Here is a 106460-nt window from a genome sequence, read left to right as displayed (position 1 = left end):
AACCAGGTTGAAATATTTGAAATGACAGAAATAGATCTCAGAATATGGATAGGAACCAAGATCCTTGAGATTCAGGCAAAAGTCACAACCCATTTCAAGGATTCTATACAATAAAACGATACAGAAAAATGAAAGATGAAACGGCCATTTTAAGAAAGAAGCAAACTGATCTGATAGAGCCAAAAAACTCATTTCAAAAATTTCAGAATACAATCACAAGTATTAACAGCAGAACTGACCAAGCTGAGGAAAATAATCTCAGATCTCAAAGACTTGTTCTCTGAAATAACTTAGTCAGACACATATTAAAAATAAAAAAGAATTGAAGAAGAATAAACAAACCCTCTGAGAAATGTGGTATCATTTAAAGAGACCAAATTTATAACTAATTGAAAGCAAGAAATTTGGAAAACATACTTTAGCATATCATCCGTGAAAACTTTCCTAACCTCCTTAGAGAAGACAACCTTTAAATTCAGGAAATGCAGAGAACATCTGTGAGACACTACACAAGATAACCATCCCCAAGACACATAGTCATCAGACTCTCCAAGGTTGAAATGAAAGAAAAATGTGAAAGGCAGCTAGAGAGAAGAGGCAGATCACTTACAAAGGGAACCTCATCAGGCTAACAGCAGTGTTGTCAGCAGAAATCCTACAAACCAGAAGAGATTGGGGCCCTATATACAGCATTCTTAAAGCAAAGAAATTCTAAACAAGAATTTCATGTCCAGGCAAACTAAGCTTCATAAGTGAAGAAAAAATAAGATCATTTTCAGATCATCTAAAGCTAAGGGAATTTATTACCTCCAGACCTGCCTTACAAGAGATCCTAAAGAGAGTGTTAAATACAGAAAGGAATGACCATTACTGGCTACTATAAAAACATACTTAAGTGCATAGACCAGTGACACTATAAAGCAAGCATACAAACAAGTCTGCATAGTAACTAGCGAACAACATGATGACAAGATCAAATCTGCACATATCAATACTAACCTTGAATGTAAATGGGGTAAATGCCCCAATTAAAAAGTACATAGTGGCAAGTTGGAAAAAGAAGAATTACCCAATGGTATGCCCCTCTCATATGCAATGACCGATCTGACATGCAATAACACTACTAGACTCAAAGTAAAGGGATGGAGAAAACTCTACCATGCAAACAAAAAACAGAAAAAAGCTAGGGGTGCTATACCACTTTCAGACAAAACAGACTTTAAATCAAGAGATTTTTGAAAGACAAAGAAAGACATTACAGAGTGGTAAAGGGCTCCATGCAGTTAAAGACCTAACTAGCCTAAATATATACATACCCAATACAGGAGCACCCAGATTTATAAAGCAAGTTCTTAGAGACCTACAAAGAAAATTAGATAACCATGCAATAAGATTAGGCGGTTTCAATACTCTACTGACAGTATTAGATAGATCATAGAGGCAGAAAACTAACTGATATGCAGGACCTGAACTCAACACTTGACCTAGTAGACATCTGCAGAACTCTTCACTCTCAAACAACAGAATACATATTTTTTCTCAGGGGCACATAGCACATACTCTAAAATTGATCACACAATTGAGCATAAAACAATCCTCAGCAAATTAAAAAAAAACAAAAACAAAAACAGAAATCATACCAACCACACTATGAGCAACCACAGTGCAATAACAGTAGAAATCTTTACTAAAAAAATCACCTGAAACCATACAATTACATGGAAATTAAACAGTCTGCTCCTGAATGATTTGGGGTAAATAATGAAATTAAGGTAGACATGAAGAAAGTCTTTGAAATGAATGAGCACAAAGATGATGCAACATATCAGAACCTCCCACACACAGCTAAAGCAGTGTTAAGAGGGAAGTTTATTGCACTAAACACCCACATCAAGAACTTAGACAGCTATCAAGTTAACAACCTAACATCAGACCTAGAGGAATTAGACAAGTAAGATAAAACCAACTCCAAAGCTAGCAGAATACAAGAAATAACCAAAATCAGATCTGAACTAAAGGAAATTGAGCTGTGAAAACCATTCAGAAGATCAACAAATCTATGAATGTGTTATTTGAAAGAATAAATAAGATTGATACAGCACTGGCTTGACTAATATAGAAAAAAAGAGATAAGATCCAAATAAACATAATTCAAAATGACAAAGAGGACTTAGAAGAAATGATCTAATTCCTGGAAGGATACAACCTCCCATGATTGAATCAGGAAGAAATTGAATCCATGAACAGACCAATAATGTGTTCTGAAATTAAATCATTAATAAAATACCTACCAATCAGAGAAAGCCCTGGGCCAGATAATTTTCTGTCAAATTCTATGAGATATATAAAGAAGGGCAGTTACCATTCCTACTAACACTATTCCAAAAAATTGATAAGGAGAGACTCCTTCCTAACTCATTCTATAAGGCCAACATCCTCCTGGTATGAAAATCTGGTAAAGACACAACAACAACAACAAAAATAAAACTTCAGGCCAATATCTTGGATGATCATTGATGCAAAAATCTTTAACAAAATACTAGCTAGCTAAATCCAGCAACACATCAAAAAGCCACAATCAACTAAGCTTTATAATGAAAGATTGGTTCAACATATCCAAATCAAAAAATGTGATTTATCACATAAATAGAACTAAAAATCCACATGATCATATCAATATATGCAGAAAAGGCTTTAGATAAAAATTAAGCATCTCTTTGTGTTTAAACTCTAAACAAACTAGGCATTGAAGGAATATACTTTACAACCATAACAGCCATCTATGACAAATCCATAGACAACATTGTACTGAATGGACAAAAGCTGGATGCAGTCCCCTTGAAAACTAAAACAAGACAAATCTTCTATCTATTAATGGAAGTCCTGGCCAGAGCAATCAGGCAATAGAAGGAAATAAATGGCATCCAGATAGCATGAGAGAAAGTCAAACTATCCTCGTTTACATATGATTCAATTCTATATCTAGAAAACCCCATTATCTCAACCCCAAAACTCCTTCAGCTGATGTACAACTTTGGCAAAGTTTCAGGAACAAAATCACTAGCATTCCTATAAACCAACAATGTCCAAGCTGACAGCCAAGTGGAGAACACAATCCCATTCACAATAGTTATAAAAATAATAAAATGCCGAAGAATACAGCTAACCAAGGAGGTAAAAGATCTCTACAAGGAGAATTACCAAACACTGCTCAAAAAAACCAGAGATGACACAAACAAACAAAAACATTCCATGTTCATGGACAGGAAAAAATAATATTGTTAAAATGGCCATACTGCCCAAGGCAATTTATAGATTCAATGTTGTTCATCAGAAACTACCAAAAATATTCTTCACAGAATTAGAAAAACTATTTTAAAATTTATATGGAACCAAAAAGCCTAAATAGCCAAGGCAATCCTAAACAAAAAGAACAAAGCTGAAGGCATCGCATTACCCAACTTCAAATTATACTACAAGTCTACAGTAGCCAAAACTACATGATACTAGTACAAACTCAGACAGATAGACCAAAGGAATAGAATGGAGATCCCAGAAATAATGCTAAATACCTACAAACATCTGATCTTCAACAAAGTTGACAAAAATAAGCAGTGAGAAAAGGACTTTATATTCAATAAATGATAATGAGATAACTGGATTGTCATATGTGGAAGATTGTAACTGGACCCCTTCTTTAAATCATTTAAAAAGGTAAACTCAATATGGATTAAAGAGTTAAATGTAAAACTATGTAAAAACCCTGAAAGATAACATAGTAAATCCTATCTTGGACATAGGATCTTGCAAAGATTTCATGATGAAGATTCCAAAAGCAATAGCAACAAAAACAAAAAATGGCATATGGTATCTAATTAAACAAAAGAAATTATCAACAGAGTAAGCAGACATACTACAGAATGGGAGAAAACATTTGCTAACTATGCATCTGACATAGTTTGGTCTGATATACAGAATCTACAAAAATCTTAAACAAATTAGCAAGCAAAACCTGAATAACTGCATTAAAAAGTATGCAAAGGACATAAATAGACATGTTTCAAAGAAGACATACTTCAGCCAAGAAGCATATAAAAATGCTCAAAATCATTAATCATCAGATATATGAAAATTAAAAACACAGTGAGATGCCATCTCATACCAGTCAGAATGGCTGTTATTAAAAAGTCAAAAAATAACAGATGCTAGCAAGGTTGCAGAGAAAAGGTTATGTTTATACACTAGTAGCAGGAATGCAAATTAGTTCAGCCACTGTGGAAAGCAGTTTGAAGATTTATCAAATAACTTAAAACAGAACTACTATTCGACCCAGCACTTCCATTATGGGTCATATGCCAAAAGGAATATAAATCATTCTACCATTAAGATTCATGCATATGTATGTCCACTGCAGTGCTAGTCACACAGCAAAGACATGGAATCAACCTAAATGCCTATCAACAGTAGACTAAACAAAGTAAATGTGGAAGTAAATGTGGTCATATACACAATGGAATACTACATGGACATAAAAACAATAAAATAATGTTGCTTGCAGCAACATGTATAGAGCTGGAGGCCATTATCCTAAGCAAACTAACACAGGAACAGAAAACCAATAAATGGTAAAATACTGCATGTTATCACTTGTAAGTGAGAGCTGAACTTTGAATACATATGGACACAAAGAAGAAAAAAAGAGACATTGTGAACTACTTGAGGATGAAGGGTGAAAAGAGAGAAAAGAATGAAAAAGTACCTATCAGATGCTATGCTTATTACCTGGATGACAAAATAATCTATACACCAAACCACTGTGACATATAATTTACTTATGTAACAAATCTGCACATGTACTCTTATCTGTATAACAAACCTGCACATGTACCTTCACATGAACCTGAAATAAAAGCTTTTTCTAAAAAAAAGAAAAAAAATCATGAAAAACTTCCCATAAGTGGTGAGAAAAAGGAACATCTAGATCCATGAAGTACAAAAAAACTCCAAATAGATTAAATATAAAGACATTAACTGAAACACATTATAATCAAGTTCCCAAAACTCAGAGACAAAAAATAATTTTGAAAGCAGTGAAAGAAAAATAACATATCATGTGCAAGGGAATGTCTATAAGATTATCAGTTGATTTTTCAGAAGTTACCTTTCAGGGCAGGAGAGAGTGGGATATTCAATGTACTCAATGAAATCATTCAATGTACTCAATGAAAAAACAAAACAAAACAAAACCCTGCAAACAAAGAATACTATACCTGGCAATCCTATCCTTCAGACAATGAAAAGAGAGGAACTTTACCAGACAAACAAAAGCTGAGAGAGTTCATTAACACTAGACATTCTTTATGAAGAAGGCTAAAATAATTTCTTCAATACAAATGATAAAAATGCTAGCTGATGTCATAAAAACACATGAAAGTACAAAGTATAAATAGACTACGTTAAGTACATAGTAAAATTTAGAATACTCTAACATTGTAATTAGTGGTTGGCAAATCACTTAAATCTTTAGCATACAGGATAAAAGATAAAACTGTCAAAAAAATAACTACAATAATTGTTAAAGATTATGCAATAAAGAAACATGTAAATTGTGACATCAATAACAAGAATGTGTGAACAAGAGCAAAAGTGTAAAATAATTTTATGTGATCAAAATTAAGTTATCTGTTTAAAATAGTCTATTATAAATATATTTTTTTGTAAGCTTTATGGTAACCACAAAGCAACAACCTGTAACAGATAAATAACATATAAAAAGCAAGCAACCTAAGTATACCACAAGAGATAATTACCTAGTCAAAAAGAAGAGAGCAAAAGGGGAAGAAAGGAACAAAGTAAGGTAGTGTGGTACTTCCAGCTTTGTTCTTTTTGCTTATGATTTTCTTGGCTATGTGGGCTCTCTTTTTGTTCCATATGAAGTTTAAGGTGATTTTTTTTCCAGTTCTGAAAAGAAAGTCATAGGTAGCTTGATGGGGATAGCATTGAACTATAAATTACTTTGGGCAGTATGGCCGTTTTCACAATATTGATTCTTCCTAACCATGAACATGGAATGTTTTTTCATCTGTTTGAGTCTTCTCTTATTTCCTTGAGCAGTGATTCATAGTTCTACTTGAAGAGATCCTTTACATCCTTTGTTCATTGTATTCATAGGTATTTTATTCTCTTTGTAGCAATTTGAATGGGAGTTCGCTCTTGATTTGACTCTCTGTTTCTCTGTTATTGATGAATAAGAATTTTTATGATTTTTGCACATTGATTTTATATCCTGAGACTTTGCTGAAGTTGCTTATCAGTTTAAGGAGATTTTGGGCTCAGATGATGGGGCCTTCTGAATACACAATTGTGTCGTCTACAAATAGAGACAATTTGACTTCCACCTTTCCTAATTGAATACCCTTTATTTCTTTTTCTTGCCTGATTGCTCTGGCTAGAACATCCAATAATGTATTGGATAGGAGTGGTGAGAGAGGTCACCCTTGTCTAGTGCCAGTTTTCAAAGGGAATGCTTCCAGTTTTTGCCCATTCAGTATGATATTAGCTGTGGGTTTGTCATAAATAGCTTTTATTATTTTGAGATATGTTCCATTGATACCTAGTTTATTGAGAGTTTTTAGCATAAAGTGCTGTTGCATTTTGTCGAAGGCCTTCTCTGCATCTATTGAGATAATCATGTGGTTTTTGTCTTTGATTCTGTTTATGTGGTGGATTACATTTATAGACTTGAGTATGTTGAACCAGTCTCGCATCCCTGGGATGAAGCCTACTTGATTGTGATGGATAAGCTTTTTGATGTGCTGTTGCAATTGGTTTGCAGTATTTTATTGAAGATTTTTTCATCTACATTCATCATGGATATTGGCCTGAAGTTTTCTTTTCTTATTGAGTCTGCCAGGTTTTGGTATCAGGATGATGCTGGTCTCATAAAATGATTTGGGAAGGATTCCCTCTTTTTGTATTGATTGGAATAGTTTCAGGAGGAGTGGTACCAGCTGGCAGAATTCAGCTGTGAACCCATCTGGACCTGGGCTTTTTTTAGTTGGTAGTCTATTAAGAATTGCTGCATCAACTTCAGACCTTGTTATTGTTCTATTCAGGTTTTCAACTTCTTCCTGGTTTAGGCTTGGGTGGGCTTAAGAGTCCAGAAATTTATCCATTTCTTTCAGGTTTACTGGTTTATGTGCATAGAGTTGTTTGTAGTAATCTCTGATGGTAGTTTGTATTTCTGTGGAATCAGTGGTGATAGCTCCTTTATCATTTTTATTGCATCTATTTGATTCTTCTGTCTTTTCTTTTTAATCTGGCTAGCAGTCTGTCTATTTTGTTGATCTTTTCAAAAAAACAATCTCCTCGATAAAGAATTTGTCTTTGGGTGATGTCGCAAGACTAGATTTTCTGTCCTGGATAAAGTAATAAAATGGATTAGAAAATTCCACACTAGTTGTACTTGTGCAAGCTCTTAATTTTTAAAATATTTAATTGGCAAATACAGACTGTATATATATACATATATCTGTATATATGATATATATATATCACAATTTAATGAGCATATCTATTACCACTGATGCTATAAGACATTGATGAAATAAATTTTAAAAGACACAGATAAATTGAAAGTATTCCATGTTCGTGTATTAGAAAAATTAATATTATTAAAATGTCCATATTCCCCCAAAATGATCTACAGAATTGATGCAATGCATATCAAAATTCCAATGGCATTTTTCACATAAATAGAAACAAATTCTAAAATTGATACGAAACCACTAAATACCTTGAATAGTCAAAGCAATTTCAAGAAAGAACAAAGTTTAAGGCATTGCTTCCTGGTTTCAAACTATATTGCAAAACTGTAGAAATCAAAACCTATGGTACTGGCATAAAAACCACTTCATCTTAGTCTGTGTTCTCCCTTTAATGATGGGTGAATTATCACAGCTGTGGAAATCATATCCTGTTCTTACAGTTGGAAAGCCCATTTGTGAAAGATAGGACATTTGTAATTGCAAATAAGAAAGATCTATATATAATTTGGATTAAAAATGTAATGATGTTTATTTGAATACATAAACACCAAGAATTTAGGAGTCAGTCTTTGGATACAGTTCAATCAGAGCTCAAGTGCCATTTCTCTAGGATTTTCTTTTCTGTGCTCTCTTTCCTTTGTATGTTTTTTTTTTTTTTCCTCTATACAAATTTCCTTTTATAACTCAAGATAGTTGCTATCAGCAACTGGGGCTACCAATTCTTTATCAGTTCTAGAAGAAGAAACATAGGCTACTTTCTAAATGTACTTTTTAAAATCCTAAGTGTCTCTCTTTTTGGACAAAACAGAAAATCACCATGGCCAGAGGCTAGTTACTAAAGCCTAAATTATTGCACATCATTGAATCATTAATACAGGAAAGAGGATATATTACGCTTGTTGAATTTTACAAGTTATAAACAGCTCAGGATTTGGGGTGTGATCATTATCGAATGCCCTGTCAGGAGAATATAGGGGTTGGATTTTCACAGAGGAACACACCTGGCTACTATTTAAAGAAAGCATAAATGAAGCAATGAAGCCAGATACGTACCCAGGGAATATCACTGCACACACATTCAGGCAGATAATTGGAATTGGGAAAGACTTGACATCATAATCCGTTAAGATTAAGAAACAGGAAAACTTATACAAGCCTTCTTTGTTACTTAGTATTCCCCAAACACCACATTACAGTCATCAGATAATCAAATTATAAAAATGTACAGAAAGGGAAGCCATCCCAAATTTGGCAGTCCTTAAATTACAAATCAACCACTTTCTTATTGTCAGTTTACTGTTGACACCTGACAGCTAAGAAGTATCACTCTCAATTTTCCTTAGGTCTTTGGTTGTTCCTTTTCAGTTATTTTTTTTGACAATTTACATTGTGCAAGTTCTATTATAGTTTTCTTTTGCTTAAATGGTAGTATAAAAAAAGCCATGGCCATTTCAAAACTCTCTCTGAAAGTAACCAACCTCATAGATACCAAAAGTTTAGATAACATTATTTTTAAGCCTAAGGCTGGTGATATTTCATATTTTAGACAAGCTGATGGGTCATCTGATGAAGGTAAAATCAAAGTCCTGCCCCCTCCTCAAAGAAAAAAAGGAATTAAGTGAATGTAAAAAAAATTGTAAATGTTGCTTATTAAATATTTTGTAAACTCTTCTAAAATCAGATTCCGAGTGAACATTACCGCTCTCTCAAGGATCTGTTCAACATTATGATAATTAATTTACCTAGAATTCCAGTAAGACCATTTGGCAACCATATTCTAGGTCTATAAACCAAGTGACTGCTTAGTAATTCCTTAACAATTTAGGGACTCTATAACCAGTTCTTTCCTGACAGACATTTTCCCAGAAACAAATGCTTACATTTTCTCTCTCTCTCTCAACCTCTCAAGAAATACCACTGCAAACAATCATTATAAAATGGAAATTAAAGATATAGGCGTCTAACAAACAGGATATATTTAATAAATTGTGATACATTTGTTGAACTGAATGTGGTTGAACTATTATAAATAATAGTAATAATATAAAAATATTATAAATTTTTTATATTTGTTAAATTACAAAAGGCAGATATGGGGGGAAGAAGAGGTGGAGACACTAAATGATCTCCTTTTACATCCTCTTACACAATTTCCTGCTAGAATGGTTTTGCTAGGGTAGATGAGGCAGATCTTTTATTAACAGCACCTGATGTGGGGAGGAGCAGAAATCAGAGCCAAGTAAGTGAGCAGAGCAACTCCGGGACACTGAGAAGGGGTGCAGGTGAGTGGGCTCAGAGAGATTTCTGGCATAGTGAAATGCTCTTCCAGGCAGCAGGTGGGACATAAGGTATCCTCCCATAGTCAGAACAGACTTTCCTTCAGGTAAAGGTGGAGTTTTCTGTTCTCTGGGTGCTCCCAGGTGCCCAGTTCCCACGTCCCTGAGAGGCAGAGGGAGAAACGAGATCTTCCAGGAAAGACTGCAAGAGGTTACATGGGAATAATGTGGACATTTGAGGAGAGATTCACAGAAGAAGAAAGCAGTAGATAAGAGTAGACTGAGGATTCTTCCTCTGGACAGCCCATCTTACCTCTTGATTTTACTCCTTGTCCCAAACTAATGAAAATGACCAGTACTTGCCAATGTAGAATATGATGGTGGCAGAGGAAGATGATAAAAATAATAATCATTCTTCCAATTGAATCCAGCTCCAGTTATTCTCTGAAAATCTGACTTTAGTAAAAAAATTCTACCTGTAAGCTTGTATCTCATTATTTGTATTTAGAAATCTAATATTGTAGGTGTTCACCACAAACCCTCAACCAACTCTGTAACAAACATATAAATATCTGTATATAAATGGCAAAATATCATGCTAAGATAAAAGATTCTTTAAAAGTTAACTCCCTGATTTGTAGATGATTAATGTGTTTCCTAAAAACTAATTTTTTTTTGTATGAAATGCTGTGGTCCAATGAGGCTCTTTTTGCACCAGCAACACATATGACCAATGACCAGGACCCCTTTATTGACCCTCAGTATCCATTTCAAAGTACACACGATTTTGTTTCTTCATTCATTGTGCTTGAAATGTAACTAGAGATTTAGCCCACTTATAATCGCATTAAAATATTTACACTGCTATTTGGAGATGCATATATAAAATGTTCTTATATAAACTTTGGCTGAAAAAAATGTTGCACCGAGGAACATAAATGTTGTGTGGAGTTGATGTATTTAAAAACCAAGAGGTACTCTCTCAAGAAAATGTTAGTCAGATATGCTGCCTGTAGAACGTGCATGTAATGTCTTAGGTGCTGCTTGGAATTTATCATAGGGATGAGAAAGTTTTCCAGTTGTGTAATGCTTTTGGTGCATTCCTTCTTCAATTCCATCATTTTAAAGATTTTCAAAAGTTTATCATCTCTTTGCTGCCAATTTCCCACAGACCTTTCTTCAGACAATTAAATCCATACCAATCATCTTTTTCTAAAACTCATAGTCTACCCTAAGTGTAAAGAGTCCTCTTGTTTTATGGAGAGAGTAAATAATGTTCAGAGAAGAGTTGAGAGACAATTATCTACGTGTCTCTCATGTTTCTTCATTTCTTGCAAGCAGAGGCACTTACTGCCATTTTTTTTAGACTATCTTTCAAGAATGTTCATGTAGTGAAAAATCTTTAAAAATAGAGACAGTGTCTTCCTCAAGAGCAAAGAGTAGGTTTGCTTATAATTTTGCAAGTTTCCATTCATAATGAAAACAGACATACTTACTCCCAGGTATAATAAAGTAGTCCCCCTCTGAAGCAAAGGATAGACTTGCCTGTTGCCCATTATAAGTGACTCAAGTTTCCTAAGCTCTTATAATGTAATTGCAGGGGATATTTCTCTCCTGTAACATAACCCACTCAATGTGAAGGCATCTGTCTGCCCATCGATGTCACCTCTATGAAACTTGGAGTAATGGAACCTAGAGTGAGTATGTTTCTGCTTGTGCTGCTTATGGTACCATGAGTAATGCAAAGTCCTTTGTCTTCTGCCAGTATCAATCAAACTGTAGAAGTCTACCTTACCTTGCAAGGAGAGTAAAATCTCAGAGCCTTTATAATTCTTGACATGAAATTAAATTATTTTCATTTGCAGCACATTGGAAGAAAAGAACATTAATGAAAAGAATTGAGCTGCATCTCTTTATTTCTATTGCTGTTTCCATTCCATTTTCCTTCTAGAAAAAAAATGCATATTTATTGTGGGTTTTTGTTGTTATTGTTATTGTTTGTTGTTTGTTTGTTTTAACCTACATCTGTTAGCTATGTTATCCTGGTCCGTTCTTCTGGTCACCCACCCCTCCATGCTTAGCCATGTCTGACAATGGCTCTCCTTTCCTTTTCCTTCATAGCATCTGAAAGTGCTACGAACTTCACCCTAACACTGTATCTAGTTCTGCATAGTACTAAGGATAGTCCCATTGTTCTTCCCTAAGAAACAGCGCAGCTTTCTAAGAATGTCTTCCCAAAGGGAACCTGAATGTTAAACAAATGTCTTTCCAAACTACTTCCAAATATCAAGTACTGTGGAGTTCACAAGGGTCACAGATTAGGGAATCTTGTAAGAAAATAAGTGTGGAAGAAAATAACCCAGAGCACTATTAAAATTTGGGATTATGCAGTCGATGTTTTTATTAGCCTATCCTCAACAATACTTGGGAAAATAAATTTTAGGATTTTCCTTTTTTTTAAAGAGTTTATCTATATATCTAAAACCATCTTCATAATGACTTTTAAAATGCTATCCATTAAACAGTTGGAATCTTTGAATATTTTGAGTATAAGGTGCCACAGAATACAGTTATAGTTTGTTTAACAATGGGGATATGTTTTGAAAAATGCATCCTCAGGTGATTTCATTTTCATGTGAACATCAAAGACTGTACTTACACAAACCTACATGATATAGCCTACCAAACACTGGAGGAAAATCGAGAAAGGCATCAGTAGTGTAAGACTTTATTTGAAAATGTTATTGGCCTAAGAAGAGTCTCAAGGGCCATTCTGACTTGGAGCAGGAAGGTGAAATGTTTTATGGGGCTTTAGCAAGGGTACTTCAGCTACTATCAAGAATAGAGGGACTGTTCTTGAGGATTGGCAGCCATAAATTGACTAATTTGAATTTACTCAAAAGATGTGAAGATAAATTTTTAGAGACTGAAGTATTATACAAATGGGGATTAGTTGGATGAGGGTGAAATTAGCTGAAAGGTCATGAACATGAAAGTCCAGAGGAAATGTCTTAGGCATCAAGTCTTTTGGTTCTTTCATGTGGGAAATAGAGTAATTCTTCTCCCCATACAAGTTTGAGGGAGGTTCATCTCAGGGGAGATTGAATTATTTGCTATGGTATGCTGTGCAGTGCAGAATGATGGCCCCCATCTTGATCTTATATAATGTGTGCTCTATAAATGTGAGCAGAACCTGTAAATAGAAGGAGATCAAAAAACCACAACTATGTTATATTATATGCAAAAGGGATTCTTGAAGATATAATGATGGTCACTAATTCATTGGCTTTGCCTCAATAAGAAAGGAGGTTTTGGGAGATTCCTGGAGGGGCCCAGTTTAACCACATGAGCCATTTGAAAGCAGATAATTTTCTCTGACTGGCAGCATAAGGGGAAGTCAAGAAATGCAAAGGCTGAAAAGAATGCACTGTCCCCTTGCTAGCTTAGAAGATGGAGGGGCTTTTGTGCCAAGGAATCTAGCTAAGACTGGCACCTAAGCTGATAGCCAGCAAGGAAATGGGGACCTTACTGCTACAACTCTACAACTACAAGGAACTGAATTCAGTCAATAATCTCAATGGAAGTGGAAATTTGTCACACAGCCAAGTTAAACTAAGAAACTGAGTTTACAGGGAAAAACCATATATGGGGATTAGTCTGTAATCCTCTTGTGAGTTATAATTACCTTCTCCAAAGATCAAAGACTTGGTACTGCTAAAATTTTAATAAGCAGATGTTAACCTATTTTCTGGTATATTCTAAGGATATTTTAATCTATAATAAGGAGACACTGTGAGGGAGAATTCTTAGGTCTGACCCTGTGGTGTTCTTTAATTAGCTAAATAGAGAAAATGCCAATACTGAAAATAACCAATAGGAAATTCTACTGGATGGTAAGATCAGAAGGCAAGGCAGCAAATCCAATAAGGGAGATTCTCAAAAAGAACCTAGAGCTCCTTTTGCAAAAGATAAAGAGTGATCTTGATTGTCTTTAAGTGCGTTCAACAGAGAAAGAAAAGTATGGGCTTTTCAGCTACTTGTGGGACAGTCAAAATTGAAATGCAGGAATGGTTTGAGAAGTACAGGGAAGTTATATCAGGGTGATGCAGGCAGTGGTCTTGCCAGGAAATGGATAGTACAGAAGGACTGACCGTACATAGAATGACAGAACCTGAAAGTGGAGGATGATCCGAGACAAAACAAACAAACAAAAAAAAACAAAGCAGTGTATTAGAATAAGAAGAAAGGAGACAAAAAAGAAGAATTGAGTTTTAGCTCCACTTTCTTTCCTTACTGGATCTTCAGGGCTACAAAATAGGACACTGGTTTCTGCCAAGCAAGGGCAAGATCTGCCTTGAACTTGGAAAGTTTTCCAGTTTGGAGGAAGGGACCTTATCTGTGGCCTTTCCCAGGATATACCAGGAAGAGCTCCTCTTGATGCCAGAATCTCTTACTGTCAATGCCCTCTGTAGGACCGCTGTCTCTCACTCCTTGCTCCACCCCTTGCTTAAACACTGTGACTCTTCTTTCAGACCCTGTTATAAATCTCTACCACTACCTAGCCTGAAAAGTTACCTCAGATTCAGCCAACAGGTAAGTGGGCATTCAGGAGGAAAATACCTTTACAGGAGAAGGACAAAGGCTGTAATCTAAAATCTTGGGGAAGATACAGTGTATCTGTCCAAGAGATGTCAGGAGTAATGAAGCCTCAGTGGAAGACAAAGTTACTTTGGGTTACTGAGTCTGTATATGTTCCAGATTCTCAAGAGAAATATTTGGGAATGTAGATATCTCAGAGGACATTCCTGCTGTCAGGAATTCAGAGGAGGATCTAAGGGAGGTAATAGGTGCTCTGCTCTCATTCTCTCAAACCCTCTTCCCTGTGTTCTATAGAGATTGCTGATTTGCTCCTTAAGCAAGAGATTCACTGCTGCTCAGCATGGCTCAGACCAACACATTCTTCATGCTGATCTCCTGCCTGATGTTCCTGTCTCTGAGCCAAGGTGAGATTTTTTTCCCCCACACCTCCAACAACCCCAGCCCTAAAGCCTTCACTCCATCCTCATGCACATGGGTTCACTTGAGAAAAAGCAGAGTCAACATCAGGGGTTGTTTTTTGTTGTTCAGTGATATTTATTGCTGATCTCATCCCATTCAAAAACATCCTGACATCATTAGGTAATTAGAGATGGAACTTGGTATGACTCTTTATCAGTGACCACTGCAGTTGGCATTGGTTTATCATATTAACTCTATTCATAATCAGGGGTTTGGGGATGTCCGTATGTAGACAGTCATTAGTGGAATGGGGAATTGAGGGGAGCTTTGTGAGTAGAGAAACCAGACAGGCTTGAGAAAGGCAGAAGCCTGAGTCCTTCAAGGTAGAAAAAGCCTAAGCCCCAGAAGTAAAAGGAACAATGGGAACACATTTCATTAGCCTATTTGTTGTGTGCTCTTGTCTGGAGCAAAGACATCTTAAGAGACTGTAAGTAAGATGCAGGAGAATGGAAGTGACCAATCACTTCATGACGTACAGCAAACTTCTATTCCTATAAAGAATCCTCAGAAGCTCCTACCTCACCTTTTAGCCTTTTTTCTTGCCCTGAGAGTCTTTCTTAATTGTCTCTCTTTTCCCAGGATAAGATGGCCAGACAGAGTTGCCCAAGTCCCAGGTCAGCTGCCCATAAGGCAACAATGCCTATGGATCCTACTGCTACTACTTTAATGAAGACCTTGAGACCTGGGTTGATGCAGATGTGAGTGAGGAGAGCAGTGTGGGAAGGGAGGCTCATGAAGGGAGGGGAAGGTGCCACTCTCCAGTGTGTTCAGTGGCTGATATGAGATGAGACTAATCCCCTCCTCATCCAATCATCAGCCCAAAACTTTCCAATATACTTAATCCATTATTCAGCACAGAGATGCTGGTGGTCAGTGAAAGCATCATCAGGAACATTTCTGTGCTGTCCTTTTACTATCACATCTTTTGGGAGGGCTCACTATGTCCCCCACACTTTCCTCCTTCACTGAGTGCTCCATTTTCCTCTCCAACAGCTCTACTGCCAGAATACGAATTCGGGTAATCTGGTATCTGCTCACCCAGGCCGAGAGTACCTTCGTGGCTTTGCTGATTAAAGAGAGTGGCACCAAGGATTGCAATGTCTGGATTGGCCTCCATGACTCCCACTGGGTCAGTCTGCTGCATCTTCTACCTCCTTATTACTAGGTTCCAGAGAGAAGAAGGAGGTGTGAAGTCTGGCACCGCAAACACCAGTTTTTACCATATTATGATAAAAGCAACCTCTCTATAAATCCTATAATGTACAGGATATTAAGGTTCTCTATAGGTCCTTAGAGATAAGCTTAAAACTGAATTTCCTCTGTGTTTCAGACATTCACAGTAAACTCATTTTGTCTACTTCTAGGGTAGCATCTTTATATATCTGTTACGCACCTCTTATCTATTGTGTTATCATCTTGTAAACCACATAGAGAAAGAGAATAGAGGAGGAGAATGCGCTGCTTTTATTTGGGAAACTCAAGGTATACTAAATAATATATCAACAACTAATGGCCATCCAATGCTATGCTGGATATGAACTTTTGAGGCCTTAGGAAAGAAAAATCAGGAACCAGTTTCAATAATGATGTTTTATGGTTCTCTGTGTCATATTTAGAACACTTTCTGTTTGTCAGGACACAGAGAGGTAGGTGAAGATTCCGGGAAAAGAGAAGCTTAGAGAAAATGTGGAGGAAATGATGTGACACTCAGAGATAAAGCAAGGTTTATCCTTGCCTTATGTCTTGACTGGTTTCTGAGTCAAGAAACACAAGTCAAACACAAATCAGGTGTTTCTTTCTCTTTCTGAGTCTTATCCACCTCTGCTCTGGCCCTTCTCCATCTAGAACCGCCACTGGCACTGGAGCAGTGGGTCCCTGGTCTCCTACAAATCCTGGGGACATTGGAGCCCCAAGCTGTGCCAGTATTGCCTGTTGTGCAAGGCTGACTTCAAGCTCAGGGGAGAGGCACAGCATCCACACACTTACCGCCATCCTACCCTATTTATCTCTGAGGATTGACCTGGGGACTGTGATAGAGGAAGGGTGAGCTCCTCATTCAGGAAATAGAGGAGTGTTTCCTCTTGACTTTTCCTGAGTCCTGCAGCCTAGAGGGCAACACGTTCTGATCCCCTCAGTTTGAATCTTCTCATTGGCTTATAGGATTCGAGAAATGGAAGGATGATTCTTGTAAGGAGAAGTTCTCCTTTATTTGCAAGTTCAAAAACTAGAGGTAGCTGTAAAGTGGACGTCTAGAATTGGTCTACCAGTTACTATGGAGTAAAAGAATTAAACCGGACCATCTCATCTCTCTCCAAATCAATCCAGACCATCTCTTCTCTTCTGAATTTGCATCACTGACCTGTAGTATCTTTACCTACCCCAATTGCGGGGGTCCGAAAGAATAAAAATAAACATGTTTCCCCCATGTCTGTATCTGCTATTTCCCCAGCTAATGCCTGGGGTGGTATTGCCTACTTGTTAGATGCCCGTGGACCACTGTGTGAGTACAGGGATGCTCTGAAAATGCTAGAGGGTCTAGAATGCTTGTTAGTAGCAAGTCTTATGGCTCACTGTTACGGGTTGTGGGAATGGCCACAGAAGTGTAGTTAGCAGCTGAGGTGAAGGTACTAACACTGGAGGAAGAACTACAGTTAGAAAAGGATATGAGGAACTCCACCTCCATGTTTGCATGTGGTCTGGCAGATAAGCTCAAAACTCAGGATACTCGCCTGGAACCCCTAGCTTGTTGCTTTGTATGGTTAGGAGGGATAGAGCTGTGTTGGCCAAAAATGCAAGCTGTTCTACCTAAACTGGACGGGAATGTTAAAACTTGTTGTCCTTAGGAACCAATTACTGAGTGAGATGAAGACATACCTCAAGAGGAGGAGGCTAATTATCCTTCCCTTTTGAGAGAAGCACCCCTCATGCAGTGGAAAACAAAAGCCCAACACCTGCAGCTAGGCAGTGATGGACAGCCTTTAAATAGGAAGCTTTAAATGTCCAAAATTACACCTTGGCAGAATTGTTGAACTTAGCAAAATCTTTTTAAACAGTAGCCAAGAGAAGGCTGAGCTACATGGATGATGCAGGTAAGACACCCTAGTGTGGATGGCATTTCCTTAGCAGAAAGTGAAGCTGGTAAAATGAGCTCAATCCCCTTTAAGACAGCATTGCATAGTGCCGGAACTCCTGAGGTCAAGTATAGTCTTACAGAGCAGATTATCCTGGCTATGACAGAGGCTTGGCCAAATGAAGGGGACTTTCCAGATCAGACTCTGGCAAGGTGGATGCGGGAGGAAACCAGGACCAGTTTAAAGGAGTTGGGCACACTCAGGCCAGCTATGCCCAGTAATTCGCAAGACCAGATAAGACTGTGTTTACCATGGAAAAAAAATTGTTGCAAGTTGTCCTGTCTCCACCAACCGTAGAACTGGTATGGTTCTTTCATATGCCTCTTAAGCCCTCTTGTGGGACAAGGTATATATTACATGAGAAAGCTATAGCTAATCTTGGAGAAAATAAAAAGGAAAGAGATGAGGTCTGTCTGGTTACTAAAAAAAGATGGGGGTGGAGAAGGAGAAGCCAAGTCTGCCAGACTAAAAAAGGGAGAAATGAACAGCCTAGTTAGGATTACCAGGAAACAGATATGGCATGATCTGATCTCAGCTGGAGAAGACAAAGGAAAAATAGATCAGAAATGCAATGCCATATTAGTGTGCCTTTAGAAAAAGCTGGCACCTGATCAACATGTTACACTCCTTCCTAGAGCCCCACCATAATAGGGAGAAAAGAAGGAACTTCACATAAAACAACTCCAATCTCTCTGCATTTCAGGGGCCACTACTCCCCAGTCTAGAGACTGTTGCCTCCACCTGCCAGCAATAGGGGGCAAACAGAGGCCCCATGTAGATCTCACAAACTATTAGAGTCCAAAAAACAAGCCGAAAGCCTTAGCTTTAGTGGACATAGGTGAAAAATGCACCATAATTCATGGAAACCCAGAGAGACACCCTGGTAAGTGAGCAGCTGTGGGTGTTTATCGGGGTTGAGCAATCAGAGTGAAACAGATTCCTTTCCTCCTTTGTATTGGGCAGAAAACCTCCACTTATTATGTGTTTTTATCTCATTTATTCCAGAAAACATCTTCAGTATGAATGTCCATTTTGAATGCACTTTACAAATGTCTGTGAGGGAATTAACCCATGAGTTTGGGTGATAAAAGCTATTTTAAAAGGAGCAGCAAAATGGAAACTGGTACACCTTCCTCCTCCACTGTGTATTATTCATGTGAATCAATATCCACTTCCAGGTGGGATAAAAGAAATGACAGGCACCATGCAGGAGCTGACCAAAGTTAATATTATGTGGCCATTCCAGAGTCCCTTCTAGAGTCCTGTACAGCCAGTAAGAATACCTGATGGCGCTTGGAACATGAGAGTAGACTACCAGGAACTAAATAAGACGGTTCCAGAGATATGTATCACTACGCCTAATATAATCTAAGTGATAGAGCAAATAATACAAATGTAGCGCTTTGCACCCTGACTCACAGAACCGATATGCTTTTTCTTGGAATAGCAAACAATGGACATTCCAAGTGCTGCCCGAGCGTTATCGCCACAGCCCAACTGTTTGTCATGGAATGATTGCTAGAGATTTAACTTTGTGTTCACTGCCACCTGCTGTTAAACAGTTTCATTCTAACAATGATATTATGCCAACTTCTGAGGACTCAGTATTGCTATGACAGCACCTGCTGTTAAACAGTTTCATTCTAACAATGATATTATGCCAACTTCTGAAGACTCGCTATTGCTACAGCAGCACCTCCATGCATTGTGTACTCTTCTCCTATCCAGAGGATGGGCCATCAACTTACAAAAGATACAAGGACCAAGATTGGTTGAGAAGTTCCTAGCAGTCACTTGGTTGGGTAAGACATGCCTTAACCCAGGCACAGTCATTGACAAAATACAGTTTTCTATGTCTAAAGCAATTAAACAGTAACAAAGTTTCCTACGTCTTTTGGAGTATCAGCAGGCTTTCATTCCACTTTTAGCTCAATGTTTTCATGCCCTCCACTGGCTAGTGAAGAAGGGATCTAGTTGTTGCTGGGATAAAGAACAAGAAGACACATTTGAGAAGGCTAAAATATTAGTGGTTCAGGCACAAGCCTTAGGTCTCCCCTTCCCAAGGTGCCAATGTCTTTGTATGCAAACACAAGCCCTGAGGGGATCAGTTGGGTAGAAGAGTTGTTTCCTAGGCCTGTATCAGCTATTGCCCAAGCCTCCACTTTACAAAAGGGGCATGTATCCCTGCAACAATATACTGCCTTCTCCATGAGTTCCATGGGAATGAACTGCACGCTCTCTTAGAGCCAGTGCTATCTATGGAACCAGTGCTGCCCTTATTGTGGAGCCCCAACAAGAGATGCTTCCAATAGTGCACAAAGGCACAGTCTCCATTCCTGAAAATGCTTGGTGCTCCAAAGGACAAGAACTAACCCTTGTATATGGATAGCAGTAGCTGTACCACCATGGACAGATACTATCTGGTTTGAGTTAGGAATGCAGCCAAGCAGTCAGTGGTAAGAACTCTAAGGTGCATGGTTGGTTTGTACCCATCAGCTATGGTCTATAGTTCTATGTACAGATAATTGGGCAGTTTATAAAGGTCTTACAATTGGCTTGCCTAATGGGCCCCAGATGACTGACACATGCTTTGAAACTTTTATGGGGAGCTGCTATGTAGAAAGACATTTGGGAAAGGTTGCAAGAACTCATTGCAAGCTTAACTGTGTATCATGTTTCCACAACAGTCAGATTCACCTCCTGGAAACATGGAAGCTGATACTCTAGCAAAAATTAGAACTTTAGCTCCCTTGTAATTATCTGAACTAGCTGATTGGTATGTAAACACAGTGGGCATCACAGTGCAGAAGTGTGCTGGCAAATAGGAAAGGGAACAAGATTGCCCCTCTACTATGCAGATTTAGTGGTGGCAGTTACCAACTGCCCCTATCGTATCCTACAAACACCTGGACAGAAACAAGGTGAGTATACAAACACACACATAGGACAGCTGCTCTTGTAAAAGACTGGCAGATAGACTACATCGGACCCCTGCCAGGGATCTTGGAACAAAAGCATGCACTAACATGTGTAGATACTGCCAAGAGATTGTTGCAGGCCTTCCCTAGAAAAATCGCAAACCAAACAGCCATCATTAAGGGCTTGGAAAAATTCACCGTCATGTATGGATACCCTCCATGCATTGATAACAATGGAGGCCTGCATTTTACTGGATACAATGGCCAAGATTGGATGCATGAAAAAGATATAGACTGGAGAGATCACATGCCATATAATCCCCAAGCAGCAGGGTTGATTGAAAGGGAAAATGGCTGCTGGGCACGGTGGCTCATGCCTGTAATCCCAACACTTTGGGAGGTCGAGGCGGGTGTACCACAAATTCCAGAGATCAAGACCATCCTGGCCAACATGGTGAAATTCCGTCTCTACTAAAAAAAAAATACAAAAATTAGCCAGTGTGGTGGCACATGACTGTGGTCCCAGCTATTTGGGAGGCTGAGGCAGGAGAATTGCTTGAACCTGGGAGGCGGAGGTTGCAGTAAGCCGAGATTGGGCCACTGCACTCCAGCCTGGGCAACAGAGTGAGACACAGTCTCAAAAACAAAGAAAGAAAGAAAAAGAAAAAGAAAACAAGAAAGGGAAAATGGCATTTTGAAGGAAGGCACAACCGCAAGAACTCTCACATTCCAAAACCTTGCAATTTCCAGGGAGTTGATTCACTGAATGCATAAGAAAATGAAGACTAATAAGGAAGTAAAATATTCAATCATTTGGTTATTGTAACATGTAATAGTTAAGATGAAAGTAAAAAAGAGTGCTAGGTTGGAACTTAAGGCTGGAGCAAGTTTTGATGTGGGCCTGTCTGAGCCATGCCACTAACCTCAAAGCTACCCACAAAAGGGAAGACTATTCCAGGACAAAAGAAAGTACCTCAGACCAGTGGTTACCAAAAAGGTAGTTAATATGGGAGAAGGATAACCTTCTATTGAAACTATTGAAACAAGAGGATATAGTGTGAAAGAATTGTTTCATGTTGCAGATTGGCATCATCAGCTTTTTGAGAAAACTTAAATAAATGGATTCTGAGAATAACTAATTTAGTAGCAATATCTTTGATTTCAAATCCTACAGAGTGAAATAGTATGTTTGGGTTGATGCAGGATGCACAACTCACTATTGAACAATTACAAATGGGGATAAACGATCCAGACACACAGAGGCCTTTCCCGAGGGAACTGCCAGCCAGGTGGACTGGATGAAAGCCATTATAAGATCTGTTTATCCTTTGGAAAGGAACTGTCCAATTCTTCTTATAAGTGCCAAGTAAATCACCTCAGATGAAGCAGCTGATATGCTTCCTGTGAAAGCTGCATGGGCCTGGTTCTATGATGACAGGGATATTCGCCACTGAGTATGCCGATTACTTAGGTCAGGGTAAATGCTGTGGTTAAGGTGACCCCTTCTACATGTGACTTTACTCCTGCAGAGCTAAGTGTCAGTTCAAAAAGGCTTATCAAATTTGCTGTCTGAGCTTCCTTTCATGGTCTCACAGATGTTAATAAAAACATTAAGTTTATTAACAAGAGAATGGGGAAAGGCAGGAGGGAGAGTGAATGGACTCATCTCAGAAAGGTAGAAATTTTTAAACAAATATTAAGAAGCAAGGTGAGTGAAGAAAATATCAATAGAGATGAAACTGAGAGGAAAAAGAAATGGGAGAGACATGAGACTTACGCAGCAGGGTGAAAATCTTTAGATGCTTGTTAAAAAATGGAAATTAGTGGGATTAAAACAAAGATCTTCATACAATACAATTGAAGGTTGAGTGGACCAAAGGGAGCCCCTCATAACCCCCAACATTAAAGAGCCCAAGTCCCTGAACCCAAATCCTTTTCCACAGAAAAATGTAAAATGATCTGGGGATGGAGAAAAGAAGCTCCTGGGTCCTAGAATATAAAAATGTAAAGGTTAATAGTATTATGAAAGTTGAAATACATAAACAGGCTTTATGTAAAGCAGTTGTGTCTGCTTCACCTAAATGTTTTATGAAATGGATATTATGTCTGACTGGGGAATGTTTCCTCTACCTTGTAGTACAAAATGGAAGGCATGTAAATTTGCTTTTCCAGCAATAACTGTCTTAATGGCTGCAGAAGGGGGGGATTTGTGCTGTTATGAAGACTGAATGTTGTATATATATTCTTAATAATTATAGCAATACAACTTCAGTCCTATAGGACATGCATAAACAAATAACTGCCTTTTCTTTCTGACTCTACCCTTTCTCCCAAAGGCTCTCCTTTCTTTTTTTTTTTCAGCTCCTGGGGAGCATGATGGCAAAAGGCGTTATTCATTCTGTTTCTTATACTTAGTGTAGTTATAATCACCAGTTGTTCATATTACTGCTGTAGCCTCTGCTTACATGTAGAAAACAAATTGATGCAACATGTTACCCACCCATCAAAATGACTGCAGTGCCCCCCATCCTACCCCCTGTCCCCAGCTCAGGGACAACTGTGGAACAAGTGGGTGTGTGAGATTATAAGATCCTGATTAGAGCCGTGGAGTGTGGAGACAAAAGTGACTCCATCTTGGATGCCAATCTGCTATGTTCACTTCTGCTTAAACCCAGCCCCAGGAATACCTCCTGATTCTTTATTTACTGTCTTTTTTTTTCTCTTTTTTTGAGACAGGGTCTCACTCCTGTCACCCAGGCTGTAGTGCAGTGGCATGATCACAACCCACTGCAGCCTCCACCTCCCTGGATTCAGGTGAATCCTCCTGCCTCAGTCTCCCCCGTAGCTGGGATGACAGGTGCACCTCAGGTCACCACATCTGGCTAATTTTTGTATTTAGTAGATACAGGGTTTCACCATATTGCCCAGGCTTGTCTCAAACTCCCGTCTAAAGCAATCTGCTTGCCTTGGCCTCCTAAAAAGCTGAGATTACAGGTGTGAGCCACCGCCCCGGGCTTATTTACTGTCTTTGGTATAAGAATATATACTCACTCTAAATCTTGCCTTTAGAGCAAAGCAACCTTGATGTTATCATACAAAATATAGGCCATGACACATACAACATTTTTCCTACAAATTACAGGCTATGACACATACAGCATTTTTCCTTGTTCTGGAAGTTTGCCTTTAATTATCCCTAGAAAGCTTGCACCCCCTTTCCCTATGGTATATGAGCACTGGGCCTGGAAAGTTATGGTTCAGAAATCTGCCTGTCTTGCTGCCACCAAGACCACACTTCTGTGTGTAAGTTCTCTATTAAATTACCTTTTACTGACAAACTGGATTTGTTTGCTTTGTTCTTTTGCTTCTCAACTCCTCCTTCATTTGCCAGTTGCTTTGCATATGTGGCCCTTTTATGAAGTAGATATAGTAGTTTGAAAGTAAAAAATTGGGAAAAGATATGTTACACAAACAACAACCATAAGAACACTAAAGTATCTGTTCTAATGACAGACATGCTGGATGTTAAAGAAAAAAATGTTACTAGAGGAAAGGAGGAGAATTTTTTAATGACAAAGTGGTTAGTCTTTCAGAAAGATGTAATAGTTGTAGACACCTGTACAAATAACAACAGTGTCCCAAAATGCATGAAGCAAAATCTGGAAGAAGTGAAGGGAGAAACAGTTGATTGAACAGTAGTAGTTGGAGCCTTCAACACAGCACTTTTAGTAATGAATAGAAAACTTAGAACATCAACAAGAAATTAGAACACTTTAAAAATACTCTAAATTCACTAGACCATATAAACATCTATAGAATGAATGCTTCACCTAATGTCAGCAAAATACACATTCTTCTTGAGTACATAAGATATATTCTCTAGGAAAAACCATGTGGTAGGACTGAACAATTTAAAATGATATCAAGAAAACATTTTCATTACAATAATACCAAAATGAATAACAGTTTAAGAAAATTTTTAAAAAGAAGTGCAAATCTTGTACACTAGAAACTATAAAGCATTATTGAATGAAAGTAGAGAAGACCTAAAAGAAATGGTGTTCATGGATAAGAGATGTGTCTCAATCCCCATCAAAGTTCCAGCTGCATCTTGCAGAAATGGTCAGGTTGATCTTAATATTCGTATGGAATTTCAGAACAGAAAAACAATATTGGTCAAGAATAGACAAACATTTTTGATAAAGAACACAAGTTCTTACGGTTACAGTTTCAGATTTTAGAACTTATTACAAAGCTAAAGTAATAAAAGATTATGTAGAATTATCATATTGAAAAACATACATTATTAGTGGCACAGAATGCAGACTCTAGAAATAAACTTTTACCCTTATAGTTAGTTGTTTGTTGCCAAGTGTATCATGGAAATTCAAGAGAGAAGAATACTCTTCAGCAAATAGTGCTGGAACAACTAGATAGCTATATGCTAAGGAATGCATCTGGTTCTATTTCTTACACTGTATATAGAGATTGACTCAAATGAAATATAGATTTATATTTAAGAGATAAAACTATCAAACACTTGGAATAAATCATTCAGTAACTCTGTAAATTTAAGCCAGATGTCCTATAGATACCACATAACTGGATCTTGATTTTGCTATTGTGGTGGTTGTTTTAATGGGACAACATGTCTTTTTTGATTGGATTGTTTTATCAAATCACATTTAATGGTATTATTGATATTGGTGGTGTTGTGGTCTGAATTGAGCCTTCACAAAATTAATTTGTTAAACTCCTTAGACTCAGAACTTCAGAATTTGACTGTATCTGTTGATATAATCTTCAAGGAGGTAACTAAGTATACCTGGATATTTTAACTGTTTATTGGTTGATTATGTATTCAAGGAGGGCCACATAACAACTGTTGCTGGATTCCAAGTCTCTAGGCCATTCCACTATGCATTCAGCACTCTAGATCTGAAAATTTTCCTTAAATTACCATTTCCATCACGGCTTCAGTTTGCATATAGAGCAAAGATGTGACATCCTCAGACCATAGCTATGTAAAAATCTCATGAATATCAAATACTGCAGCCATCTGTAGACCATCAACAATCAGATGTAACTTGAACTGGGTTTACGTGAATATAAGCATAATTCATTTTATTGTGCCTCATAGATACTGCGTTTTTGTTTTTTTTTTTTAATGGAAGGTTTGTGGCAACTCTACATTGAACAAGTCCATCAGTGCTGTTTTCCAATATTGTGTACTCACTTCAAGTCTTTGGGTCATATTTTGGTAATTTTGTAATATTTAAAACTTTATTATTATTATATCTGTTGTGGTGATATGTGATCAAAGATCTTTGATGTTACTTTTATTATTATTTTGGGCTTCAATGAAACATATAAAATTATAAACCTAATCAATAAATTGTTTGTTCTGACTACTCACTGGCCACTTCTCCAGCTACCTCCCTCTTCTCAGGCCTCCCTATTCCCAGAGACACAATAATATTGAAATTAGGCCAATTAATAACCTTTTCATGGTCTTTAATTCTTCAAGTGAAAGGAAGAATTGCATGTCTTTTGGGTTAAATTAAGAACTAGAAATGATTAAGCTTAGTGAGGAAGGCACGTCCAAAGCTAAGATGGGCTAAAATTGAGGTCTCTTGTGCCAAAAAGCCAAATTATGAGCAAAAAGAAAAAGTTCTTGAAGAACGTTAAAAGTGTTACTCCAGTGAACACAACACAAATGATTTAAAAAGCACATTCTTATTGCCGACTTTGAGAAAGTCAGCAACATTCTATGAAGGCTGAGAGAGTTGAGGAAACTGCCTAAGAAAAGTCTGAAGCTAGTAGAGGTTGATTTATGAGGTTTCAGGAAAGAAGCTGTCTGCATAACATAAAAGTTCAAGGTAAGGCAGCAAGTGTTGATGAAGAAGCTGGTAACAAGTTATCTGGAAGATCTAGCTCAGATAATAAAGGTAATGACACTAAAACCTGGATGACAGCATCTGTTTATAGCATTGTTTGTTGAATATTTTAATCCTATTTGTTGAGACCTACGTATCAGAAAAAAAGATTTTTCAAAAATATTACTGCTCATCGATGATGCACCTTGTCATCTAGGCATACAGATATATGCAAGATTTATGATTTTTTTCATGCCTGCTTCTAACACAAAATCTGTTTTTCAGCCTAGGGATCAAAAAGTAATTTCACTTTTTAATTCTTGTTATTTAACAAATACATACCACAAAACTATAGCTGGCCTACATAGTGATTCCTCTGATGGATCAGGGCAAAGTAAATTGAAACCCATCTGGAAATAATACATCATTCTAGATGCCATTAAGAACATGTTTTTGATTTAAGGGAGGAGGTCAATATATCATTATTCACAGGAGTTTGGAAGAAGTTGATTCCAACTTTCAAGGATAACTTTGAAAGGATCAAGACTTTGGTGGAGAAAGTAACTGCAAATGCAGTACAAATAGCAAGAGAACTCAAATTAGAAATGCAGCGTGAATAGGTTACTGAATTGCTGTAATCTTATGTAAAAGTTGAAAGGATGAGGAGTTGCTTCTTATAGATGAGCAAAGAAAGTGGTGTCCTGATATGGAATCTACTCTTGACAAAGGTGCTGTGAACCTTGTTAAAATGACAACATAGGGTTTAGAACAACACATAAACTTAGTTGATAAATAAGCAGCAGGGTTTGGAAAGGGTGACTACAATTTTAAAAGAAGTTCTACTGTGGGAAAAATGCTATCAAACAATATTACATGGTATAGAGAAATCACTCATGAAAGAAAGAATCAAATCAATGTGGCCAACTTCATTGTAGTCTTATTTTAAGAAACTGCCACAGCCACCCTAACGTTCAGCAACCACTGCCCTGATCAGGCAGCGGGCATCAACATTGAGGCAAGACTATTCACCAGCAAAAGAATACTACTTGCCGAAGGCTCAGATGATTGTTAGCATTTTTTTTTTAGCTATAAAGTACTATTTTATTAAACAATGTATATTTCTTTTGTAGACATAATGTTATTGCTCACATAATAGACTACAGTATAGTATAAATAAAACATTTATATTCATTGGGAGGAAAAATATAAGGAAAAAAAACCTGTGTAACTTGCTTTTCTGTGATATTAGCCTTATTTACAGAGGACTGGAACTGAATGCCAAATATCTTTGAGATATGCCAGCATGTGGGTTTTTGGTAACTCTCCCTCTTGCCAACCTTGTCATAAGCAAGACCACGTATGTTCTTAAATACTGAATTCTAATATGCATGATATGTGGATAGAGTTTTTAAAAGTGGATAGGCCAGAGCAAGCTTTGTTGTAATCACTCCCATCTCAACCACCCAGGCATCAGCTGTGGAAATAGCAGACGCAATAAGATAGCACTATGATGAAAACGTGTTTATTTTCATTATCTAGGGTTCCAAAGATTGGGATGAGTAAAAGTATTAACATTAACAAGGCAAACTCAGCAGAGAAGAGTGTGTTCGGGTTGAGTTGGAGAGATGGTCTGGTTTAATTTTTGACTCTGTCATAATTGCTGGATCAGTTCTAGACATTTTCCAGCTGCCTCTAGTTTTTGAACTTGCAGACAAAGGAGAACTTGTCTTCACAAGACACATCCTTCCATCTCTTGAATCCTATAAGTCAATGAGAAGAGTTAGAGATGGGAGACCAGAAAGAGTGTGACCCTCTTGGCTTTAGGACTCAGGACAAAAAACAAACATCCATTTCCTGGATGAGGAGTTACCTTTCCTCTATCCCAGTCCCAGTCCCATCCTTAGAGCTAAGCAGGAGAGAACAGAAACAGGCGGATGGATTCTCTGCCTCTTACCTGAGCTTGAGGTCAGGCTCACACAGTAGCCAGGATTAGTGCTTCTTGGGGCTCCAATGTCCCAGGATTTGTAGGAGACGAGGGACCCACTGCTCCAGTGCCAGCGGCGGTTCTAGATGGGGAAGATCCAGAACAGAGGCAGTGGTCACTCAAAAATCAATAGAATCACTGGGCCTGTGTGTACACTCAGAAACATGCCAAAACACATGAGAAGAATAAACCTTGTTATCTTGCTGAATATTGTTTCCTTTCCTCTACTTTTGCTCTCAACTTCTTCTTTCCTGGACTGTCCAACTCACTACCCCTGTTTCACCAAGAAATAAATGTTTCTAATTTGACATAGAGATCCAGAGTAGCTCACTTAAAAAGTGGTTCTTGAATTTTTGTCTTTGAGGCCCATGACCCTCATATCCAGCATAGCATTGGCTGGCCATTAGTTGCTGTTATGCTATTTAGTATAACACCAGGTTCCCAAATGCCAGCAGTAGATTCTTTACCATGAGTGTTCTTTTCTATATAGTCAGCAATCTAGTCTCTCTTATGACGCTGACAATAACAAAATAGGTAAGAAGTTGGTGCATAAGGATGTTCTGTTGACTGTAGACAGAATGAGTTTTTTCGTGAATGCCCAGGACACCTAGGAAATTCAGCCTTCCACTTGTATCTCCAAACATCTGCAGTGCACCTTGCTACACAAAACATTATAGGATCTGTAAGCAGACTGATTTCTGGAAAGTGATAAAAGCTGGTACTAAAGAGACCAGAGCTTGAACCTCATTCTTACTTCTCAAACCAGATCATTAGGAGATAAAGAAGGCTGCAGCCTACCTTTTTGGGGTCATGGAGGCCAATCCAGACATTGAAGTCATCAGTGCCACTCTCCTTAATCAGTGAGGCCACAAAGGTGCCCTCAGACTGGGTGAGCACAGACACCAGGTTGCCCGAATTCATGTTCTGGCAGTAGAGCTGTTGGGGAAGAAAATGGAGCACTCAGTGGAGGAGGAAGGTGTGAGGATATACTGAGCCCTTTAAGAGGATAAGTCAGAAAAAGGACACACAGTAATGTCCCTGATGATGCTGTCATCGACCACCAGCATCTTTGTGCTGGGAATGTGCTGAATAATGGGATAAAGTAGATTGGAAAATTTAGGGCTGAAGATCAGGTAATGAGGGGTTCAGTTTTATCTCATTGCAGCCACTGAACACACTGGAGAGTGGCAGCTTCCCCTCCCTTCGTGAGCTTCCCTTCCGACACTGCCCTCTTCACTCACATCTGCATCAGTCCAGGTCTCACGATCTTCATTAAAGTAGTAGCAGTAGGAGCGATAGGCATTCGTGCCTTCTGGGCAGCTAATCCGGGCCTGGGGCAACCCTGTCTGGGCCTCTTGACCTGAAAAAGAAGAGACAATTAAAAGAGGCTCTCATGGTAAGGTAAAGGCTAGAAGGTGAGGTGGAAGATTCTGAGGTTTCTTTTTTTTTTAATTGCATTTTAGGTTTTGGGGTACATGTGAAGAACATGCAAGATTGTTGCATAGGTACACACATGGCAGTGTGATGTGCTGCCTTCCTCCCCATCACCTATATCTGGTATTTCTCCCCATGCCATCTCTCCCCAACTCCCCACCCCCTGCTGTTCCTCCCCTATTTCCCCCCTACAGATCCCAGCGTGTGATGCTCCTGTATATAGGAACAGAATATAGTCTATTATGGGATGACTGCTCACTTTTGCTCCTGCATCCTATCTTCTCTCTTTGGTTTCTTTGATCAGGGAAAAAACACGGAATGGATAGGCTAAAGAAAGATGTCTCCAGTTTCCCTTTTATGTCTGGGACTCAGGCTCTTCTGCCTTGAAGGACTCAGGCTTCTACTTTTCTCACACAAGGCTCTCCTTGGTTTCCCTGAACACGAGGCTCTCCTCAGTTCTCCACCCCGTTAGTGACTCTACACACAGACATCCCCAAATCCACCATCATGTATAAATTTAATCAGATAAACTCATGCCAACTGTGGCAGTGGCTTATAAGGGGTTATTTTAAATTCTAGCTCAAACTCCTTAATAAGATGTGGATGTGATGAGATCAGCAGTAAAGATCACTAAACACCACAAAACAATCCTTAATGGTGATTCCTCTCTCTCTCTCTCTCTCTCTCTTACATGTAGACCTATATGCTTCAGGGCTAGACAGGGTGGGTTGGTAGAAAAGAGATCTTACCTTGGCTCAGAGACAGGAACATCAGGCAGGAGATCAGCATGAAGTATGAGCTGGTTTGAGCCATGCTGAGCTGCAATGAATCTCTTGCTTAAGAGGCAAATCAACAATCTCTATAGGAGAACACAGAGAAGGAGGTTCTGAGAGGTGGAGAGCAAAGCATCTATTACCTTCCTTAAAACCTCCTCTCAGAATTTTTGAGACCAGGAAGGTCGTCTGAGACATCCATAGCTTCAAATGTTTCTCTTGAGAGTTTGGGGATTATACAGACTCAGTAATCGAAAAACAACCCTGGATCCCACTGAGGCTTCATTACTGCTAAAATCTCCTGGACAGAAACTCATGCTGTATCTTCCCCAAGATTTTAGATTTACAGTGCATGTCAGAGGTGCCTTCTTCCTGTAATGCCCACTTACCTGTTGGCTGAATCTCAGGTGGCTTCTCAGGCCAAGTAGCTGTAGGACCTTTATATTAGGATCTGAAAGATAAGAACCACATCATTCAAGCAAAAGGGGTGGGGGCAAGGAGTGAGTTTCGGGACCTAGACAGGGCATTGGCGGTAATAGATTCTGGCACCAGTAGAAGCCTCTTCCTGGCACACACTGGGAGTGGTCACAAGTCAGGTCCCCTTCCGGCAAATAATTTGGCAAGCTATCTAATGGACTTTGCTTTTGCTCAGCAGAAAACAACCGAGGGTTCACATGTCCTCTAGCAACACAGAGGGGAGCAGAGAAGAGTAGATTTCCTTCTACTACCTGTAAATTTGTAGGCTCCTCTTTGGTGTCAGGCATGGCAAAAAGTTGGGAAGGAATTAACTGATTCCAAATAATTTAAAACAATGTGCTGTGGCATTAAGTGGTTCCTCCACGTCTTTTTCAGCTCACAAACTCCTCAAGATGTACCTCAAGATGTAGGTTAAATTTATACTTCTAAATATTTAACATGTCCAGCAAGGTTTGAGCTAACAAAATACAGATACTGTCAACGTGAGAATTGTAGAGAGCTGATGCCTAAGGAAACTTAAAGTAGCTAGCCATGTGAAGTCAACTGTTTGTTAGTATGAAGTCAATGATGGTGTGATGAAATTGAATACTTACCAGAATCATCATAGAATAGTCATTTATAATTCAGGGAATAAATGCCAAACAGAATGCAAAATTAGGAAGAAAAAACTAACCTGAATGTTCACAGAAAGAGTGATGAGTATATGAATTGGGACAAATGGATTAACAAAATATAGTAAAATACTAAACAGAATTTAAATTGAATAAGGTAGATATCTATATTTCAACTTGAACTAGTAGCAAAACCATAACATTGAATACAAAATTCAGTTGCAGGAAGTTACAAGCTTTTTCATAAACTTTATGTATGGTTTTAAAAGACAGATTAATACTAAATTTTATTAATCAATTCTCATGTAGTTAAAAAAATAAAAATCTGACATATAAGAATATATATGCTGGGCATGGTGGCTCACGCCTGTAATCCCAGCACTTTGGGAAGCCAAGGTGGGTGGATCACGAGGTCAAGAGATCGAGACCATCCTGGTCAACATGGTGAAACCCTGTCTCTACTAAAAATACAAAAAATTAGCTGGGCACGGTGGTACGTGCCTGTAATCCCAGCTACTCAGGAGGCTGAGGCAGGAGAATTGCCTGAACCCAGGAGGCGGAGGTTGCAGTGAGCCGAGATCACGCCATTGCACTCCAGCCTGGGTAACAAGAGTGAAACTCCGTCTCAAAAAAAAAAAAAAAAAAGAATATATGTTACAATTTTTCATAGTATTTGCCTAACAATTTCTAAGTCTTTTTTTTCTCTCTGTATAAAAACTAATGATGGGCCTGGTGTTGGGATGACTCAAGCCTGTAATCCTAGCACTTTGGAAGGCTGAGGTAAGAAGATCACTTAAGCCCAGGAATTTAAGGTCACCCTGGGCAACATAGTGAGACCCCATCTCTCTCTCTCTCTCTCTCTCTCTCTATATATATATATATATATAGATAGATAGATATATAGATATATATATAGATATATATCTCCAGGTATACATATACATATGCCTGTAGTCTCTGCTACTACTTAGGGCGCTGAGGTGGGGTATTGTTTGAGCTCGGGAGTTTGAGGTTGCAGTGAGTGGTGGTTGTGCCACTGCACTCCAGCCTGGGTGATAGAATGGGAAACTGTCTCAAAAAAAACAAAAACAAAAACCAATGATATTAAACAAAGATGACAAATGTTAGCATTGTTTATTCTCACTGTCTGGTTCATATGTGTTTTTTAAATTAATCCAATTTATTTCTGCTTTTACAAAAAGTAGTTATGCCTTTTAAAATGATTACAACCAGAGAATGATTTCTATTTTTCTATAAAGATTCTTCAGTTACCAAAGTATATAGTAAGGTAAGAGTCCAGTATACTTGATACCATGACATATTTATCTTGTGAAAATTAAACAAGCAATTAATTTTTTAAATTTAAAACAAAAGTACTTCATGGCATAAGATTTTCTTTCCTTTTTTAACTTTTATTTTAAGTGATACAAATGCAAGTTTGTTACATAGGTAAACTTGTATCATGGGGGTTTACTGTACAGATCATTTCATCACCCAGGTACTAAGCCTAGTACTCATTAGTTATGTTTACTTACCGCCTTCCTCCTCCCACATTCCACCCTCCAAAAGACCTCAGTGTGTGTTGCTCCCCTTTATTTGTTTGATTGTGCTCATCACTTAGCTCCCATTTATAAGTGGGAATATACAGTATTTGATTTTCTGTTCCTGTGTTCGTTTGCTAAGAATAATGGCCTCCAGCACCATTCATGTCCCTGCAAAGGACATTATCTCATTCTTTTGTATGCATCACTGAATGCTCAGAAACACCTACTCTATCAAGACCCCAGTTATTTAATGTATTTACTTGAGTATATAGTTTTCAGAGAAGTTGTAAGTTCCTTAAATCCACAACAGATGCTATTTTCCTGTGGATCCCTCCTACTATAACGAGAGCTTTGATTCTGAATTCTGAGCAGAGGGCAAGGTAGAAGCTCAGAGGCCCTACAGATAGCTCTGACACAAGGAAATTCTGGTATTGGGTGGGGGGGCCTTCTTCCTGGCACACCCTGGGAGTGGTCACAGATAAGGTCCTCTTTCACAAACAGCTTGTCAAACTGTGCACATCAAAGCAGCAACCAGGTGCCCAGTTCCCATGGCCCTCAGCAGCCCGCAAAGAAGCAGGGACCTTCCAGGAATGGTGATAATGGGTGTGAAGGGAGGAGCCAGGGAGGAGCCTGGGAGGAGGGGCAGGGAGTGTGTGAAACTGGAGCAGGCCCATCTGTGGGACAAGTGACAAGGGAGGCAGCAGGACAAGATGTGGAGCATCCTGCTTGGGGCAGTGGGGAAAGGGAGGGACACAGTTCATGGTATGCTAACGTCATTTACCATGGAGGCTCCTCTCCCGACCAGGCAATGTCCCAAAAGGAAACTGTGGAAAGAGAAACTCCCATGGAAGAAGCTCAAGGGTTCTGGGGACTGCACCTTACATCTCACTGCCTGGAAGTAATAAATCAACTCTAATGCCTCTTCAGAACTGTTGCTAGATACACTGAGGAGAAAGAGGAGGAAGAGAGTGATGATAGTGATGATGCATTCAGCAAAGGCACTCTTAACACTGTTGACTTTCTGCTAAGCACATAACAGTGATGATTAAAGCTGAAACTATAATTCTCTATGTACCTTCAAACATACCCTTTCATATAATAGTTTAGAATATTTATGTTATATTATTCCATTTGCCAAAACACGTATATTACAATTTTTATGCTCTGAGAAATATTTTTACATGTGTTAAATATGTTAACTTTTTTAAAATATCCCTACATATTGGGAGGCTGAGGTGGGCAGATCACAAGATCAAGAGATCGAGACCATCCCGGCCAATATGGTGAAAACCTAATCTCTACTCAAAATACAAAAATTAGCTGTGCATGGTGGTGCACACCTGTAATCCCAGCTACTCAGGAGGCTGAGGCAGGAGAATTGCTTGAATCTGGGAGGCAGAGGTTGCAGTGAGCCAAGATCACGCCACTGCACTCTAGTCTGGCGACAGAGCGAGACTCTGTCTCAAGGAAAAAAAAAAATCCCTACATAGAAGAGAGATACCTTAGTCAAAAAAAAAAGCTTATCCACAGAAAGTTGGATTAACTTGCCCAAGGTCACACATTAGCCACAACATGAGACATAGCCAGAATTCAGACCCAATGAACCTGACACCAGGGTCTGCGCTCTTTATTTCTCTGTTCTATTGTCCACTCTGCAGAAGTTCTAAAATTCTGACACAACTGGTAAGAATGAAAAGTTATTGGTAGATGGGATCACATATTGTTCCACTCCCTCTCATAAGGAGACAGGTATCCAGAGAATTTTATTGTCTAGTTTAGACACTACAATTAGATCCCTCCTCTCTAAAGAGAACTACTATCCAAGGGTGATCAAGCAAAATCCTGAAACTCCAGTGCACTTCCCAGTCTGCACTTCCTTCTACCACTTTGCCCCTCCTTTCCCTGCGGACTCCAGCAGCTATTTAACTTTGTGGTCATTTTGTAAAAAGCTTCCCATCCACAACCTCATCTCCACATGAAAGCTGGAGTTATACCGTATCCTCCTCCTAGTGTCTATAGTCTCTCAAGTTTCCTTAACCACCATCCCACTTCCTCCATTTATTATACACTTCACAGAGAAACAGAGTCAAACACAGTTTTGTGAATACATTGTCTCTACTTCCTAGTCTCTGGGCCAGTTAACTAATCAACGAGGTTGCTGATGGGGGTTGACTTATTTTTGTGAGACTTCCAAGGAGGAATCTCTCTGTCAAGGACTGTTACCAACTTTCTGTTATAAGCTTATGGACTAGAGGGCAAAACTTGGTTTAGGGAAAGCTCCAACAACTCTAATCCTCAACTTCAGAGTGAATTATCTTTGGGAGGAGTAATGGATCCCTGAACCCTAAAACACAAAAAGCTAAACATATAGCCATGGTCAGAGCCATCATCTGTCAAATGACATTGGACTTTTAAAACACACATTGATATTAGCTACAGGACTAGCACAAAATCAAACTGCCCTAAAATCTGAGATTTAAGAATAGAGGTGGAGTTTGGGAGCTCAGATTTTATTTCCTCTCATGTGAAAAGATTGTTTCTTCAGAGGAACAATGGCCTGCCTCAAAGATGTGGTAAATCCACAAATCTAAACTGAACCCATAATGGATATCTTGCTACGGAATTAGAGAAAATGTAAAAGTGGAAGCCAAATAACCCTTAAAAAATACCAATATGTTAATTGAGACAAATATTAACCAGGGTCCAGATAAATAAAAAAGGTAAGAAAACAGAAGAGAGTAATGTGTTCCCTCCAAAACTTTTGTTGAAATTTAATTGCTATTGCCATACTACTAAGTCATGTTACCTTGAAGAATTAATAGTGCTATGAGGCCTCTGTTCTCATGGGTGGGATTAATGCCATTATAAAATGGCTCCCTTCATTTCCTTTTCCTTTTTTTATCATTCAGACTTTCATCATGAGATGACACAGTAAGAAGGCCATTGCAAAGTGCAAGCACCGAGATATTGAACTTAGTCTCTAGAGCTGTGAGAAAATAAATTTCTGTCAATTATAAATTCCCCTATCTCAGGTATTTTGTTCTAGCAGCACAATAAAGACTAAGATAGAAATGGGTACCAGAAGTGGTATTCGTACCATAACAAATACCTAAAAATGTGTGTCAGCTTTGGAACTGGGTAATGAACAGAGGTTGGGTGGGTTTGAAAGAAGAGGCTACAAGAGGCTACCAAAGTCTACATTGCCATTAAAGGAGAGTTAAGGGCTATTCTGATGAGGGCTCAGAAGAAGGAGAGCTAACAGCCAAGCCTAAATCATCTCTGAGGTTACTTAAGTAAATGTAAACATAATGTTGGTAGCAATATAGACACTAGGAGTAATTCTGGTATGGTCTTAGATGGAAACAAGGAGCATGGTGTTGCACGATGGAGGAAGGGCCATCCTTTATAAAGTGGTAAAGAACTTGGCTGAATTGTCTTTGTGTCCCAGCAATTTGTGAAGGCAGAATTTTAGAATCATGAACTAGGGTATTTGTTAAAAGAAATATCTAAGCAGTAACTTGTTGAGGATGCTGCATGGCTCCTTTGACCTAATAATAGAAAGAAGCAACTTACAGCTTATGGATGCTGGGCTTAATACCTAGGTGATGAGTTGATCTGAGCAGCAAATCACAATGGCACATGTTTATCTATATAACAAACCTGCATATCCTGTACATGTACCTTGGAACTTAAAATAATAGTTGATGAAAAAAAAGAAGACTTAATTTATAAAAGATAAAAAAAAGTAAATATTTTTAAAAATCTGAGTTGCTTTGTTTTTAAGAAAGAAAAGGCAAGTCAACAAGAGAAAACTGAAAATGTAGCCAAGTAACCATTTGATAAAGAGATTAGTATGTATAGAAGAGGACAGCTGCCTCTTCAGCAAGACAATTCATCAAGACAGTGGAAGAATGAGCCCAATGGCACCTTGGAGATTACTGGTGCGCTGCTTCTCCCATCACAGATCCAGAGTGCCAATATCTAGGGGATAGAATTACACTGAAAGCTGGACCTTAGAAGCCTTTGAGACATTGATGCTCAATGCCTAGAGCTACTTCAAGTCTCTGATGCCTACATTCCTGAGTAGCAATTCTTATCATTTCATAAGTGGCTTAAAGGATCTCAGATGTGGCTCCAGCCACCACTCCAGAAGGTACAGGATATAAACATTGGCAGTGTCTACTGGGTGCTAATTTTGTAGGCTTGCCTATTACAGATTTCAAAAGATTCCTCAGAGAGGCTGAGGGCTCAAAGAGAATTGACACAAGGAAAGGGTCACCACAGAGTTTATCCATGAGGGCAATTTCTAGTAGAACTTTGGGGGATGGGTTGTCACCAAAATGCTAACTGTAGATCCAGCAGTGTGAGATGCCACCTGTAGAGGGCTGCATATAAGAGACTCTTACCTGTGATAGCTACTTCCTGAGATGCACCCAGCAAAATCATGGGCGCCCAACCCTCATCCCAATGTGTAGAGAAGATTTGACTTGGAGCCAAAGATGATTATTCTCAACCTCAAGATTTAATGTTGCCTGCTTTGGTGAGATTTGGACTTATTGCAGACTTATTATTTCTTTTTATTTTCTGTTTCTCCCTTTTGGAATGGGACTGTCCATCCTGTGCGTGTCCCATCTCTGCATTGCAGAAGCATATAACTTAATTGATTTCATAGCTGGAGAAGAATGTGCTTCAGAATGAATCATACGTGAGTTTCATACATATCTGATTTTGACTATATTTAGATGAGAATCTGGACTTCAGACTTTTAAGAGGATACTATAACGAGTTAAGAATTTGGGGGCTTTTGGGATGAATTGAAACATTTTGTACCTGAGACATAGATGAGTTTTAGGTTGCTAGAATGCTATAGTTTGAAAGTTTGTTTTCTCCAAAATTCATGTCAAAATTTAATTGCCCCTGGAACAGTGTTAAGAGGTAGAACTTTTATGTGGTGATGAGGCGATGAGGGTCCTAAAGAACAATTCCTCCTTTCTGGAACACATACAGACACAAAGGTTTGGGGCACTAGTGTGTAAGTAAAAGACAAATTAAATTGCAAATTGAAGATTGGGTGCTTGATGTCTTACATTTATTCACTTTTTAAGCTCTTCTTGTGGGGCCTCTGTCATTGGCCATAATCAATGGGTGGTTATGTGTTAAAATCAGTCAGCCGGGAGCAGTGGCTCACGCCTGTAATCCCAGCACTTTGGGAGGCTGAGGCAGGTGGATCACGAGGTCAAGAGATCGAGACCATCCTGGCCAACATGGTGAAACCCCATCTCTACTAAAAATACAAAAATTAGCTGGGCGTGGTGGTGTGTACCTGTAATCCCAGCTACTTGGGAGGCCGAGGCAGGAGAATTGCTTAAACTGTGTGTGTCTGAATCTAGTGCCAACACATAGCAGCTGTTTGGGTTTTTAAAACTTGTGTTTTAGGTTCAGGGGTACACATGCAGGTTTGTTATATAGGCACATTGTGTGTTGCAAGAGTTTGGTGTACTGACTGTTTCATCACCCAGGTAATATGCATAGTACCTGACAGGGAGATTTTCAATCCTTACTTGCCTTCCACCTTCCATCCTTAAGTAGGTCCTGTGTCTTTTGTTTCCATTGTTTGTGTCCATATATGGTTTATGTTTGGCTCACACTGATAAGTAAGATCATGTAATATTTGGTTTTCTATTCCTGTGTTAATAGCTGTTTTAATCTTGCAGAAGTTATCTAGTCTTTCTCTTGCCTTCAGTTTTTTTTTTTAATGTGTCAGATATGATTCCCAGAAGCACCTCCATTATTAGCTTTTCATGGGGATTAAATAGTTTCTAATTAGGCAAGCATTTAGAATTGTATCTGGCACAGAGAGCATGTGAGAAAAATTAATGTTTAAAAATCAGAGGTCTCTTGTGAAGCAGAAGAGGCTAAGTTATAAGTAGGTTTCCTTACACCTGCAGAACACAGCAGGCCATGGAAAGTCCTTGGTGCATTTGGTACTTGTTTAGCAACTTTTTTTCCAGTCTAAAGTTGCAGACATGCTATTATTCACATGAATGCCAAGGATTTAAACAAGTGGGAGATCCTTTCTCTCTCTTATATGTCTAAAATCTCAATTACAAGGACAGAAAGCAAAGAATAGCTCTTGGAAAATGGCAAACAGCACCAAAAATCAGCCATAGCCTTGCAAATTCCTAAGCATTGTTGGAGAGGCTTATCAGAAAATTTCCCCACTTAAGGACATATTATCACTAGATTTCCAGGAGACTGCTTTCCATATACGAGAAGACTGCTAGAGGAAATCTGATGGGAAAGACCTGGAATGAGATTCTTGGAATCTTGTAAAACTATGTTACAGGAAAGGGCCTTGCGATCCAAAGGACAATGAGATAAACCTAGAAGGGATAGGAAATACAGTTTATTATAAAAAAGGCATCATTTTGGAACAAAGTAGCTGCCAGGTAAATTTTATTACCTTGCAGGTAGAATTTGGTGAGTCACACGTGCAAGCAATAAAGTTAATGACGTCTCAATGTGTTTACAGATACTGATAGCAATAAAGATTTTTATGGGAATACTGTGTCAATTGTTGACACAGTATTGAACTGAATCTCTCTCTGTTTTATATCTTCCTAGTTACAGTATATTTCATTATGTATTTTAAACTATTAGATCTTTTGTATCTGAAATGTTATTGTTTGTTTGAAGTCTTCCTAAAGTAAAGAAGAATTCTCATATTTAAAAAAAATTATGCCGGTGGAGCGCAATGACTCATGCCTGTAATTCCAGCACTTTGGGAGGCTAAAGTGGGCAGATCACCTGAGGTCAGGAGTTTGAGATCAGCATGACCACCGTGGAGAAACCCCGTCTCTACTAAAAATACAAAATTAGCTGGGCATGGTGGTGCATGCCTGTAATTCCAGCTACTTGGGAGGCTGAGGCAGGAGAATCTTTTGAACCTGAGAGGCAGAAGTGAGCTGAGATTGTGCCATTGTACTCCAGCTTGGACAACAAGAATGAAAACTCTGTCTCACAAAATAAAAATAAAAATAAAATATGCTACAATGAATTTTTTGTTTTAACTTTTAAACAATTAATTACTTTTTTTTTTGCAGGATACATTTATTATGGTACCAAGTATATTGGACTCCTACCTACTGTATCCTTTAGTAAGCCTGAGGAATGTGATTGACTCTCTTATTTATAAGAAAAAAGGTATCTTAACATGGCTATAAACTTTTAATACAGCATGACTATTTTTACTAAATGCAGAAATAAGTTGGATTGACTTAAAAAATACCTATGAACCTGCCATGTAGAATAAATAATGTCAACCTTTGTTATCTTTGTTTAATATTATAGTTTTATTTAAAACATTACTAAATAATTATAAATTCTCCAGGCAAATGCTGTGATACATTTTTCTGTATATTCTGTGTATATCCAACAATGTAGCAAAAATTATCTCACCAGAATCTGACAACTTGATCTTGTAATTCCTAGTCTCAAAAATTAGAAAAATAAATTTGTGCTCATTGAAAATTACCCAGTCTCAGGTATTTCATTCTGATATAGCACCTAAAATGCATGAAGACTAGAAAAATTCCTACCTGGTACCTATTACCTCTTCCTGACTAATGACATAAGCAAGAATTTACATGATGTGTCAATGTATCACAATAAAGAATATTTTAAGGTCTTATGCACAAGAGTACTTAAATGTAATTACATTTTTATGAATGAGATATTTGCTTTTGTGGAATAAAAACATTTCTTTTAAAAGATAGTTCGAAACTGTGATATGGGCCGTGTTGTCTTTCTTTTTTTTTTTTTTTTTTTTTTTTTGAGATGGAGTTTCGCTCTTGTTACCCAGGCTGGAGTGCAATGGCACGATCTCGGCTCACCGCAACCTCCGCCTCCTGGGTTCAGGCAATTCTCCTGCCTCAGCCTCCTGAGTAGCTGGGATTACAGGCACATGCCACCGTGCCCAGCTAATTTTTTGTATTTTTAGTAGAGACGGGGTTTCACCATGTTGACCAGGATGGTCTTTGATCTCTTGACCTTGTGATCCACCCGCCTCGGCCTCCCAAAGTGCTGGGATTACAAGTGTGAGCCACCGCACCCGACCAGCAAATGCATTTTTAAAAACGTTGAATTCAGGGGCTAAATGTACAGGTTTGTTACTTGGGTATATTGCATGATGCTGAGATTTGGGCTTCTATCCATCCCATCACCCAGATTGTAATCATAGTACCCAACAGGTAGTTTTTCATCCCTTGTCCTCCTCCCTCCCTTTCCCCTTTTGGAATTTCCAGTGTCTATTTCTCTCATGTTTATGTTTGTGTGTAACCAATGTTGAGCTCCCATTTATAAGTGAGAACATTTGATATATGTTTTTCTGTTTCTGTGTTAACTTAGGATAATTGCCTCCAGGTGGATTGGATAAAGAAAATGTGGTACTGGTACACAATAGAATACTACACAGTCATAAAAAAGAATGAAAAAAATTTTTGAATAAATTATCATAATACATTTTGAAACTTAGAGAGGGTGGAATTTCCTAGAAAAGCTAACATACTCACTCAAAAAAATAGAAAACTGAATAGATTCATAGCCATTAAACATAGCAGCCTATAATCTATACAAATTAAGTCAAACTAAATAACCATGCCCATAATATTTTAAAGGGCATAGGACATGAGGTATTTAATAAGCTTATATAGATTAGATAATTCCAATCTTACACAAACCATCAGCAATGGCTGTAAATGAGGAAATTTCTATAGTTCATTTCTTGAATATATTATGACTTTTATACCAGAATGAGATAAAAATATATAGGAAAACAGAGCTAGAAGTCTACAATTTCAAAATTAGAAGTAAGAGTCCCTCCAAAAATGTCAGGAATTCAAAACAAGCATACATATAGTGTGACAAGTAGATTCTTCATATTCAGGTTGAAAGTTATATTCCTTTAGTAATATAATCTCAGAAGTGACATCCATCACTTTTGCCATATTCTATTTGCATACACTAGTAGGGGGTTCTAGGGACAGGTCTGCCTAGTTTATGCACACCCCTTCATTCTCTCCAGGACACAAGTATACTGTCCATGGAAACTGAAAATTGCCTGTCCCAGTCCACCATAGATTGGCATGAGAACTACTCCAGCGACTGAGGTCAGACCCATCCAACCTGCTCTTAGCACCACAACTTGTGCCCACCTGCACATACCAGTGAAGATCTGGGGACTAGCCTGCCCAGCCCATTGCAGCCACTGCCAACACCAGTGCAAACTGTGTGGGTCTCAGAAGGTAGTCCCACCACTCTTACTTCCATCACCTATGGCACACCCACAGCCCAGGGAATTGAAAACAAACCCATCTGCCTGGCCCATCACTACCATTTATAGCACCTGAGCAAGCCACCTGGAGGCCCAAGAATCAATCTGCCTGGATCTGCTAAAATCTGTGCCATCACATGCCAACCTGGGACCCAAGAACAGGCATGCTCAACCCACTATTACCCACACTGGATTCCAAAGACTGGCTCACTTGACATCTCAATCCCAGAAAAACTTCACCACAGTCTTTGCCAACAACCATACCCTAAGCCATCAAGAAAATCAAACACAACTAACACAATCAAATATATCATACAGACTACATTACTGAATGGACCCAGAATCGGTGTTAAAGTGTCCTACTGAAGCAACACCATAGATACATCATCAGAAAAAAGCTCTCCCCTATGAAGGCAAATTTGAAAAATTGGAAAAAAGTGACTGTTACACCCGATGCATAGATAGGAATGTAAGGACACAGAAAACATAAAAAGACAAGGAAATGTAATACCACCAAAGGAACGCAATAATTCTCCAGCAATAGAGCCCAATCAAAAAGAAATTTATAAAATCTAGAGAAAAGAATTCAAAGTGTTAATATTAAAGACATCAGTGAGATATGAGAATACTAAAAAGTAATATAAAGAAATAAAAAAATTCAAGATTTAAATGAAAAATTTACAAAAGAGATAGATATAAAAAGGAACCAAATAAAAATTCTGGAATAGAATAACTCATTAAATTAAATAACAAATTACTTGCAAAATTTTAATAGTAGACTACTAGGTCAAGCAGAATAAAGAATTTCAGAACTTAAAGACAAGTCTTTTCAAATCAAATCAAAATAAAGAAAAAGGAATAAAGAAGAATGAGCAAAGCCTAGGTAATATATGGGATATCACAGAGTGATCAAATATTCAAAATTTTGATGTATAAGAAGTTGAAGAGAAAATGAAAGAGTTGGAAAACCAATATACTGAAATAATAGATTAAAACTTCCCAAGTCTTACAAGGTATTTAGACATCAAAATACAGGAAGCTCAGAGATCCCCAAATGGACACAGTTTATGGCATATTATAGTCCAACTGTCAAAAGGTACAGACAAAGATAATTCTGAAAACAGCAAGAGAAAAGCATTTAGTCACTTATAAAGTCACCCTTTTTATACTAAGAGTGGATTTCTTAGAAGAAAACTTTAGAGTCAGAAGAGATTGGGATGGTATATTCAGAGTGCTGAAAGAAGAAACAAACTGCCTGCCAAGGATCCTATACTTAGCAAAGTTACCCTGTATAAATGAAAGAAATAATGTCTTTCTCACACAGACCAAAGTTAAAGGAATTCACTAAACTGGTCCTACAAGAAATGCTTTAGGAAGTCCTGTACTCAAAAGTGAATGAACAATATCAAACATCATGAAAACATAATAATATCAAAACCACTAGTAAGCAAACACACAAACAAGGAAAAGACTCAAAAGTTATCACTACAGAAAAACCCCAAACCACAATGATTAACAATGAAGAGGAAAAAAGAAACAAAAGATGTGCAAAACAATCAGAAATCAATTAATAAAATGAGAGGAATAAGTGTTCAAATATCAATACAAACTTTGAATGTAAATAGAGTATGCTTTCCACTTAAAAAACTGGCTGAATGGATTTTTAGAAAAATAACTCACTGTATGCTAACTATAATAAATTCATCTCACCTGTAAAAACACTGAAAGTAAAGAAATAGAAAAAGAAATTCCATGCAAATGTAAACCAAAAGCAAGCAGGAATAGCTACACTTATATCAGATGAAACAGACTTTAAATCTAAAATAGTAAAAAGGGAGAAAGATGTTAATTATGTAATGATAAAAGGATTAATTTAGCAAGAGGATACAATAATTCTAAACACAAATGCACCCAGCATCAAAGTACTGAAATACATAAAGCAAATAATATTAGCTTTAAAGGGACAGAGAGAGATTCCAATAGAAGAATAGTCAGGAACTTCCACATCACATTCCCACTCTCAGAACTAGATAGATAATCCAGAAAGAAAATTTACAAAGAAACATTGGATTTAAACTGTGTGATCGACCAAATGGACCTACCACACATACAGAACATTTCATCTAACAGTTACAGTATTCGCATTCTTCTCATAAATACATGGAACATTCTTCAGGATAGATCAAACGTTAGGATACAAAACTAAGTCTCAACGAATGTTAAAAAATCAAAATTATATCAAGCATTTTCTTAGACCACAATGAAATTCAACTAGAAGTCAATAACAAGATTTGAAAATTTTACTTTGGAAACCGTACAAACGCATGGGAATTAAAAAGCATGCTCTTGAATGACCATGGAGTTGAGGAATAAATTAATAAGAAAATCAAAAAATACCTTGAAACAAGTGAAAATGGAAACACAACATACAAAAACCTATGGAATACAACAAAAGCAGTGCTAAAAGGGAAGTTTGTAGCAATAAATGACTACATCAAACAAATAGAACAATTGTAAATAAACATTCTAATGATGCACCTTAAGGAACTAGAAAAATAAGAACAAATCAAACTGCAAACAAGTCAAGGAAAATACATGCTAAAGATCAGAGCATAAGTAAATAAAATGATGACTAAAAACATACAAAGAATCAGAAAAACATAATGTTATTTTTAAAAGGATAAAATTAATAAAATATTTTCTCTCTTTTATTCTTGGTTACTGTAAACTAACCAAGAATAAAAGAGAGAAAATAAAAATAAACAAAATCAGAATGAAAAAGTCATTATAATTGATGCCACACAAGTTAAGAAAGGTCATCAGAGACTATTATGAACAAATATACCCTAACAAACTGTAATACCTAGAGGAGGTAGACAAATTCCACATACAACACTACCAAAATTGAAACAGGAAGAAATAGAAAACCTGAATAAACCAGTGATGAGTAATAAAATTGAATCAGTAATAAATAGTCTCCCAACAAAGAAAAGTTCAGGAGCAGATTCTGAATTCTACCAAACACTCAGAAGAGAACACCAATTATCTTTAAAATATTCCAAAGAATTGAAGAGGAGAGAATTCTCCCTGACTCATTCTATGAGGCCAGCAGTGAAGATTCCTCCAAAGACTGAGAAGTGACTGTTATACACACCTACAGTGATCTCATTTTTGACAAAGGTGTCAAGAACATACACTGGGGAAAAGACAGTCTCTTCAATAAATGGTGCTGGGAAAATTGGATATCCATATGCAGAAGAATGAAACTAAATCCCTGTCTCTGGCCACATACGAAAATTAAATAGATTAAAGACTTAAATCAAAGACCTCAACCTATGAAACTACCACAAAAACAAACAAACAAACATTGGGAAAAATCTCCAGGACATAGGTCTGGGCAAAAACTTTTTGAGTAATATCTCAAAAGCATAGGCAACCAAAGCAAAATGGACAAATGGAATCACATCAAGTTCAAAAGCTTTTGCACAGCAAAGGAAACAATTTACTTCAGGGTGGCAAGTTTCCCAAAGCCCTTGTCAGGTCCAGATGTGCTGTCCAGTAGCAGGGATGAGCATTAGAAACATTAGAAGTCTACCTTATACTCTATTGTACTGTAGCTAAGCTGGTACTCAAACCAAAGGACACTGTCTTTTACATTCTTCTCTACTCTTTCCGAAAGCAGAGGAGCCTACCCCTGTAGCTACTGCCATCACAGGCCATGGGGAGGGAGTATTGCACTCTACTCAATGTTCCCTTAAGGCCCAAGGACTCTTAAATCAGTTTATGGTGAATGCTGCCTGGCCTGGGACTCACCCTTTAGGGAAGTGGGCTACTCTCTGGCCCAGGGCAGGTTCAGACGTGCTGTGCAAGAGTCAATTCCTGGAATTGATGGAATCAAGGATTCTAACAGCTCACTTGGTGCTCTACCCCCGTGTGGTTGTGCTGGTACCTAAGGTGCAAGACAAAGTCCACTTTAATTTTCCCTGTGCTCTTCTCAAGCAAAAGGAATGTCACCTTATAGCCATCACAGCTGGTAATGTGCTGAGTCTCCCGTGAAGTGGGCAATTCTCGGAGGCTCACCCAACTCCCTTGACTTAGTACCTGGGCATCACTGCTGGTTATTCAGGCCCAAGGGCTCTTTGGTTAGCAGATGATGAATGATTCTAGGATTGGGCCCTTCCCTTGAAGGCAGCAGATTGTCTAGAAATGTGTGTATGTGTCTAGAAATATAGGCAAGGAGGTAGGGCTTGGAACAGGAACCTCATGACTCTTGCCATTTTGCTTTCTACTGTGGCTGAGCTGGTATCCAAGATTCAAGACAAAGTCCTCCCCACTCTTCAGTCTCTTCTCTTCAAGTAGAAAGAAGGGGTCTGTTTTGAAGTCACAAGCTTTGCAGCCTGGAGTTAGGGGAAGAGGTGATGCCAGCACTCCCCTAGCCACCACAGTTGGTGATTCTGTAGATCTCATTCCACCCCCCAACCACTGCCCACTCAGGCCAGTTCAGCCCTAGGACTCACCTTGCCTATGAGTTGCAGTCCTTGTGGCCTAGACTGCCTTGGAAGTTTGTTTAAAGAACAGAGCACTTTAGCCTGCGGTGGTGAGGTGTGCAGAAATTCAAGTTCCAATTACTGGGATTGGAAATTCCCCTCTGACTGGGGCTGCTTTAAATCCTCCATATGTGGGCAGATTTCAGCTGAGGATAAACCAAAAATAAAATTCTAAGCCTTCCAACCATCTGAATGGAGTCCTCCTCTTGGCAACGACATTCTAAGGCTAACCAGAGGGACTGGTTCAGGCCATGATCATGGGCAGGGGTCAGACATGCTTCATTATACCCTATCCCTTTTGCAATTACTGATAGAATTAGAGTCCTTAAGTTTGATGTGAAGCATTTACAATCTATTCTCTCTGAAGCCTGATGCCTGGAAGCTTCATCTGCATGGTAAAACTTTGTTTTCCACAACCTCTTTTCAATATAACCCAGACATTACTTTCTACTGATTCCAGGTCTTTAGATAATAACAACTGTTTCGACCAATTTCCATTAGAAAAATTTTAAATCAATCTATGACCTGAAAGCACCATCCCCGTCACCCCCAGCTTCCAGTTGTCCTACCCTTACATCTTACATGTATTTGATTGATGTCTCATGTCTCTCTAATATGTATAAATTAAGCTGTACCCCAACCACCTTGGGCACATGTTTTGAGGATCTCCTGAGGGCTGTGTCACAGGCCATTAGTCACTTATATTTGCCTCAGAATAAATCTTTTCAAATATTCTACAGAGTTTGACTTTTCACAGATGTGAGTTTGGTCTGGTTTTCCTTCAGGCTGTAATAGGACAGTGCTGAGTTTGATGCTTCACAGTTGCTGTACTTTCCCTCTCATAAGCACTCAGAGATGCTCTCTGCACCACACTGCTGCTGCTGTAGGTGGGAGAGGGCTGGCGTCAGCGATTCAAGACTGTTCTATCTTTTCAGTGCCTCTTTCAGTGATTTGGAGTTAAATCCAGTAACTATGAGGGCTCATCTGACTTTTGGTTCTTATAAAGGGTTTTTTTCTGAGTAGATAGTTGTTAAATTGGTGTCCCTGCAGCAGGGGGACAATTGGTGGAGACTTCTATTCTTTCATCTTGCTCTGCCTCTCAGAAAATTCCCTACAAAATTAATCTATGGAAGTTCTAAAACAGTACTTCAGAATTTGAATGTATTTGGAGATGGGATCTTTAATGAGGTAATTAATATGCCTGAAGATTTTTATTTATCTAATTTATCATTTATTTATTCATTTATTCAAGTAGCACCATTTAACAAACCTTCCTCGTCTTCCAACCTCTAGTTATTGTACCACCACCAATTCTGTACTTGACAATTCTTCTTAAATTATCACTTCAGTCATGAATTCAACTTGCATATTTGAGAATAGATGTGGACTCCTCAGATTCTAATTATGTAAATCCTTTCATAGTACCAAATATTCCAGCCATCTCTAGATCAACAATCCAGTTATTTCTTTAACTCAAACCAGGTCCATGGTAACATGTGAGATGTGGCTGAAATCTTTATCTTTTATCTTGTCATAAGCAAGGACATCACATGTTTGGAAGTGCAACAGGCATGATATAAAAATGAGGCTTTAAAAAGGAACCAGTAAAAAGCAAACTCTGAAATGTTATGATTACTCCAATTCCAGCCATTCAGACATAGACTGTGGAATGAACAAATGCAAAAGACAGAACAGTGGGGGAAACATGTTTATTTTTATTATTTCAGGCTCCGGTGACTGAGAGATGGGTAAGGTACTGAAGGTTATCGATGCAAAGTCAACAGAGAAGAGAGGGTTTGAATTGAGTTGACGAGATGGTCCAGTTTGATTTTTGACTCTGTAGTAAATTGCAGGACCAGTTCTATGTGTCCATTTTCCAGTGCTTCTAGTTTTTGAACTTGCAGACAAAGGAAAGCTTTTCCTCACAAGACACATCCTTCCATCCCTTGAATCCTACAACACAATGAGAAGAGTCAGAATGAGGGGTTTGAAAGGAGTGTGGCCCTTCTCTGGATCTAGGACTCAGGAAAAGGAACAAGGAAAAACACTTCACCATTTCCTGGATGAAGATCTCACCTCATCTCTACCCCAGTTCCTATGTTCATCACCAGAGCTAAGCAGGAGGGAATGGTAAACAGGTGGATGGCTTCTCTGCCTTTTACCTGAGCTTGAAGTCAGGCTCGCACAGTAACCAGGATTGATACTACTTGGGGATCCAGTGACCCAGGATTTGTAGGAGACGAGGGAACCATTGCTCCAGCGCCAGCGACGGTTCTAGATGGAGAAAGGCCAGATCAGAGAAAGACGTGACTTGGAAAAAGAAACACCTGGCCTGGGCGTATACTCAGTAATAGGCCAAACGTAAAGCAAGAATAAACCGTTTTTTTCCCATGAATAGAACATCTTTTCCTCTGCTATTGCTCTAAGTGTCTCCTTTCCTGGAATGTCCATTTCTCTCTCAAAAATAATAAATGTTCTGAAGTTGATACCAAGAAAATAAAAGCTCATTATAGAACGTGGTTTCTTAATTTTCTCCCCTGAGACCCATGAGCCTCATATTCACCATATCATTGGTTGCCCATTAGTTGTCAGTATATTGTTTAATATAACACCAGGCTCCCAAATGCCGTCAGTAGATTGTCCTCCACTAGTCTCTTTTTACATACACTCTATAAAGAGATATTGTTCAAGACAGACAATAATAAGTAAGAGGTGGTATATAAAGATGCTTTCTTAGAAGTAGTAGAATGAGCTTATGTGTAAATGAATGCCCAGAACACTCGAGATATCCAAGTTCCACTCATCTCTCCAACCACCTACACTGAATCTCACTGCCTCATATGTCATAGAATCCATAAAGACATTCCTTTTATTAAAAATAAGAAAGGATAAAAGCTGTTTCTAGAGTTCCCAAACCTTGGACTTCCTCTTTCTTCTCAAAATTGATAATCGAGAGATAAAATAGGCTGTAGACTGACCTTTTTGGGGTCATAGAGGCCAATCCAGATACTGCCAACATCAGTGCTACTTTCCTTAATCAGTGAGGCCACGAAGGCACCCTCAGCCTGGGTGAGCACAGACACCAGGTTGCCTGAATTCATGTTCTGGCAGTAGAGCTGTTGGAGAAGAAAATGGAGCACTCAGTGGAGGTGGAAAGTGTGAAGGATATACTGAGCCCTTATAGAAGATGTGACAGCTAAAAGACAGCACAAAAATGTCCCTGATGATGCTGTCACTGACCACCAGCATCTCTGCCCTGAATGATGGGATAAAGTAGATTGAAAAGTTTTGGGCTGATGATTGGATGAGGAGGGGATTAGTCTCATCTCATATCAGCCATTGAACACACTGGAGAGTGGCAGCTTCCCCTCCCTTCATGAGCCTCCCTTCCCACACTGCTCTCCTCACTCACATCTGCATCAACCCAGGTCTCAAGGTCTTCATTAAAGTAGTAGCAGTAGAATCCATAGGCATTGGTGCCTTCTGGGCAGCTGATCCGGGCCTGGGGCAACTCTGTTTGGACCTCTTGGCCTTAAACAGAAGGAACAATTAAGAAAGACCCTCAGAGCAGGACAAAGGCTGGATGGTGAGGTATGAGCTTCTGAGGTTCCTATATAGGAACAGAAAGATGTAGTTAGTAGGTCATGGATGATTGGTCACTTCTGCCCTCCTGCACCCTACCTCTTCTCTCTCAAGATGTCTTTACTCAAGACAAGAGCGCAAAATTAATAGGCTAATGAAATGTATCCTCATTGTCTCTTTTACTTCTGAGGCTCAGGCTTTTTCTGCCTTAAAGGCTTCTGCCTTTCTCAAGCCTGTCTGATTTCTCTACACACAAAGCTCCTCTCAGTTGCCCATTCCATTAATGACTGTCTACATACAGACATCTCCAAACCCTCATCATGAACAGAGTTAATATGATAAACCAGTGCCAACTGCAGTGGTCGCTGATAAAGGCTCATGCTAAGTTCAATCTCTAACTCCCCACTGAGGTGAGGAAGTTTGTGAGTGGAATGAGATCAGCAATAAAGATCACCGAACACCACAAAACAACCCCTGATGTTGACTCTGCTTTTTCCGAAGTGAACCCGTATGCATGAGGATGGAGTGAAGCCTTCAGGGTTGGGGTTGGGGGAGGTGTGAGGGAAAAAAAATCTCACCTTGGCTCAGAGTCAGGAAGATCAGGCAGGAGATCAGCATGAAGCATGCATTGGTCTGAGCCATGCTGAGCAGCAGTGAATCTCTTGCTTAAGGGGCAAATCAGAAATCTCTATAGGAGAACACATGGAAGAGAGTTTGAGCAGTGAAGAGCAGCGCATAGTTACCTTCCTTATAGCTTCCTCTCTCTGAATTCCTGATGGCAGCAAGGCCACCTGAGATACCCACACCCTCAAAATTTCTCTGTACAGTTTGGAGATTATACAGATCCTATAACCCAGAAGCAGATTTGTCTCCTGCTTAGGCTTCATTACTGCTGAGACCTTTTGGTTAGAAAATTATCCTGAAAGTTCCCCAAGATGAAAGAGGAGGAACCCCTGTTAGAGTTGCCCTCCTCCTATAATACCCACTTACCTGTTTGCTGGGTCTGAAGTGGCTTGTTGGACCAGGCACTGGTCAGAGGTTTATTTCAAGGTCTGAGAAAAGAGCTGCATAAATTAAGCAAGAGGTGGGGCAAGGATTGAGGATCAGAGGGTCTACTTAGGGCACTGAGATGGAGAGATTCTGGCAACAGAAATAGTTTCTTCCTGGAACACACTGGGAGTGATTACAAATGACATGAACTTACGATCAACAGATTGGCAAACTGTCCAAGTGCAAGTCAGGCTTTGCCCTTCCTCAGTAGCTACCAGGTGCCGAGTTCCTATGACCTTTAGCAGTTCTAGAAAGAACAGAGGAGTCGATTTCCTTATCCTCTCTGTAAATATGGAGTCCTTTCTTTGATATTAAGCACAGGTAGGGGTGGAGAAGAATTGGCTGAGTCCACATGATTAAGCACAATTTGCTGGTTGTTTGGTTTGTTCCTCTATTTCTTTTCTTTTCCTTTTCTCTTCTCTTCTTTTGTTTTCCTTTTTTGTTGTTGTTTTTTTGAGACAGTGTCTCACTCTGTCACCCAGGCTGGAGGACAGTGGTGTCATCTCAGCTCACTGCAACCTCTGCCTCCCAGGTTCAAGCGATTCTCCTGCCTGAGCCTCTTGAGTAGCTGGGATTACAGGTGCATGCCACCATGCCCAACTAATTTTTTGTATTTTTTGTAGAGACAGGGTTTTACCATGTTGGCCAGGCTGGTCTCAAACTCCTGACCTCAAGTAATCTGCCCGACTTCACTTCCCAAAGTGCTGGAATTTCAAGCATGAGCCACCACGCCCTGCCATTCCTCTGTTTCTTTTCAAGTTCAGGAACCTCACAAGACCTACTTCAGATGGCAAGCCTTCAGAGTTACATATATGTAAACCAGCATGTCCAGCCAGGTTTTAGTATAAGTAGCTAAGCAGGTGGGAACTGTACAGTGAGCTAATGCTTAAGAAAGCTCAAAGCAGCTGGATATGAGGTTAGGCTTCATTGAAGACTTTGATATTAAATTAACAATTTCTTAGAGTGAAGTCACAGATGATGTGATGAAATTGAGCATTTAGCAGAATCATCTGAGTATTTAGTGAAATCATCAAAAAAAACAAATTCAGAATGGAATATTAGGAAATAAAAATTAACCTGAATGTTCACAGACAGGTGTATCAATTGGAATAAATAAATAAATAATATATTATAAGATACTAAACACATTAAAGCAAATAACCTAGATAATTTTCAACATGGCTGTTTCAAAAACATAATGTCGAAGACAAAAATGTCAGTTCCAGGAAGTTATAAACTATTTAATATAATGCATACATGCTTTAAAAAGATAGATTAATATTGTATGATATTTATTAGTCAATTCACATGTAGTTTAAAGAATAAAAATCTGAAATTCAAGAATACATATAACCACTTATTTATTTGCATAATTTAGAGTGAGTTTTTAAATCTTTCCTTTGTTTTATAAAAGCTAAAAGTTTTAAACAACGATGACAAACATTAATACTATTTATTCCAAATGATAGTTTTATACATAGTTGTTAAATTAATCCATTTAGTTTCTGCATTTACTAAAATGAATTATGCTTTCTAAAAAGCTTGTTACCAGGAAAAGATGTCTTTCTTGTTTCTATAAATAAGAGGTTAAGTAATACTCTACAGAGTCATGAAAGGATACAGTAGGGAGGAATTCAGTATATTTGGTACCATCACAGGTTGATACAGTAAAAAGGAAAGACACAATTAATTAAACAAAAATTAAAACAAGTAAAACATTTTGCGGCATTTCTTAAAAATATAAGCGTTCATCTACATTTCAAGAACACTCCAAACAAGCAATGACTTTCCAGGTATAAAAGATCTGATACTTTATAATGCCTACTAAAATATATTATTGCTAGTGTGATATAAAAGAGAGATATAAAACAAACAATAATTGAGAGAGTACTTTCATAAAAACCTTTATTGCCCTAAATAACTCTATACCTGTTGAGATAGTTACCTTCATTGCTTGCATATATGACTGGCCAAATTCCACATCCAAGACCAAAAAAAATTTAGGACATTTACTGGCAGCCACTTTGGTTCCAAAGTGATGCCTTTTTCAAGGAAGCCATGGTTCCTATTCCTTCAATGCTTATCTTATTTTCCTCAGTAAGCCCAGGTTCTTTGTTCTGACTGAGTTTTATGACATTCCCATAAGCTCATTTTTTTTTTCTTTTTTTGAGATGGAGTCTTGCTCTGTTGCCCAGGCTGGAGTGCAGTGGCGCAATCTTGGCTTACTGCAACCTCTGCCTCCTGAGTTCAAGCAGTTCTCCTGCCTCAGCCACGCAGGTAGCTGGGACTAAATGCACACGCCACCTTGCCCGGATACTTTTTGTATTTTTAGTAGTGACAGGGTTTCACCATGCTGACCAGGCTGGTCTCAAACTCCAGACCTCGTGATCCACCTGCCTCGGCCTCCCAAAGTGCTAGGATTACAAGAGTGAGTTACTGCTCCCGGCCCATATAAGTCTTTTCTACCAAATGCACTTTGAAAGTCTTGTCATAGATGGAAATCATTACCCTGCACATCTAATGTTAATGTAGCATCAAGTGGGGCAATGTCTTGATATGCCTTAATAAGGCTTAGGAAATTTCAAGGCTATGGCTGATTTTTGGTGTTTTTGACCATTTCCTCGTAGATATTCCCTGCTTTCCCACCCTTGAGGTAAAGATTTTACACTTATGATGTAGAGATTATCTCCCTCTGTTTTTGATCCTTGGCAGTCATGTGAATACTGCAAACATTAGACCTAAGAGGAAATTCGCTGAAGTAGTATCAGGTTCACTGAGGACTTCCATGGTCTGCTTGTGCTCTGCAATGTAAGAAATCCTTCTTACAACTTGGCTTCCTGTGCTTCACAAGAAAACTCTAGTTTATTTAACATAAGCTTTCACTGAATGTTCTTTATGCCAGGTACTATTCTAAATGTTTTACAAATAAGAACCCATTTAATCCCATGACATTCTGAAAATACAGGTGCTATTTGCAGCCATATTTAAGATATGAAGAAACTGCAGATGAGAAATGGCTTAAGTAATTTACTTAATATGAAACAGCTACTAGGTATGGAAGCAAAATCCAAACTTCAGCGTTAAGTTTTGCTTTAAGGTCATTTAGTTATCTCAACTATCTTTCTGAATTCCCTTGATTTATCTCCACATTCAATCCATACAGCTCTCCCAGAGTTTTGATTGATTTCACCAAATAACTAAATTAGAAAGAATAAGACGTCGTATTTGTTAGCACAACAGGATGACTATAGTAAAAGATAATTTAATTGAATGTTTTAAAATAATGAAGAAAACATACCCTGATGTGATTATTAGGCATTGAATGCTTGCAATAAAATATCTCATGTAACCCATAAATATATGCACCTACTATGTACCCAGAAAATGAAAATAAATAAGTAAATAACCACTTAGTAATCATAGTCATACCACAAGCCCCAAAAGAAGAACTTCAAAGGTTAATAAATGTAAGATACCAAGCACCTGATCCTTAACCCATAATTTAATTGGACTTTTGTATAAACTAGCATGACAATCATGTCTGTGTGTGTGTTTGGCACACAGGGAGCTGTTCTTCACCATCTTTAGCACAGACAGGGGCAAGCCTCACCAGAAGTCACACAACAAAGGGGTCAGAAAATTTGGAGTTTTGATGGAATCTTAGAAGTTTAGGAAGCAAGTCAGGGTCTCTTTTCTCCTTTCCTCATGTCTCAGCACTTGTCCACAGAAATAGGAGCCACAAAAACACTAAGAAAAGACTAAACTCTTACAGAAAACCATCCATGATCTCTTAAAGTCTTGCATCCCTAAAGAGTTAAAAACCCACACCTTAACAAGCTTACACATAGTTACTTTATTTAATAGGACTATGGAGTCTCAGAAAAGTTGTAAATTCCTCAAATGCAAAAAGAGAAGCTATTTTCCTTTAGATCCCTCCTCTATAAAATAAGCATTGAATTTAAATTCCAAGCTGAGGGCAAGGAGAGAAGTTCACAGGCATTGTAAAGGGCATTGACACAAGTTCAGCATTTGAGGAGGGGCCTCTTCCCGGCAAACCCAGGAATGGTCATCCATGAGGTCCTTTCCCATAACAGCTTGGTAAACTCTGCAAGTCAAAGGCAGGCTTTGTCTTTCCACAGCAGTAACCAGATGTCCAGTTCCCATGGCCCTGAGCAGCCCAGGAAGAAGCAGAGACCTTCCAGGAACAGTGACAATGGGTGTGAAGGGAGGAACTTTGGGAGGAGGGGCAGTGAGTATGTGAGCCTGGAGCAGGACCATCTGTGGGACAAGGGAGGCAGCAGGAAAAGATGTGGAGCATCCTGCTTGGGGCAGTGGGGAAAGGGAGGGACAGAGTTCATGGCATGCTAACGTCATTTACCTTGAAGTCTCCTCTCCTGACCCGGCATGTCCCGAAAGGAGCCTGTGGAAAGAGAAACTGCAATGGAAGAAGCTCAAGGGTTCTGGGGAGTACACCTTACACCTCACTTCCCCAAATTAATAAATAAACTCTAATGCCCCAAATTAATGAATCAACTTTAATGCCTCTTAAGAAATGTTGCCTGATACAATGAGAAGAAAGAGGAAGAGGGGAGTGATGATGGTGATGATGCATTCAGCAAAAACATTGCTGACTTTCTGCTAAGCATATAACAGTGATGATTAAAGCTTAAACTATAATTCCTCTCTATGCTTGCACAATGCCTTCAAATACACTCTCCTAGTCTAGAATATTTCTATTATATTTATATTTTAATTTTTATGTTCTGAGAAGTATGTTTACATGTGTTAACTATGTTAACCTAAAAACAACTCTAAATTGAACATAAATAAATACCTTAAGCACCAAAAGGTGAAGTGACTTGCCCAAGGTCACACATTAATTACAGAAAGTAGCACAGCCAGAATTTAGGTCCTGTGAGTCGGCATCAGGGTCTGTACCTTCTATCTGTGTGTTCTATTGCCTACCCTGCAAAAGCTGTAAAATTCTAAAACAACTGGGAAGAAGGGAATGTTATAAGTAGATGGGATCACATGTGATTAAACTGTCCCTCTCATAAGAGGACAGTTGTTCAGAGAGTTTAAGTATCTGAACCACTATCCAGCAGTGATGAGAAAAAGCAGTAACGTCAATCTACTTCTCAGCTCTCTCTTTCTTCTACCACTTTGCTCTCTCCTTTTTCTTCAGACTCCAGCAGCTATTTCACTCATGGTTACTTTGTAAAAGCTTCCCATCCACAACATCATCTCCATAGGAAACCTGGAGTGATTGCCATATCTTCCTATGGGTGTCTGCAGTCTCTCAAGTTTCCTGACCACTATCCCACTTCCTCTGCTTACATACCTCACAGAAAGATGAAGTCAAACTCAGTTTTGTGAATACATTGTCTCTACTTCCTAGTCTTTGGGCCAGTTAAACAACCAACTGAGGTTGCTGACAAGGTTTGATTTCTTTTCTTTTCATTTCTTCTTCTTCTTCTTCTTTTTTTTTTTTTTTAATTTCCTAGGAAGAATTATTCTGGCAAGGACTATTGTCAGCTGTCCACTGTAAGCCTATGGGCAGGAAGGCCAAAATTGGTTTGGGAAAACGTACAACAGTTTTGATCTTCAAGATATAAGTAAATTACTCTTTGTAATGAGAAGAGAAAAAAATAGTTCAGAGCTCTGACTTACGTGAGGTATGCAAAATTTATCAGGCCCAGAGAGGCATGAGTGTGGAACTTTGTTCATGCCGCCTCACACCCATGCCTGGGGGCAACTGTTTAAGGACATTTACTTCCTGGCTAGCTGTCTCACTTCTTATCTTCACATTCGTGATATTTTTTACACAAACTACAATGTATAACCTGTCAATAGTCTTTGTTATTAATGTAAACTCTTGATAAAGAACTTAGAAACTGCCTCTTCTTTTTTCCATTAAAAACCCACTGATAACTGCTGATAATTGGAGCATATATTCAGGAAAACTTGAATTTATGATCTCAGATTGTAGTTCTCAAACTTGGCCCAAATAAACTCTCTATTTATATTAATTTTGCCTAATTTTTCCTTTTTAGCTTGACAGTAGGACTAAAGAATCCCTGAACTATAAAACATAAAAAGTGAAACCAATAGCTATGTTCAGAGAACACACCTGGTGGACAGTATTGTCCTTTTTAAATACACAAGCCACAGAACTAACAGAAATATAAACTGCTGTAACACATGAGATTGAGGAATAGAAGTGAAATTTGAGAACCAGGACTGAATTTTCTCTCAAGTGAAAGGACCTTTTCCTCAAAGGATGAATAACATGCCTCTAAGGCAAGGTAAATTCACAAATCTGAACTAAACCCATAATGTATTTCTGGCTATAAAATTTAAAAAAGTATAAGACAGGCAACCATACAAACTTTAAACAAATGTGATTATGCCAATTGAGGATATGAATATTAACCAGGGTTCAGATGAATGGAGATATTAAAAGAATCAGAGAAAATTATCAAGTTTGTCCTCTCTAAACTCATGTTGAAATTTAATTGAACATTGTAATCATATTTACATGGAGCTTTAAGAAGTGATAGAGCCATGAGGGCTCTGTTCTCATATTGAAATTAATATCATTATAAAATGGCTAATTCAATTCCCTTTTACTTCTTTGTCCTTCAGGCTTTTGCCATGTCTTGAAACAGCAAGAAGGCCCTTGAAAGATGCCAGCATCTTGATAATGAACTCTAAGTCTCCAGAACTGTTAGAAAATAATTTTCTGCTTATTATAAATCATCCAGTCTCAAGCGTTTTGTTCTATTTGCAGAAAATGGACTAAGGTAGAAATTTGTACCAGAAGTGGGGTTGTTACTATCAGAACCACCTAAAAATGTGTGTCAGATTTGGAACTCAATAATGGGCAGAGGGCAGAAGAGCTTAAAGGATCAGGGTAGAAAAAGCCTAGATTGCTATTAACAGAGTGCTAAGGGCTACTCTGGTGAGGGATCAAGGAGAGGAGAGCCATAGGCAAAAACTAAATCATCATGTAGTAGGATAAGCCACAGACGAAACCTCCCATACACCAGATTTAAAGAAGGAGGTGGTGTCTCAAGAACCAAGCTCCCTGACAAAGAAAATCCTAGCCCTTTTAAAGGCTTACAATTCTAGAAAGTACATGTGAGAGGGTCATGATTGATGAAGTAGGCATGGGGTATGTGACCAGGTGGGGGTTTGAGCAAGATTGAGCAAGAACAATGGAGGGTGTTTCCCATATTATGCCTGTGATCTATACGTAGGAATCTGATTAAAGGTGGGGGGTTAAGGGTGGAGGGGTTTAATCTTTAACCTCCAGGCCTGATCAGTGGTGCCAGCTGACCCTACCACTGATCTCATGCCTGCTATGTCTCAACTTTTACTTACTCCTCCTCTGAGACAAGATACAGGAAAGAGGGGTCTCTTCCCTCAATTAGTGAGATTACTTAAGTGGTTTTAATGAAAATAATAGCAATATGGATGGTTGAGGTAATTCTGATGAGATTTCAGATGGAAATGCAGAGCATGGTATTGCACAATGACATGAGGTTTATCCTTTTTACTGAGTGACAACAAACATGGCTGAATTGTCTCTGTGTCCCATCACTGTATGAAAGGCAGAATTTAAGAACCACAAGTTACAATATTTGGTGAAAGAAATATCTAAGTAGCAAACTGCTGAGGGTACTGCATGACTTTTTAAAACTGTTAATAGTAAAACTTGAGAAAAGAAAAAAATTTAGATATGAAATGTATATTGAAAATGAAACAAAAAGTAAAAATTGGAAAATTCTTAGTCTGTCTATGTTTTAAAGAAAAAAAAAGGCATATTCAGAAGAGAAAAACCCATGGTGTGGCCAAATTTTGATAAGGAGATTAACATGGCCAGAAGCAAGCCAGCTACTATTCATCAAAACAATAGGAGGATGAGCACAGAAACATACTGGAGATCACTTTTGTTGCCCCTCCCATCACAAACCCAGAATGCCAATGCCTGGATAACAAAATTAGATCAAAAGAGGAGTCTTGGGAACCATTGGGACCTTGTTGCTCACCACGCAGGCTTCCTTGAGCCTCTGATTCCTGCATTCTTGAGCAGCTCCTTTAAGCCATCTCGGAAATGGCCTAAAGAGGCTCGAATGTGGCTCTGTCCACCACTCCAGAAAGTACAGGGTATAAGTTTTGATGATGTCCATAGAGTGCTAATTCTCCATGATTGCTGATTGTAAGAGCTAGATTTCAAAGGATCCATTAAGGAGCCTCAGGGCTCACAGAGAGAATTGACACAGGGGCAAGGCTACAACAGAGATTACCCACCAGGATAATTCCTAATGAAACACTGGGGGTGGGTTGCTAGGCAATTAGCTAAATATAAGCAGGAGGGAAGAAATTCTGTGAAAAGGGAGGTTTGAAAAATTTTATACCCCAGAGATTAGCTAAAATAGGCATGCTAAATATAAGCAGAAAAGAGAAAATAAAATATCTGTTCTCTATTTTCCTTCAATACATTCTCTTTTTTGGCTAAATCAATCGCTTGGCAAAATTCCTCCTCCAATTAAAACTAAAAATCAAAAATTCCTGCATTTCCCAGTAATAGTTTGAAACCCAGCTTCAGCGAGCTTTGGCCATAATATTCCAGCCTATGAGAACTGCGGCATCGCTTGCTCCCAGAAAAGCCATGGGGGCCCAAACCCTGTCCCAGTCTGTGCCGATGGTGAGACTCGGAGCCAAAACAGAAAATTCTCAAACCTCAGGATTTAATATTATTTTTTTGGTAGGGATTTGGATTTAGTTGGACCCATTAATTCTTTTTATTTTCCGTTCCTGTCTTTTGTTAGGGAATTGTCTATCCTATGCTTGTTCCACCATATATTTAAGAAACATATAATTTGTTTGATTTCACAGCTGGAGAGGAATCTTCCTCAGAATGAATCATAACCTGAGTATTACATATATCCAATTTTGATGATATTTAGATGAGAATCCAGACCATAGACTTTTAAGATTATGCTAGAATGAGTTAAGACTGGGAACTATTGGGTTAAAATGAAAGTATTTTATATGTGAGAAGTACATGAGTTTTAGGGGTACCAGAGGCAGGATGCTATAATTTGAATGTTTGTCCCTTCAAAATTAAATTGCAACATGAAATTTAATTCCCACTGTAACTGTTAAGAGATTCCCACTGCCACTTTAAGTGGCAATTAGGCCATGATGGCTCTAAAGAACAACTCCCATTTCCTTAAACACACACACGCATGCACACACACACACACACACAACTGTGATGATAGCATGTGTAAAGGAAAATGTAACTTGTAGAGTAAGGACTGGGTGCTTAATATCTTAAATTGTATTCTATTTTGAACCTTGTTATGGAGCCTCTGGCCGTGGACATGATCGATGGGTGGTTATATATTGAAATTAGGCCTCAGAGAGCTAGATAGGTTGAATAGTGCCTGGCATAAAGAGCACATGATGACAGTTCATGTTAAATAAAGTGAAGCTTTCCTGTGAAGCAGAAGAGGCTAATTTGTAAGGAGTTTTCTGTACATCTGCATGACACAGCAGACCATGGAAAGTTCTTGGTGCATCAGGTACTTCTTCAGCTCCTTTCCTTTCCAGGCTAAAGTCTGCAGACAGGCTATTATTCACATGCCTGCCAAGAGATTTAAACAAGAGAGTGATTCTCTCTCTGTAATAAAAACCTGTTAAAAGGTGGAAAACAGGGAACAGTTGATAGCAGATGGCCAATAGCATCAAAAATAAGCCACAGTTTTGAAACTTTCTAAGCCTTATTGAGGCTTATCAGGAAATTGCCCCCACTTGGGGACATACTAACACTAGATGTCCAGTTTACCCCTTTCTACCTCTGTGAAGAGTAACAGAGGAAATAGATAGGAAAGGGCTAAAATGAGCTTTTTCGAACCTTGTAAAACTAGTTCAGAGGACAGGACCTCTAGAATCCTGAGGACAAGGAGATAAATATGGCTTCCTTGACAAAGGCGTCACTTTGGAATCAAAGTGGTTGCCAGTAAATGTCCTCAATTTTACTACCTGGGTGTGGAATTTGGCCAGTCACATATGTGAACAATAAGGGTTAGTTATCTAAATGGGCAAATAGCTATTGGGGGCAATAAACATTTTATGAGAGAGTTGTGTCAATTGTTATTTGTTTTAAAAGGCTTTTATGTCAGGCTAGCCACAATGTGTTTTATTATGTATTTGAAAGTATTAGATCTTTTGTATATAGAATCATTGTCTATTTGAAGTCTTCTTGATGCAAAGAAAAACTCTCATTTAAAAAATACAGCAAATAATTTTTTTGTGTTACTTTTAAAGTATCGGCCCAACACAGTGGCTCCTCCCTGTAATCCCAACACTTTGGAAGGCTGAGGCAGGCAGATTGCTTGAACCCAGGAGTTTGAGACCAGCCTGGGCAACATAGTAAAACCCTGTCTCTACTGAAAATACAAAAATTAGCCTGGCATGGAGGTGTGAGCCTATACTCCCAGCTACTCAGGAAGCTGAAGTGGGAGAATGCTTGAGCCCAGGAGCTCAAGACTGAAATGAGCCATGATTGAGCCACTGCACTCTAGCCTCAGTGACAAAGAGAGATCCTATCTCAAAAATAATGATAATAATAATAATTGCTTGTTTCATTTTGGCAAGATATACTTGTGGTAACAAGCATACTAGACTTCTCTCTTCTTCATCCCTTTGTAACTCTGCATAATATGATTGAATTTCTTATTTACAGGAAAAAAAACTCCAATCTTTCTCTGGTTATAAGCTTTTAAGAAAACATTATTTTTAGAAAATGCTGAAATAAATTGGAATAATTTGATGAACACTTTTGAACCTATTATACCAAACAATATTGACCTCTGTCATCTAAGTTTAAAATGATTATTGTAAAGAAAAAAATTATATAATCTCCAGAAAAATAGTATGAAACTTTTTTGTATAGCATTTTATTATGGATTTATTTTACTTGAAACTACATGTGACTAGATTATCAATATAATTAGCCTTTAAAAAGCATATTTAATATTATTAGTTTATAAATTTTTGCAATTGACTTTGTAAATTCAACACTATGCTTTTGGAATGAGTTCATGTTTAAGCTTATTTAATTTAACTGTTGTTATATTTCAAAATATATTATTTAGCCATTTATCCCAATTGATATAGCCATCTCTATTTTGGTTAGTTTTTCAACTGAATTTTTAATTCCAGATTTGCTCTTATTCCCTGAATCTGAATGCATATTTAATGGGAATTTCAGGAAGCATTTAATTCTACATCACCTGCTGTAACTTTACAACAACAGAGAGTTGATTTCAAACCAACAACTTTATATTTCACTACTTTGAACTTACTTAGGTATCAGTTCCCTGCTCTTCCCACCTGCTTGGACTTTGAGAACATTGGTAACATGCTAGTTACTCATGTGCAAACCTTGCTGGAAATGCTGGTTTAAATTTATGTAACTACTAACCCTTGTGATATGGTGTGTCTCTGTATCCTCACCCAGATCTCATTTCAAATTATAATCCTTATAATCCCCATGTGTGGAGGAAAGAACCTAGTGGGAGGCTATTGGATCGTGGGGGTAGTTTCCCCTATGCTGTTCTCATGCTAGTGAGTGCATTCTCACAAGATCTGGTAGTTTTATAAGGGGCTCTTCCCCATTCACTCTCTCTTGCTCTCCTGCTGCCATGTAAGACATGCTTTGCTTCCCTTTCACCTCCATGATTGCAAGTCTCCTGAGGCCTCCCAAACCTCAGAAAAATCTGTGAGTCAATTAAACCTCTTTTCTTTTTAAGTTACCCAGTCTCTGGTAGTATCTTTATAGCAGTGTGAAAATGGACTAATACACCTTGCCTTCTGAAGTAGGTCGTGAGAAGTTCCTGAGCCTGAAAAGGAATGGAGAAATGACTTAAAGCCACCAGCTAATTGGGCTTAATCATTTGGACTCAGTTGACTCTTCCCCTACCCCTACCCATGTCTAACACCAAAAAAAAAAGAGGATCCCATATTTACACAGCACAAAGAAATCTACTCTTCTGCTCTTTCTAGGACTGCTAAAGGTCATGGGAACTGGACACCTGGATACTATGGAGGAAGGGCAAACAAAGCCTGACATTAACCTGGACAGTTTGCCAACCTGTTTATGGTAAGTTGACTACTCCTAGTGTGTGCCAGGAATACGCTATTCCTGATGCCAGAATCTCTTACCATCAGTGCCCTCTGTAGGCCTTCTGACCCTTACTCCTTGCTCCACCCATTGTTTATATCGTGGGGTTCTCTCTCAGATCCTAATATAAAGCTCCTACACTGCCTGGCCTGACAAGTCACCTCAAGTAGATGAGACAATTACCAATAGGTAAGGGGTCATTAGAGGAGAAGGGCATGTCTAACATGGGATTTTCATTTTCATTTTGAGGTAGATACGGGGTGATTTTCTATATCCCAGTAGTAATGAAGCTTAAGCAAGACTAAAGCTGATCTTGGGTAACTTGGTCTGTATAATCCCCAAACCAAAAGAGAAATATCTGCGACTGTAGCTATCTCAGAGAATCTTCCTGCTCTCAGGAATTCAGAGAGGAGAGGATGTTAGAAAGATAGTAGGTGCTCTGCTTTCTTCTTCAAACCCTCTTCCCTGTGTTCTCCTATAGAGATTGCTGATTTGCTCCTTAAGCAAGAGATTCACTGTTGCTCGGCATGGCTCAGACCAACACATGTTTCATGCTGATCTCCTGCCTGATGTTCCTGTCTCTGAGCCAAGGTGAGATTTTCCCTCACACCTCTCACACCAGCCCTGAAGTCTTCCCTCCATCCTCATGCATATGGGTTCACTTGAAAAATAACAGAGTCAACATCAGGGGATGTTTTCTGTTGTCCAGTGATTATTGCTGATCTCATCCCATTCAAAAACATCCTCATTTCATTCATGTGTCTGAGACAGAATTTGATAGGATCACTTACAGGTGACCATTGTGGTTGAGTTCATCTGATTGAATATATATGTGATGGCAGTTTGGGGGATGTTTTTATGTAGATATTGATAGGATGGAGAGCTAAGGTAAATATTGCGTGCAGGGAAACCAAGAGAAACTTGAGAGAGGTGAAAGCCGGAGTCTTTAAAGGCAGAAGCCTGAGCCTCAGAAATAAAAAAGAAAACAAGGCCATATTTCTTTAACCTATTTCTTGTGTGCTCTTGTCTTGAGCAAAGGAAACCAGAGTGAAAAGAGATAAGATGCAGGAGGGCAGAAGTAAGCAGTCACCCCAGTATACACTGTATCAGTATATTCTTATAAATGAACTTCAGAAGCTCTTAATTCACCTTCCAGCCTTTCCTTGCGCTGAGAATCTTTCTTAATTGATACTTTTTTCCCCCAGGCCAGGAGGCCCAGACAGAGCTGCCTAAAGCCCGAATCAGCTGCCCAGAAGGCACCAATGCCTATGGATTCTACTGCTACTACTTTAATGAAGACCTTGAGACCTGGGTTGATGCAGATGTGAGTGAGGAGAGCAGTGTGGGAAGGGAGGCTCATGAAGGGAGAGGAAGCTGCCACTCTCCAGTGTGTTCAGTGGCTGCAATGAGATAAGACTGATCCCTTCCCTATTCCACCACTGGTCCAAAACTTCCCCAATCTACTTTATCCCATCATTTGACACATTTCCAGCACAGAGATGCTGGTGGTCAGTGACAGCATCATCAGGGACATTTCTGTGATGTCCTTTTCTGTTACATCCTCTGGGAGGTCTCAGTATATCCTTCATACCTTCCTCCTCCACTGAGTGCTCCATTTTCTTCTCCAACAGCTCTACTGCCAGAACATGCATTCAGGCAACCTGGTGTCTGTGCTCACCCAGGCGGAAGGTGCCTTCGTGGCCTCACTGATTAAGGAGAGTGGCACTGATGACAGCAGTGTCTGGATTGGCCTCCATGACCCCAAAAAGGTAGGCTGCAGTCTCCTCTATCTCCTTATAAACATTTTTGAGAGGTAAGAGGGATGTTTAAGGTCTGGCACCTAGAGCACCAACTTGTATCTTTTTTGTTTGTTTGTTTAAATAAAAGGAACCTCTTTATAGATCCTATAATGTTTGAGTTGTGAGGTTCAGTGTAGGTAGTTAGAGACATGAGTTGAAGGTTGAATTTTCTGGGCTCATGGGCATTCATGCACAAACTCATTCTGTCTACTTCTAGAAATGCAACTTTATGTACAATTTCTTCCCTACTTTGCTATTGTCTGTCTTGGAAGAGATCCCTCTGTAAACTATATAGAGAAAGAGTAGTGGAGGAGAATCTATTGCTGACATTTGGAACTATATTGTTAAGTAAACAATATATCAACAACTACTGTACAGCCAATTTTATGCTCGATATGAGAGTTCTGAGCTTTGGGAAAAATATCAAGAACTACTCTCTGTAAGGGACTTTTATGAGTCTGTGTATCAAACTCTGGACACTTACTGTTTGCTGGAAGAGGAGGAGGATTTTGGACATTCCAGAGAAAGAGAAACTTAGAGCAAAAGCAAATGAAATGATATGATATTCATAGTGACAACGATGTTCATTCTTTCCTCTATAGTTTGGCCTGTTTCTGAGTGTGCAGAGAGGCTTGGTTGTTCTATCAATTTTTCAGTGACCACAGTCCCTTTTCTGGCCCTTCCGCATCTAGAACCGCCGCTGGCACTGGAGCAGTGGGTCCCTGGTCTCCTACAAATCCTGGGAAACTGGAGCCCCAAGCAGCACTAATGCTGGCTACTGTGCAAGCCTGACTTCATGCTCAGGTAAGAGGCAGAGAGTCTATCCCCTTATTGCCATTTCCCTGCCATTTATCTCTGCGGTTGAACATGCGGACTGGGATAGAGGAAAGGTGTATTTTCATCCAGAAAATAAGGGAATGTTTCCTCTTGTTTCTTGTTCTGAGTTCTAGGTCGAGGAGGGGCTACCCTCCTTCTGATCTTCTCATTCTGCCTCTTCTAATTGTACTGTAGGATTCAAGAAATGGAAGGATGAATCTTGTGAGAAGAAGTTCTCCTTTGTTTGCAAATTCAAAAACTAGAGACATCTAAAAAATGGATGTCTAGAACTGGTGATCCTGCAATTACTATGGAGTCAAAAATTAAACAAGACTATTTCTCCAACTCAGCTCAGGCTATCTCCTCCCTACTGAGTTTGCATCTCTGATCTTCAGTACCTTCACCTGTCCCAGTCTCTAGAGCCCTGAACAATAAAAACAAACATATTTTTCTCCATTGTTCTGTCTTCTGCATTTGCTCTTTCTACAGCCCATGCCTGGGTGGTTGGGGTGGGAATGATTGTCATACTCCAGAGCTTGCCCTGGCCCATCCACTTTTTAAAACCCCACTCACATTTTATGTATGTTGGACTTATGAACATGTGGCGGCCTTGCTATGACAAGATAAAGATTAAGATTTCATCCACAACACATGTTAGCATGAACCTGGTGAGTTACACAAATAATTAAATTGTTGATCCAAACTGACTATAGTGTTTGATATTCTAGAGGAATTCACATAGTTGGGGTCTGAGGGGGATACATTTGTTCTCGGTTATGCAATTTGAAGTCACGACTGAAGTGATAATTCAAGAAGAATCATTAGGTCTACAGTGCTGAGTGCACTGGTGGTACATTTTTAGAGGCCAGCAAGTAAAGTTCATTAAATGCTACTTCTTGGATGAATGAATAACTCACTGATAAATTATGTAAATTAAATATGCAGGCATACTTGTCTCTTTAAGTGTCTTAACTCCCAATAAAGTCAAATTCTGAAATATTGCTCTTAGGACTTTCACAAATTAATTCTGGAGGGACACAATTCATCTCATAGCATCAATTGTATCAATAATAGTATTAAATGTGATTTAATACTATTTTAATAGTATTAAATGTGATAGTAGTATAAACAGTATTAAATGCTCGCTTGCTCTTTGGGGCTGCTACATAAGAATGGAGGAAGAGATACAAAATGATCAGTTCAGTACATTTGGGTTGAGAAAGACAGAAAGGAAAAGAAGAACTGACTCTATTGTGGATGCTGTAATCATATATATACTGGGGTAACAAATGAAACAAATTGTCAGCCTGGATTAAAGTAACAACAATGAAAACAAGATTCAACTATATGTTATGTATAAGAGACATGAATTTGATTAAGACACAAATAGCTTGGAAGTAAAGGAATGGAAATAGATATATCTTGCAAACAAAAACCATAAAAATACTGGTTTCTGTACTGTTACCCAGTATAACACCTACGTGACATTGCTGAATTTCAACCCCGTCCTAACTCTGCTTATCTTTAAGAAACAGTATGCCTGCAGTAAAATGTTTCCTTTGTAACTAGATCAGCTGAGACTAGTTAGAATCAAGATTGCCACCAAAGGACCTCAAAAGGCATCTGGTTCATTATAGTCTCATTTCCATGCTAAATGACACTCCCACTGACAACATGACAGTTGACAATCACCATGACAACAGCCAGAAAAAGCAACAAAAGGACAAAAAGGAAGGCATACTCTGGTTCCAGGAAGTTCACAACCTATTTTCAGAAAAGACATGAATATTCTTCCCTTTGTTTTTAATGTTCAGTCCTTTCATTAGAGAAACACTATATTTTAACCTCTTCACCCCTCACTAGTGGAGAAGTTGATTTGTGAGTCATGCTCTGACTTCTCAATTCCATGGCCATCAAATAAAGCCTGCAGTGCTTGACACTCACTTTCTGTTTCATGTATTGGCTTTGTGACACCGAATAGGGAAAGACTCAATTTTGGGGGGGGACCAGCTTTGTCTGCAATGATACTAATATCAGACATATTTTACTTTAAACATAAAATGTTACTTGAGAAGAAAAGGAACATTTTATAATAATAAAGTAGTTAATCCTTCAAGAAGATGTCTCAAAATACATGAAACAGACAGAACCCACTGCAGTGTGACAAAGTCACTGTAACCAGACTGTGTCTCTGGATTCCTCCTCTCTAGTCAGGGTGTATCTGAAAGAAAGGCAGCAGCCCAGTCAGGAGCTTATAGATAAAACTCCCAACTCCCTGGAACAGAGCACCTGGGGGGAGGGGCAGCTGTGGACACTGCTTCAGCAGACTTAACATTCCTGCTTGCCAGCTCTGAAGGGAGCAGTGGATCTCCCAGCACAGCACTCAAGTTCTGCTAAGGGACAGACTGCTTCTTCAAGTGGGTCCCTGATCCCCATTCCCCCTGATTCGGAAATGCTTCCCAGCAGGGGTCAACAAACATCTCATACATGAGAGCTCCAGCTGGCACCTGGCAGGTGCCCCTCTAGGACAAAGCTTCCAGAGGAAGGAGAAGGCAGCAAACTTTGCTGTTCTGCAGCCTGTTCTGGTAATACCCAGGCAAACAGGGTCTGGAGTGTGCCTCTAGCAAACTCCAGCAGACCTGCAGAAGGGGCCTGACTCTTAGAAGGAAAACTATCAAACAGAAAGCAACAGCATTGACATCAACAAAAAGGATGCCAATGTAAAAACTCCATCCGAAGGTCACCAACATCAAAGACCAAAGGTAGATAAATCCATAAAGATTAGGGAAAACCAGACCAAAAAAGCTGAAAATCCCAAAAGCCAGAATGCCTCTTCTCCTCCAAAGGATCATAACTCCTCACTAGCAAAGGAACAAAATTGGATAAAGAATGAGTTTGATGAATTGACAGAAGTGGGCTTCAGAAAGTGGGTAATAACAAACTTCTTTGAGCTAAACAAACGTGTTCTAACCCAATTCAAGGAAGCTAAGAACCTTGATAAAAGGTTACAGGAATTGCTAACTAGAATAACCGGTTTAGAGAAAAAATACAGCACAGGAATTTTGAGAAACATACACAAGTATCAATAGCTGAATTGATCAAGAGAAGAAAGGATATCAGAAATTGAAGATCAACTTAATGAAATAATGCACGAAGACAAGATTAGAGAAAAAAGAATTAAAAGGAGTGAACAAGCCTCAGAGAAGTATGGGACTATGTGAAAAGATCAAACCTATGTTTGATTGGTGTACCTGAAAGTGATGAGGAGATGGAACCAAGTTGGAAAACACACTTCAGGATAATATCCAGGAGAACTTCCCCAACCTAGCAAGACAGGACAATATTCAAATTCAGCAAATACAGAGAACACCACAAAGATACTCCTCGAGAAGAGCAATCCCAAGACACAAAATCTTCAGGTTCACCAAGGTTGAAATTAAGGAAAAAATGTTAAGGGCAACCAGAGAGAAAAGTCAGGTTACCCACAAAGGGAAGTCCATCAGATTAACAGCAGATCTCTCTGCAGAAACCCTGCAAGCCAGAAGAGAATGGGGGCCACTATTCAACATTCTTAAAGAAAAGAGTTTTCAACCAAGAATTTCATATCCAGACAAACTAAACTTCGTAAGTGAAGGAGAAAGAAAATCCTTTACGGACAAGCAATTGCTGAGATATTTCATCACCACCAGCCCTGCCTTACAAGAGCTCCAGAAGGAAGCACTAAACATGGAAAGGAAAACCAGTACCAGCCACTGCAAAAACCTACCAAATGGTAAAGACCATTAAAACAATGAAGTAACTGTGCCAACTAACAGACAAAACAACCAACTAGTATAAAAATGGCAGGATCAAATCCACACATAACAATATTAACCTTAAATGTAAATGGGCTAAATGCCCCAATCAAAAGAAACAGACTGGCAAATTGGATAAGAAGTCAAGACCCATCAGTGTGCTGTATTCAGGAGACCCATCTCACGTGAAAAGACACACATAGACTCAAATAAAGGGATGGAGGAAGATTTATCAAGCAAACAGAGAGCAAAGAAAAGCACGGGTTGCAATCATAGTCTTTGATAAAATGGACTTTAAATCAACAATGATCAAAAGAGACAAAGAAGGGTACTATACAATGGTACAGTGATCAATGCAACAAGAAGAGCTAACTATCCTAAATATATATGTACCCAATACAGGAGCACCTAGATACATAAAGCAAGTTCTTAATGACCTGCAGAGAGACTTAGACTCCCACACAATAATAGTGAGAGACTTTAACTCTCTACTTTCAATATTAGACAATCAATGAGTCAAAAAATTAACAAGGATATCCAGGACTAGAACTCAGATCTGGACCAAGCAGGCCTAATAGACATCTACAGAACTCTCCACTTAAAAGTCACAGAATATACATTCTTCTCACCACCACATCACACTTACTCTAAAATTGACCATATAATTGGAAGTAAATCACTCCTCAGCAAATGCAAAAGAATGGAAATCATAACAACCAGTCTTTCAGACCATAGCACAATAAAATTAGAACTCAGAATTAAGAACCTCACTCAAAACTACATGACTACATGGAAACTGAACAACTGGCTCCTTAATGAATACTGGAAACGTAATAAAATGAAGACAGAAATAAAGATGTTCTTCAAAACCAATAAGAATGAAGACATAATATACCACAATCTCTGGGAAACATTTAAAGCAGTGTCTAGAGGAAATTTATAGCCCTAAATGCCCACATGAGAAGCGAGGAAAGATCTAAAATCAACACTCTATGGTCCAAATTAAAAGAACTAGAGGAGCAAGATCAAACAAATTCAAAAGCTAACAGAAGACAAGAAATAACCAAGATCAGAGCAGAACTGAAGGAGCCAGAGATACAAAAAGACACTTTAAAATAATTAAATCAAGGAGCTTTTTTTTTTTTTAAAGATCAACAAAATAGATAGATGACTAGCCAGACTAATAATATAGAAAAGAGAGAAGAATCTAATAGATGCCATAAAAATGATAAAGGGGATATCACCACCAATTCCATAGAAATACAAACTACCATCAGAGATTACTACAAACAACTCTATGAGCATAAACCAGTAAATTTAGAAGAAATGGATAAATTCCTGGACACTTAAGCCCTTCCAAGACTAAAGCAGGAAGAAGTTGAATCCCTGAATAGACCAATAACAAGTTGTGAAGTTGAGGCAGCAATTAATAGCCTACCAACCAAAAAACGTCCAGGTCCAGATGGGTCCACAGCTGAATTCTACCAGACATACAAAGAGGAGCTGGTACCATTCCTTCTGTAACTATTCCAAACAATAAAAGAGAGGGAATACTCCCTCACTCATTTTATGAGACCAATATCATCCTGATACCAAAACCTGGCAGAGACTAAACTAAAAAAGAAAATTTCAGGCCAATATCCATGATGAGCATCAATGCAAAAAATCTTCATTAGAATACTGACAAACTGAATGCAACAGCATATCCAAAAGCTTATCCATCATGATCCATCCATCCAAAGGATGCAAGCCTGATGTAACATATGCAAATCTACAAATGAAATCAGTCACATAAACACAACCAAAGACAAAAACCACATGATTATCTCAATAGATGCAGAGAAGACCTTCAACAAAATTCAACAGCCCTTTATGCTAAAAACTCTCAGTAAACTAGGTATCAATGGACTATATCTCAAAATAATAAAAGCTATTTATGACAAACCCACAGCCAATATCATACTGAATGGGCAAAAAATGGAAGCATTCCCTTTGAAAACTGGCCCTAGACAAGGGTGTCCTCTCTCACCATTCCTATTCAACACAGTATTGGAAGTTCTAGCCAGAGCAAACAGGCAAGAAAAGGAAATAAAGAGTATTCAGTTATGAAAACAGAAGTCAAATTGTCTCTATTTGCAGACGGCATGATTGTATATTTAGAAGACCCCATCATCTCAGCCCAAACTCTCCTTAAATTGATAAGCAACTTCAGCAAAGTCTCAGGATACAAAATCAATGTGCAAAAATCACAAGCATTCCTATACACCAACAATAGACAAACAGAGAGCCAAATCACAAGCGAACTCCCATTCACAACTGTTACAAAGAGAATAAAATACCTAGGGACACAACTAACAAAGGGTGTAAAGGACCTCTTCAAGGAGAACTACAAACCACTGCTTAAGAAAATAAGAGAGGACACAAACAGATGGAAAAACATTCCATGCTCATGGTTAGGAAGAATCAATATTGTGAAAGTGGCCATATTGCCCAAAGTAACGTACAGATTCAATGCTATTCCCAACAACATACCGCTGACCTTCTTTACGGAACTGCAAAAAACTCCACCTTAAATTTCATATGGAACCAAAAAAGAGCCCACATAGCCAAGACAATCCTAAGCAAAAAGAACAAAGCTGGAGGCATCACACTACCTGACTTCAAACTATACTACAAAGTTACAGTAATCAAAACAGCATGGTTCTGGTACCAAAACAGAGATATAGACCAATGGAACAGAACAGAAGCTTCAGAAGTAATGCCACACCTCTACAACCATCTGATCTTTGACAAACCTGACAAAAAAAAGCAATAAGGAAAGGATTCCCTGTTTAATAAATGGTGTTGGGAAAACTGGCTAGCCATGCTCAGAAAGCTGAAACTGAAGCCCATTCTTATATATTATACAAAAATTAACTCCAGATGGATTAAAGATTTAAACATAAGACCTAACATCATAAAAATCCTAGAAGAAAACATAGGTAATAACATTCAGGACATAGGCATAGGCAAGGAATTCAAGACTAATACACCAAAAGCAATGGTAACAAAAGACAAAATAGACAAATGGGATCTAATGAAACCTAAGAGCTTCTGTGCAGCAGAAGACACAATCATTAGAGTGAACCAGAAACAAACAGAATGAGAAAAAATTTTTTGCCACCTACCCATCTGACAAAGGGCTAATATCCAGAATCTACAAAGAACTAAAACAAATTTACAAGAAAAAAACAAACAACTGCATCAAAAAATGGGTGAAGGGCATGAACAGACACTTTTCAAAAGAAGACATTTATGTGGCCAATAAACATGTGAAAAAATGCTCATCATCACTGGTTATTAGAGAAATGCAAATCAAAACCACATTGAGATACCATCTCACCCCAGTTAGAATGATGATCATTAAAAAATCTGGAGACAACAGATGCTGGAGAGGATGTGGAGAAATAGGAATGCTTTACACTGTTGATGGAAGTGTAAATTAGTTCAACCATTGTGGAAGACAGTGTGGCAATTCCTCAAGGATCTAGAAATAGAAATTCCATTTGACCCAGCAATCCCATTACTGGGTATATACCCAAAGTATTATAAATTGTTCTATTATAAAGACACATGCACATGTATGTTCATTGAGACACTGTTTACGATACCAAAGACTTGGAACCAGCCCAAATGCCCATCAATGATAGACTGGAAAAATAAAATGTGGCACATATATACCATGGAATACTATGCAGCCATAAAAAATAATGAATTCATGTCCTTTGCAGGGACATGGATGAATCTGGAACCCATCCTTTTCAGCAAGCTGACACAAGAACAGAAAACCAAACACCACATGTTCTCACTCATAAATGGGTGTTCCACAATAAGAACACATGGACACATGGAGGGGAACATCATACACTGGGGTCTGCTCTGGAGTGGGGGGTTAGGGGAGGCATTGCAAGGATTGGGGAGATTGGGGAGGGATAACATTAGGAAAAACACCTAATGTAGGTGAAGGGGGGATGGAGGCAGCAAACCACCATTGCATGTCTATACCTATGTAACAATCCTGCAAGATCTGCACATGTACCCAGAACTTAAAGAATAATAATAATAATAATAATAATAATAAAGAGTCAAGATCCATCAGTGTGCTGTATTCAGGAGACCCATCTCATGTGCAAAGACACACATAGCCTTGAAATAAAGGGATGGAGGAATATTTACCAAGCAAATGGAAAGCACGCATACAAAAAAGCAGGAGTTGCAATTCTCATCTCTGATAAAACAGACTTTAAACCAACAAAGATATAAAAAGACAAAGAAGGGCATTACATAATGGCAAAGGGATCAATGCAACAAGAAGAGCTAACTATCCTAAATATTTATGCACCCAATACAGGAGCAACCAGATTCACAAAGAAAGTTCTTAGAGACCCACAAAGAGATTTAGACTCACACATCATCAAAAGTGGGAGACTTTAACACCTCAGTGTCAATATTAGACAGATCACTGAAACAGAAAATTAACAAGGATATCCAGGACTTGATCTGAACTCTGGACCAAGCAGTCCTAATAGGCATCTACAGAACTCTCCACCCCAGATTGACAGAACATATATTCTTCTCAGCAGCACATCATGCTGACTCTAAAATTGACCACATAATTAGAAGTCAAACACTCCACAACAAATGCAAAAGAACGGAAATAATAAAAAACAGTTTCTCAGACCTCAATGAAATCAAATTAGAACTCAGGATTAAGAAACTCACTCAAAACTGCACAACTACATAGAAACTAAAAAACCCGCTCCTGAGTTATTACTGGGCAAATAACAAAATTAAGGCGAAAATAAGTAAGTTATTTAAAACCAATGAAAACAAAGACACAACATACCAGAATCTCTGGGACACAGCTAAAGCAGTGTTTATAAGGAAATTTATAGTACTAAATGCCCACAGGAGAAAGTGGAAAAGATCTAAAATTGACCCTAACATCACAATTAAAGGAACTAGAGAAGCAAAAGCAAACAAATTCAAAAGCTAGCAGAAGACAAGAAATAGCTAAGATCAGAGCAGGACTGAAGGAGATAGAGACACAAACACCCTCAAAAATCAATGAATCCAGGAGCTGTTTTTTTGAAAGGATTAACAAAATAGAAAGACCTCTAGCCAGACTAATAAAAAAGAAAAGAGAGAAGAATCAAATAGATGCAATAAAAATGAAGAAGGGGATATCACCACTGATCCCACAGGAATGCACACTACTATCAGAGAATACTATAAACACCTCTACAGAAATAAAACAGAAAATCTAGAGGAGATGGACAAATTCCTGGACACAAACACCATCCCGAGATTAAACCAGGAAGAAGTGGAATCCCTGAACAGACCAATAACAAGTTCTGAAATTGAGGCAGTAATTAATAGCCTATCAACAAAAAAAGTCCAGGATCAGACGGATTTACAGCTGACTTCTACCAGAGGTACAAAGAGAAGCTGGTACCATTATTTCTGAAATGATTCCAAACAATATAAAAAGAGAGACTCCTCCCTAACTCATTTTATGAGGGCAGTATCATCCTGCTAACAAAATCTGGCAGAGACAACAACAAAAAAACCCCACAAATTTCAGCCCAATACCCCGATGAACATCAGTGTGAAAATCCTCAATAAAATATTGGCAAACCGAATCCAGCAGCACATTAAAAATCTTATCTACCACTATCAAGTTGGCCTCCTCCCTGGGATTCAAGGCTGGTTCAATACATGCAAATCAATAAACACAATCCATCACATAAACAGAATCAATGACAAAAACCACATGATTATCTCAATAGATGCAGAAAAGGCCTTTGATAAAATTCAACATCGCTTCATGCTAAAAACACTCAATAAACTAGGTATTGATGGAACATATCTCAAAATAATAAGAGCTCTTTATGACAAACCCACAGCCAATATCATACTGAATGAGCAAAAGCTGGAATTATTCCATTTGAAAACAAGCACAAGACAAGGATGCCCTCTCTCACCACTCCTATTCAACATAGTATTGGAAGTTCCCGTCGGGGCAATTGGGCAAGAGAAAAAAATAAAGAGAGTTAAACTAGGAAGAGAGGGAATTAAATTGTCTCTGTTTGCAGATGACATGATTGTATATTTACAAAACCCATTGTCTCAGTCCCAAAATTCCTTAAATTGATAAGCAACTTCAGCAAAGTCTCAGGATATAAAATCAATGTGTAAAAATCAAAAGTATTCCTATACACCAATAAGAAACAGAAAGCCAAATCATGAGTAAACTCCCATTCACAATTGCTACAAAGTGAATAAAATGCCTAGGAATACAACTTACAAGGGATGTGAAGGACCTCTTCAAGGAAAACTACAAACCACTGCTCAAGGAAATAAGAGAGGACACAAAAAAATGGAAAAACATTTCATGCTCATGAATAGGAAGAATCAGTATTGTGAAAATGACCATACTGCCCAAAGTAATTTATAGATTCAATGCTATTTCCATCAAGCTACCATTGACTGTCTTCATAGAATTAGAAAAAAAAAAAACTTTAAATTTTATTTGGAACCAAAAATTTCATTTGGAACCAAAAAAAATACTTTAAATTTCATATAGCCAAGACAATTTTAAGCAAAAATAACAAAGCTGGATGCATCATGCTACCTGAATTCAAATTATACTACAAGGCTACAGTAACCAAAACAACATGATACTCATACCAAAACAGATATATAGGCCAATGGAACAGAACAGAGGCCTCAAAAATAACACCACACATCTACAACTATCTGATCTTAGACAAACCTGACAAAAACAAGCAATGGGAAAAAGATTCCCTCTTTAATACATGATGTCGGGAAAACTGGCTAGCCATACATAGAAAACAGCACCCAGACCCCTTCCTTATACTTTATACAAAAATTAACTTAAGATGAATTAAAGAGTTAAATATAAGACCTAAAACCATAAAAACCCTAGAAGAAAGCCTAGGTAATACCATTCAGGACATAAGCATGGGCAAAGACTTCATGAGTAAAACACCAAAAGCAATTGCAACAAAATTCAAAATTGACAATTGGGATATAATTAAACTAAAAAGCTTTTGCACAGCAAAAGATACTATCATTGGAGTGAACAGGCAACCCATAAAATGGGAGAAAATTTTTGCAATCTGTGTATCTGACATAGGGCTAATATCCAGAATCTACAAGGAGCTTAAACAAATTTACAAGAAAAAACAAACAACCCCATCAAAAAGTGGGTGAAGGATATGAACAGACACTTGTCAAAAGAAGACATTCATGCAGACAACAAACATGACAAAACGCTCATCACCCCTGGTCATTAGAGAAATGCAAATCAAAACCAAAATGAGATACCGTCTTATGCCAGTTAGAATGGCAATTATTAAAATGTTAGGAAACAGATGCTGGAGAAGATGTGGAGAAATTGGAATGTTTTTACATTGTTGATTGGACTGTAAGTTAATTCAACCACTGTGGAAGACAGTGTGGCAATTCCTCAAGACTCTAGAACCAGAAATACCATTTGACCCAGCAATCTCAAAGGATTATAAAACTTTCTATAAAGACACATGCACACGTATGTTTATTGCAGCACTCTTCACAATAGCAAAGACTTGGGACTAACCCAAATGCCCATCAATGATAGACTGGATAAAGAAAATGTGACACATATTCACCATAGAATACTGTGCAGCCATAAAAAGGATTACTTCATGTCCTTTTCAGGGACATGGATGAAGCTGAAAACTATCATTCTCAGCAAACTAACACAGGAACAGAAAACCAAACACCTAATGTTCTCACTTATAAGTGGGAATTGAAAAATGAGAACATATGGGCATAGGGAGGGAACATCACACACTGGGGCCTGCTGGGGGATAGGGGCCAGGGGAGGGATAGCATTAGGAGAAATACATAATGTGGATGGTTTGATGGGTGCAGCAAACCACTGTGGTACATGTATACGTATGTAACAAACCTGCACGCTCTGCACACGTATCTCAGAACTTAAGGTATAAAAGTAATAAAAAGAGGTAAAACAAAATACATGAAACAAAAACTGACAGAATTAAAGGGAGAAGTAGATAATTTAATAATAATACACCTCAATTCACCACTTAGAATACCGAGTAGAACACTTAAAAGATCAAAAAGGAAGTAGGACCCTTGAAAATGTTCTAAACCAACTGGATCATACAGACATCTATAAAATGATTCACCCAACACCAGCAAAACATGAGTTCTCAAACATACAAGAAACATTTTGTAGGATAAACCATATGCTAGCAATGAACAATTCAAAATCATATCAAGAAACAATTTCATTCAATTAACATAGAAAAGAATTAAATTTTTAGAAATTCACTTTTTAAAAAGTTTAAGTTTTGTACACTAAAAATGATACCTTAAACAAAATTTAATTCAAGATGCATCAAAGACTACATAAAACCTAAAACCATAACAACCCTAGAAAAAACCTAGGTAATACCATTCAGGACAAAGGCATTAGCAAAAACTTCATGACTACAACACCAGAAGTAATTGCAACAAAAGCCAAAACTGACAAATGGGATCTAATTAAACTAAAGAGATTCTGCACAGCAATAGAAACTATCATTGGTAAATGAAAACATTGGTAAATGAAATCAGCAAACTAAATAAAATATATCTTTTGTTCAGTAACCTTAATATATAATATTAAGGTGGAAATACTCCACAAAATTGATCTATAGATTTATCACAATCTCTACCAGTGTCCCAGCTGGCTTTTTTTGCAGAAACTAACAGGATGATCCTAACATTCATCTGGAAATTCAGAAGCGCCAAAGCAATCTGGATAAAGAAAAGCAACATTGAAGGACTTATGCTTCTAGATTTCAAAATTTACTACAATGTACAATAATCAAGATTGTGTGGAATTGGCATAATGATAAACACAGATTTCAGTGGTAGAGAATTCAGAATCCAGCAATACTCTTTTTCATTTACAGTTAGTTTTTTTGATAAATGTGTCATAGAAATTCAATGGAGAAGAATATTTTTTGGAAAATGGTGCTGGAACAACTGTATAGGTATAGGCTAAAGAATTAATTTGTTCTTATTTATTTTTACACTACACATAGAAATTAATTCAAAATGGATCACAGACAAATTTAAAAGATAAAACTGTCAAGCACAGAGAAGAAATCATATAAGCAACCCTCTGTGACCTTTGAATGGGCAATAGTTTTTTTAAAGTTATGACATCAAAAACACAGGTGGTAAATATACACATATATGTTTAAAATATGACAAATATATATCAGGATTCAATAAAATTTACCAATTTTGTGCTTAAAAGGACACAATCAAGAAGTTGAAAAGACAGCTAATAGAATGGTAGAAAATACTTGCTCATCACACCTCTGATAAGGGATCTGTATATAAGATATATGTATACATAATATATATACTATATATATATACACACACATATATCTTGCATATCTTATATACAAGTATCATATCTCTATCTTATACCTCAATACTAGAAGACAAATAATACAATTAAAAATGAGCGAAAGACTTGAAATATGTCTCCAAGAATAAGATATACGAATGGCAAATAAGACATGGAAAAATGCTCAGCATCATTAGATACGAGGGAAATGCAAACCAACACCATAAGAAGAGTGTACCTCACATAGATACTAATATGGCTATAATAAAAACAGTAATATAATAACAAGAATTGTTGATAAAGCAGGGAAATTGCAATTCTGTAACACTGCTGGTGGGAAGTGTAAAGACTTGTGGCTGATTTAGAAAACAGCTTGACAATTCTCAAAATATTAATCATGAAGTTACCATATGACCAAGCAATTCTATTTCTAGGGATCTATTCACTGGAAATGAAAACTTATGTTCACACAAAAACTCGTGTACAAATGTTCTTAGTAGGATAATTTTTAACAGACAAAAAAAAATAGAAATAATCTACCTTAATCAAATTGATGTTTAGCTCCTTGCTCCACCATGACTTTCACCCTCCAGTAATCAAGTCCTTCTGTTCTACCCTCTCCTTTCATGTCAGCTGGGCATAGTGACTAGATTCTGAGAAATGAAATATAGCAAAGTGATGGATGTCACTACTGAGATTATGTTAAATAAAGAATATAGTTTTCACAGTGAATACTCAGAGTCTGCCTGTCACACTGTTTACACACAGGTTTTGAATTTCTCACGTTTATCTAAGTTTGTAATTGTTGCAGATTTCTAGATCTTATATTTGATATACCTTCATTCAGACCTGGTATTAAAGTTAAAGTATATTCATGAATGAACTGGGAACTTCCCTCTTTTACAGGCTTTTCTGTTATCTGTTTCTTGAAGGCTTGAAAGATCTCTCAGGCCCCCAGTCTTTTAAAGTACCCCATGAACAGGGTTGTTTATTTTAATTCATGTCTGTAGCATAAATGATTCTTTATGCATTGTAGCTTAAATTTTAATTTGTTTAGTGACTGAAAATCCGTTCAATTTTCCTATTTTTTTGGAGTGAGTTTGATAGACTTTTCTAGAAAATTGTCTCTTCTCTCTAAGTTTCAAAATGTTTTATGATAAACCTATTCAAAGTATTTTTACTGATTTTCTTTTTATTCTTCTTTCCAGAAGCTGCTGATGGTAAATGCAATTTTTTACTACTCAGATCTTAAAACAAATCCCCTAATGACCTGTCACTGAACAGACCCCTATAGACAGTCTTGAAGGTGAAAATCTTTCAGCTAAAGTCCGTCTGGTTCAATTTACAATGTGGTTAAACTACAAATGTTACAAAATTTAAAATATAAAATAAAAATGGCTAAATAAGATTAAAATTTATTTATGTTAAAAGATATATAGGGACGGTATGGAATTTTCACAATTATTAGCTAACTTGATCCTTTTCACCCTTCTAAACCAATACACTTTACAAGTCAATAATTCTTACAGATTATAGTTATGACTGATCTTTTAAATAAAACTTTCATAATTCCAAAATAGATATATTAAGCCCAATATGTATATATTCTGGATACATACTTATGTATATACTTATATCCAGAATATATATCATATACACCTCTCTCACACATAAAAACCAAATTGCATTCATGTTTTAGATTCAAGGATCCCCTACTCTTATTATAAAAGTTTATAAACTCTAATGCAAAATAGTCTAAAATATTCTTAGCATGATCCATTGACACATCATGTAAATGATTGGTTCTGGCACTGGTGAAGAAGGAGTAAGGGATATCAGGTAGGCAGTCTTCCAGTCTTAGTCCATTTGAGCTGTTACAAAAGAATACCTGAGACTGAGTAATTGCTAATGAACAGAAATTAATATTCTCACAGTATCAGAGACTGGAAGTCTAAGATATAGTTACTGCATCTGGTGAGGACCTTATTGCTTCATCATTGCCTTACAAAAGGCAAAAGAGCAAAGAGGCAAAGAGGGCCAAACTCCCCCTTTATAATGGCATTAAGATTACTCATGAAGTCCAAGCCCTCATGTCTCAATCCCTTCATAAAGACTCCACCTCTTAATATTGTTACAACGAAAATTAAATTTCAGCATAAGTTTTGTAGGAGACAAACGTTACAGCATCTCCTGATTCTCCTGCCATCTTCACTTATCTGGGCCCAAGGTAATATTTATCTTCTCAATTACTATAATGACTATTTGTTAAATGGTTATCTGATTACCTTCTTTACTCTTTACCTTAAAACATACAAAAAGACAGACATTAGGCTTTCATTTTAGATTTATGAATATAGTATGCCTTGGAGGAATGCTGTTCTTTTCCTGAGGAGATCTCTTCATGTGAGGGAGAATCCAGTCTCAACCCACAAATTCCATCTCTGTTCCTACGTTTCAGATCTTAGGGCAGTTTATATTTCTGCTGCTCCTGCAGCTAGTGTCAATGCCTGTTTGGAAAAGCCCATCTTGTTTCATAGCTGATGACTCTAAACATGGCTTGTGGTTTAGCTTTTCACGTTTTAGCTTCAAGGATCCCCTACTCTTATAAAAGGTAGGGCTGTGGTGGACAGCTGGCAACAGGCCTTGCCAGAGTGATTTCTCTTTGGGAGGCCCAGAGAAAGAGATCAAGCCTCATCAGCAACTTCAGCTCATGAGTTAACTGATTCAGCAAGTGAAGCGTAGAGACAATGCATTCACAAAGCTGATTTTGACTTTGTTTTTCTGTGAAGTGTATACATGAAGGAAGTGGGATGATGGTTAGGAAACTTGAGAGACTGAAGACACTCAGAGGAGAATATAGCAATTACTTGAGCTATCCTTTGGAGACGAAGTTGTGAATGGGAAGCTTTTCCAAAATAACCACAAATTAAAACAGCTGCTGGCATCTGCAGAGAGAGGAAAAGCAAAGTGGTACAAGGAACATCAGGCAGGGAAGTGGATTGGAGTTTTAGGCTTTTTTCCCACAACCATTGGATAATGGTTCCGACACTTAAATTCTCTGAACCTTGTCCTCCTGTAAGAGGGAGAAGGGAACCACATGTGATTTCATCTATGTATAACATTCCATTCTTTCTAGTTGTTTCAGAATTTTGCAGCTTTTTCAGGGTGAGTGATAGAGCAGAGAAGTGGAGAGCACATATCCTGGTGTCAGTATCATTGGAACTGAATGCTATCTGTGCCACTTGCTGTAATTACTGTGCAATCCTGGGTAAGTCACTTTACCTTTCTGTGCATGAGAGTTTTGTTTTGTTTTATTTTTCCAATGGTATCTACCTTCTATATAGGGAGATTGAAAAGGAATCAACATATTTAAAACATATTTTTTCAGAACATGAAAATCATAGTGCAAGTGTTTGCTCAAATGAAATAACATGGACCTACTCTGGACTAGGAAAGGGTGTATTTGCACACTTTGTGCCAGTACCTGGAGAATTACAGTTTAAGCTTCAATCATCCCTATCATGTGTTTAACAGAAAGACAACAATTTTCAGAGTTTGTTAAGTTCCATGAATTGTCATTATCATTACTCTCTTTCCCTTCCTCCTCAATGCATCTGGCAACAGTTCTGAAGAGGCATTACAGTTATTTATTAATGTGGGGAAGTGAGGTGTAATGTGCAGTCCCCAGAACCCTTTAACTTCTTCCACAGTCTCCTTTCGGTGCATGCCTGGTCAGGAAAGGAGTCCTCCATAGTAAATGACATTAACATCCCATGAACTTCTGTCCCTCCCTTTCCCCACTGCCCCAGGCAGGATGCTCCACATCTTGTCCTGCTGCCTCCCTTGTCTCACAGATGGTCTTGCTTCAGGCTCACATACTCGCTGCCCTTCCTCCCAGGGCCTTCCCCTCACAACCATTATCACCATTCCTGGAAGCCCTCTGATTCTTCCTGGGCTGCTCAGGACCATGGGAACTGGGCATCTGGTTGCTGCTGGGGAAGGACAAAGCCTGCCCTTGACTAGCACAGTTTGCCTAGTTGTTTGCGGAAGGGACCTCTTGTGTGACCACTTCCGGGATGTGCCAGGAAGAGGTTTCCCCTGATCCTGGACTTTCCTTGCATCAGTGCTCTCTGTAGAGCCTGTGAACGTCTCTCCTTGCCCTCTGCTTAAAATTCAAATTTAAGACTTTCTTTATAGAGAAGGGATTCACAGGAAAACAGCTTCTCTTTTTGATTTGAGGAATTCACAATTTTTCTTAGACTCCATACTCAAAAAGCAAATAATGGGGTCTCAATATACTATTTGTTTTTGACTGCTCAAGGATGCAAGACTTAGAGGGAGAGATCATGGAGGGTTTTCTCTAAGAGTTTAGTCGTTTCTGAACATTTTTTGTATCCTTTATTTTCATGGACAAGTCCTGAGATATGAAAAAGAGAGAAGAAAAGTCCTGATTTACTTCCTGTCTTTCCAAGTTTCCAACAAAACATCAAGTGTTATTTGACCGCATTTGTTTGTGACCTTTGTTGGAAGTTGATCATATCTGTGCTAAGATGAAAAAGAAAAAAACCATTCTCAATGCCTCCAAACACACACAAATACAATTGTGGTACCAGTACATATAAATGTCAAATTTAATTGTGCACTGAAGATTGGGTGCATAGTGTCTCACGTTTATTTACTTTTTAAGATTCTCCTGTGGGGCTTGTGGCTAGGCCTGTGGTTCACAGGTATGTTTTTTACTGAATCCAGTCAGGCTTCAGAGAGCTGAATGGGTCGAATGTGGAGAAAAACAGAGGGATTTGAGAAAGATAGTTGCAATAACTAAATGTCCCTAGAGCAAAACTTGTGCTTATGTTGGATTTTCACTTCAATACATAGTCGCTGCTTGATCCTAGGTAAATTACTTAGGCCTTCTCTGACCCTCAGTTTCTTCATCTGTTAAATATGGTGGCAAATGGCACCTCTGTTTTCAGGATGTCATGGGGATTAAGTGGGTTCCTGTTTGTCAAGCATTTAGAATAGTGGCTAGCATAGAGACCAGACAATATAAGTTTATTTTAAATAAACTAGAGCTTTCCTGTGAAGCAGAAGAGGCTAAGTTATAAGGAGGTTTTCTTACATCTATGGAACATATTAGACCATGGAAGATCCTTGATACATCTAGTACTTCTTCTGTTTCTTTCTTTCCAGTCTGAAATTAGCAGAAAGTCTGTTATTCACATTGCCTACCAAGGATTTGAAACAGTTGAGTATCTCTCCACAGTAAGTTTAAAATCTATATTACAAGGTTAGAAAGCAGCAAATAGCTTCTGGAAGATGGCAAATAACACAAAATATCAGCTATATATTTAAAACTTCCTAAATGTTACTGGAGGCTTATCAAGGAATTGCCCCACTTAGGGATGCACTAACACTGGATGTGCAGGATATAGTTATTCTTTCATCTATCAGAATACTCTCTGAGAAAATATGATGGGAAAGGGCTGAAATTAGCTTCCTAGAACTTTGCAAAACTAGGTCAGAGACTAAAGCCTTGTGGCTGCTGAAGACAAGGAGATACATTTTTAAGGGACAGGAAATATGACTTCTCTGAAAAGGCATGAAAAAAGGCATGGCTTTGCAACCAAAGCGACTGCTAAAAAATGTCCTCAGTTTTATTACCATACATGTGAAATTTGGCCTGCATACGTAAGCAATACAGGTAACTGTCTCAATGGATATATAGCTATTGGGGCAATAAATATTTTTTATGAGAGAATTTTGTCAATTGTTATTTGTTTTAATTCTCTTTCTTTTCTATATTGTGCCAGTGAAGCACAATATTTCCCTGACCATGTCACAAGCCTCACAACAGGGGTGCCTCACTTACTCAGCCAACAGCTCTCAACCCCTCTCAGGTTGGGGATTATGCAGGTGAGCAGGTGGGGGAACATGCAGTTGAGTGGGTGCAGGAGCCAGGGCAAGCACTATTGGGCACCGGCAGGAACGAACTCCATACTGGCCCCATGGTGTGTCTAGAGGGGTGCCTATGACCCCTGAAGCCCCAGAGGGACTGTTACAGTTAGTGTTCTTTTAGCTTTGCCATCCCCGGATGGCTCAAGTGTTAACAGCTAGTGGTGAGTCAGTGTGACAGTCTTTTGCACTCACACTTGTGGCTCCAAGCTCTTGTCTGGCGTCCAGGAAAAATGAGTTCACGTGAAAGAATTGAAGATGGCAAATGCAGGGGATTTTATTGCTAACGAAAATGGCTCTCAGCAAGATGCGTAGCTGAAAGGGAGACAGAGTGGGAAGGTCATCTTCCCCCAAAGACTAGCCATTCCCAGAAGGACTCGTCTTCGAAGTTATGTTAGGTCATCCCTCTGAAGTCAAGCCACTTCTCTCTGACATCCAACTGTAGTCTCTAACATCTAGCTGCTTCTCCTCTCTTTGCCACCTGAGTCTGGGGTTTTTATGCACACAGGATGTGGGGGATTGGGGAGGGTAGGCCGTGGGTGTTTTGGAAAATGCAACACTCAAGAAAGAAAACAGGAATGCAACTTCTAAGTTTAGGCTATGATTCCAAGCTTGAGGGTGGGGCCCTCACTGGGTATCTGCCCTCTTTTCCCCAGAATTTCCTTTTATCCCTATCATTTCCCACCTCTGAAGAGACACATCTAACTGCTATTAGAATACAGAAGATGACCAGTCTTAGCTACTTTCTTCTGACAAGGGACATTTTTTGAGGGAGAATGGCAGTCAGACTCCTTCCAGTGGTCTACCTAAGGGTTCCTGGCAAATGGGAGCCATCATCTGAGGCTCCAGTTGCCTGATTCTCTGAAGTTTGATGGCCTCTAGATGAGAAACAAGTTTTATAAGGTTAAGTATGCATGGATCAAATATGTGCAATATACAAAGAGGAGTTAGAAAGGAGAGAATCTAGTGCCTAAGATTACAGAAATAAGAAGTGAAATATACTAATCATTCTGAAAACAATATTGTGCCCCATGGTACAAAACAGAATGAAGGTAAGAACACCAAGCATAGGCAAGGCTATAAAAAGGACGTCCATAGAAGGTTAATTATTAACACTTGCCTTTTGTGATTTTTAGTTTGAGGTCCCTGATTTCTTCATATTGGCACTTTGAGTGTGCTTCTGGATGATGGAGATATCTCCATTGGCTTCCCAGGCCTTTAATTGGGTATAATTAATCCAAGAATCTATAGTGACCTATTGTAAAAGACTGAGGTGTCCACTTTCAGGAGATTTTCTAAAGTACTATCTGGTCCCAGGGCCTATTTCTGCAGCTTCCTCCTAATATCAGGCACTCCTTGAGTAATAAGTGTATCCTTTAGGATTAGTTATCTCTTGACTGAATGAAGAGACAAAGAGGTATACTTTACCAAGGTCTCTCTTAGCTTTTCCAGGAAGGCAGTAGGATTCTCATGAAATCTCTGATCCTTCATGGATAGCTTGGTATAATTGAGAGTCTTAGATCTAGTCCTGTGTAAGCCCTCCATTATGAACACCTGAAAGTGTCTCCTCTTCCATTCTTCCATCTTGTCATTGGGATTCCATTTAGGGTCATCCACTGGTACTGCTTCTCTTCCAGTTGGATAAAGTTCAGCCCCTTCCCTGATGCTGTATGTGATGCAAAGTTCATCCACAAATCCCTCTGCCACTTGCAGACCAGCCTGCTTCTCAGTGTTAGTTAGGGTCTGATTCAAAAGTAACTTAATGTCTTTCAGGAGAGTTCTAATAGTTGGGCTAAATTTTGGAAAGCCTGTATACATATGTCAGGGTCATCCAAAAACTTGTCAAGGTCCCCCTTAATTTGCCTTAGTCCTGTAGATAGAAGGGGACCAAAATTCACCAGGGGTCTGTTGGAGGGGCAAGAGTGAGACTGGGGCTTGTCTAGGGTGAGGATTTCTAGAAGTGGGCAAGTGAGAGAGATTTCCCCCTCTATGCTACCCAATAAAAAACTCTTGCTCCAACATCAGCCTATCCCATCTCACTGATCCATTCTTCCAGTAGCTCCAACCAAAACCTTTAAGCCATTGCTCACTCCTCTCTTACACTCTGTTCCACTCCATATTCAGGATTCCTGTTGATGCTTCCTTCAAAATAGAGCTCTCCTGGGCCACTTCCCAACTACCCCAGGGCTGTGTTCAAACCCCATCTTTTCCTTGCCTGATTTACTGCAATTACTTCCTAAATAGTCATCCTGCTTCTACTCTGTTGTCTGTGTGTCCTGTTTACTAACTAGCCAGAAGGAGCCTTTTAAAACATGAATGAGATAACGTACTCAGACCTCTGCTCAAAATCACATACTGGCTCCTCACTTCACTCAGAGTGAAAAGTCTGCAAATGCAAGCATGATCTGGTCCTGTTTCTTCCCTGATTTCTGCTCTTTTAACTCTTCCACCTTGACTGTGTTTCAGAAATCACCAGGTATTCTCTTAAGTAAGTCTTTGCATGGCTGTGCCTTCCTCCTGGAACATACTTCTAAATATGTCTGCATGGCTAACTTCCTCAGCTAAAAATTCTTGTTCAAATGCTGAATTTTTAATGAGCCAACCCTAACCCATATAGTTATAATTTTGATAACATTCATCTCCTCCTCATGTTCTCCAGTTCCATCGTTTCTCTGTATTTTCTTTGTATCCTTAACCCTTCTTATCTTCTACATAATTTACTTATTTATTAAAGGCTGCTTAATGTAGAAAAAGAAACCTGAAGGTGACCTTGTGTTTTTTCTTATTCATGCTGTAATCCGGAGTCAGACCCAAGACCACTGCCTTTGTCTGTTTTGTGTTTCTATTAAAGGAATGCTTGAGGTTGGGTAATTTATAATGAAAAGAGGTTTATTTGGCTCACAGACCTGTAGGTTCTACAAGAAGCATGGCATCAATGACTGGTTCTGGTAAGGACTTTAGAGAACTTCCAGTCATGGAGGGAGGTGGATGGTAGCAGGCATGACATGGCAAGAGAGAAAGGAGGAGAGAGAGGGAGGAAGGTGCCAGACTCTTTTTAACAGCCAGATCTTACTAAGAGTAATAACTCACTCAATCCTGCAGGAATAGCACTAAGAAGTGCATAAGAATTCTGCCCCCATAACCCCAAAACCTCCCACTAAGGCCAACCTCCAACATTGGGGATTAAATTTCAACATGAGATTTGGAAGGAACAAATATCCAAAGTACATCAACCATTATTTTGATAATCTTGGCTAAGTTACTTAATTGTGTTGTGCCTTTGGTGTTCTGTCATGTGTAAAATCAGGATAATAATAGTACTGGCTTCACAGAGTTGGCTTGATGATTAAATAAGTTAATATATGTAGAGCCTTTATAAAATATCTGGTACTTGGTCAATATTTAACAAATGTTATTCTTATTTGGGTAAGGGCATTGTCATTCTGAAGTAATAACCAAATAAATTTTCTCTTATAAATTGTGGGTCTTATGTGTCCAAAGTCTAAGCATTCTCTGATATCATTCCTTCCAAAGATGAACATGTCACTTGCAATAGAATTACTGTGGAGGCAGAACTTACAGATTATGCCAGTTGGTCTTTGTCCATAGTTGAAGGCTTCTGAACACCTTTTTGGGAATAATTGCTTGAGCAAATCCCTTTAGAACTGTTAATTGAAGAGCTGTAGTCACACATTTCTGTAATTTAACACACTCTGGGCCTGAAAAGCAGAACTTAGAAAAGAAGCTAGAGTAATGGGCATGTGGAATTGTGAGACTTTTCTGGAAAAGAGAGTTTCAAGATTAGAGACTTTCTCCCCTGAGGGTAAATCAAAATGAGTTATTGAAAAGGCATCTGGAGAGTGGAATCTACTGGATGGTCACTAAGGGTTTAGCTTTGGATATTGCTATTTTCCTAAAAGATGCATAATAACACTGCTTTTGGATACAAGTGCTCTGAATCCTCTGGATTTACTGGAATTTTCTTTAGAAAGCTTTCCCTGATACTGACCTACTCCCCAGTTCCTTCCAGGCCTGGACTCCTTTTGCCAGAGACAAGATGTTTTTATTTTTATTTCATGAGAAGTTTAAAATGAAGGTTTTGATAGTGGGAGTGAAGGAATGTGTTAACTTCTCTTCCAGAGTCCACAAGGGGTGTGGTTTCAAAGGCAAGAACTTCCCAGCTGTATTCCTGACCTGCCTTCTTTTACTTTTCCATCCAGGAGCTTAGACTGCCCAGGTGAGCTTCCTTTGTTTAGAAAAGCCCCCGAAAAGCTATGGGAGGACTGTGGGCCAAACAACCAATCAGATGTCAGAGTCAAAGATCAGTCATTCCAATGGAAATTGGAAGGAACTCCTCTCATGGGACAAGAACTTGGATGGGGTGGGAATAACTCCTAGGTTAAAAGACCCTCTGCCCCTCACCTGTGCAAATTTCCCACTCTGGTATCCCCTCCCATGACAGAGTAGGAGCTGGCTTTCTCTCCCTACTTCTCTTTCTCTTTCTCTGCCTAATAAATCACTTTTCTGCAAAAGCTCTTGGGGTTTGATATTTACTTAACAATATCACCGTGCCAGGGCCTCCTACCCATTCTTAGGTGGACAAGAGCCCAAGGACATGAGCACCTCGGGCACATCCCATCAGGGAGCTGAGCCTCCCCCGCATCCCGCAACCCAGTCACAGGAGGAGCAGAGCAAAGAGAAGAGAAGAATGTCATGAAAACAGTGGAAACATTATAAAGATATGCAAGACAGGGCTGGCTTGGTGGCTCATGCCTGTAATCCCAGCACATTGGGAGGCTGAGACAGATGGATCATGAGGTCAGGAAATCAAGACCATCCTGACCAACATGGTGAAACCCCTCTCTACTAAAAATACAAAACTTAGCTGAATGTTGTGTTGCTCGCCTGTAATCCCAGCTACTTGGGAGGCTGAAGCAGGAGAATCACTTGAACCCCAGAGGTAGAGACTGCAGTGAGCTGAGATTGTAGTGAGCCAAGAACTGCACTCCAGTCTGGTGACAGAAAAAGACTCCATCTAAAAAAAAAGAAAGAAAGAAAGATATGAGAGAACAAAGCACTGGTGGTTTTTGTTTAACAGGGGAACCAGTTTTCTACCTAAGACAGTCTATAGGTTTCCAAACACCTTAGGAACTTGGCATTTAGACATGGGTGCTCTGTTAGGCCATTCTTGCATTGCTATAAATAAACACCTGAGGCCAGGTACTTTATAAGAAAAGATGTTTAATTAGTTCACAGTTCTACAGGCTGTACAGAAAGCATAATGCCAGCATCCGCTTTTGGGGAGGCCTCAGGAAGCTTCCAGTCATGGCAAAAGGTGAAAGGGGAGCTGGCATCTCACACCATAGGAGCAGGAGTAAGACAGAGAAAGTGGTGGGGCAGGGAGTGCCAGGTGAGATGCCACACACTTAAACAACCAGATCTCAGGAGAACTCACTCCTATGGCGAGTTCTCACTCCTATGGTGAGGACAGCACTAAGCCATGAAGGATCCACCTCCATGCCCAAACACATCCCACCAGGCCCCACCTTCAACATGGGTTGGCATCTCAACATGAGGTTTGGAGGGTACATCCAAACTTTATCAGATGCTTTTCTATCTGGGGAAGAATAAATAGCCTGTGTCAATTTTGAAATGCTTCCAGTTACTGCTTTTTCTCTGTCAGAGGACAGCTTATTTGGCACCCAATGGTGTGGGGAGCTGTTAGCTTGAAGCTGGCAAGAGTCTTCTACCAGCTGTTCTCACTTCATGCTAAGATCCAGAGAGTGGCTGGGATCTCCTGAGAAGATCTTCCACTTCTCTTTTTGGTGAGCATTTTGGGGTTTTACTTAAGTAAGAGCTGGCACTGCTGGGATGGCAGAAACAGATGGAATATACGGTCTGCAGAGCTCAGATTATGTTGGCAGATGGGGGTGGAGGGGTGTTATAGGTGCCAAGAATCCAAATGGTGACATACCACATTTAGTAGGCTGCTGGCATGTGCATATTTTGTTTAATTAGCAGTTTCTGTAAGTCATAAGCATATGCTTTGTTACTTCTTGTTGTTTTAATGGTAAGCTATTATGTACTTCAGTGAAATCTTATGCCTTCTCTGAGTTTTGCTTATAATTAGCAACTCAGTACCATATGGCATCCACAGTCTTTCCTGCACATGCCCCATCACCCTCTACCAGCCTGCCTGGTCCTGTCCTGCAAATAGGCATTGCAGAAGATACAAAGGAAAGGTAGATGCAGATTCTGTTCTAAGTTCCCTTTTAGGAATGGAGTAGAAAAGTGGGCCAGAAAAAGGCTCTAGGACCAAAACAATTCAGTGCTTACCTAGGAACAGATGTGCCCTGGTAAATTCTGGTAAGAGATGAAGTGGAAGCCAGAGGAGGCTCCCAGTAGAGTTGGCAGCAAAGACTTGGAGGAATCTGACTGAAGCTAGGCAAAGAGAAAACAGACCAAGAGTGTCATTTGCAGGAATAGAGCCTAATGCTGAATTGAAAAGCTGCTGAGGTAGAGGCTCCTTGTCTCTGGTCCTAGATGGTGAGGATTTTACCAATGTATAACTGCCAAATTGAGTAACATTGGCCAGTTTGCCAAGACTCAAGCTCTCATACCAATTGACTTTTTTGGAACCCATGTTTTTATAATGCCCCTTTCTTGTGTTATTGCTACTGTTTTCTATTGTGTGGCTTCATGGCAGTCATGGGCAGAGATCTTTTATTAAAATCCACTAGTAATTCCTGGGACCAGGCTATGTGTTTTAAAGATTTTATTGATAGAAGAGGAAAGTAAACAGCAGAAAATTGATTCCAATGATGAGATGTGGACATTCTTGTATCCTATAAACCCAGACTATAGCCTATTGTATTAGTTCATTCTTACATTGCTATAAAGAACTACCTGAGACTGGCTAATTTATAAAGAAAAGAGATTTAATTGACTCACAGTTCCATAGGATATACAGGAGGCTTTGCTGAAGAGGCCTCAGGAAACTTACAATCATAGTGGAAGATGAAGGGGAAGCAAGTGTGTCTACATGGCAGGAGCAAGAGGAAGGGGGAGAGTTGAGGGGGATGTGTTGCACACTTTCAAACAACTAGATCTTATGAGAACTCTATCACTAAGAGAGCAAGGGGAAAGTCTGCCCCCATCATTCAGTCACCTCCCTCCAGGCTCCTCCTCCACAACTGAGAATGATAATTTGACATGAGATTTGGGTGGGGATGCAGGGCCAAACCATGTCACCTACCCTCCAAAATGCTTCCCTGCCTAGTCTGTAGGTTGATGCCTTGAGTCAAGGGCCAGTTTATCTTGCCAAAATGTTAGTACTCTAGAACGGTATGTCTCAAACTTTAATGTGCATTTAAATCACCTGGGGATCTTGTTAAAATGAACATTATGATTCAATTGTTTGGAAGTGAGGCCTAAGGTTTTGCATTCTAACAAGTTCTTAGATGATGCTTAAGCCCAAATTTGAAGTAGCAAGGCCTAGATCATGCCATTCTTTTTTTCTGAATTTAAGTGCAAACAATAGAAGTTCTAGAAAGAAGAGGGACATTCTTGTGTCTTGAGTTTATAGTCTGTTCTTTAGCACTTATTTCCCTTCTTAGGTCCTGCTTTAACCTAGGACAGTGGGCAGTGTATATGCCCCATTCCCATCTTAAGGAGACTCATAGTAGAAGAAAAGAGAACATATAGAAAATACAGCATTAAGCATGATTCGTTTTCAAATGACTCCATGCATGAGGTTTCCATTATCTAATATGAACTGTACTTGGCCAGTCCTAAGCCATTCATTGTTTACTTCTGGCTTAAAGTGAGGATTAGCTCTTGATATTTTTGGATGAACTTATTGAACAAGAACTCTTTATGTGCCTGTCTCTGTCTTTTCTTACTCTTTCCTTGTCTCTGTCTCTCTCACTCCCTCCCCCAAAAAACATCTTCATATATTGACAAGAAATAATGAACTGGAATAGGGCCATCAAGTCCAACCATTCATACACTGAAATATATCTCCATTAAGAAGCAAAACAAATTCCAGAGAAAAATTGCATAACATACGTTCGGTTCATATGACCAAACTGAACACTAAATTCCAGCTTGAAACATTTGAATTTAAGTCCAACAATGGCTAATTGCTTTTATTTGCACAGCTAATCCATTCAATTCGGTGCTTTTCCTAGAAAAAAAAGAAAAATATTTGCCTTAAAGGTAAATTGGTGTCTGTTCTTTTATTGTACCAGAAAACCACTGTATTAAGTTATCCTCTGCTACATAACAAATTACCCAAAATATAGTGACTTAAAAGCAATCACTTATTATCATGGATTTTGTAGGTCAGAAATCTGGTCATTGCTTAGCTGCGCTCTCAGCATCAGTTTCACATAAGGTGGTGAGCAAACTGTTATTCATGGCTGTAGTCTCATCTGAAGGTTTGGTAGGAGAAAGGTTCAATTTCAAACTCAGAAACATGGTTATTGGAAGGATTTATTTCCTTATGGGCTGTTGGACTGAGAGCCTCAGTTCCTTGCTGGTTGCTGGCTGCAGGCTTCCCTCAGTTCCTTGCCACATGGTCTCTCCAAGTTTCTCTCCATCACAATACTTTAGCTTTCTTCATCAGAGTGGGTGACTGGGTGAGCAAGAGAGAGTGTGAACGAGAGAAAGGAGTAAAAGCAAGACAGAAATCCTGGTCTTTTACTACCCAATCATGGATGTGGCAACACATCACTTCGGTCATATACTATTGGTGAGAAGCAATATTCATCTCGCATGCCCAGGAATGGGATTAGACAAAGGATATCAATACCAACATGCAGAGATTGTTGGAGGCCATCTCAAAGGGTGCTAACCATAGTGACCAAAGATTTGAAACTATACATTTTCTGGTTTTGTCAATAAAGTTTAAAAGTATTAGAAATAGAGAAATTCCAAGTGATTATTGCCAGAAAGACACCTGACGTTACCTGTCTTTACCTGTAACTGCCTCCTTGCATTCTACTCCTATTCAAAACAAAACTCTGAGGGGCAAGTACAGTGAAAGGGTTGGGACAGTCAACATCCCTTCCAAAGCCAACATTCAGAATGTTTTGTATTATTTCTGGCGTACTAGATATTATAGGTGCACTGGAGTTGTTGGTTGACTGCATTTTAAATAGTTGATGATTTTAAAAACTTCAGAGGGACGAGATGAAAGCTAAAATAGGATGGGTTTAAAAGAATGTAGGATGATTTTTGTGTGTGCCAACTTTGAATGTGATAGGAATTCCCCCCACCAATCTTCACTGCTCTTTTCTAGTACATGGCAATTGCTATAGTTAAAATTAATAATGAACAAAACTTTTCTCTGTAATGACTATGACTTCTAACTCTTTAGCATGTCCTCCTATGGAATGCTTTCCCTTCCTCCATTCAGCCTCTTCAGTGAATAATTGATAATATTTAGAAGGCAAAAGAAGAGTACTAAGAAAAAGAGTGTGTCTGTTGCTCTCTCTTCTCTCAGGATGGTGTGTATCCAAGGACTGATGATTATACTTTCTCTATTTATGCCATTTTGGTATTCGACTTAACCCTCAAAGAAAATTCTTCCTATCCTTCTTCAAATGACAGATTTTTTCCAACAGTTCTTGAAGAGCAGAATATGAACTTGAGTAAAGAAAATATAAACAGCAAGACTTTATTTCTAAGAAAATTTAATGCACAGGTACTGCCCATTCACTGGCCTAAAGAAGGGAGAATTTTTAGAAGCAGGAAGAGCAGGCTGTTTTGGTTTGCTGATGGAACTGAGCTGGGGAGGGCTTACCTGTGTCTTCAGAAGTTCCCATCCAGTGCAAAGCTATAGTAGAGTCAGAGCTGTAATGATTTTTTTTAGTTTTCCTTCTTCTAAAAAATTTAGGCTAGAATGACACTGCAGCTTCCTTAAGAAGAGAAACACAAATGTTAAGGCAGGAACTTGCCCTTGCCTGGGGTGGGCACCAGCAGAGAAAGAAGAAGAGATTAAATTTATATTCAAACTGTTCAAGCATTCACGGTTAAAGAGTTGAATGTGCAGTGAAAATAATAAAAATCCCAGAGGCTATGGGGTGCTATAAAAAAACAGAAAAATCTGGGGTATGGATTTTAGCTCTGTGATACTATGCAAGTTATTAAATTTTCTGAGCCTTTGTTTACTCACCCATACAATGTTATAATATCACACAGGATTGTTTTACATTTAGAAAGGGATGAGGTGTATAAAGCTCAATAACTCATGATCATTGCTATTGTTGACTTGTTATTAGGTATGAGAACATATGATATCCTCAGATTTACTACTTCTGTATGAAGATTATTGATTCTACATTTTATGTACATCCTTTATTCATTCATCCTCTCAAAATGTACTACATTTTACTAGATAACTGGCACTGTTCTGTCAGGGTTTCTCAGCAGCAGCATTATTGACATTTCAGATAAGTTAAGTATTTTTTGTGGAGTGATATCTTGTGCATCATATTTTGTTGATGAACAACCTGGGCCTCTCTACCCACTAGATGCCAATAGCTAGCACAACTTCCCCTGCTCTGCCTCAATTATGCATTTAAAAATCTCTCTGGACATTGCCAGATGTCACCAGAGGACAAAATTGTTCTCCACTGAGAATCAGTGTTCCAGATGCTAGGGATAGAAATACAAGTTAAGATGCCTGTAGAAGTCCAGAGGGCTAGGGAAAGGGATGAGATAAAGACCCACAACTGGAAATAAAAATAGGTAATGAAAACTAGGAAGAGTTGAAATCACTATTTGAGAATGTGTAAGTTAAAAAAAAATACACCAATTAAGAATGGATCCCTAAAGAATACCGCCAATGTAAGACTGCTTGTGTTCCTCTCAAATCCATTATCCCTCTCTTTAGTGGTAATTAAGCTTGAAGCTACATGGCCTTATGACCAAGTTTAGCCACTGGCATACAAGGGGAGGTGATGTGTGCAACTGTTGGGTCATTTCTAATTTAGAGATAAGCTGATTAGCTTGAGCCTCTCACTGGCTGGAATACAGACAAAGCATGTGTCCCTGCTTCAGAGAAACAGACGAGAACAATTAGAGATGCCTCAATAACAATATGAAAAAGCCTGGGTCCAAAATCTTATGTGAATGGGAAATAAACTTATATCTTATTTAACGTTTTGTGTCTGAATTTTGGCATCTCAACTAATACAAAACACCAGGTAGAAAATTGGTTTTTATGCAAGAATTAGAGACTCAAAAATGTGAAGAGATCCAGAAAAGTGTGATGTCATGGAAGTTAGAGAGCGTCATGGAGGAAAAGATAATCAACAGTACCATAGAGACAAGTCTGGTTAGATGGGAGGTGGAAAAGTAACTTGACAAATGTTGATTCACTGACATTTTTAATGATGGCAAATTCAGAAAAATGGTGAAAGCAGAAGTAAAATTGCAATGTAGTGAGTCAAATGGAGATGTGAAATTGGACACGGTTAATTATAGGTAACACTTTTCCAAAGTTTGAAAGAGAAGAGGATGAACTAAATACGAATTATTTGGGGGAGGATAATGGATTCAAGGAAGGGTTATTTTTCAACTTTTAAATTTGAGATAATTATAGATTCATAGGAATGTGCAAAGAAATGTACAAAAGATCCTAGACACTTTTCACCAAGCCTCCCCAAACATTAACATTTTGTATAACTGTAGTACAATATCAAAACCAGAGAAAAGAATTTAGTATAATCCATACATTTTATTCACATTTCATCCTTTATACATTCACATAGGTGTGTACGCATATGTGTGGCTTCATGAAATTTTATTAGATGTGTACCTTTGTGTAACCACCACCACAATCACAACACGATGTAAAAAAATAGAACTGTATCATAAGAGATAAAAACCAGGAAAAGAGATGAAATCACTATTTGAGCATGTGTAACTTAAAATATATATATACTAATTAATCAACAGTACCATAGAGGCAAGTCTGGTTAGACTTTCTCTTGCTATCCCTTTATACTCACATCCATCCCTTCTTCATCCCTAAACCTTTGCTATCACTAATTTGCTATGAATACCCATAACTAAGTTATTTCATGAATTTTTTATAGGTGGAGTTTGCTATATATGTATATATAATTAGCTGTTTTTGCTTGCATAATTTCCTTTGAGCTTCATTCAAATTATTGTGACTATTAATAGTGTGTTGCTTTTTATTGCTGGACAGTTTGTTTAATCATCCATCCATTGAAAGACATTTGGGTAGTTTCCAGGTTGGGATTCTTGTAATTAAATCCTCATAAATAATTATGTGTAAAAATTACTTATTTACTATAACAAATTTAACATCCATTATAATAAAATCTCTTAGCACATGAAAACTAGAAGATATCGCTTTAACCTGATGAAGTTCACCTGTGAAAAACCCAAAGCTATGCATCATGCTTAAATGATAAAAGACTGAATGTTTTTCCACTGGAATTAGGACAAACAAGAGTATCTCTTTTGATACCCTTTTTAACTGTTTTGTATTAAAATTTCTAGCCAATGTCATAAGGCAAGAAAAACAAATAAAAGTCATACATATTGGAAAGGAAGAAGTAAAACAGTCTTTATCACAAAATATGATAATCTATATAGAAGTCTCAAGAAATCTACAAAGAGGTCATAGACCTACTAAATGAGTTTAACAATTAGAATACAAAGTCAATGTAAAAATTAATTGTATTTCTCTATATTTTGGTTAATTATTAAAAATCAAAATTCAAAAAATAAAAAAATTGTAAGAGCATCTAAGAGGATAAAATACTTACAAATAAATCTGACAAAAGATAAACAAGACCCACACATTGAAAATTTAAAATATCTCTGAGAAAAATTTAAAAAGACCTAGATAGAGAGAAAGAGAGATCCTGTTTATGGATTAGAAGATGCAATATTGTTAAGACATCAATTCATCCTCAAATTAATCTAAAGAGTCATTGTAATGTAATTGAAATCTGAACAAAACTATTTTTGGTAGAAATTTATCCTAATTTAAAAATGGATATGGTAATGACAAAATAAAAGAGGCAAAATAATTTTGAAGGAGAAAAGCAAATTGAAGGACTCACACTATCTAATTTTGAGATTTAATGTTAAACTACAGTGATTCAGATATCACTATAGTATGATAGTGAAATAAAGATAAGCTGTTGGGCCAATGGAATGGAATAGAGGGTCCAGAAATAGACCTGCAGATATTTGATTATTTTTTAAAAATTAAAGTAATATAAGCACAGAAAAGTGGTATATAAAAGAGTTTCTACATACTCTCTACTAGCTTTCCTTAATTTTGGAATTTTACATAATGCTAAAAACTAAGAAATTAACATTATTGCAATACTACTAACTAAACTAGAGACATTTATTGGGATTTACTTTGTCTCCTTCAGGATCTAATCCAGGATGCTGTATTTTATTTAGTTTTCTCATCACCTTAGTCTCCTCCAGTCTGTGATAGTTCCTCAGCCTTCCTTCATCTTTCAGGGTCTGAAGACTTTGATATCATTCTGGTCAGTTATTTTATATATTCCTCAGTCTGGGATTGTTTGATGTTTTGTCATGATTTTATTAAGGTTAAATATTTAAAAAATACAACAGATGTGTTGTGCCTTTATCATTGCATCTTATCGAGGGTACATGAGGTCAATATATCCTATTACTGGCGATCAGGAGTTCAAGACCAGCCTGGCCAACATGGTAAAACCCCATCTCTACTAATAATACAAAATTTAGCTGGGCATGGAAAAGCATTTGATAAAATTCAATGTTTTTTTATGATAAAAACCCTGAAAAGACTAGGGATAGGAGAAAATACCTCAAAATAACAATAGCCATTATGACAGATCCACAGCTAGTATCATACTAAATGGGGAAAAACTGAAAACCTTTCCTCTAAGATCTGGAACATGGCAAAGATCCACTGTAGCATTTTGGCCAGGCACGGTGGCTCATGCCTACAATCCCAACACTTTGGGAGGCCAAGGCAGGTGGATCACCTAAGGTCAGGAGAATCAACATGGATCACCTAAGGTCAGCCTGGCCAACATGGTAAAACCCCATCTCTCTAAAAAAAATAAATAAATAAATATAAAATAAAATAAAATTTGTAGCATTTCTCTGTCAACAACAAACAATATGAGAAAGAAATCTAGAATTTAATTCCATTTACAATTGCCACAAATAAAATTAAATACCTAGGAATTAACCCAAAAAATGAAAGGTTTCTATAATAAAAACTATAAAACATTGATGAAAGAAATTGAAGAGGAAATTTAAAAAAAAAAACTATATGCTCATGGATTAGAAGACTCAATATTGTTAAAAAAGCTCATACTACCCAAGTGATCTTCAGTTTCAATGCAATCCCTATCAATATCAAAAGACTGTTTGTTTCTACCTCTTCAGTGCCTCTTTTAACAATATAAAGTTAAAACCAGGTAATGTGGGTAGTCAACTGGTTTTTGGTTCTTATGAAGGTGCTTTCTTCATGTAGCTAGTTCTTAAATTGGTGTCCCTGCAGGGAGGATAGTCAGTGGAACTTTCTATTCCACCATCTTGATTTGCTTCTCCTCTCCTGAATTCGATCTATAGATTCAGTGCTATCCCTTTCAAAATCCCAGTAAACTTTTGATTTAAAATTGTTTATCAAAATCAAAGGAGCTGAAATAGCCAAAACAATTTTGGAAAACAAGAACAAAGTAACGAAGTTGGATAAACATATTACCCAATTTCAAAATTTCTTATAAAGCTACTGTAACTAAGACAGTATGGTACTGATGAAAGGATGGACATGTAGCTCAATGAACAGAACAAAGAAGGCTAGTCACAGACCTACAAAATTCAGTCAATTGATTTTTTTTTTTTTTTTTTTTTTGGATACAGGGTCTGGCTCTGTCACCCAGGCTGGAGTGTGATGGTATAATCCCAGGTCACTGCAACCTCTGCCTTCTGGGCAACACGTGCTTTAATAAACAATGCTTTAGAGTATTATTAAAACTGTATTAACCTTGTAGATCTACAAATTGGTATTTCTCCCAAATAGAGACACACAGACAAGCACACAAAAATCTCCTGTGACCAAATACTTGATGACCTGCAAATCTTCTTTTATTTTTATTTGATTATAAAGCTTAAAGCAAACCACAACCATTGTGCTCTTATTGTCACCACTGTGGGACCCCAGCTCACAGCCATTGTGAATTATCTAATAATCTGTGTCACCTCCTGGCTGGGGCATCCCATTGGCATGCCACAATCATATCTCAGGGCCTAGCCTCCAGACAGCCAGGAGATGGAGGCTATCTGCTACCTTTACTTCTGTAGTGGGAGCTGTGATCCTGCCTCTCACTATGAACTATATCATGGGACATTTCTCAACACATAGGAAATGTTTTCATTCTGAGTAGCCAAGAGGAGATAAAAGAAAGAAAAAAATGACTCTCTAGGCAATCACATGACTCATAATTTCAGAAGGCATAAGGAGCTTTCTAGTCTTAGGTCTTTCTGACTTATTCCCATATGTATAGCTTTCTGCAGCACAGACTCCTGACTCTAGTTAGCAAGTGACACAGATGAACTACCCAGTTCTAACCCCTCTGTTGTTTACATACTATGCATTTTCATTTGCAAGATTTTCTCCTTCAGTTCCCAGCAATGTGCTACTGTAGTAGACACGTAATCTTAGTGTAGGAGGAGATTAAACTTTTTCTTTTCCTTTTTTTTCTAACCCCTTCTGTTCTTGGAAGCAGCCAGCTCTTGCTTCTCATTTTCCCAGCTACTATACTCAGTGCTGGTCCAACTCTCCCTCTAGTGGTGATTTGTTTCATCTGCCACAGTTACCTAAAATGCTTTAGAATGTTGGCATTCAAGTTTGACTGCTATTCATAATAAAAAGTAAATTTTATATCTGCACACCATTCACACATGCAAATATAACTAAAATAAAAATTTCACAGAACAGTATTTGTCCTAAATTTGTGGACATTTTCTATTCGATTCTATTCTACTTTCCTTTAGAAAATTATGTTAATTATTACCTACTAATTTGATTTAATGAATTCAACAATCAACAAACTGCAACCCATACTTTGATAAACAATGCTTCAGAGTATTATTAAAACTGTATTAACCTTGTATATCTACAACTTGGTATTTCTCCCAAATAGAGACACACAGACAAGCACACAAAAACCTCCTGTGACCAAATACTTCATGACCTGCAAATCTTCTTTTATTTTTATTTTATTACTTATTTTATTTTATTTTCATGAAACATTTGCATATAATGACTTGGAAAATATCTTGAAGTGAAGAAACCAGCCTGTTTGCATAATTCAGTGTTTCTTGAATTTAACCATGGATGTAATATTTCCAAAATATAAACACATACTACAAAATCTGACAAATCTAGGAGTTGCTAATAAAACTCATAAAATAATTATACCAAGGGATAAAATTTTGAGAACTTCTGCTTTATACATGAGAAGAAAATTCACAAATAAATCTAAATGCCAAATATACACCCAAACTTAACAAAGATTTATACAAGTAGGTAATGGCCTCCTGAAGGTATACTTTAAAAGCTACTTAGGGACCAAGTACGGTAGCACATGCCTATAATCCCAGCACTTTGGGAGCCCGAGGTGGGTGGATCACGAAGTCAGGAGTTCAAGACCAGCCTGGCCAACATGGTGAAACCCTGTCTCTATTGAATTAAAAAAATTAGCTGAACATGGTGGCATATGCCTGTAATCCCAGCTACTTGGGAGGCTGAGACAGAAGAATTGCTTGAATCAGGACCCAGGAGGCAGAGGTTGCAGTGAGCCGAGGTCACACCACTGCACTCTAGCATGGGCTACAGAGCACGACTCTGTCTCACAAAAACAAACAAACAAAAAATGCTGCTTAGGAAGAATAGACAAATGTGGTTTGATGGCAAGAGTTTTGGAGGTAAAGGGGAAATAACTGTTAAAGCTGAAAGGGGTGAATTATGAAGTTATATCCAGGGATGTTAGGAAATAGGGTAGCTTGGTTTAGCTAACTCTTATCCAGATGCTCTTTGGGCTTGCTGTTGCTATCAAGTGATTCTGTCTCCTGCAGTCCAGATGGAGAGGAAAATCAGTGGTAGAGGGTACCATCAGAGGCCCAGCAACCTATGAAGGGGGATTTGCTGATTCAACGGGGAGAAAGATTTTGTTCAGTTCATTAACTCACAGACAGTGACTAGTAGAAAACCAAATCTCAACATGTCAAATACATAAGTTTATAAACAGATTAGGATTGGGTAAATGCAGTGAGAGTAGTGAGCACAGAAGCCGGTTGGACAACTTTTGGAAATCTGAAGAACAGTCCAAGGTAATATGATCCCTGGGGCAATATAACAGTATCTAAGGAAGGAAATATAGGTCAGAAAACAAGCCAAGGCCAGCAGGAGAGACTGACTCAAACAACAGCTGTATTCTCTCCAGCAAACACTTCCCGGAGTACCTTTCTGCTCCTCTTGTCTGAAAGCTGGCTCTCACCTACAAGTCCTGCTTAAGAGGCAGGTGTAGCACCCATAATTTTTGGTACACGGGATTGGACTGCGGTGAACACCCAGTCCTAGCTTAGCTGTAGTAAACAGATATTTTTCTGAAAAGGAATTTGTTCACTGAGAATATAATTAAGGTTTTGAATCCCTGGAGTGAAAATCTGGTAATGGGTTACCCATGTTCCATTACTCTGCTTGTGCTACAAAAGCAAGTAAACAGATTTGCTGAAAAAGTATGAACCAGACTCAATGAAATTACTAGAGACAAGAGAGAAAAGGAAGAAGAGATAACTTCATTTCCTAACTTTCCTCCTTTTTACCCTAATTCCTCGTGAAACTTAGCTATACGCTTAATCTTGGGTGCATTGAGATAAACTCTTGTCCTTCCAAAATCATCTTATTTTATGTCAGTAAATTAGAATGCATGTCAGGGTCTTATATCCAAATAATCTTAAGTAAGTCAGCCTGAAAGAAGCCTGTGTCCTATCTCAGGCAAGACACCTTTGAGCTGTCTGCACCCCAGCGAGAGTGTGGATTTACAAAGGAAACTGTGGAGAATTCAAATACTAGATATAACACAAAGTGTCTCACACAAATTATTGGCATCAGGGGCTAACACACAAACTGGGTCACTCCTACCTTCTTTTCCAGGAGTCCTGGAGGAGTTGTTTTTAGAGATAGAAGATAAGAAATTACAAATGTTAGGGAGAGGGACATTTTTAATAACTGTGTCTGGAGAAATAGAGGTCTGAACTGATAGAAAAAAATTAAATTCTGAAGGGTTCAATGGGACAGAATGAATACAGAGGAAGAAGAGACAGAGATGTCTGCCTACCTCTGTTCTGGACTTCTAGACAGAAAGGCTTATGAAAGTTCACCAGAGGAAGAAAATTTATAAAATAGTTCAGGGAACAAATTGTTCGTGAGTAAATATGAATTAAGCAAAATATTCTCTGTGATCAGTCTCTTAGGTATTTACACACTGATCTAGATGTAGTACACTTTGTTAATTGATTTAACATCTATTCGCCTCTAATTTTGATAACAAGACTCCAGTTTTGCAGGAAAATAGTATGTTTAGTCACATGGAGATAAATCCTGTTTGGTCATAGTAAATTCTGGTGATTTCCATCCTTTTTCTGGTAGTTGATTTGAGAACTGCAACCCAACTTTGGCCAATGAAATGTAAGATTATGTCTATTAGGGGTTTATGAGAAAAAATGTGTCTCCCTAATACGAAAGAATGTATGGGAAGGAAGTTTTATTTTTCTCTCTTCTTTGCTTCTTTGTTGCATTGCACATTTTCATATCACAAAATGATACCTAGGCTGCTGTGGCTATTTTGCATTGATGAGGGAAAGGCCCAGATAATCGTAGTGAGGCCAACTTCAAGTCCTGATATTCTTGAGCTTTTGTCAAACTTTAGAAAACCCTGTTGTCAGATTTCTTAAGTGAATCAATACATCTCTGTGTTATTTAAACTGCTATGGTTGGGTGTTCTGCACAGACAAAAGCATCAAAATTGCTTACATACACCAATGATGGGCAAGCCATTTGCGGCCACAGTACCAGCCTGATAGTACTAGACAAGTTGTCACTCAGTTGAGAAGTTCCTGGTCTATAACTTTCTTTTTTTTTTTGATGGGCAGAAGAAGCAAGAAACATATAATTGCTGAGCTATTGAAACAACCTGGGACTACTGCAGTTAGCATTGCATTCATCTCATTAGGACAATACACCATAGATCTATTTCACCACTTTCACAGGATGGAGAACGTGGTCACCCATATAGCCTAGAGCACTGAAGGAGCTATTAGTAAACTATCTTTGTAAGTCACAGCTATATACAGGGCAGATGGTGGGTTGGACTGCACTATTATCCACTTGAAAACCAGTAAAGGTATTGGAGGACAGGATACTAGGGGCCATTATCATTATTTCTTTTGTAATCATGTAACCTTCAAATAGGCTTCTTTTCTTTCTTTTAATGTATTGAATTTAAAAATTCTCTCCTCCCTTCCTTCCCTTCCTTCTCTTCCTTTCCTTCCTTCCCTTTCTTTCTTTCTTTCTTTCCTTTCTTCCTTTCTTCCCTTCTTTCTCTCTTTCTTTCTTTCTTTCTTTCCTTCCTTCTTCTTTCTTTCCCTCTTTCTTTTTTCTTTTTTTCCTTTCTCTCCCTCCTTCCCTCCCTCTCTCCCTCCCTCTCTCCCTCCCTTCTTTCTTTCCGCTGCCTCTGCCTCCCAAGTAGCTGGGATTATAGGCACACACCACCATGCCCAGCTAGTTTTTGTGTGATTAACAGAGACAGTGTCTCGCCATGTTGGCCAGGCTGGTCTTGAATTCTTGACCTCTAGTAATCTGCCTGCTTAGGCCTCCCAAAGTTCTGGAATTACAAACATGAGGCACCAAGCCTGACCCTGGATTGATAAGTTCTTAATTCATTAAGAAATTCTTGGGATCATTAAGAAGATCTTGAAAGTCCTACTACATCTATTAAAGAAATTTTATTTATATTTTAAAATATTCTCACAAAGAAAGGTTTAGATCCAGAGTTTTCAAGAGTTCTACAAACTACCAAGAAACAGATATGTTTAATCACATACAAGCTGTTTTAGGGAACAAAAAAAAAGCAATCTCTAACTCATTATGTGACACATAATGGTAAAAAGTCTCCACTGAAAGTACCAAACGGACGTATAGTCGAGTTTCAGGTGAGTCAGGGGTCC

The 106460-nt window shown here is 38.4% G+C and overlaps 3 protein-coding genes and 1 pseudogene across 3 annotated transcripts; 2 read left to right on the top strand and 2 right to left on the bottom strand.

Moving 5' to 3' along the window:
- The first annotated feature begins 14762 nt into the window (after positions 1 to 14762).
- On the top strand, positions 14763 to 17109 carry LOC105717125 (lithostathine-1-beta-like; annotated as a pseudogene).
- An 11208-nt stretch (positions 17110 to 28317) lies between these two features.
- Positions 28318 to 31441, bottom strand: LOC105717126 (lithostathine-1-alpha). Its single transcript, XM_012452110.2, has 6 exons — positions 31387 to 31441; positions 30974 to 31083; positions 30032 to 30150; positions 29589 to 29726; positions 28761 to 28872; positions 28318 to 28566 (listed from the first exon to the last, which is right to left on the bottom strand). Exons 2-6 carry the CDS (start codon positions 31035 to 31037, stop codon positions 28499 to 28501), a joined length of 501 nt encoding a protein of 166 aa, XP_012307533.2. The 5' UTR covers positions 31038 to 31083; positions 31387 to 31441; the 3' UTR covers positions 28318 to 28498.
- A 17930-nt stretch (positions 31442 to 49371) lies between these two features.
- LOC105717128 (lithostathine-1-alpha-like) lies at positions 49372 to 80790 on the bottom strand. The gene is made up of 6 exons (XM_012452113.2): positions 80760 to 80790; positions 51668 to 51777; positions 50920 to 51038; positions 50486 to 50623; positions 49670 to 49781; positions 49372 to 49460 (listed from the first exon to the last, which is right to left on the bottom strand). The coding sequence occupies exons 2-6, from the start codon at positions 51729 to 51731 to the stop codon at positions 49393 to 49395; spliced, it is 501 nt and encodes a 166-aa protein (XP_012307536.1). The 5' UTR covers positions 51732 to 51777; positions 80760 to 80790; the 3' UTR covers positions 49372 to 49392.
- Positions 64490 to 67409, top strand: REG1B (regenerating family member 1 beta). The gene is made up of 6 exons (XM_012452112.2): positions 64490 to 64524; positions 64817 to 64926; positions 65541 to 65659; positions 65967 to 66104; positions 66827 to 66938; positions 67146 to 67409. Exons 2-6 carry the CDS (start codon positions 64863 to 64865, stop codon positions 67211 to 67213), a joined length of 501 nt encoding a protein of 166 aa, XP_012307535.2. The 5' UTR covers positions 64490 to 64524; positions 64817 to 64862; the 3' UTR covers positions 67214 to 67409.
- Positions 80791 to 106460: the final 25670 nt, after the last annotated feature.

This window comes from Aotus nancymaae, unplaced genomic scaffold, assembly GCF_030222135.1.
Source record: "Aotus nancymaae isolate 86718 unplaced genomic scaffold, 86718_ANA_hifiasm-v0.15.2.pri h1tg000017l, whole genome shotgun sequence".
NCBI lineage: Eukaryota > Metazoa > Chordata > Mammalia > Primates > Aotidae > Aotus > Aotus nancymaae.
Note: the sequence above shows the minus strand (reverse complement) of the source record. Positions and strands in the feature narration are given on the sequence as shown.

Coding starts and splice junctions, on each gene's coding strand:
- LOC105717128 (XM_012452113.2), bottom strand. CDS start 51,731: ATGGCTCAGACCAATGCATGCTTCATGCTGATCTCCTGCCTGATCTTC. Junction 50,624..50,919: donor AGACCTGGGTTGATGCAGAT/GTGAGTGAGGAG, acceptor CTTCTCCAACAG/CTCTACTGCCAGAACATGAA. Junction 49,782..50,485: donor GCCTCTATGACCCCAAAAAG/GTCAGTCTACAG, acceptor TTCTCCATCTAG/AACCGTCGCTGGCGCTGGAG.
- LOC105717126 (XM_012452110.2), bottom strand. CDS start 31,037: ATGGCTCAAACCAGCTCATACTTCATGCTGATCTCCTGCCTGATGTTC. Junction 30,151..30,973: donor GTTCCTGTCTCTGAGCCAAG/GTAAGATCTCTT, acceptor CTTCTTTTTCAG/GTCAAGAGGCCCAGACAGGG. Junction 29,727..30,031: donor AGACCTGGACTGATGCAGAT/GTGAGTGAAGAG, acceptor CTTCCCCAACAG/CTCTACTGCCAGAACATGAA.
- REG1B (XM_012452112.2), top strand. CDS start 64,863: ATGGCTCAGACCAACACATGTTTCATGCTGATCTCCTGCCTGATGTTC. Junction 65,660..65,966: donor AGACCTGGGTTGATGCAGAT/GTGAGTGAGGAG, acceptor CTTCTCCAACAG/CTCTACTGCCAGAACATGCA. Junction 66,105..66,826: donor GCCTCCATGACCCCAAAAAG/GTAGGCTGCAGT, acceptor TTCCGCATCTAG/AACCGCCGCTGGCACTGGAG.